Here is a 144,179-nt window from a genome sequence, read left to right as displayed (position 1 = left end):
GCTTTACAAACGCGCCTTTTATATCTATCATTCTCCCGGTCGGCGGGCTGGTGTTGTCCTCTGGGAGCGGTAAAGTAAAGTAATTCGTCATTACCGTGGCCTTCGCGATTAGCAGTTCAATTTTGTCAATGCCTTAACACACCGCGAGGATAGCTCTGCGACGCGCGCCTGCCTTGCATGGCTGTAACACCGCGTTCCCCGCTCACGCGCTCGCCCCAAGAAAAATCGCGGCCGGGCTACCGGGGCGGCACGACGCGCTTTGCGTTTCCCTCTAGTCCGGCCGTGGTGTTCAATCACATTTTAAAGGGACACTAAAGGCAAATATTAAGTCGACGTTGATTGTTGAAATAGCGGTCCAGAAACCTCGTAGTGCTACTTTTATGCCAGGGAAGTGCTTATTTTGAAATAAAATCACGTTTTAGTGGTCCGCATCGCATTAGCGCACTTCAAATCACCCGCCTGAAATCAGACTTTCATACGTCACTGCTGCCGTGCCCAACGTTGCCCGCCTGTACTGCGCGGCCGCCGACACTAGTAGCAGCAGAGCGAAAGTAGCGGGACCTACACAGCAGCAACAACGGCCATCGAAGCTTGCCGGAATTGCCGCAATAGATGTTAGACGGAGAACTTGACAACGAGACATTGGCTCGCGACGCTGGGCTCCAATTCAGCGAGAGGGTTCATTCCGCGGCACATAGTGAAAAGACACATCGGTTTCCTTGCTTCAGCACTGGTGTTGGGCACCATTCGGGCATCCGGCAACATCACATGTACGCGGCATCCTGTCGAACTTTCTGTCAGAGCGACTTTCACGAGCGCGCGAAACACGCGGCAGTACGCGATACCGAAACTACCACTGAGACGCGACCGCGTGTGCGAAGCAGGGTGCCGGGCGAAGCGCAGTTCGGAGAAAACGGAACCTTTGAACCACGCGCGCCGTTCCCCATGGCAACGCCACAGAGGTTCTTTTTTCCATTAATCAAACGGAAACGAACAAACAGCATTTTATTACGTCTTTTGATGCACGGAAGGTTCTTTTGTTATTGCTGCTAGTTTGATTACTAGTGATTTATTTTAGGCCGACTCTCATACGTCATCGGGATCACTTCGAAAATGTTCCACTCGTGGCGCTCATCATGTGATACATTTAGCTTAATTTCTCGGTAAGTAGGGCACTGCTGCTGATAATATTGCCGTTTTAGAATTTGTCATACATTGAGCTTTCACTCTGACATAAATTGTTATTTGCCTTTAGTGTCCCTTTAACATGCCGCGGGATGGCGACCAAGTTCTGCGTCCAATATGCGACGCTCTTCTGGCTATCACACCTCGTTCTCTGATTACGCTTTCACCATTAACGCGCGCCGTTCCCCATGGCAACGCCACAGAGGTTCTTTTTTCCATAAATCAAACTAAAACGAACAAACACCATATGCTACCATATGGGTTTGTTTAATAACATTTAGCAGGGACGTTAGTCGTCGGGATGGAGATGTACCACCAATCATCAAAGTGGGCACACACGTTAAACGTTGCTATAGCTGCCAGCAGGGGCGGATCCAGGTGCCAACTTTGGGGGGGGGGGCGGTTTCTTCATCTGACCGGGGGGGGGGGGGAGGGGTAGGGTAGGGATGAGGACACAGACAGGCATTGCAGGCAGGGGGGGGGGAGGTGACACAGGCTTTGGGGGGGGCGATCGCCCCTACCGCCCCCCCCCCCCTCTGGATCCGCCACTGTGTTGCCAGACATCAATATACATTGTGGAAACTCTCTTATATCAATGTACAGTAAACATTCAGTTACATCTGTAAGGGCACGCTTTACTTTCGTGTTATTCCGATTCCTATGACGGAGGGATCAACCATGCTTTTTGTTTTTTGCATCATTCGTGTTGGCGACGCGGGACGTAGATGATCGATTTTCGTGTTTCACAAGGCATATAAGGCTTTTGCCTTAAAAAAATCAAGACAAACCAAAGTAAATGAAACGATAACAGTGCAACATCGCGTATGCATCACTTGATGTTGCGAGCTATCGCCCGAAAGCAAATGTCGACTCTCAGCTCAGAGCAGCTGATATGTTACACGCGTCTGCGGAAAAAAAGAGGCTGGCTTTACCCGTCTGGTCATCTGGCGCTCACCTACAAAGGGGGATGGGCCAAGAACCGGGCGGCAGGATGCTTAATGTAAACACCTACGATACTAAACAAATCTTTAAATTTAGGTTAAAAAATGCAATTGTTGAAGGAGCAAGCGGTCAGATTATCGTTTCGGTTTCTAAGATAAATAATAACAGATTTCAAATCAAGAATATGAACAGAGATAACAGACTAACACGTAATCTTTTTGTTTCATTTATGTAATCGAACACAGCAGAGCAGACATCCCTGTGGCTATAACCTAACGAAGTGCCGCCAATTGTATTTTATATGTAACTACTCGCCCACGTCTTCTCTGAACCGCTAAAACGCTAACCACCGAGAACCGTGAAAATATCTGAAGCTGCGAATGACTTGTTTGAAACTGTTTTCATTTTGTATGGTGAAGGCTTGAAGCAATGCACGCATCTCGCGCAAACGTTTCATACTGACGTTCAGCGATCCCTGCAGATAGAAACAAGCCCGATGCATGAGTGACCACAGTTGGCTCCGAAACATCTGGTCTCACCTATCTATCTATCTATCTATCTATCTATCTATCTATCTATCTATCTATCTATCTATATATATATATATATATATATATATATATATATATATATATATATATATATATATATATATATATATATATATATATATATATATATATATATATATATATATATATATATATATATATATATATATATATAAGAGCAATAAGTCACAGTCACATAAAATGGCTTGAGACGCACGAGATGACCGACTTCAGGTCGAGCGCTGCGCCGCTTAGAGATTGGGATGCCGTCCGGAACAACCTCGTAGTCCAGTGCACCAAGACGTCGTAGCACCTTGTATGGCCCGATGTATCGTCGAAGAAGCTTCTGGCTAAGTCCCCGTCGACGTATCGGCGTCCAGACCCACACGCGGTCGCCGGGTTTGTACTCCATGTGGCGTCGTCGAAGATTATAGTGACGGCTGCCGACCCTCTGCTGGTTCTTGATGTGCAGACGGACAAGCTGTCGAGCTTCATCGGCGCGTTGCAAATAAGTGGCGATGTCGAGATTGTCTTCGTCGGTTGTAGCTGGCAGCAGTGCGTCGAGCGTCGTTGCCGGGCTCCTTCCATAGACCAACTTGTACAGGGACAGCTGCGTCGTTTCTTGTACTGCCGTGTTGTATGCGAAGGTCACGTACGGAAGGATGGGATCCCACGTCTTGTGGTCGACGTCGACGTACATGGCCAGCATGTCGGCGGTGGTCTTGTTTAGACGCTCGATGAGGCCATTGGCTTGTGGGTGGCAGGCGGTGGTACGGCGGTGGCTTGTCTGGCTGTACCTCAAGGTCGCCTGAGGCACGCCAGCGTAAAAGCCATACCTCTATCGGTGATAAGTACCTCTGGGGCGCCATGACGAAGGACGATGTTCTCAACGAAAAACTTGGCTACCTCGGCGGCACTGCCTTTGGGCAGAGCCCTTGTTTCGGCGTAGCGCATGACGTAGTGGCAACGACGATCTACTTATTTCCGGAAGTCGACGTTGGAAATGGTCCCAGTAGGTCCATCCCGATTAGCTGGAATATGTAGGCGAGGAGGTTCGATTGGCTGAAGAAAGACTGCTGGTCTTGTCGGCGGTGCCTTGCGTCGCTGACAGTCTCGGCATGTCTTTACGTAACGAGCGACGTCGGCGGCAAGGCGCGGCAAGCGGTACCTTTCCTGTATTCTTGCGAGCGTGTGGGAAACACCGAGGTACGTGTCCAGCCGTCGCATCGTCGTGTAGGGCCTGGAGGACTTCTGGTCGTAATGCGGAGGGCACCACGAGAAGGTAGTTGGCTCAAAGTGGGGAGAAGTTCTTCTTCAGGAGAACGCAATTTCGCAAGAAAAACGACGCCAGTCCTCGCTTGAATACCTTCAGAACAACGGTGGTCCTGCCCTCGAGGTATTCTACAAGGCCCCTGAGTTCTGGGTCCGCTCACTGTCGTTCGGCGAAGTTGTCGGCACTTATGGTTCCCAAGAAGCAGTCATCCTCGTGGTCGTCCTGCGGCGGTGGGTCGACGGGGGCGCGAGACAGGCAGTCAGCGTGGGAGTGTTTTAAATGCGAAGCATTTCTTAGCGAACCTCTGGCACTTTGAGCGTTTCTATCTACGTATCTATCTATCTGTCTATCTATCTATCTAGCCGCCTACGTCTAGGTGCTCTCATGATCGCCTCCCTAACTTGGTGTAGACCAAAATTTGCATGGGAGGGTAAGAGGATCTGACGAATATGATTGCCGGGTCATGACATGAATAACCTTAAAATCCTGTCGCGTACGTCGTCAAACCCTTTCCACTAAACACCTGTGGCACATACCCGTTACCACGGGCCGCGGTGTACGGGTATGCGCCACAGGTGATTGACAGTTTATATCTACCCAGGAACGGCGAGAACAGGCATTGGTAACTTAAATGCGAGAGCGTTATGAAAAACGAACATGGGCACCGTTGACTTGCCGAATGGAGAGAATGAAAATTAGGATCCCAGCAGGAATCGAACCCAAGCATTCTGCGTGGCAATCAGGTATTCTACCACTGAGCCACGCCAGGTCTCTAAACTGGTTTGGAAAAACAGCCTACGCAGGCGTAATATCGGTGCAACGTCAATTGTGGTTGTGGTGCTGGCTATGTAATTTTACAAGAAAGCAATAAACACTACATGATACTCCTACGATGTGTACTCCTACGATACAGGCGTTTAACGTCTGTAGTTCCTGTGTTGGCTCCGCTTTTATAGCAGTTTATTAAACATTACGTTAGTATTCCTATGCTTCGGCAAGCTATATTGAAGCATTGCTCGACCCTGGAGGAATACATTAACGAAAATTACATATGATATCGACATCACCGTAACGTAAAGTGCACTTCGTCCACCAGAACGACGCAGTGTCCTCTTCATTTTGTACGAGGTTGGGCGATGGCCTCATGCTGACCGAGGATGATGCCAGATTGATTGACAGCCGCTTTGTAGACTAGGCTACGTAGGCCACATACACCCAGGTAGTCTACGAATACGACAAACACCATCCACTGATGTTGGTCTACGTAGCACTATCCTGGCCTACCAGCCTCAACGGCCTATACATCACCAACGCGAAGGGTGGCTTCAGGTTCCGACATGTCGCCGGCTCGGTCGACAGGCAATTTGTCGACGAAATGACCGAGGCATCCACGAATTCCAACAGCTCTACTATACCCCATACTTCACTACACATGGACCCCTCGTCACCACGATCACGACCGGATCCTATAACAAGTCATGACCAGCTGCTGGTGCTCACTGATCACGGTGATGATGCCCTTGTTAAAGAACTGTGAAGAACTTCTTGCACACATGCACACGGGTTCGCGAAACGTGCGTGCGTTCACGGGACACGTATAAGCACTACACGTCAGCTTACACACGTTGCCATTGGCAGCGTTACCCAACCGTAAACAACTGGTTATATAACACATATGCGGCTCTTCAACATATATATGTGTGCGTTTAAAATTTATACAAATCTTTAGCGTCATTGTGTAACGTGTCGCTCAATAAAAAAAAAGTTACGCCAGTCACCTACCCGCCGCATGCTTCGCATAACATCGACTCCCACGGTACGTGGGATCTGCCGGATTTTTTCTTCCAGACTTGTAAACGACGGTTATGTCGAATTCTTGAAGCCTTAGGCTCCACCGTGCCAGGCGACCTGAAGGGTCCTTCAAGTTAGCTAGTCAACACAAGGCGTCGCTCACAACTTTGAAAGGTCTGCCGTAAAGATAGGGGCGAAACTTTCATGTAGCCCAGATGATGGCAAGGCACTCCTTTTCTCGTGTGGAATAGTTGGCTTCCGCCATGGATAGCGACCGGCTAGCATAGCTGATAACTAGAGACCGGATTTTAGGCAAATGCCTATTTTGTTCCTTGCACTCCTATCGCGCCATTTTGATATATGAGCATGAATTAGAGGTTAAGAAGGGTTTTATAGTGTTTTTATAGTGCTGTAGCGAAGCGCTGGAAGTCTGTAATGGGTCGCCCTCTCGAGTGCTTTCTAGTGGGTCGTCCCCTTCGGCTCTTCTCTGACAGCACGCTCCTCGCGCTCAGAGTCCGCGCTCTGTCTTGACTGTCGCCGTTGTGCTTCGTCGACTAGTGCCGTCAATAAACGCCTTTATAATTTGGTGGAGAGAGCTGCGCCGTCCAACCAGCTACGGTCCCCATTCGATGCCCCTGGCGCTTCGATCCTGTACCGTGCCCTCTACCATGCCTCAGGACGCCGCCCAGGAAACGCTTCCCCCTGTACCGCCACCATGCCCCGGTGCCCCCCGCATTCGCGACCCTCATGTATTCACCGGCGCGGATGGCACTGACGTGGAGGACTGGCTCGCGGTATACGAGCGCGTGAGCGTACCCAACAAATGGGACGAGGCAGGAAAACTGAGCAACCTCGTTTTCTACCTCGCGAGTGTGGCTAGCCTGTGGTACAACCACGCAACCGATTTCCTCACGTCGTCTGATTTCAAGGCCGCCATCATCAACGTGTTTGGCCGACCCGCCGTTCGTAAACTGCAAGCCGAACAGCATTTACGTGAACGAGCTCAGCAGACCGGTGAGTCGTTCACGAGCTACATCGAAGACGTCCTCGACTTGTGCAAGAAGGCCGACGTAACCATGTCTGAGTCTGACAAGATCCGCCACGTTATGAAAGGTATCGACGACGATGCCTTCACCATGCTGCTCGCCAAGAACCCTCGTACCGTGACAGAGGTGATCACGCTCTGCCAAAGCTACGAGGAGCTGCGCCGGCAGCGGTTGCTGACCCGTCGACCTTCATCACGCGACGCCGATCTCGCTGGCTTGTCGGCCTTTTCTGATCACTCGGCCTTGCTCGCCGAGATCAAGTAATTTGTGCGCGAGGAAACTGCCCGCCAATTTTCTCTGATGGCCTTCCCTCAGTCGCAGCATGTTGAACAGCCGTCGACCACACAGCTGCCTCCCTTGCGCCGCGCTATTCAACAGGAAATCGCGGAGGTCATGCCGGATACCACCAGCCACCTCCGGCGCTTGCGCCACTCAGTTACGCGCAAGTTGTAGCCAGGCCACCCCCAGCGATCCCTGTGTCTGCCCCACGTACTTACGCCGAAGTCGTCGCCAGACCACAGGCCTTCGAGGCGAGTGTGCCGGCTGCGTACGCCGACGTCAATCCTAGGCCACGACTGCAGCCCACCATGCAGTCCTCATGCAGCCGCCGCCTAGTCCACCGCGTCTTGGGCCATGGATGGGACCTACCCCGGCGAACCGATGACGCACTTCCGACAACTGCCCCATCTGCTTTGCGTGCGGTTGCGCCGATCACGTCGCCCGCTATTGCAATCGCGTGCAGTCGCCTCCAGTGGCCTCAACCATGCCAAGCCAGCCAAGCCGCCCGTATTACCATTCACCGCCGCCTATGTCACCGCCGTCTCGCCCAGCGCCCTCTACCCGCCGTTCACCGTCACCACGACGCCGCTCACTGTCCCCGATGCGGCCACGGCTGGCCCCACGTGACCAGGAAAACTAGTCGTCGCAGTCCAACAGGCAAGGGCTGCGACGCTGTCGAACTGCGAAAGCCCTCAGCGAAGCCCATTGAACGTGATAGACGTGTTTGTAGACGGTGTTCGTGCATCTGCCCTTATCGACACTGGAGCCGCCGTATGCGTTATGGACGCAAAGCTTAGCCGCTTACTACGAAAAATGACGACGCCACTTTCCGGGCTTTGCATCCGTACAGCTAGCGCCCAAAGTATTCACCTTACAGCGGTGTGCACAGCCTGCGTCATGATTAAGGACGCTATGTACGCCGTCGAATTGATCATAATTCCTGCATGCTCTCACGACGTCATCCTCGGATGGGATTTTCTCTCCCGCCACGACGCCGTCATTCATTGCGCACCAGCCGAAATAGAGCTGTCACCATTCTCTAATTTGACGCCGGAAGACAGTCCATCGGCTGCGAGCAAGGTACTCGTCAAAGACATGAAAGTGCCTGCAAACTCGCGAACGGTGGTGTCAGTCTACTGCGCCTGTCTATCCGACACCGTTGCACTCCTCTCGCCATATGACCGTGTCTGCACGAGGAAAGGCTTGCTGGTGCCTTTCGCGACCGTTCAAGTCACTCAGGACAGCACCTCTATTTTCGTAATCAACCCCTCCCCGTACAGTGTTACGTTGGTACGAGGGGAATGTCTCGGCAGCGTGGAACCCCTCGAAGACGCACAAGTTATGGACGAACCCGATGACACGCACGGCCGCAGTTCCAGTACGCTCGGCGCTGTTTCGACGTCTGGTTCATCACCCGCTGACGTGTTTGGTACCTCCATAGCTGACAACCGTACGCAGGTCCAGCGTTCCCAGCTTCTGGACCTGTTGGAAGAATTTCGCTCTTCTTTCGATGTCGCTCAAACTTCTCTCGGCCGCACGTCGGCCGTTACGCACGGCATCGGCACTGGCGCCCACCTGCCACTGCGGCAACGTCCATATCGCGTATCTCCCACAGAACGCCGTGTAATCACCGAGCAAGTCGACGACATGCTTCGACGCGATGTTATTCGACCCTCTAACAGCTCCTGGGCGTCTCCTGTCGTTCTTGTTGCGAAGAAGGACGGTTCTGTGCAGTTCTGTGTGGACTACAGACGACTCAACAAGATCGCTCTTAAGGACGTGTATCCACTGCCGCGAATAGACGACGCGATTGACAGCCTGCGAGGCGCCGAATTTTTTTCATCTCTCGATTTGCGCTCAGGGTACCTATGACTGATGACGCTCGACCGAAGACCACCTTTGTCACGCCCGACGACCTGTACGAATTCAACGTCATGCCGTTTGGGCTGTGTAATTCGCCCGCCACCTTTGAGCGCATGATCGATACCGTTCTGCGCAACCTGAAATGGCACACGTGCTTGTGCTACCCCGACGACGTCGTTGTTTTTGCTCCGGACTTCTCGACCCATCTTCAGCGCCTGCGGCATGTTTTGACGCGTTTGAGCGACGCCGGTCTGCAACTGAATCTAAAGAAGTACCGATTTGCAGCACGGCAGCTGACAATCCTCAGCTACGTCGTGTCCAAGGACGGAATTCTCCCCGATCCAGCCAAACTTCGAGCCGCGACCGAGTTTCCCAAACCTACGTCCCTCAAAGAAGTGCGCAGTTTCGTAGGACTGTGTTCCTACTTTCGGCGCTTCATTCGAAATTTCGCGACTATCATATCGCCGCTGACGAAGTTCCTCGGAAGTAACGGGCCCCTCCATTCTTGGTTGTCAGAGTGCGACGACGCTTTCAAAAAGCTCCGTCGTTTGTTGACGTCGCCTCCCATACTACGTCACTACGACCCTACGGCTCCTACAGAGGTACACACAGACGCTAGCGGTGTTGGCCTTGGCGCTGTCCTTGCGCAGCGCAAACCAAGGTTCCCTGAATATGTCGTGGCATATGCAAGTCGTACGCTTACTAAAGCCGAGACCAATTACACCATCACCGAAAAGGAATGCCTGGCGATCATATGGGACCTTACGAAATTCCGACCTTATTTGTATGGTCGCCCATTTGATATCGTCACCTACCATCATGCACTGTGGTGGTTGTCGTCATTGAAGGATTCCTCAGGCCGTCGCGCCCGGTGGGCACTTCGCCTGCAAGACTATGACATCCGCGTGCTGTACCGTAACGGACGCCAGCATGCTGACACCGATGTCCTATCGCGCTCTCCCTTGCCTGACGACAACGCCCGCACCTCATTGTCTCAATTTGCCGTCTCTTCCCTCGACATTCACACCATCGCTACCGAACAGCGTAAAGATCAATGGATTGCCTCAGTGATAGACTTGCTGACTGATCCATCGGCCATACCATCCTCTCGCGCGTTGCGTCATCAAGCCCCCCATTTCGCCGTTCGCGACGACCTTCTCCACCGACGCAATTACGACGGCGACGGCCGCCAGTGGCTACTAGTAATACCCCGCAGTCTGCGTTCTCACATATGCGAGTCGTTCCACTCCGCAGTGGCGTAGCCAGAAATTTTTTTTTCCGAGGGGGGGGGGGGGGGCTGGCATGTCAATGTATTTATTTATTTATTTATTTATTTATTTATTTATTTATTTATTTATGGAGAGAGAATGCGTGTGTGCGCGTGCGTAAGCGCTCAAGTCGCAATTCGTTAACAGTTCAAAAGCATATGCTCAACCGTGGCTAACTATAACACAAGTTCAAAAGTAAACAAAAGCTAGCGTGTGACGAGCCAAGGAGTCGAGCAGTCTGCAAGAGTGCTTGCGAGTCTTCTTGAGGCGGATGGCATTGCAGAGCAGTTTTTCTCGGGAGTCTAGTTTCGCCACCTGTGCAGGTGGTATTGAGTGGAGATCGACCAGTGTCGCATACGTCCTTGTAAACGTCCAATTCGCAATGCACGCGCGCTATAGGTGGCGCGCGAGGTTACCAAGATGGCGTACCGAGAGAGCACGTTGGGCTCTTTTTTCATCCTTCTCGTAGTACGTCGATTATATTCTTATTTTTCAGAGTTTATTCATTTAGACTGCGAAATGCGGCTGCCTTTTATGAAGCTGCTTTTGGAAGGAAACATTATGGGACACCTTGAAAGTTACGAAATAAAGGATCCGGTGTCTAGTCGAAGGCGAAGAAGTTTCGAATGTTGCAGCCATCTAATTTACTGTGGCGTCAAGAAATGCAGCGTTGATGCTGTCACGATTGAAGAACAGTTCACAGATATCCCACGTTAGAGGGAAGCCTCGCGAACTGAAGTTTATTTTTGACAGAAGCAGTATTGTCAATTACGCACGTGAGATGTTTCTTGTATGCTACAGCCGCAGTGGCCGCACATGTGTCCACAGCGTGCTTCACGCCCTGAGTAAATATAAATGCTTAGCGCACACAACCAGAAGTACATACGTGTTTGTTATTTTACGGTGAATGACGCGCTTTACCTTAATTATCTAAAGGATTTTTGCGGCGCAAAGCGTATCTAGAACGAACTCTACGGCTTGAGTGCAACGTCCTACGTTTAAGTCGCAAAAATTACGCTGATGGTGTTGTCAAGTTAGACTTGCTTCGAAAAGGGTCAGTCCAATCATATATTCTACAGAGCTAGCGATTGGCGCGCAGCTGCGAACTTTGTTACGTTCCGAGACAATGAGCCTGGCGAGTTGAAGAACGCGCTTCAGCGAGTCGTCGATATCTTGTTTTTTTTTTATGTTTCACCTGGCACTGATACAAAAGCTAATGTAGGCGGGGGTAGCGCGAAATGGTGGCCTGGCCTATCAGACATCGCAGTTCACTGAATTGCGCAAACACGAATTTGAACGCAGTATCGTACTATCTACCTTAGGAAACAGTGCATGCACTATGTGTTCAACATCTGTATCTACACAATTTTACTGGATTTATAATAGCGAATCACCACATACTCTCAAAATTCCGACGCAGTCCTGCCGAATTCATAAGATGCAATCGCAGTGTTCAGAAGTGCAGCTCATTCATCCATCACAGCTCGGTTGATGCGCTGAAGCACGAAACACATAAAGTTGCTTTTAATTATCTTTTGACGTGACATAGATAAAACCTGCCAACAAAATAGAGACGAGACGAAATGCAAGAGACCCACGTAGTGTGCGATCTCAGTGCACGTTGACGAACCCCAGGCGGTATAAATTTTCTGGAGCCTTCCACTACGGCGTGTCTCATGATCATATCTGGGTTTCGGCTCGTAAACCGCAGAAATTACTGATATTAACAAAACTCATGAAACACGTCCGCGCATCTCGAGCCACACGACAACACTACGCCTATACTCTCCGAAGTACTGTTCTTACCGGCCACTACGCGGCGCCACCGTACGTGTGCATTGCGAATAGGGCCTCCGCTGTTGTTGCAAGCCGATGGTTTGAGACGAATGAACCACGATTCCAGTAGTTCTCATTTCCCCCACTCTCGTTCCCGAGCTAACGTCCTCGCATCGTTTGAGTCGAAGCTGTGTCCTGTGCAGGGGTGTGCATGGGTGCATATGTGTCGAAAAGTGTATGTCCCTTTGTTAATAATTGTTTTGTTAAATTGGAGTGAACCTTTTACAATAATGGATTCACCCGTGTATTTTAGAACATTTTTGCAACCAAAGAGATGTGTACATCCTGCACCTGCGATTTTCTCATGGAAATGGAGTGCTTTCTTTATTCTCAGCCCGCGCGGCACACGGCCATTTCATCGTTTTATAGCCCTGACACAAAGGCACTCTAAAGGGCTTTACGTGAGGGGACATCTTCCTGAAAGTCCTTAAAGGGGTCATGAACCACTTTTCCAAGTAATGATCTAATGGCCTCAGTATCGGAGTGTACTGCCTCCCGAATCGATTGCCGCAAAAATTTCTCGAATCCGTCAAGAATCAGCGGAGTTACGGGGGTTTGGCGCACGCTCCCAGCGCTTTCTCTCTTTTCTCGTGCCGGCGAGCGCACTGGAAGCTAGACAGGGAGGGATGGCATGGGGGAAAGAAGTTACGCCAGCGCGCGTCATGAAACGCGATCGCTCTCCCGCTGTGATTCGCTTGCGCGAGTGCGGCTACCGTGTACTGAGGAGTGCGGCGCCGGCAGGTGGCGGCACCCCGCGGCAAGAAGCGCATCTGATCCGAACGCCGCTCTCGATTTACGTCGGCTATCGGCCAATAAGCATGCTATGTCTCTTGCTACGTACAGCGGACAGACGCCCCGCCCACCGACGAGAGTGAGAACCGGCCTCTGTTTGAAAAGAGGGTGCCTGGGGAAACGGCAACTTCGCGCTCCGCTTGTGGCCATTACGCGGCGCGCACGACTGTAATATTTGGCAGAGCAGTTCATAGCCGTGTCAGCTTTCCGCAGGATGTGTTTTTTCAATCAGCCCAAGGGGTGCTTCATGACCCCTTTAATGTGCAGTGACCTTTGTTACATGTTGCCACTCTAGAGTCGCCAGCGCGAAGTCTGTAGGTTAGGTCGTTCCGTACGCAAGCAAACACAGCGAATAGATCAGAGATGTGTTCGGAAGACTAAAGAACAACTTTAATCTAGCGGTATCGCAGCTCAAGGAATTTCAGATATACAACACAAAGGAAACTGACATACGTAGTTTTGAGCCATAAAACCCAACATAACTAACAAACGTATAAAATCGATCACTCAGCTTACAAGAGCCAAGTATCACACAATTAACAAACATTAGTAGATATCAACGCAGGCTGTACACCTAGGTTAACTGCGGACGTTAATCGAATTAACAGTAGCTAAAGATGTGAAAGTTCGGAAGTATAAACAGATGGAGGCATACGTGCGATGACCGGAAGCGCTGAGTCCCCGACGATCGGATGAGAGAAGTCGCAGAGAGGTCTGGCACGATTGCGATGTCGGCGGAGTTTCAACGTTGATCTTTCCGGGGGCTGGTGCTTGAAAGTTATCTCAGCAAGTTGAGCTAACAACTTGAGATTGAAGTTCCGATGCCTACGTACCAGTTATTATTAAGCGTATCAACTATATGAACGGCTAAGTTTAGGTGGCCAGCCGATACAGAGCCACACTAAAAACTTTCAGAAGCGATATTTGCTGATTTGCTTCTGCACCATGTTAGACAAGCAACTATAGACTGACTAGCAGGGCGATATCCCTTCGTGTCCCCCCGCTTCTCTTACTGGGGCAAGAGGGACCTCCACATGGGTCCATTCATGCGCGTTTTATTGTTACCAACTCGGCCCTAAGAATATATTGACCACGCCCGTTTTTAATTATGGGGGGTACTCAAATGAGCGAGAGTGACAACCTGTTAAGGCGATCGCATACGGCTTGCCCACCTGCAGTTTTCACCGAGAGAATGGTCGATTTCCTTGGCTCTCAGCCGGTGCGTCTTGCAGTCTATGCTTGGTTCGGGGTAGATCGCGGCCTTTAACGACCCTGCCATCGCCGCCGGTACAGGTACAAAGGATCAAACGTCAGTGGTGAACGTTCGAAGAAGAATACCCCTTCGGCTCTAAAGACAACCCTCTCATGCTCCAGCGGTCCCGCCCGTCAGCGGGGCAGCGTGACGTCCGTTAATCGGCGTGGCACCGGGTCGCAAAAATGGCAATCCGTTATAGACACACGACTTTTCTACAAAGGGTCTTTTAGAGCAACGAAATGGGCTTACTGTGATGTACTGTACTTTTCGCCCGAAAGACGAAGAAGACTGTCGAAAACGACTCCCCGCTCTCCGCACAGGGGCAAGAGAACGAAACGTCCCTGGACAGCTGTCAAAGATGACCACCCCCTTTTTGGGCCCTCCGCTAGCACAATATAATCCTTCAAGTTGAAGACGTCCCCGCCGTAACGGTGTATTCACAATAACAATAGTCACTCATTCGCGATAGCACGGCATCAGTGTGGGAGGGCGGAGCCGGTAATGAGCGTGTCTCTGCGTCTCAAAATGGCAATCCATTGCACTACGCCTCTGTTTGCAGGGTATTTCTGACGGTCATGCGCTGCGCAGCCAGCATGGCAGGCAGTTACAGGGACGCCATGGGCGCAGCGAGGACAGCCAGTCCAAATCAGCAACGTTCGCACCGAAGTGTCTTTTCGATTGTGGAAAAGAATTCTAGAAAAAATCCAGATTTTTTCCAGCACAGGCGGCTGTTTTGGTCGGCGGGATATGACAATACAAAAAAATTTCGGGGGGGGGGGGGGGGGAGGGGGGCTGTAGCCCGGTCAGCCACCCCCCCCCCCTGGCTACGCCACTGCCACTCTGATCCGCAGTGTGCACACTCTGGGGTATCGAAAACCTACCGCCGCATTCGCCAACGGTACTTTTGGCGAGGAATGTACTTAACGCTACGTGTAGAAGTTCGTTCGCTCCTGCATCGATTGTCAGCGCCACAAAACTTCAACGCACCTGTTGCCGGTAGCTCTGCAACCTCTACCTTGCCCTGACCGACCGTTTGGGCGCGTTGGCATCGATTTGTATGGGCCACTACCTCTGACGTCGGCTGGTAACCACTGGGCCATCGTCGCTGTAGACCACCTCACGCGATACGCTGAAACTGCCGCCCTCCCTGCGGCTACAGCGCGCGATGTGGCCTCCTTCTTGCTCCACCGATTCATGCTGCGTCACGGTCCACCCCAGGAGTTGCTCAGCGATCGAGGCCGTGTCTTCCTGTCGGAAGTCGTCGAAGCCATTCTAAAAGAGTGCAAAATTGTTCACCGCAAAACTAATGCTTACTACCCGCAGCCGCTTTAACCCGCGAACGCTTTAACCCGCGAACGCTTTAACCGCACGCTAGGTGACATGCTCTCGATGTACGTCGCCGCCGACCACACAAATTGATGCCATTCTGCCCTTCGTCCCGTACGCCTATAATACCGCCCCTCAGAGCACTACCGGTTTTTCGCGCTTTTTCTTACTGTACGGCAGGCACCCGTCTCACACAATCGACACAATCCTTTCCTACAAGCCGGATCGATCTGAATATGCGCCCATTTCTGCCACAGCCAGACTTTCTGAGGAGAGTAGTGAGCTCTCAAAGACCTTTACTACGCATAACCAAGAGCGGCAGAAGTGCATTCGCGGTGACACCACCACTCCTGCGCCAACGTTCCTCCCTGGAGCGCTCGTATGGCTCTCGGTCCCTACTACTGCAACTGGCCTCTCTTCCAAACTACTGCCCAAATACGAAGGTTCCTACCGTGTCGTCGAACGCACATCCCCGGTCAACTACCTGATCGAACCCATAGAACCATCTTCGGACATGCGCCGTCGAGGGCGCGACATTGTCAAGGTGGAGCGCCTGAAGCCCTACCATGACCCGCTTGTAGTGACAAGTCGCCAGAACACGACAGGTATACAGGACACGACGCTCTTCGTGGCCTGTACTCACCTCACTTTATGCACCAGGTGCTGATTGGATTCCTTGCGGTCACTGCGAATTTCGTCGCGACTACGCCTCTTGGTGACGTCCAGCCATGACAGATGCTGGGACGTTGTTCACTGAATTCATCTAGTTAGCGACCTGAGCAGCGTGTGATTCCGACAAATCTACACCCGGTCATCGAGGGATACATGGCTAAGCATCGTGGGACGGTTCTGTTTCCGCTCTACCGTGGCTATAAAAGCGGCCCACCCTGCCTGCGACAACTGAGACACGACGCTCTTCGTGGCCTGTACTCACCTCACTTTATGTACCAGGTTGCTTGAAACACTCGGTGTGTTACCGGTCGAATAACGTCTTGCTTATAAGAGGGTCGTGACCCATCAACAAGCGCTTATTGTGTCATTGTGTTTATTGCTTTTGGTTGAGCATTTTGTCCAGGATGGAATGCGTGACCTTTGACGTGTGTCTCTTGTTTCGCGATGGGCTATTACTTCTGTGTGGGGATGTGGCACTAAACTCTGGTCCGATGACAAAATCCGAAGCTGAACATATTGAAAAAAATCACACAGGTGCTCGCGCAGCTACAGGCAGATCAGGCAACTGTTTTGTCCAAACTAACCGCCATTGAAACGAGCCAAATAAAACTTGAAAAGAAAATTGACAGCGTGATTGCGAAGACTACTGTGATTGAAAACCGTATTTCACAAGACGAGGACTCAGAGCGGCAGCTTGCGGCTAGAATCTGGAGCCTAGAAATCTAGAATCTAGAAAACTGGAGCCGGAGGCTAAATCTGGTCTTTATTGGCATCCATGACAATGAGCCGAAAGAAATATGGCAAAACTCTGAAGAACTAGTCAAAAGGGTTTGTCAAAACAACCTTAGCACTGATGGCATACTTATCGAAAGGGCGCATCGGGTGGGAGCATACCGGGAGGGGAAAAACCGGCCGATTGTAGCGAACTCTTCGAGTTGGAAAGCACGTGAAAATGTGTTACAGAACGCTAACAAATTTAAAGGCACGGGTCTCGGCGTTTCGGAAGATTTCACTTCCCTGGGATTTGACGAAAGAAAAACGTCAAAGCAAAGAATTCTGTGTGCGTCTAAAACATGATAAGGCGATCATAAATGGTGACACATATGTATGGGACTTGTTGAAGTTTAATGTTTGACGGAAGCCCGTCTGGTCGGGATGATACATGGTGAAGGTAAAAACCTCGAGGCACTGCGCCGACCAAAATGAAAGTTAAAACACACAGCAAAGACGTTTCGGCTCCCACACGGGAGCCTTGTTCACAAGTGAAATGAAACATGCGTCAAGCAGTTCGCCTTATGTAGGCTTGAATACGTCACGCAGGCAGCGCGCATAAACTGGCGGCAGATTACCATCGCTCCTGTTGAGAGTGCGCGGTGTGGTCTGTATCACGAGCGACTCAAGATGAAGACGCCGTGACAGTCCTTTTTCTCTAGCGAGAACACGTGCCCTCCCCCAGTCGATTGTGTGTCCACCTGACGCATGCTCAGCCAAAGCACTGGATTTCACATTTCCCTTCTTCACGTCATAATTGTGCTGCTTGAGACGCCGTTCAAAGTCACCAGTCTCACCAATATATACGTCGTCACAATCCGCGCATGGGACAGCGTACACCACACCGGGGAACTTCACTTTGGGTAGTCTGTCCTTCACATTCACGAGTGATTGTCGCAGTTTCTGGTCTGGAACATGTGCCACCTGGACGTTATATGAACGCAGAATACGGCTTAGGGCTTCGCTTATGGAAGGGATATACGGTATCCCCGCGCGCTTTTTACCAGAGGCAGCACAGGGCAATTGTGGACGTGCCATTTGTCGTTCGACAGCGTTCAAGAAGGAATTTGGATAGCCACAGGCTGACAATTCCCGCCGCACCAAGCGTACGTCCGCTGCGTAGTCTTCTTGTCTTGTGCAGATTTTCTGCGCGCGACGTAGAAGCGTAGAAACCACTGCCCTTTTGTGAGCAGCAGGTTGCATGCTATCAAAATGCAAGTAACGCCCTGTGTGGGTCGTCTTCCTGAACACGCCAAACGTCAAAGTGGGCCCTTTCCTTTCGATGAGCATATCAAGGAATGGGAGCTTGCCTTCGACTTCTTCCTCCACCGTAAATTGAATTGCTGCTTCCATGCTGTTCAGGTGTGAAATGAACGCCTGAACCGCTTCGCGGCGTATGATGCAAAAAATGTCGTCCACATAGCGGAAGAACACCTTCGGAGCCGGGCTGAACGAGGAGAGGGCTCGGCTTTCAATCGCTTCCATCGTCAAGTTAGCAGCGGTTACCGATATCGAAGCACCCATAGCCGTTCCGTGAACTTGTTTGTACAACTTCTTTTCGAAAGTAAAATACGTATTCGACAAACAGAACCGTAAAAGCCGAACTAGGTCCGGTACATCGACAGGCGATCTTTCCGCTAGACTTGCATCCGATTCCAGAGCGGTCTTGCACACATCCACAGCCAGTTCTGTTGGCACACTGGTAAAAAGCGATTTGACGTCAAAGGACACTAAAATATCATCTTGATCGAGGACAACGTCACGGACTTTGTCCATTAAGTCGTAGGAGTTCCGGATGTGGGTGCCACGGTGTCCCACAAGGGGCGAAATGACACGATGCAAAAATCCTGATAGCTTGTGCAGGGGGGAGCGCGTAAAATCCACTATTGGGCGCATGGGGACGCCTGGCTTGTGGACCTTGGGCAGGCCGTACAAAGCCGGTGCTGAACCGTTGTGACAAAGCAATGTGAAATACAGGGACTTGCGTTCAGGGGGAACCACACGGAAGACATCTGCCAAGAGCTTTTGGAAGTCCTTTTGCACCTTGGGCGTTGGATCCCGGTCAAGTGGCACGTACGTGTTTGTATCCTCTAACAGCGTCAACATTTTCCTCGAGTAGTCGGCTCTGTCCAGCAGAACAGTCGCGTTCCCCTTGTCGGCGGGAAGGATCACGACCTCACGGTTGCCGCGAAGCCTCCTGACCGCTTGACGCTCTTCTGAGGATAGGGAAGACGAGGGGGGCGCCCGGAGTCTCGAAAGAACAGACACCACACGTGTGCGGGCCTCATCACGGTGGGCTGGGTCAACTTGACTGACGGCGTTCTCTACAGCACATACAAACTTCTTTTTATCCGTTGATGCTCCCATGTTGAAGTTGAGCCCGAGGTTAAGGACAGAAAGTTCAACCTCGTCTGGTTTGTATGAGGACATGTTGAGGACCGTGCATTTTGCTGCTTTGCGTTTAACGTCGCTTCGCTGAACCTGAAGTCTACGAATCTTGTTTTCATGCGCTAGGTCATCCTTTCGTGCGCGAAGACTTGCTTGAAAATTAGCATGCAGCTGTATGCTTGTGAAATCGTTCGGCAAGTGATACTCGAGGCGACGACGAGCAAAGAAGGCTTGGTTCTCTAGAGTGCTGACCTTTTGTCGGCAGTCTTGAATCCGTGCTTGTAGGAGTTGGCGCTCAGCCTTGGCGACCACGCTGAGGCCGAAGGGCGTCGTTACCGGTCTTCCCAGCCGCAGCGAACGAGGGATCAAACCCAGAGTCTTGCATTTTGAGTTGAACTTGAGATGGCCTTGGAACGCTGCCACTCGTGTCGACAAAGACACAAAACGGCGAATCTGCTGAACGACAGGTTGGCCATACGCCTGACGAAGGCTGATGAAGTTTAATGTTTGACGGAAGCCCGTCTGGTCGGGATGATACATGGTGAAGGTAAAAACCTCGAGGCACTGCGCCGACCAAAATGAAAGTTAAAACACACAGCAAAGACGTTTCGGCTCCCACACGGGAGCCTTGTTCACAAGAGTAACATACTTGCCAATCTTCCAACGTCTGTCATTTCACTTGTGAACAAGGCTCCCGTGTGGGAGCCGAAACGTCTTTGCTGTGTGTTTTAACTTTCATTTTGGTCGGCGCAGTGCCTCGAGGTTTTTACCTTCACCATGTATGGGACTTTAACACAAGGCAACCAGTTTTACTGAGAGCGCCTGCGCGTTCACATGGCGGGGAATGACACGCGTAAGATAAAACCTCTCAAAGCGCAACAAAGGCTCGGCTGGGCTCAAAGAAATTTCAGTGCTCTTAGTAAACTGCAGAAGCATAAAGAATAAAAGAGATGATTTTGCCTCTCTGGTTGCAACTGTACAGCCACATGTCGTACTAGGCACCGAGTCCTGGTTAGATAACAGTATCGCTGGCATCGAAGTGTTCCCACCAGGGTTTACAGTCTTCCGCAAGGATAGACACCGGCACGGCGGGGGCGTTTTAGGGGCGAAGCTCCTCATAGCGGCACCCGTTCGTCCCGTAGTAGTGTGTAACCAGTCTTAAAAACGGAGGGGGCGTGCACACATGAAGGCTCCCTAAAGACAATGCGCTGCGACAGTACGTGATATGTATCGCCCTCTCCTCTCCTACGCTTCCCCCTCTTTCTCCACTCCTACGGTAGTGGTGGACTAGTAGTGGTGCAACTTGGACTAGTAGTGGTGCAATAACTAACAAATCCCGAATTATTACAAGTTTTAAAGAACTACTTATGTTAAACAATTTAACCCAATATGTTCTCGTTCCTACTAGACAACAAGCTACATTAGATCTTGTCCTTTGTAACGACCCCAGCGTTGTAACCAAAGTATCGACGCAGCCTGACTAAGTGACCATGAGGCAGTCGTTACAAATTTAAACATTTCAGTGGTCCCGATGCGGATGCAAATCCCACGGCGAGAAAGGTATCTTTGACGAGAAAGGTATCTTTGATGCCATTGAAGCAGAATTAGTAACATACTTGCCAATCTTCCAACGTCTGTCAAAAAGTAGTGATGCAGAGCGTTTATGGTCCACCTTACAGAGCAAACTATTAGAACTACTAAAGAAATATATTCTTACAAAATTCCTGCGGCAAAGGAAAAAAGATAAACCGTGGTTTAATTCTGAAGTGCGCAAGTTGATACGGAAAGCAAGAAGTGCGTACAAAAAATTCTGTAGCAATAACACTTCACTTAACCGCCAGAACTTAACTGATGCAAACAGGATGCTAAAGCTAAAAATCAAGGAAACAAAACAATAATTGTTTGCCCAAATAAACACAGATCTGAAAAAAAAAAGCCCCGAAGCCTCCTGGAAATATGCAAAAACAAGCAGACGTGATGACACTTCCATTCCAGCTCTAAAAAAATCTGATAGAACTACTACAACGACCGACGCTGAAAAGGTTGAAATGTTTAACCATTACATTAAATCGGTGTTTTCTGACGGCATAATCACTGGTACAGCTGCATCCCTTCCTTGTATTAGCCCCCCCCCCCCCTCCGATGGTATGCCTGAAATAACCATAAATGTAAATGGTATTGACTGTCTCTTGCGGGAGCTGGACACCTCAAAAGCTATCGGCCCTGATAGAATTCCATCACATATGCTAAAGAAATGTCATGGCATTATCGCACAGTATCTATGTATTGTATTTCAAATGTCTTATAAGACTGGGTTGGTCTCACAGGACCGGAAATTCGAGGCTGTTAATCCTATCTTTAAATCAGGAGACAGAAAACTGGTGGAAAACTATTGACCCATTTTCTTAACGTCGGTATCTCGCAAGATTTTTGAGCACATAACATACAGTCAATTATTTAAATACCTCGAATCAGTCAACCTTTTCACTAGAGGTGTGCACGGGCTCCGGGTAGCCCGAAAGCCCGAGCCCGACCCGGCCCGCGGGCCGGGCTCGGGCGGGCCGACGTACTTTCACCTCGGGCCCGGGCCGGGCTCGGGCTGCTTGGAGCTTTATCGGGCCGGGCTCGGGCTCGACGCAAAGCCCGACTCAAGCCCGAAATATAGAGAATGAGCGGGAATGGTTTTCCAGCACGCATACAGCGCCTCTTCCGCGGCCGCCCTTTACCGCTTTTCCTTTCCATTCGCCACTTTAAACAAAAGGGGAGCAGGTAAAGCACTGCCTCTGTTGCACAGCGACAAATAGAGAAGTAGCACCGCCTGAGCTAGTGACGGCGCCACGCGACTGTTCCGCGTTAGAGGCCAAATCCCATATGAGTGAAAATTCACGCGACAGCGACGAGCGACCCGACGTAGATCGCTTTCGTGCAAGCTTACGCTTGCATTGGCATACCCCATACACGTGACAGCTTTGGCGAGCGAACTCCATTGTTGCTGGCATGTGGCCCTCTACTTGTATAGCAAAAGTACCGCGAACAGTCACTATTAGAGACTGTTCGTCGTGTGTCGTTTGGTCATATTCGATATGCTCAATAAAATGCCAAATTACCGGAAAACGATGTTTTGTTTTCGCAGCGAACCTTCAAAAAGCCGGGCCGGGCCGGGCCGGGCCGGGCCGGGCCCGGGATTGTGTTTTCGTACGTCGGGCCGGGCCGGGCGGGCTCGCAGCCCTTTGCCGTCGGGCTCGGGCGGGCCTTCGACAAAGTCAGCGGGCCCGGGCCGGGCTCGGGCTCGGAAATACGGCCCGTGCACAGCTCTACTTTTCACTGCGTTACAGCATGGATTTCGTAACGGTCATTCAATGCAATGTTCAATTAGCTGAATTTCAACACTATATAGGTAAATTCCTTGACAATAATAAACACGTCGACGCACTATTCCTTGATTTCAGGAAGGCGTTCGAGACTGTATGTCATCGCCTGCTAAATACTAAGTTAAGGGGCTTAAACATACACAATGAAACCGAAAACTGGATTTGTAATGTCTAAACGGTCGTAAACAGTGTGTAGTACTTAATGGTTGTAGCTCATCATACACAACAGTACCATCAAGAGCGCCCAGGGCAGCGTTCTGGGGCCACTGTTGTTCCTCATACACATTAATGATATTGTAGAAGGCATACAGTCCCCCATTAAACTTTTGCAGACGACTGCGCCGTCTACAGATAAATTAATTCTATATCAGATATAACAATCCTACAGACCGAGCCTTGATAAAATAGTAAATTGGTGTCAGCGGTGGCAGATGAGCTTGAATATTAGTAAATGCAATCATATCCGCTTTTCAAACAAGAAATTGCAACATCAAACAAAATACACAATTGAAGGTACAGCGATAAACACAGTCCCAGAGTGCAAATACTTCGGGGTGTACTTTACGCCGAAACTTAAATGGAACGAACAACGCACAATATCTAAAGCAAGTAAAATGTTGTTTTTTATTCGCAGAAATTTCAAATCAGCGTCCAAAGATGTCAAAGAAACACTATACTTTTTACATGTTAGATCTATACTAGATTACACCTCTATGATCTGGGACCTTACCAGGACTATTTGATAAAAGCAATAGAAAAGCTTCAAAATCGGGCTGCACGATTCGTCTCCAGTAACTACAACCCTATTCAAAGTGTCACTGAATTAAAAGCATTGCTGGGCTGGGAAACCTTAACAGCTAGAGAAAAAACTTAAGGCTCAAGTTTTTGCATCGTATTTTTATAATCAAACAGGCATTAACAGCCGCACCAACCTGTCGGAACCACCCTATGTTTCGACTATAGGCACGACCACTCCAAGAAAGTACACGCATACAGTTGGAACACAAATAATTTTCCCAGGTCTTTTTTTTCCACAAACTGTACGAGATTGGAACTCTTTACCGGAAGACTACGTTTCTGTACGTGATAATCATAATTTTTATTGCCGATGGTATTTACAATATTGTATAATTGTGCTAGTTTTCGTTTCAACTTTCTGTTACCTTTGAACATGCTAACCTATTGTCCTTTCACCTTGTTTATCTTGATGTTAACCTTGCTTCATATATTTTTGTTGCTTTTCACTGTAAAACATGTAACATATGATCCTACAGATGTCACCCCTGCGATAACGCCTTTGAGGCAACGCAGGTATCCAGTAAACAAATAAATAAACAAATAAATAAATAAATAAATAAATAAATAAATAAATAAATAAATAAATAAATAAATAAATAAATAAATAAATAAAAATAGCAAGGGGTGAGAAAGGGAAGTGAGGGTGAGGCGGGCAGAGGGAAGGAGCATTGAGTTTCCTAAAATTAACTAGAGGGGACTCTGGCGCTGCGATCGTTCAGCCACCATAAGAATGATGGGTAGTACACGGATTTGCCTAGTCTTCGCACTTGCGGGCTTCGAACGCACTTGTGGCTTTGTTTATTGCTGTGTTTTGGTTTTCTTTCGGATAAAAGAATGGATCGTTGTGAACTCCGTGACCAGGTTTAAATTGGTGAGCCTAAAAAAGTTAAAGTGGTGAAGTGGAACTGCTGACTTTTGCTGAACTTCGTCTTGCGACAGAGCGGATGCAGGCGACGCGGAGCCAGACGTAGCCGAAAGAACGAAGTGTAGACAAATCTGTGTACTACCCATCATTCCCATGCTGGCTGAAGCACCATGCGTTGCAGCTCCCATAGACACTAGCGCCATAGTTTCCTCTAGTAAGTATTGTAGGAAACTCTATTGGAAGAAGGAGGGGGAGATAGTAATGCATTGCATAGCCTTGTGTAATACAGCATAGCAAGGCGGTGGGAAAGGGAAGCGAGGGTGAAGAGGAGGAGGTTAGAGGGTGAAGGATACCATAGCCATGTTAAGTATAGCATAACAATGGGTGGAAAAAGGGATATTTGATCACGTAGCGCAATATTTTACACTGGACAAGAAGTTTATAAACTCGGCAGCAGACGCGAGAAAATGGGTACTTTTCAGCGACTCACAGGCCGCATTAAGATCACTCTCGAGTACAAACACGACAGTAATTAGTGATAGCATGACATACGAAACGCTGAAAGAGCTCACCAAAGCAGGCCAGGCGCAACATGAAATCAAATTCCAGTGGATACCTGGCCATTGCAACATTCCTGGAAACACAGCTGCCGATGAAGCGGCACGACAAGCACATCGTAAAGATGTTACTATTTCTTTACCAATTCCGAAAAATGAATTGCGTGGTCTTATAAAGGCTACAACTTTCAGAATGAGCAAAACTGCTTGGTTTGACCAAAGTTCAAAGAGCTGTGATTTATATCACATCGATCCATTAATTGAATTCAAAATTACGATAGCATTAGATAGAAGTATGGAAACTCTTATTCACCGATTGAGGCTAGGCACCGCATACACAAAACATTTTTTGCACAGAATTGGTAGAGCTGAAACTCCCGAATGCGAATGTGGATTTATAGATGAAGACGTATGTCACCTTCTCATAGACTGTCCACATCATGACACGCCGCGACGCCGTCTTAAATCGGAACTGTTGGCATTAGACCGCAGACCATTTAGCTTGAGGAAACTTCTGGGCCCGTGGCCAACTAGAGTTTTACAGACGCAAGCTTTAAAAGCGTTAACACGTTTCTTACAAGACAGCGGCATTGCTGACAAGTACTAAGAAATACCGAACTTTCATTTGTATAACACATGTCGTACTTATTATGCGCAGTCTCATATGACACCCATCATATGTGTGTGCTGAAGTGAATAACGTATCGACTGTTATGTACTCACGAGCGAATACATCTTCTTAAAGACCAGACATGTGCTCTGCTGTTTTGTGCTGGTCGGACCAAATATTAACGACGGACATTATCAGAGACTTCATTCGCTGTGTTTGGAACATTTCTTTATCATTTTGTTGTGATATGTGCCTATAAGTGTGTTTTTGCATATGTGTGCCCGAGTGTTCTATTTTACATGAACTGCCTTGTATGTTTTACTTTAAGATATGCGTTCAAGTTTCACTCAAGGGCTAAGGAGTAGCCGGCGCCATAATTGTGCGCCAGCATCTCCTTATATATCATATCAATAAAAAAAAAAGGGAAGAAGACGAGCGCTTACTTCCAACAAGGTTTATTTCGAGGAGCGTACACATGTATACTCTCGAAATGCGAAAAACAAACAAATCATTCAAGAAGCCCACAACTGCCATGTGCGAAAGTCTTACATTCTCAGGAAAGACAATTCTTTTTGACAAAGCCCGAGAGAGGGAGTGCTGACGCAGTTCAGCCCTAATCTACAAATCCTCTCTGTCTCGATAATATCTCTTGTCGTTTTATTTCTGTTTTTTCCCACGATAACAGTGTCATGAAAAAGCGGTTTGCAGCCACACGTGCTGCAGTGCAATGCCAAGAAACCATCGCGACCATTCTTGACATTACAAGCATGTTCCCGGAGCCGGTCATTAATACAGCGGCCAGTTTGTCCTATGTACTTCTTGCCGCATGAAAGAGGTATCTGATAGATTGCATTTGCTGTAACGTGACGAACGGGATTTCGTGCTTTTTTGAGCAAGCTCGTTTTGCATTTGAAACATCCTTAGTGCACAAGTACGACAGCTTTTTCGGGGCAGAAAAAAACCACCTTCACATTGGCCCGCTCCCCAACCCTTTTCAAGTTGTGGGAGACTTAGATACGGGACTACAGCAAGCCTCTGAGGCCTTACTGGCTCAACATGTGGGAGCGCTTGTTCCGAGAGTCGAAGTTTCTTCACCAAACTTTCCGCGACTGAAACCTGTATGTGAGAGGGGTACCAGGCATTGGGGTACCCGGTAGATGGAGTCTCCCACAACTTGAAAAAGGTTGGGGAACGGGCCAATGTGAAGGTGGCTTTTTCTGCCCCGAAAAAGCTGTCGTACTTGTGCCCTAAGGAAGTGTAGTCTCGGCGTCGAGCGTTCGCTGCGGTGGCCGCTTGCCCTTGCCTCCGAGATCGAAGCAAAGTTTGCTGCTGTCTCGGAGGTACCGCTCCCCGTAGTGGCCAAGCGGAACAATTTTCATCCGATTAGTACCAGCTGTGTCATCAATTAACGCCGATAGTTGTATGGCTGAGTATGCTCATAGTAGAGTACGATTCCCATTCACACGCAGAACAGCGTTTGGTGCGAGAAACCTCCGCCCCAAAAACAGGCGACACCGCAGGCATGCAGTCAGTGAGGCATACACACTCTTCGCGAAACTTTCATCTGAGTGGTTTTCTGGATGCCTGCAGTCTATAGGAATCAAATTCTCTTAGATTAGCTTTTAATTGTATCGATGTATGCTCACACAAGAACACCGCTAGCAGTTAAATATTACGTACTGCGAGCATTGATAAATGGAAGCAAGGTCTGGGTACGGGCTAGTTGGTATTCCATTTTAAATTGTGATCACAGCGCAACAGGGGCGTAACCAGAAATTTTTTTCGGGGGGGGGGGGGGTACAACCATACTTTATATATGTTCGTGCGTGCGTTTGTATGTGTGCGCGCATATATACGCAAGCGGAATTGAAAAATTTCGGGGGGGGGGGGTTGAACCCCCCCCCTTGGCTACGCCCCTGCAGCGCAAAGTAAGACACGAGACAGAGAGCAACGAAGACGAGCACTGACTTCCAACTAAAGTTTTATTGTGAAGAACAAGCAACTTATGAAAAACGACATGCGATAAAAACCGCATATGATAAATGACACCCCCTCCGAAACACGAAGCCAACATGATCAAGCACTCCAAAACAACAAAGCGGGAACAGCCTGTCAAAAAGAAAACTAGCGCATGTGTGGGTGCAAGAAAGCAAGTTCCTTATCAGTTAAAGCTATCGAAGGCTTACTAACAGAGCCACCTTCAGCGATTGCTGCAGCTTCTATGATTAGACTTGTGTTCTCGTTAGTATGCTTTGCTAGTATAGCCGCCCTCTTTTCAAAGAACGGAATACAGCCGCATTGTGCGCAATGCACACCAAGAAAGCGCTCTCTCCCTCTCCTCACTTTGTTGTTGTGTTCCTGCAGTCGGATATTCAGGCATCTACCTGTCTGCCCTATGTAGGACAGACCACAAGACAGGGGTATCTTGTACACTACCCCTTTTGAACAAGGAACGTACTACTTGTTGTGGTTATTACTACGCCTTGGCAACAGGATTAGTCCTAACACAAACCTGTGAAAGTTTCTCAGGAGCCGGAAACATCACGTCGACACCCACTTTTCTTCCTATTTTCTTCAGTTTGTGGGATACGCCATGAATATACGGAAGAACGGTTATTTTTCTGCAGTCATGTGCTGCAGGCTCGACGCTCTGGGGTCCATCACCTGACCTACTGCGCAGCATTTCCGCGACGTCCTGAAACCAGAAGCTTGTCAGGATACCCGGCCGCCTTCAACCGAGCGATTTGTGAACGGAAACTTAAATCAATTGCCAAAGCATTATGCAAGCCGCCATAGGCAATTCCTCTTTTGATTAGTTTCGAATGGGCCGACGCATATGATGACAGAGGCTTGTGTGCACGTGGTTCATACATCCAGCATGCACGAAGCTGCAAAAAAGATAGCTTCAAATCTAAGAACCTAAGCACACCATTCATCGGTAGTTCGTGTGTAATTAAAAGAGGGGTGAGGCATTCCTGAAATACAGCCAACGTCTGACGAACAGAGGTTTCAAAAGAACGGTCATCACAATCAAACAGAATTAAGTAGTCGTCTACGAAACGAAAGCATCTCACAATTTTTGTATCGCACAACCGAGAGTCGACGTTTCTGTTGAGGTGCGCCAAAAACAAATCACTCAACACAGGAGCGATACAAGACCCGATACTTATACCACTTTTCTGACGGAAGAACATACTATTCCACTCGGCAAAGGTTGAGGTGAGGTGAAACTAAAGCACTTTTATAAAGTCCGAAGTAGAAACACCGCACTCGTTTTGAAACGCTACAGCATCAAACCTTAAAATCACTTCTTCAACAACATCCAACAGTTACTGATGTGGTATAGAATAATGTAGATCTTTTATATCTATGGACATAGCGTGAAATGTAACATCAGAATTTTCAGACAGGTGTTCAATGACATCGGCAGAACCTTTGACTAGAAATCGGTCATCGACTTGAAGCATTTTAAGATGGCTCTGAAGACAGTAGGGAAGGGTATTCTGCCACGTGCCTTTTTCTGAAAAGGCGTGTCGAGTTTATGAGTTTTTGCTGAGAAAAATATTAGGGCCAACCCTTCCTTTTTGTCTACAGACTGTGCAAGACCGCCCAGATTAAGTTCCGTTAACATGCGTTTTGCCTTAGTTTTCACTTTCTTGAGATCAACGTCTGTTCGCCTAACAAACACGGAATCTGAAGAAGCTTGCGTTTTTTTCAGGATATTGCTTGTTCTTCACAATAAAATTTTAGTTGGAAGTCAGCGCTCGTCTTCGTTGCTCTCTGTCTCGTGTCTTACTTTGCGCTGTGATCACAATATAAAAGATAAATGGAAGCCTGAAATAACTGATTCATCCAGTTATTAAGATGCCATAGTGCTAATTTACGTAATGGTGGCTGTTTTTACCTGATATCGAACACTTCTTATTTCGCTCAGTATTTAAAAAAATTCGGCAGATCCCACGCGTTGTGGGAATCGGTTTCATGCGAAGCAGTCAGCGAGTACTTCTATGCTGTATTGTACGGCTTTGAACGAAGCGTTACGAGGTGGATCGACGCGTTTTTGTAAGTGTAGTAGCTGTGTGCACACCGTGGGCTTACCAGGCACGTCGACAACACTGGCGTTTAAAGGGTAACTTATGGTGCGACGTAACGTCAGCCCTCACGTTAGAGTACATACGTCAGTATGTTCGAAACTAAGTTCAATTTATGGTGCAATCATGTGAATATCATACGTAACGTTCGTTAGTGTATCCCTCCGGGGTCGGCCAATGCTTCAATATAGCTTGCTGAATCACAGGAATACAAATGTAATGTTTATTAGACCGCTATAAAAGCGGAGCCAACACTGGAACCACAGACGTTAATTTGATATGACGCCTGTATTGTAGGAGTACATATGTAGTGTTTATTGCTTTAAATCGTAAAATTAGATAGCCAGCACCACAAACACACTTGACGTTGCACCGACATACGCCTGCATAGGCTGTTTTTGCAAACCAGTTTATAGACCAGAACACGGCGAATTCCATGCGCATTGCCATATTTGCATCGCGCGTCGCGCCATTTATCGCACACGCGACGAAACAACATGCGCGGGCTGCCACGTCAGCAGACGCTACACAGAGCAAACGTGAAACTCCCGAAACTCAGCCCGTCGGAGAGCGTGTTTCGCGTCTTTTCTAGCCTGGAAATTTTCGCTGATTTTATTGGAACATCAAGAACATCTTGCTCATGCAAGTCCACAATGTATACAGTACGTGATGAGTGGGCTGCGGAAGCAACCTCGTCAGATACGTGCGCTGTTACATTTGTAAAAAAACGTTCTCGCAGCAGTACTAGTGAATCGTAATTGCAGTGCAGCTCGCGAAAGAGTGAAACGATGTTTTGTGGCCCCATATTACAAGTTGGGCACAAAGTTTTGTGAAAGCTCGTCATTTCAGCATGCATCGCGTAATAATTAGAGTACGCTTTACGAGTAGTTTCACGGAACGTAATTTTTGTTTCACGAGCGCTCTTACAATAATGCATCTTGCTCACAAAAGCGTGCTATCAGAGAGTATAACCTGCAGTATCGTTCAGCGATGCCTTTTGGAAGCTACCTGCGCGATTTTATTCTTCTAACGATGGTGCGTTACAAGCGAAACTGTGCTACTCTTAGTTAAGCCGGTTAGCTACGCCTGCGACGTGAAGGACACTGGCGCGAGTACTGTTTACTTACGTGCCAATATATGTATTATGTGCAGCTGGGTGCCTCGCGTTCAAATAAATTTGGGGACATCAATCACTGAAATGAAAACACGAAATTCTGGCCAGCTGTTGAGGAGCACCATGCCATTTATTACCTTTTGAAGACGAAATCTCGAAGGCGTAGATGCCACCAAAAGCACTAAAGCTTAATACTACGTTGAAAGTGGCAAAGCATGCTGATTGCTTGTGCTTGAAAGCACTACCTTGCACTAGATTTTCGTCAAAGGAAACGCTCAAAGGTATGAAGTGCACCCCCACACAAAGCTCGCGTCTGCCTTCAACCCAGCTGCGTGTCACGCGAATTACGTTCGCAAAATGAAATAGGTGGGCATCACACTGCAGAATACGCGCAGTTAGTGTACTTACTCGCGCATTTTCACTCGGCTCCTAGTTTTTCTGCTTGAATCACAGTTATACACTCGCGGCGAAGCTGAAAACACCGCAGCGGCACTATTTCCGTGGTGCGTCGTAATCGTCGCAGACAACGCTGGTATCCTCTTGTTGCGCTGCTTGTTTTGACATCCAAAAACGACGGAGTAGTGCCCAGATCAGCTCTTATACGCTGAAGTGTCGTGAACGGGTACTTTTTCGCACTTTAAGGCCTCAGAACTGCAGCTTGCCCTGATTTACTTGGTGCAGCCCGCGCGCGCCTTGGCAGCCCCGGTCAGCCCGGCGTCTGGGTGCGAGAGTATCCGCTCGGCTCGCCAGCAGCCTGGGTGCGAGACAGGCGTGCTCTGGTGTATAGACCTGGCGTGGCTCTGTGGTAAAATAGCTGATTTCCAGGCAGAATACTTGGGTTCAATTCCTGCTTGGATCCTAATTTGTATTCTTTCCATTCCTCCGGTCAACGCTGCCCATGTCGGTCTTGTTTAACGCTCTCGCATTTAAATTACCAATGTCTGTTCTAGCCAGGGGCGTAGCCAGGGGGGGGTTGGGGGGGTTCAACCCCCCCCCCCCCGAAAATTTTCACTTTTGCTTGCGTATATATACACGCACACATACAAACGCACGCACGAACACACATAAAGTATGGTTGAACCCCCCCCCCCCCCCGAAAAAAATTTCTGGCTACGGCCCTGGTTCTAGCCGTTCCTGGGTAGACGTAAATTGTCAGTCACCTGTGGCGGATACCCATACACCGCGACCCGTGGTAAACGGGTATGTGCCACATGTGTCTGGAGGAAAGGGTTTGACGACGTACGCGACAGGATTTTCACGTTATTCATGTCATGACCCGACAGTCCTATTCCTCAAATCCTTTTACCCTCCCATGCCAATTTTGCATCCAGACGTAGGCGGCTAGATAGATAGATAGATAGAAACGCTCAAAGTGCCAAAGGTTCGCTAAGAAATGCTTCACATTTAAAACAATTGAGACTTTGTTTTCTAGACTGACCTAACTTCCCAAACACGGTTTCTTCAGGGCTAAATATTAGAAACGTCAATGATCGGCGCACAAGGGCCTCCGGTATGTGTCGCAATCGATATCTTATATAATGGCTGTGCTCGTGTCACCAGTCAGGCATTCGTCGTTCCTTAGCCCCCGCCCCATGACCCTTCTAGCCTGATTTCGCAAAATACTTTATTGTCAAAGTGAGTGCACAGTGTTCGTTTTGTTTTCATCGCCGCGTCCAAGAATCCGACGTCGCCCTCGTACTTATAGCAGCCGGACGCTGTAGTCGCGGTGTCATTGCTGCGTGTAGGAGGCTGCAGTATTTGCTTTCCTTCGAGCCGTGACTGTGCACGTGAGTCTCTGGCGTCTGGCAACAAAGCGAAGCGCCCGCAGGTGCATTATCTCTCGTTAGTGGAGCAGAAAGCGCAATACGAATACCGCCGGAAAACGCAAACGCTGAGGCGATGAAGCGTGACATCGGAGCTTCCTTTGGCGGTCGCTACTGCTCGGAAAGTGGCGGAACGCACGGAAGGTGCGAGGGGGCAGCAGAGAGGAAGAGAGGCACCACGGCTTGTTCACTGTCTCTCGGCCCTATGAGCCGCAGCCAGGAGTGGAACTTGGTGTGGTATTCTTGTGTGTCGCGCCTACCGAATAGGAAACGGATCGCGGCTGTTTTCTTTGCCATTAGTTAGCAGTAAAATTAATCCCGCTCATTTCGACGCCGTCGGTCATTTATGCGTGAACACGTGTGTCCCGGTGAATCATCCGTTTACTGAGGTCGCATTCTCGCTGGGAATCGCGCAGTGCTCGACTCAGTGGCATCGTATGCGCCGTTTTGTGTTTTCCTGCCGGAAATTCGAGGTCTGAGATCCAACAACACAGCCTCCGTTGCGTTTGCGTTCACTCGGAATCTCATCCCTACAGTAGATTCTCTTAACCAGAACCATCTTGGGTGACGTCCATTATTCGTTGAGGAGTTGCAATCATTGTGTTGTTCAAGTCTTCAACGTCATCGTATTGTCCTGGCGTCAGCTGGAAGGCTGCGTCGTTTCACCCGCCTAGATGTGCCTTTAATAATAAAACACAGATTGGGCGTAATGATTCGCGTGAAGACATGTGAGCACAATTGAAACGCGGCTGCTGTGGATATCTTACCGCCGCTTACTTTCAAGCGAGTGATCTATAACATGAGCTCGAATTGCCCTTGAAACGGTGAACGAGGTATGTGCGTGAGAATAGCCTACAGAACGAACACTGCGATTGAGTGAAAGTGTCCACTGCTTTCGTGAGTCCCGTGAAAAAAAAAAAAAAGATTTCTCGCCCCATCTGTGGCTGCACAGCATCTTGAGGAAGCCGATCATGGGTACCGCTGTCGAGAGCACGCACGTGGATCGCTTCGCTTGCTGAAGATGACGACAAGGGATGTATGTAAATCAGGTATGTGGACGAAACTGTAGACGGTTAAGCTGGTGGTGTCATTTGAGGGGCACGGTGGTATATATATATATACCGAATTCTTTGAACGTCATTCACGCTGGACCCGACGTATTATATGCAAGGAAGGGGCGACGAAACTTTCTTGAAAGCAGATTTGCTTAACGTTTTCAGCTGGTGGACCAGCCTTCGTCAGAGTAACCAGAGTAACGTTACTCTGACGAAGGCTGGTCCACCAGCTGAAAACGTTAAGTAAATCTGCTTTCAAGAAAGTTTCGTCGCCCCTTCCTTGCATATATATATATATATATATATATATATATATATAATATGCCACTCTTTCTGCTCCACGATTCAAGCAAGGGCAGCGTGTTAGTTTTCAAAAGCGGCGAGACGATAATCTTTCGATATCTCACTGGTATTGTGCTTGCGGTGCGGGATATGTCATTTAGAATTCTCATTTTTGTCTCTTATGGCTGCTAGTGAAGTAATTGTTTACTAGTTGCTCCTTATGAGATCATAAGTTGCTGGCTTGGAAAACATCTACCACATTATTGAAAAAAATATTTTTAATACACCGCAATATCATTCATTTTTAGTGCAGCTCCAAAGTCCTCACGATATTACGCGAACATGGAAATCTTGAAAACAACTCACAGAAACACCTAAAATCATGATTTATAACCTTCCATTGAATGCATATAAGCGTTGTTTCACAGATGTGGCCACAAAAAGAGGGATCGCGAGAATGTTCAGCTGATGTAGGCCGTACTTAGGCAGATCTGTTATGCGGAATGCCGCAAGGGGGAGGCAGAGTCGTGAAATTGAAAATTACCATGCGCCTTTTGTAGCAGAACGCTAGAGGTAAACCGATATGGATGTTTGAGAACGGAAAGCTTCTTAGGTTATGAAAATTCGTCCCGCTCCTGGCTAAATCCTGGCACAGCATGTGTCGGCCTCGTGCTCTTATCTCCTTCGAAAGGCAGCCGCGTTGTCTCTCAGTGGCGTGTATATTTGTTAAGCGGAGCTTTCATAAACTGAGTGGCGCCATACTATGCGGGAACTCCGGCATCGTCGAATGCAAAGAAATGCGGACCTCGGGAGTGCGCCGGTCACACGCGTATCTGTACGCGTCGTTTTCCTATAACTGATCATCTCTGCATCGTGGCCTTGTCGGCCGTTTCTGATGTGGCAATCTGATCGCTTGTCGAGGTCGCTGGTCAATTCACGTTCCCCTTTTCGTTGTTGCCCGGACAAGAACGCATGACCGTAGTTGTCGCCTGCAGCAACTCAAGTGTTGCTCTGCTAAGCTCGTGGATGAAGAGCATGATTCTCGGGCAAACAGTTAGGAGGGGGCACGGCGCAATGCGATAGAAAAAAGAAAGAAAGAAGATAATGCGCGAGGCACGCAGACACAAACCACCTTTTAGGGCAAGCGCTCCTGAAATATCAATGTTTAATGCTTATTTTACAGAGAGAAATTGCATTTATTTGCTCCCGTCCAGTACGCGGGGCTTCTGGCGCCATTCTATCACAACAACAGCCGATTGTGGTGGCGTAGTTATTCGCCGCCGCCGGTGTCCGTAACCGCTATTGATAATAACGAGGAGAAAATATCCACGGTCTAGAGGGTTTCGAACTCAGGCCTCTGCGTGGCAGTCGAGTACTCTACCACCGAGCCACAGAGCCATGTGATCTGGATAAGTCCCAAGTTTGATGCTGTTGTGAAGCTCAAGAGTGGAGAACAGTTTCCGGCAATGACAAAGATGCCTTCTTCAATGCACGTGTTTTAGATGCGACGCATCTCTTGCTCGGGGGTATGTAACGCGGCGTGGTCATCCGCACGCGCCGTGGTAGTCCGCACTCACACTACGCATGCGCGCCTCTCCTCCTTCTGTCTCTCCGACAGCTGCGCGTTACTCTCTCCACTTCTCTACCAGCACCTGCTTGCGCTTCTCCTGCGTTCTCGCTTTTGCTTTCGCGGCGCATGCGCAACTCTCCTCCTCTAAGCGGTTAGAGCGCAGCGCGCGTTCAGTGCAGTGCTTGCTTTGGTTGACTCCGCTTGACTCCATTGGTGCTTCCGATGAAGCGTGATAGAAGCAACAGTCCCGTCGGTGAGTGGGCTGACGCAAGCACGCGTCAGCATCAGCCCAATTGCGTCCACTCAAGACAAAGCTGCGAAGCGAAGGGCACGCGATGCTGAATGCAAACGGTCGAAGCGAGCGGCGGACCCTGAACTTCGTCAGCGCGAAGCAGCTTCGCAGCGTCAACGTCGAGCAGCGGATCCTGAGCTTCGAGCACGTAGAGCAGCGTTGGAACTTGAACGTCGAGCAGCAGAACCTGAGGTTCGGGACCATGACGTTCAACATAAACGTACGAAGCGAGCGGCGGAACCCGACCTTCGAGAACGGGAAGCCGCGTGTAAACGTCAACAACGAGAGGCTGCTCCCGATGCTGCACGCGACTGCGAGTGCGGCGTCAGCATCAGCCCAACTACGTCCACTAAAGACAAAGCTGCGAAGCGAAGGGCACGGGACGCTGAACGCAAACGCTTGAAGCGAGCGGCTGACCCTGAAGTTGGTCAGCGCGAAGCAGCTTCGCAGTTAACCGTTCCACCTTCGTCTACAACGTTAATAACACCGTTAATAACGATCCGAGGTCGGTAGCATGCCCAACGAACGCCAACGGAACGCGATCGTGCAAGTGCTGCGGCTTCGCATCGCCTCATGGTCCCCTTTAGCGGGAGATGGTGTAATATTTTTGTATCTCACTTGTTTCTGTATCTGGAGGCAAAGTTGTAGCAACTTTGCCTACAAGTTCAAGTGGGGATGTTGCTTTGTATGGAAATACTCTGTTGGATGTTGCCTGGAGGTTCGCAATTAGGCTATTAAAGTCGTTTTCACCAACAGTGAACACAGTTGCACCTGTGTCGATTATAAAAGTGACTGGTACATTGTTGACAGCGACGACGGCTTCTGGAGATGAGCCTGCTTGAGAGGGAGTCATGGCAACAAGGGCCCACTCGTCGATGCTTGAACGCGACTCAAAGGAGGCACAGTGTTGCTTATTGCTTGAACTCTTCTTACTGCAGACTGCCTGTGAGTTGAACCACTGTCACAGTCCACTGCTTGTACCATTTCCTTAGTTGAGCGACAGAATCCTGCAAAGTGACTAACCTACTCGTATAGTTACATGCATTGCATGTCTTGCCCCACGCAGGACAACCTGATCGACCACCTTGATGAGGCCACTTGCCGCCGCAGTTGTGACAAGCTGTTGATGAAATACGGGGTCCTTGAGGTTCATAAGTTTTTCGTGGCAACATTCGTCCGTCTCTTCGGTGATGGCCGTGTCCATCCTTGTGCACTGCGAGCACCGCTGCGCTGCCATCGACGTTCTTTTCGATTTCGGATACACCCCGTTCGACATCCTCGAACATTCTTCTCTGCTTCCGGCAAAGGGAGGCATGGCACACTTCCGGCGAGCGAGGATGATTTTGTTTTGAACCTCAGCGTCGGCCTTCTGGAAGCGACAGTGGCGAGAAAGTTGCCGGAGACGCGCGTTGAAGGCGTCCAGTGATTAACCAACGTTTTGGCGTTCACACGCGTTACAATAAAACTTCTGACACCATCTTACTGTTCTCGTAGACCAGAAATGGGTCCGATTGATTAGAATGGCGAGACGCCTGTGATACGAGGTTGTTAGTTAAGCTCCCATGTTAATTCTCTACATCACGAGGGAACACACGGGCGGCAAACAGCGATTAAGATTTTTGCACAGACGTAACCGATTATTGAGGGGATACTTAAACGAACCGTCGGTATTAAACCAGTGATAAACACCGGGGCCATACATTTTAGCTTTTCTCGTTATACATCTGTACAGAATACTTGGGCGGTGACTGAGCGCGTGCCAGTTCATGATGATGATAATTTTCAGTCAATGGCACACGGCCAACCTCAACAATAACAGCTCTGCTGTAAGCTAGACATAAACACAATAACCCGGCGCTATTAAAGAACACTGCATTGGCTGTCAATAAACAGATTTGCATGCTACAAACACAATTTCTCTACATAACTTTTTCACCTCTGCCCGACCACCACTATGCACGTTGTGTCCAAATAATGACCACGATACCAATGGGTTATATTTGTGCTGGTGATTTCATCCATGGCTGAACGTTCGTGTACTCCATGATAGATGTTTTATGCATTTTGCTTCATGCGTGTCTTTTTTTGTTATAGAAATGTAATAGGCATTCTAATGTGAATGGAATAACCACTTTGTGTGTAAAATTGTATAATTGTTTTCAGTGTGTAACAATGACTTATTACGTTACGTGTTATGTACATGTTTTATTTTAATAAAAATTTCCTTGCGAAATTTAACCAGGCCCGGAGCCCATGTCAAGTCGCTGGAAAGCGGCTTTTTGCACCGTTCCTGGCATTTCGCTTTCTCTGTAAGGACCAAATGCCAATTAAATTATGCACATGTCTGAACTATGTCTCTGAATATCTAACTTTTAAAAAGTATTTCCGCGTCAAGGCAATGGAAATTGTTCATGCTGGTAAAAGGCGATATGATGGGCCTAAGTCGTCTCGTATATGAGCTCATTGTCTGAAGTCATCAGTTAGTATTGCTAATACTCAGCGTCAATGATGTTGACCCAGAAAAGGGGCCAACAGGACGAAGCGATGCGCTAGTTGCTTCGCCCGCGTACGCAATAATTTCGTGGGCCTACAAGAGATGTCGTGCCCTTTAGTGACTTTCCTTGACACCAAACTCGGGGAACTCTCAACATCGCAGGCCGCGAGTGCTTACGCCTGCGCCGAAGAACATGGCTGAGAGTCGGCGCGTGCGCCGTCTCTGGCGTTTTGCTGGCACTGCTGATCTACGGTAAGCGGGACCTTCTTCTCTCGCGTACTTATTTTCGAATATATGCGATTCGTAGTTTGGTCGCCGCGTCTTAAGGGGCCCCTAGACCACCTCCGATAATTTTTTTAAACATTTAAAGCAAACGAACGCATCGAGTTCAGAATGCCGTCACACGCGGCAGCGCTACGAGCCCCACAAGTTCCAACGGTCCCTCCTTTTCTCCGTGCCTTTCGGCATTCTTCAGCGGTTCGCCGTGACGTCAGCATTTCGTCTGCTCCTCACCTACAACACCTGTGTGTCCGCTCGCAGCTACGCGCGCTTGTTGCTCTTCCTCCTCGCATGGCGAGGAGGAGAGACGAGCGAAGGGAAGATGGAGGGGGCCTCTTTTGTATCGCCAAACGAGTGTAACTCCGCTGTTACGGCAACGTTTCGAAACATTCTCACGGCTACGCGTTCGTTGCAGACTCGTGCACAACTGACAAACCACAACTAAATGTCGGCCTCTGGGTAGTTTAGGGACCCTTCAAACAGGCCCTGCAACACTTTTCCAACCAATCGTAGACTTCATTAAAAAATCTTATTGGCCGCATGATTAGAGTGCCGAAAAAATTTGAGAGTCCGTCAATTGCGAGCGAATTTACAGGGATTTGTCGCATGCTTGAAGCGCTTTCTCACTCCTTTGGTACAAGCGAGCGCGCTGAAAGCTATGCAAGTGGGCGGGGGCGTTTTCGGCAGCGTTTTCTGACCATGCTGAAAAAGTGTTGCAGGGACCCTTTAAGCGACAGATCTCGCTAAAAAAAGGAAATCTGAGCAGTTGCGTAAGGGGCAAGTCAGGGGGATATTGTACGAAGACGAATGGCTTGCGCAGTGCCCACATGAACACTGACGCTTTGTGTAGCGCACCTCACGACTATCTCGGTAGGTCGCGAGATCGAATCCCGGCCGCGGCGGCCTCATTTTTGATGGAGGCGAAAATACTTGAGGCCCGTGTACTCAGATTTAGGGGCGCGTTATAGAACCCCAGGTGGTCTAAGTTTCTGGAGTCCTTCATTACGGCGTCCCTCATAATCACATCGTGGTTTTGCGACGCTCTGCCCCAACCATTCTTATTATTACGAGTATTTCGGCTTCGGCACGACCTCGAATACGATAAGGCGTGAGTACATATAAAAGATGGAGTCTAAGGTGAAAAGGGTAGTTTGCCACCGACGTAGAGGTTATGAAGAGATCAACGAGGAACTATAATCTTTGACCTTGCTGTTCCTCCATCAACCCAATAAGATTATGAACATCCTCCGCTGGGCCAGTTTCGGGCTTTATTGGAGAGCATCTCGCATTTTATACGCGTGGAACTATTTTTGAAAACACAGAACATGTACCTCTTCATCCTGCATTGCTTATCTTAAGTGAAGACACGCTGGTTGATAACTCGTATGTTTTTAGCTTCCTGAGAGAAGCAGGCATTTTAGACAAACTATAAATTCATTCCCTGCGCCGCCTAAATACACAGGGACACCCCGTTGAGCTTCTCACTATTGAGAAGAAGATCGAGGTCTTTTTAACCTGTTGGTCTCCTAGGGGCCCTTGCCTAGACAAGGACTCGGCGAGGTATTCCGATATTTTAAGAGAACAACACCATGCGTTTGGTGCATGATAGCCTAAGTTGCTTATGCACCATTAAAACCAACCAAACCAAACCAAACAGCGGCCTACGGATGAAAAGAGCTTGGACAAGCGCTGCAGTAATATTTCGTCGGGATATTACCAACTAGACTGTGCACCCACCCAGGGGACTCCACCATGCGCACCCTTTGCATATGTTTAACTTGTGGGAATGCGAACTTAAAGGGCCCCTAAACGACCTCTGCAAATGCAGAGAACAAGCGCGTAATGCTCTCTTGGCCCGTGTTTTCGGCACAATTTGTGACGCCTTTAGTCGGTTCACGTGACGTCATAGGAAAATAAGCACTTGAATGGTCCAAGGGATATCAGTTGTGCATTGTCTCCTAGCCTGCTTTGCCGCGCAGTCGCACGCCCGTTCTTTCTTGTCTCACCCGACTATCATGCGCGATCAACTGGTTTCACTTCGTTGTGTGCGTTTCCGACTGCGCAAGCGACCATAACAGCGTGTAGTCGGAAAGAGCGAAATCCTGACAGGCTCAAGGCTTAGTGCTGACAGTGTCCATGTGTTTTATGAAAAGCTAAATGGCCAGCAAAACATGGCGCCTGTAGGAAGGTTAGTCAAAGCGATAGAAAACAACTCTTTTGGCCTCGGAGTGCTATATGGCCCCTTTAAAGAAAACGATAAACGCACCATCTTGTTCCTCGTATGAAACCATTCCAAGAGAGCATAGTCGTGCGCACAGGGGGGGCAGGGGGGGGCGGCCGCCCCCCCTAATCATCTAAGAGGAGGGGGGCGCAAAATCCGACCCGTATATTGACCCTTCTAGTCACCTAGGAGGGGGGGGGGGTCGCAAAATCTTCCCCATATATTGACTTAGTAGGGTGAGGGGGCGCTGCGATGAACCTTTGCCCCCCCCCCCCCCCCCTAATGGGGAACCCTGCGCACGCCTATGCAAGGGAGGACAATTCAAGAGACGTTTCCAGCTGTTCAGGTTAAGCATTTCGTCAGGCTCATGTGCGCTTTGACGAGCTAATAATATTATTTGGGGGTTTACGTGTCAAAACGACGATGTGATAGGATTATTATGTGATTTGCGCTGATGTTCTGTGTATATCTTTTATCGTCGTGTCCAGTACTTCGTGTAGGTCTACGCAAAGAAAGTTGATCTTGCCAATTATCGTTCCCTGTCCTGGTTAATGAGCCTTATATTTCTCTGTTTCATGCTTTAACTTTACTACAACATTTTTACATGTTGAGGTCCTGAATCCTTCGTTGCTGCCTGTCGTCAATAATTATGAAGAGCATAACGTCATCTAGTTTTTCTTTTTCTCGTGAAAAAGACTAAAATAAACTGCGATTGAGAAGGTTGTCAAAATAAGAGACTGAATCTCGACAATGTTCACTATGTGTACCGGAGTATTCAAACTGCGAGATTGGAAAGAATTAGAAATACAACTTAACGGCTATCTGAACCGCTCGTGGTTTACGTAAAGCAGCGTGGGCAATCAATTAGGTGACAACTGTGAGGCGCTGATCAACTGCGGCGCAATTTTCAAAGGCTTTCTTCCGTCATTGATCGCTGCCATTGGGCTGCAGGCTTTTTTAGATGCGAAGTATCTTAAGGCGGAGCTCAATCCGGTGGTGGTAGTGTGCGGCGTGACCACCCTTACTGCGCATGCGCATACCCTCTCCACACACCTCCTCTCCACTCACCCTCTCCCCTCCCCTCTCCACATTCCCTCTCCCCTCCCCCTCTCCACATTCCATCTCCACTTTTCCTCTCCCCTTCCCCTCTCCACTTTCACTCTCCCCACCCCCTTTCCACTCTTCCTCTGAAACGCGGGCTAGACATGCCGAAATTCTCTCCTGCGCAACGCCGCGATGAGCTCGAGGGCATGCGCGTCCCCTCCGCTTCTCTCTCCTCTCCCACGCTGCCCCCCTCTCGCCCGCCTGTCGACCGCGTTCCCCGCTCGCCCTGTGAGAATTAACGGCCAGGCTAGATGGAAGATACGACGCGCGTAGCGTCCCTCTTCGCGTTCCACGACGCGAGGTCGGTAGCATGCCCAACGAACGCCAACGGAACGCGATCGTGCAAGTGCTCCGGCTTCGCATCGCCTCATGGTCCCCTTTAACGGGAGATGGTGTAATTTTTTATTACTTGGCGAGCATCATAGCGGGCTGAAAATTTCTATGACGAAGAATTGTAGCGTAAGATCCTTTTGCCAAATACGAGCTGATCCTCTCTCTTTAGTGATGAAGGAAATTTTAAAGGCACAATTAATAGAACATTTCCGCTAATGCTTACAAAATATTTGCACGCCTGCGTGTTCGTTTCATTCGTACGGGGCTTTACCGACTGGGACATGTGCACGTGCTATCACGCCGCGCTGGCCGCGTCATAGTGCATGGACACCTTCTCGAGTGCTTGGGTTTGTCCGAATCGGATGCGTGCATTACGCGGATAATTGAATACGGTCTGAAGCTTGCGCAATCACCGGTGATAACGCTAGAATGAACGATAACGCAGGTATGAAAGCGGATGCGTTTCGCCAAAAGGGCAAATTTTCGACGGCTTTGTTTTATGCTATTGTGAGTGTTACTTACTCGGCCGGGCAAACGTTCGTCTAATAAGAAATTATATTATTATTTCGCACCTTGGCTGCCAGAGCCCTCGCCGTCAAAACAACGTGACATTTGATGACGCCGTTCCGTTCATGTGCCAGACGCCAACGAACCGAGAAGGAAGCCGAAGTCGTGAAGAATAGGCCTCCCAAGCTCGGCCAGGGGGCGCTGCGTCGCACGCGTTTCGCCGCCTTTCTTGCGAAAACCGGTCGCTCCTGTCCCCACACCAGCCTTTTGACTGCGCTGTCTCCGCACGTTCAGGCACCCTGCACGCGCTGTTCTCTGCTCGCCGTGCACGTGCAGCTTCACGTGTCGCTTGCTCTGAAGGTTTAGAAAGATCCCAGAGATGGAAAAAAACGTTTTAACGGTGGGAATCTTACCAGAGAGGGACGGTTGATCGACCACCTTTTCGGGACCGAGCAGGTCGTCAAGGGCGATGCTGTTTGTGCGAGCGCTACGTGCGTGCAGATGCTGAACGGGCACATTTCTTTGACATGAGTAGGGAGGTGACTGCGCGAGTTCTGTAATTATGTTACCGGTAAAACGCACATTCGTTGCGGCAGTCGTGTATACTCGGAGCTGTCAGCAACCATCCAGCACGCTTTCGCGTGCGTTTTCTATTGATAACTTTTCAATTGCTTGGATGCCAAGTTTGTCGTGTGGCTTTAAATTTATTATGAGCTCAGTGTGAAGAGCATAAATTTACATCTGCCCTGTTGAGTCACTGGCTGCATCGCAATGCGCAGTGTTCAGTTTCGTGGGAGTTTCACTTTTGCCGAGGTTTGCATCGAATGATAACAACGTCGGATCGCAAGTTTAATGTCGCCTTGGATTTTTTTAGAGCTCCCTTTGACAGCATAATGATATACGCAAACAAAAAATAAATAAATATTTCATGCCCACTTCGACGATGCATGCTTCTTGCAGAGGCGTGTTTCATTTCGAATAATATCGACGCCTGATCACGCACCGTGTTCGCTTATTCGAATGTCGCTTTGGTTGTTTCGACAGCTCGCTTGGTCAGCATCATACTATACAGGGGCGTAGCCAAGGGGGGGGGGGGGGTGGGGGGGTGGTTCAAACCCTCCCCGAAAATTTTAAATTTTGCTTGCGTATATGTACACGCACACATACAAACGCACGCACAAACATACATAAAGTATGGTTGGACCCCCCCCCCCCCGAAAAAATTTCTGGCTACGCCCCTGATACTATACAATACCCACTGGGATCGCGCATGTTTATGATTATGCCGAGATTTGTGCCCAATAATAACCGCATCTGAATTCGCGAAGCCATCGAAAATTTAATTGCCACCTTGGTTCTTTTTTCAGCTCGTTTCCAAAGCGGCATGCAAGGCTTTTTATTACGTGCCGAACGCATGACATTAATACGAGGCACGCCGTGGTGGATTAATTCGGATTAATTTCGGCCACCTGGGTTTCTTTAACGTGTACGTAAATCTAAGTACGCCGGTGTTAGTGCATTTCGCTCCCATCGAAATGCAGCTGCTGTATGCGTGAATCGAACCCATGACCACGATTTTAGCAGCGCAACACTTCAGCCTTCTAAGCAATCACGGCGTGTCGCATGCAAGGCCAATATAAACGCTCAGTGCAAACATACAGCTTAATTCTGTTTACAGGGAGCCGCGACGGGAAATGTACCGCAATCAGCTGAATTAAACACTTAGTACTCACGGTACGTTATTTAAACTGTGGTGTAATAAGCCCAAATGCTCCGCTGCTGTAACATTACAAATGGTTGACTCGGAAAGCCAGCGCGCAATCTCGAAACGTACAGCGGCTGTCTATTTGTTGTAACTTCGGTTCACAAACGCACTTCCCTTTCAAATGAGCACGATCATCGCGTTTCTCCCCGTTAATAGTTCGTAATACTGTGTACGACAAAAACTGCTTCAAGGTGACAAGACCGCGAAAGCATCGCGGCGAACTGCCATAATCCACTCTTGACGCCTCTGCTCCTCGGACTGCTTGCATTGGAAACGGTAGAACATGACAGGAAGTTTTCGGCTCTTCGACATTTTTAAACTTTTGTGACAGTTCACAATGCAGCAGGACTGCGTGCCTGCTTTCGAGTACGACGAAGGAACGGCACCCATAGCGTGAAAAATGCGAGATAAAAGCCCCGGGGAGCACGTTCTCCGCGCGCGCGATGGGAAAACCAAGCAAGAGCGACCCGTCCCAGCTACCGGAGTTTTCCCCTCTCTCCGCTGGGGCGGCGGACGGCGCTGCGCAAACTTGAGCGTTGGAGGCCTATACAACAATGCATTCCTGAGCCATCCACGTAGCTGCAGGCAACAAGGATTGCCCCTTGAGTGCGGACTCTTACACCATGCTACGGGAAACACCAGCTGCGAATGTTGTCGCCTACGTTGCCGTTGCGGTCTCGAGTGACCCCTTGTTGACATCTTCTGCGAAGAAATCCAAGACTCTTGGAGACCCTGATACAATGCAGCGTTTTAACGCGACAGCGTTAAAGAGCTCGTTTCGCAGAAATTGCCGTGTCGGTATCGGCGGCTTCTTTAGTTGTGAGCAAAAAATCAGCGTTGTCCGTGAGCGACCATTCGAGGTAGATGCAAATAAAATTAGGAGCCGGATGGCGTCCGCCTTGCGGCGCGGTTTGGGTCTCTGCCGAAAAGCGAAGGGCGGCTAGCGATTTGGAAGGCGATACGAACACGGTCCGTATTTACGCTATCGCGTTCTTCTCTTGTTGCCGATAGGGCGAGCGCTCCTTAATTTTTTGAGCAGCCATGAGCTACGCCGCTATTGCTCGCTATCATACTTCCCTCCGCAACTGCGCCCAGAGGCCGCGCCAATGGCACGCCTTTGTATCAGCCCCCGACCACAGCTCGCTGTGCTACGACTTAGTGACATTGCCAAATGCCTTGCTGTAACCGGTTACACATACCCTTCTTATGCGCAACCAAATGAATCCAACAGATATTTAGGCCAAGGAAAGCATAGGGAACATGCTGTAATGTATTCAACTGTAGTGTTGTAATTATGACGTAAATGAAAATGAATGATTGCATATGAAAAACATGGTTGATCCCCTTTTCATAGGAATCGGTATAACACGGAAGTCGAACATGTCTTCACAGGGGTAGTTTAGCGTTTATTGTGCATTGTTTCGCCACAAGGGCGAAGGAATGAATGCTATAGCAGCAAACTGTAATGTCAAGCGAAGAACGGCAAGCAGCCCGAAACTTGCAGCGCGCTCTATTTTTATTTATTTATTTATTTATTTATTTAGCAATACTGCAGACCACCGTGTGGTCCATGCAGGAGGGGCTGTACAGTGATTACAAAATTATAAAGAACATCGCAATCACAGCGAGAAAACAAAAATAAGAACAATGAGAAGAAGGAAACGCAAGAGAAACATCGATTACAATCACGACACAAAATACAAATTTTCCAGTTCGCGTACAAAGTCATTGGCATCAACAACAGTGGAGGGTAAGGCATTCCATTCAGACACAGTTCTAGGAAAAAAGCTGTATTTATGGGATTTTGTTTTCGCGAAAATTGGGGCAAGTGCCCTACTGTGGGTGTGTCTAGTTTTTCTAGTTGAGTGGGGACGTACACAATGAGGCATAGTTACTTTCGTATTTCCGGTAAGACACTTTTGAAGAAAAGTCAACCTACTGACCTTTCTGCGCGATTCTAACGAAGGGATGTTATGTTGCTTCATTAGTAAGGAAGGCGAGTCAGTCATCCTATACTTATTAAATATGAAGCGCACTGCTTTTCTTTGGACACGTTCTAGTTCTTGAACATCACTTTTGTTGTGGGGGTCCCATACAATTGAAGCATATTCTAATTTAGTTCTGACGAAGGTGTTATATGCCAGAAGCTTAACTCTAGGAGGTGCGGTTTTCAGTTTCCTTTTGAGAAACCACAACTTCTGCAGCGCAGAGCTACAAGTAGCCGATATATGTGTTGACCAGGTGAGTTTGTTATTGATAGTGACACCCAGATATCTACATTTGTCTACCTCCTCTATATCACGCTGGTTAATAGAGTAAGAGAACGTGCTAGGCATTTTCTTTCTTGTAATACGCAGAAGTACACTTTTTTCTGTGTTTAACTCCATGTCCCATCGAATGCACCAGTCCCCAATAGCCTGTAGGTTTTCTTGTAATAGTACATGATCGTTTGGAGCACGAATTTCTTTAAAAACAACGCAGTCATCCGCGAACAGTCGAATGCAAACGTCATTATTAATTACGTCTGCCAAGTCATTAATATAAATTAAAAATAACAATGGTCCCAAAACGCTTCCCTGAGGCACTCCAGAAGTCACATACAACAGTTCTGAGGAGTGATCCGAAACTTGTACGAATTGCCGCCTGTCTCGAAGGTAGGCGCCAATCCATTTAACAACATTTGACGGAACACCCAAATATTCCAGCTTCCGTAATAACTTTCCATGAGGCACTTTATCAAATGCCTTCGAAAAATCTAAGAACAAGGCATCCACCTGTCCAGTCATATCAAGGACATGCGAAAAATCGTGTACTGTTGTTACAAGCTGTGTAACTGTTGACAAGTTCTTTCTAAAACCATGTTGATAGGGTGATAATGCATTGCGTTTTTCAAGAAAATCAATAAGGTACTTTGAAATGACGTGCTCCAGCAACTTACAACATGTGCTTGTAATAGATATGGGCCGATAGTTATTCACAGACAAACGATCGCCTTTTTTGTGAATGGGAGTGATGCGCGCTAAACGCCAGTCGTCCGGAATTTCGCCTGTGGCAATTGATAAATTGAAGAAATCTGTCAGAAAACGAGATACCTGCTCTGCGTACCGATGTAAGAAAGCATTAGGGATACCATCCGGCCCTGTCGGCTTTTTTGGATTAACATTAAGGAGCATAGACACGACGCCTTCATGCGGCACTGCTAAATCGTCAGCTAAACATGAATCAGTGCTCTGAGGTGCATAACTATCGCCTCTCGAAAAAACACTGTGAAAGTAATGATTGAAATGCTCTGATATCTGTCGAGCATCAGTAGCTATCATGTCACCAATTTTTATTTTAGAAACATCCTGTCTGCTTTCCTTTAAAAACCGCCAGAACTTTTGGCTGTCGCATTCAATGAACTGAGAAAGACAATTATTGAAGTAGGCGCTTCGGGACTCTCTTAATTTCATTAATAGGTTTTGTTTCAGTTCAAGATAAATAGAGCTTGACATTTTTTTATGCTTGCGGAGCCGTTTAATTTTACGTTTTGTATGAATATCCCTAGTTATCCAAGGGTTAACACGTCGCTTCTTAAGGACTTTGGCAGGCGTAAACTTAGAAACGCAAAAATTTATCGCATCTCGGAACCTCATCCATGAAGTCTCGATGTTGTCAACTGCAAAGTCAAGATGTATGTCTAGGTAATCAATCACTGAAACGTCATCGGCGTTTTGAAAGTCCCAAACGAATGAAGAATATTTCGCTAACTTCGGCCTATTACTTGTTAGCTGCCAACAAAAATAGATTAGATCATGATCTGAAATTCCGGGCTCTACTGATGTTGAAGCACCGTTAAATATTTCTGTTATGAATAACAGGTCTAGGATTGATTTACCACGTGTGCACTGACGCACCATCTGCTCTAAATTTAAGCAAAACATCACATCCAATATAACATCAATTGTTGTGGAACATCCATATTTTAATTGATCCCAGTTAATTTCAGGAAGGTTAAAATCACCCGTCAAGATCACGTTTCTATCACGTAGACTGAGTAAATGTTCGTGAAGTTTTGACAAGTACAGATCATTAGAGTCGGGCGGGCGGTATACTGCACAAAGGTAAAATTGGATGCCACAAAAACACACGTTTAGCAGCAAACTTTCGTGGTCAGCAATTTGATCTCCGACAGCAATATCAACAGAATGTTTTGCAAGAACAGCCACGCCTCCTCCTCGAGAACCCCTATCACGCCGATACAAGCAGTACCCTGGTGGCGCAATTTCATCATCTCGTATATTGTCATGAAGCCAAGTTTCAGTGACCACGCAGACATGCGGGTCGTATAAGAGTAACAGGGATTCAAGTGCGTCCGTTTTATTCACCACACTTCTAGCATTCAGCGAAATGAGGCGCAGCTGTTGTGCTTTCAATTGCTAGCTCTGAGACAATGGGGAGTTTTTGCTTGATATTGCTTTGCGTGTCATAGTAGCATCGTCCCATGCGTACAACTGATCATCGATGCGCAACTTATCATTTACCAAGCTTATTCTTTTGCCTTCGCCTTTATCATCTTTAGCGCTGGCCCAAAGCAGCTTCCGTTTACGAAGTGTGTCCGCGCAGTAATCGTTTTGTAAGTATACGTTTGTACCACTTAGTTTTCGTGCGTTACGCTGCACTGCTTCTTTTTCCCTGTAGTCTTGAAAGTACAAAATAATGGGTCTGTTTGCTCGAGGTTTACCAAGCCTATGAATGCGACCAACAGAAGTGCAGTTCACGCCGAGCTTTTCTGCAAAGATTTCCTTGATTACTTTTTCACGCAAGATTGACTCGGACTCATTCGGAACGCTTGGTATGCCAAACACTATCAAGTTCGATCTCCTGCTTCGATTTTCTAAGTCAACTAGTTTAACATAGGCTGACTCTTGCGTCTCTTGAATTTTGGAAATAGCTGACCGTAAATCGCCACCTGCATTTGCCGCTTGATACGATGGTTCAACTTTTTCTTCTACTTTTGTCAGGCGAGCTTCGAAACTTGATATTCTATTTTCTGTTCTCTCAAGACGGCTCTTCAAGTCAGCAATGTCAGCCCTTATAGCCTGTTGACCATCCATAAGCTTCTTAAACATGTCTTCAACAGATGGCCCAGGATTTTCCTCGACATCGCCACAGAGCAACAATTTACAAGAACAAAAACACTCATACGCTATGGTAATGCACGTTTGTGGGCACGGCAGAATAATTAAAAATCTCTCATCGCTACGTACAGAGTAGGGGTAACTAACCTGCACGAAGCAAACAAATCGCATGGTTAGCGATCGTAGTCGATGCGCTTCGCCGTGCCCACTGACGAGATCCACGTAAGGCGCTTGTTTTATACTGTTGGTGGCCGTTGACGTCACGCAGCCCTGTTTAGTCCATGGAACCGGAATGCTCGTGACAGAGACGAAGTTCCCAGCACGATTGTCGGCGAAATCTTGCGGCTTCAAAGGCAAAACTTCCGGTGTTGGTGATGCTCCGCCGAGTGCAAGAAACAAAGCCTGCACGAAGCAAACAAATCGCATGGTTAGCGATCGTAGTCGATGCGCTTCGCCGTGCCCACTGACGAGATCCACGTAAGGCGCTTGTTTTATACTGTTGGTGGCCGTTGACGTCACGCAGCCCTGTTTAGTCCATGGAACCGGAATGCTCGTGACAGAGACGAAGTTCCCAGCACGATTGTCGGCGAAATCTTGCGGCTTCAAAGGCAAAACTTCCGGTGTTGGTGATGCTCCGCCGAGTGCAAGAAACAAAGCCTGCACGAAGCAAACAAATCGCATGGTTAGCGATCGTAGTCGATGCGCTTCGCCGTGCCCACTAAAGCAGAAAGGACGCACGAAAAGAGCATACACAGGACGAGCGCGAGCAGGTGCCAGAAATGTTACTTCTTTGCGTGTGAGCAGCGCGCTCCTTTCGGAAACGCGGCCGCTGCAGCGAGCGAGGTGACCTTCGTCAACGAAAACTTGCGGTGGAAGGACAAGACGTACAAATCGCCCACATCACGAGATCAGCGCGCGCGCGCACGGAAGACACCCCCTGTAAAAGGGCGCTCGCATCGCGACGCGCTGGACGACGACCTTTAAAGCGCGCCCTGCGCGCTCGTCGCGCCATCTAGCTAGTGATAACAAGAACACGCTGAAGCCACCAAGCTCTGAGTACCGCGAACGGTAAATGGTTCATATAAATAGCTTGCCGTTACTACGCTGAGCAACGTGCGCTCTGTGGCCGAGTGGTTTCGCGCTGCGGAGCGAGGGGTCGTAGGTTCGACTTCCGGCAACTGAACTTTTTCTCGTAGTGTTTTTTTTTGCCATCTGTTAGTGTATATTTTACAACGTCATATCCGTGACGGAAATACGTCAGTGGAGCCGTGGTGGACCCCGACATTAAACACTTTCGCGTTAAAAAACTCTGTTGCCTTCAGCGGAGAACGTGCCTACAACATGGATTACGCGTCCGATGCTCTACCAATTGAGCAACGAGTGAGGACGTTGCTCCGTCCACTTTTATTGCGATAGCAATTATATGGACACTCTCGGCTGGTTTTGCCGTCACCGTCGCCGTCAGGGCCCGTATATGTATATGTATGTATATATTGCCACAGGCACTCCTTTCTTTCTGTGTTTTGTGTTACCGCCCCCCTACGGTTGTTACTACTGCCTTGCGCAAGCCGCGCCAGAATTTCTGGGAACGTTCCACATTATTTTAGGATAATCTGTTAAGATTGAGCGTGGAAACGCGAACAGCTGGGTCTGTTCTGGAACTAATGCGGCCGTCATCCCTATTGAAAATCGTGGGTTGGTGGATGCTGGAATTCTTGGTGGACAAGGTGGAAACAATAGTGGATGTGGTGGAAACTGTGGTGGTGATAATGGCTGATGATGGCGAGAGTGGAAAAAATGGTGGCAGATGGTGGTGGTGGTGGCGAGCTTCTTTTGGTGTTAAGTGGAAAATGCTGGCTGACGGTGGGGAGAGTGTAAAAATGGTGGCAGATGGTGGTGGTGGTGGCGAGCTTCTTTTGGTGTTAAGAGGAAAATGCTGGCTGATGGTGGCGAGAGTGGAAAAATGGTGGCAGATGGTGGTGGTGCTGGCGAGCTTTTTTTGGTGTTAAGTGGAAAATGCTGGCTGATGGTGGCGAGCAAAACGTGTTTCGGTGGATGGCTTGGTGAACAAGCTGGATGACGGTGGCATGATGGAAGTGCACGTGACATTATGTGAAATCACTGTCACTTCTAATGTTTTGCTGTTCAATGTGTAGAAAAATATGTTTACAGTTAAAAGAAGCCAACGCCGATCATTAAGCTTTTCAGCACGCTTTTTTTTTATTCATGCGGCGTAACCGCCTCAAGATTTGTGGAGCACAGCAGCCGTGAATGTTTACATTTTACGCACGTACTTATCAGGTTTTTATCCGCGATGTGCTGCTCCATTGTGATGTTTACAAGCCTAGAAGTGTCGGTGTGAACAGCGACAGTATCTGTGTTACATCGGCGCGCAGTTGCCGAGAAGTAAATGAGCCCTTCCAGCGGGTAGACCAGAAAACATCCGCCGCTTGATACCCTCACGCTAGAAACGCAACTCTGGCAATTCTTGCACACTCACTTACCTCAGCGGCACTTTAAGGTAACAGTGAAAATGCGTGCGAAGCTAAAATGCACAAACTTTTACCTTCGGCCTGCGTCGAGATAAGCCCGACCAAGTATCAGTTCCACCATCATATTCTACCACCATGATTGCCACCAAAGGTTAGGCATAGCTTACCGACCGAGTCCGTCTACGTGTTATCGGCACTTCTGGGTTTCAGGATACACGATTCCGATGAGTACGAATGACTTTACAGCACAGCTGTGGCATCGGCTAACCTATATGAAGCGTTTTTTCTTGTTTACGGTGTCCGCACAAGAAGCGATCAGCATAGATGCGACGCGCTTCCAGCAAACGCCTCCGCTCACCAACCGCCGCCGGTCGCACTCGCCGGCGCTTCTCTGACACGTATGCGAGAACATAGACTTGTCAATTCGAACGCCTTACTGAACCAATATGATGGCATATTTTTCCCGCACACTGCACTTGCGTTTGGCCGAGCTGTTCTGCAGTTGTAGCTAATGATACAGCGTCAGATCAGCGCGCTGGCACGGCTGCGCTGTAGGTTGCGCGAAAAAAGCATCACAATACTCAATCAACTGTACGCGCGTATTTATCGAATGAGATTTGAGTCGACATAAAGCCTCTGCACATGTCGCCTTTTGGAAAAAGCGAGAAACGGCAATTAAACTTAGCTGTAACATTCGGTTCACTATATCCGCTCCTCGGTCCACTTGACACTTTTTTTGGAGTTACGTTGTGAATTCTACAAGAAAGTTAGCGCTGTTGCCATTATCGACGTGCCATTCGTTACCGGCAGCAGTTTGTTCGCGTTTATTAACTATGGAAATTTTAGTACGATGTAAAGATCGCGTCTGTGTCCAGTATGAGACATACAAAGCTGAAACCAAACGGTGTATTCATATGTTGACTAGTCATTTTGCAGAACTCGAAGCAACTGTCAGCGTGGCGTAGTGGTAAAGTACTCGGCTCGAGATCCGAAGGTCGCGTGTTCGACTCCCGGTGGTGGCAGTTTTTTTTGCATACGGCTTTTCTTTTTTTGTACTAATGCTTTCTACATCGCCTTCTATACAATTATTTATGTGTAACAGCTAATCACGATGGTCCCGACGCTGTAGAGGCGTTTTACGCTCGGCACTGACTACGGTGACGGGGCCCGTCAGCGCAGTACCGTCGTAAAAGTGACGGGGCCCGTCACCGTAGTGCGAATTGTAATAGTGACGGGGCCCGTCATGATAGCGAAGTACTTATAGTGACGGGCCCCGTCGTCGTAAAGCGGTGACTACGGTGACGGGGCCCGTCAGCGCAGTACCGCCGTAAAAGTGACGGGGCCCCTTTACCGTAGATTTTTGGTCGTTTTAGACGCCCACGTCGTGTGATGTTCATGGCGTAGTTGGTTGGCGCGCTCTCCATAGTGTTATGGCTGCAGGTCGTCAGTTCGATTGCTCCCGCTTTTCCTTCCTTTTTTTTTTCAGGTTATGCGTCAACATCAACGTTACTGCTCTGACGGAGTCGTAACTTTTTCCTTCATGTCTGCGGCGGTTAGACAGCCCTAGCGTTCGGATGATGCGTTGTTCCTAGGCTTGTGCGAATATTCGAGCAGTTCGAATATTCGAACGAACATTACAGTATTCGAATCCGCTTCGAAACGAATTTAAATTCTAGGAAATTTCGAAGTATTCGAAATGAACGAATAGACATATATATAAAACCGCATGTAACTCCCTGTAAAGGTGGTTTCACTGCAGTAGAGGTGTGCTTTACCGTGAACACACCTTTTCAGTAGAAATCCGCACTGCCGCGAAGCCCCACTTCAATGTTAAATGAACATGCAGTAAAACCTTGTTAATTCAGAGTCACTTGGACTGTGACAAATTTAATTAAGCGGGTTTTCGAATTAACCAAACATACAAAAGGCGAGATGCAAGGAACATTGTATTACTGGAAGTAATCAGAGGTGGTCGTTTGCTGTGCCTGCTAGTTTGCGGCTACAAGGGTTTTTTCCAGCAATACTTGGTCCGAATTTTGCCGCTAAACCGGGGAAACGGCGGGCTTCGCTGAGGCCAATGCAAGAAAAAAAAAGAAAGAGGAAAAAAAAACGGTCTCGTGGTCAACTGAAATGCGCGCCTGCGAAAAAGACGTGCTTCGCTGCAACACAGTGGTGACACACGGGCAGCATGCCACCTGCTCCTCGCAGCGTCAGTGCGTCATGATGCGGCCACTCGCCCATTCTTTCTGGTAAAATAAAGAATGTAATAATGACCAGTGTGACGGAATTCGCGATGTGTTCTGGGTGGAAAAGAGGATCATTGAAGCTTTCGAACTGAGTTTTCGAAGTAGGCGTTGCGGGCAAGTACTCCGCCAGCAGTGCAAGTGCGCAAATTGCCGGAGCAACCGCCAATCGGAGGTTCACACACATCGTGAATTCCGTCAGACCGCCCTTTATTAATTTCTCTATTTTGCCTGAAAGAATGGTTAAATCATGACGCACTGACGTTGAGAGAAGCATTCGTCATGCTGCCCGCGTGTCACCGCTGTGTTGCAGTGAAGCACGTTTTCTTTTCCGCAGGCGTACATTACAGTTGGCACGAGACCGCCTTTCGTTTTGTTTTTTTCTTGCGCTGGCAGCAGCGAGGCTGGGATGCTTCACTTGTCACTCATTAGTATCGCTACATTGCATTGCCTTGTAGCTCCTAAGGGCCATCGTTTCTGAGGATTTGCGGCTAAATCGGGATCGGGAATTGGCACATGGCACCCAAAGTTTTTGAATTAACCGGGGTGGTACTCACTGCCGCTTCAAATTATCCACTCAGATTTACATTGAAAAATACAGGGCCATAGAAATCCTTCTAATTATGCGGGATTTCGAAATAAAATTTCGAATTAATGAGGTTTTACTGTATTACCCTCACATCGATTCATCATTCTTTAAGTTTAAAAGCTTATTGTTATACCGGTTTATATGTTCTAATTATAGTAAATTTTAATTCACATATTTTACAGGTTATCACTTGCATTTCACCGAAAGTCAAATCCTGCTACTACTCAAAGTTGCTTCGAATTCGCTTCGGACCTAAAATTTACTATTCGCACTTGTTCCTATGCGACCTCGGTTCTAATCGCGCTGAATAAGAAAATGTTTCCATTTTTTTTTTCTTTTTTCAGGATTGTTTCACAATACCGTCCCGAGCTTCCGGCTAGTCAACAATAGTTACTCATTCGTGGTGACACGGCTCAGCGTGGGAGAGCGGAGCCCGTTAATCAGCATGTCGCTGCGCCGCTGACGGTCATGCGATGCCATGATGGGCACAGCGAGGACAGCCAGTCAAATCAGCAATGTTCCCTCCGAGATCTCTTTCGACCATGGAAAGCAATTCTAGAAAAAATCCAAGAAGACTTCAGGCGCAGGTAGCTGTTTTGGTCGGCGGTGCACGTCAGTACGAAAACATTTCGGGGGGGGGGGGGGGAGCAGCGACGCAGTGACATTGGCGGCATGCTGATATGCAGCGTCAGCGGCACAGCGACATGCTGATTAACGGGCTCCGCTCTCCCACGCTAAGTCCGTGCTACCACGAAGGAGTAACTGGTGTTGACTAGCTGGAAGCTCGGGACGGTATTGTGAAACAATGTTGAAAAAAGGAAAAAAAAGACGCAAAAAATTTTCTTATTCAGCGCGATTAGAACCGAGGTCACATAGGAACAACGCATCATCCGAACGCTAGGGCTGTCTAACCGCCGCAGACATGAAGGAAAAAGTTACGACTCCGTCAGAGCAGTAACGTTTATGTTGACGCATAACCTGAAAAAAAAAGGAAGGAAAAGCGGGAGCAATCGAACTGACGACCTGCAGCCATAACACTGTGGAGAGCGCGCCAACCAACTATACGGTCCCTACCAACTACGCCGTGAACATCACACGACGTGGACGTCTAAAACGACCAAAAATCTACGGTAAAGGGGCCCCGTCACTTTTACGGCGGTACTGCGCTGACGGGCCCCGTCACCGTAGTCACCGCTTTACGACGACGGGGCCCGTCACTATAAGTACTTCGCTATTATAACGGGCCCCGTCACTATTACAATTCGCACTACGGTGACGGGCCCCGTCACTTTTACGACGGTACTGCGCTGACGGGCCCCGTCACCGTAGTCAGTGCCTTTACGCTCCGCTATTCCCAGCATCCATCATACGCCAGCATCCATGGATGGATGGATGGATGCTATGAGCGTCCCCTTTATAACGGGGCGGTGACAAGTGTGCCACCAGGCTCGAAAAAAAAAAAAAAAGAAAACCTTTACTCTCTTTTTCTTTTTTTTTAGCGTTGGCCTAGTGTCTTTACTTCAATTAAAACTATTTTACTCCAGAAGACAAAAAAAAACCTTAAGTTTTCAGCTTCGTTCTGTGCCCTTTACGGCAGAATGTCCTTATTTTTTTTCCCCATTATTTATTTTTGTCCTTTCTCTCTAGTTTTCTGCCACCAATACTCTAACCGTCTCTTACTTATTTCAATCGCGGGTGTGTTCAGCTTTCCATTGTCTCTAAAACCCAAGGCGTCATGTAGGCTCGTGCCCAAACGTACACCTGGGTGGATGTCTCCACATTCAATCAGAACATGCTCCGCCGTTTCCTTATCTTCCCCGCAGCACGTGCATTGTTCTTCTTCTTTACTGAATCTCGCTTTATAACTACCCGTTCTAAGGCAACCCGATCTCGCTTCAAACAGTAAAGCGCTTCCCATTGAATTGTCGTAAAATGCCTCCCTCCTTATTTCATTTTTGCCCTTCCGGTAGTTACTCAAAGCCGGTTTTTTCTCCATAGCTGTCATCCAGTAAATCCTCTCCGCCTCTCTGACTTTTCGCTTAACGCTCTTTGTTGACATACTGCTTACACTACCAGCCGTATATTTACTAGTGAGCCTCCTAGTTCTTTTTCTCCACTGTGTGTCCACGCTCTTCCTATACAAGTAACGGAACACCTTCTCTGCCCATCTACTCTCCTTCATATTCCTTAGCCTTTCTTCGAACCTTATTTTGCTCTGAGCCTCCCTCGCCTCAAAACCTGCCCATCCCATATCGCCCTTTACAGCCTCATTTGTCGTCTTCCCGTGAGCACCCAACGCGAGGCGTCCCACAGTCCTTTGATTTATATCCATTCCCGATTGCACCTCTGCTCTCATGCACACCACTGAGTTCCCAAAAGTAAGCCCCGGAACCATTACACCCTTCCACAGACCTCGAAGCACCTCGTACCTATTGTATCCCCACAATGCTCTGTGCTTCATTATTGCAGCATTCCTCTTTCCTTTTGCTGCTGAGGCTTTTTCCTGTACCTCCATGTACCTGTCACCCTCATTTATCCATACTCCGAGGTACTTGTATTCGCTCACTCTCGGTATTTCTTGGCCCTGTATTGACACCGCCTGATCACAAGGGTCATTGAATACCATCAATCCACATTTTGTTACACTAAATCCTAGTCCTAGAGCTTCCCCTTCCCTTCCGCATATATCCGCCAGCTGCTGTATATCCTCTCGACTGTCAGCAAATAAGACAATATCGTCAGCATAAAATAATCCTGGAAGCTTCTGCTCAATCATCACGCCGCCCTGTTTGTGTGACAGATTAAAACCAAAGTTGCTACCTTCTAGCGCTTTTTCCATATTCACCATGTACAGCATGAATAACAGCGGGGACAAAGGACATCCCTGTCTCAGCCCCTTGCTAATCTCAACGTTCTCTTTGCTACTCATTCCTTCCCATTCTATGCAAACTGTATTTTCTCGGTATATCTCCCTCAAAAGCTGTATACAGTCGTCGCCTATGCCAATTCCTTTCAATATATCCCACAAAATTTCCTGATGAACGTTGTCGTACGCCCCAGTGATGTCTAGAAAAGCCATGTACAAGGGCCTATTTTCTATTTTAGATATTTCTATACACTGAGTGAGAACAAACAGGTTATCGTCTAACCGCCTGTCGACTCGAAATCCATTCTGGAGTTGTCCCAAAATATCGTTGTGTTCTGCCCACTTTTCTATTTTCATTTTTACTGCTTGCATCGCCAACCTGTATAGTACCGATGTAATGGTTAGTGGTCTATACGAGCGAATGTTATCCTTTTCTCCCTTGCCTTTATAGATTAAGTTCATTCTACCTTTTCGCCAACTATCTGGTATTTGCCTGTCCTTTAAGCATTTTTGTACAGCTTTCAGCAGTGCTTCTTTAGTGCTATTTCCTAGTTCGTTAATGAGGCTAACGGGAATACCATCTAAACCCGCGGCAGTGCGCTTTGGAATGTTTCCTTCAGCCTTTTTCCAATTGAAATTCTCCAGCACTAGCTCTTCCTCGGTTGCTCTCTCCGCCACACTTTTACTCACCGGGGAAATCCCCTGGACGCTCTTTTTAAACGAATCGGCTGTTACCTTTCGAATGTAACCTAGCGCTTCGTACCCTTCCAATTGATTTCCTCCTTCATCGAGAATATGTTGTTGCGTTGTGACAGACTTCCTACCTAGCGCCTTTATGTGGCTCCAAAATATCCTAGGTGCGGCCTCCTTTTTTTCGTGAATCTCTGTCACCCAGCGTTCACTTTCGACTTTAATTTTTGCCTCGACCAATTTCTGCACAATGTATTTTTTCTCTAGATATATTTCCCATATTTCGTTGACTTCGTCCAGCGGTCGCTTGTCCTTTTTTGCCCTTCTATGATTCCGTGATGCTTCACGCCGCTTCTCGATCGCTTCCCGGATTTCCTTGTTCCACCAACTTTTTGGCTTCCTCTTTCCTTTCCAGCAAATAGTTTTCTTCTCTCTCCCTATCTCTTTCGTCATTAGATCTAATAGCTCACTGTACTCCCAGTCCTTGCCTGGTATTTTGCCTACTTCTTCCTCGACTCTTGTGGCTATATTTATTATTTGTTTGTCATTTAAATACGAGGTGCCAGACTTTGATTCTATGCTCTCATTTCCAGTTTTATATCCCATTTGTAATGTTATTCGTTTATGATCACTACCCAAGCTTTTAATCCCTTCCTCGTCTATTCTCATTTCTCTCAGTTTGTGATAAATTCCTTCAGACATGAGACAATAATCAATACTTGACTGTTTGTTTCCGACTTCCCACGTGATCTGGCCGTCACATTTAGGCCCCGTGTTAACTATCTCCAGACTATGTTGCTCGCAGAGATCTAGTAATAACTTCCCATTGGTGTCTGAATATCCGTCAAGGTCGTGTATGTGGGCATTCATGTCCCCTAGAAGGATGATTTCGGCCCCATTACCAAATTCCTTAATATCCTCACTCATGCAATCCACTATCCCCTGATTCTTTTCTCTGCAGTTATTTCCGGTCCACAAGTAGGCAACCCCTAGCCACGTTTTCTTTCCACCTACTGTGCCCAAAACCCAGAGGTGCTCTGAACACGTCTGTTTCACTCTAACCCATTTGGCGCCGCGGTGAATTAGCATTCCTACACCCCCACCTTTCCTTTCTGATATGATCCTGTTGCACCCTTCCCAAACATAATTTTCAATATGTGGTGGCTCTTCCAAGTCTCTAAGGTGTGTTTCTGTAACCGCATAAACGCCTATCTGTTCTTTGTTTAACTGCTCCTCAATCTCTAACCATTTTGCCTTTTTTCTGCCACCCTGCATGTTTATGTAACTAATTGCAACACGCGCCTTATCCCTTTTTCTTTTACCTTTTTTCTGGTTTTTCCCAATACTACCTGTCAAAGAGTCCTGGTTGTTTTCCCTGTTACTAGCTACCCCGGACTCTGAAGGGCCCGCGTGCCCCCCAAAAAAGCTACTGCGCGTCCTGCCAGCCGCCAGCCCACCTCATGACCAAGCCTCTTATCGAAGTGAATTCTGTCTCTTTGGAAACCGCCCCACCTGTGCACCTCCCTGTTTATATCCACTACCTCGAAACCCTTCTCTCGACTAATTCGCCATACCTCTTTGTTTGCGTCGACAACCGCTCTTTGCAAGTTGATATTGCGCACTGGTACTTCCGGTATTGTGCATACTACAATTTGCACCTGGGGGGACACGGTGCGAATGTTATCGACCCCTTTCACCAAGGTCGTCGCTAATCCTGACGATTTTTCATTCAACACGTCATTTAGCCCTGCCGCAATTACCACGAGGTTACGTCTGTGAGCTTTAGCTGCGAGTTCTTCACTCGCTTGCCTCATGACTGTCCCCAGCCTATGTCCTGGGAATGTCCCTATCGAGACTCTCTTATCTCCTTTCACCCTTTCTTTGATTGCCTCTGCGCATCGGGCTAAATTTGAGTCACCGGCAATAATGACCCGCTCAGACATTCCTTCTGTATCTTGCATCTGGCTGCTGTCTGGGTGACTAGCGTGAGTCACGGCTGCGGCTTTGTTCCCTCCCTCCCTCAAAACTACTTCTCGGAAGGTGGGCCCTGTGACCACCGCACCTGCATTTGCCACGCCTGCTGTTCCCTTCGCCCCTCCCGCACGGGGGGTCATCGCCCTAATCCTTCCACCGTCACCTGCGTCTTCTTTGTTCCCTTTGAATACCTTCGATAGGCCCTCCTCGGCTGACCGGAGCCTTTCTCCCATGGCCTTCGTCTTTTCTCTCTCTGTCGCCAATGCATTCTCCAGCTCTGCGATTTTCGCCATGAGCCCACTCTGGACAGCCATCATGTTCTCCATTTTCTCCTCGAATTCGCATTGTCTGCACTTGGCGTCAGCTTCTGCCTTCTCGTCCGCACAAACTTCCATCTTCCAACCTACCCCGCACCCTGAACATTTTACGGTCTTTTTGACCATCGCTAGATCTGTTCACTGATACCCACGTATTATAAAACTGTCACAAATAATCACGGCGTACTAAATACACTACCCTAAGTCAAAAGGAACCACAAAATCAATGAACACGCTACACTTCAAGGCACTGTGCGTGCACGTGCTCAGTCCGCTCAGTCTAAGCGCGGACCTCAGCCACGTGGTGGCAGAAAAAAAAAAACCACAGTAGAAAGTAATACACAAAAAATATACAAAGTAATAAAAAAATACAAACTAATAAACCCAATCAGGCTTTACGCTAACGCCTTATAGAAAGCTACAGACAGAGGCAAGCTCAAATCATGCAAATACACTTATCTGTCGCTGTCGTTCCGGAGCTCTCGAAAAACACGTCCATCCTGCCTGACCAGCCAGAGGAAACGCCAGCATACACCATGTGCCACCATCTTCCAGCACCATAATCCACCATAATGGTGGATGGTGGAATCCACCATCCCACATGGTGGATAAATTTTCAATATGGATATTCGAGCTGGAATATATGCCGCACGTATAAATGCGCCTTACCGTAGAGCAGTTTTATCGACAGCCGACTCCCTGTTCGCAGCTATCAGTGTACGGTGTATGTTGCGGTAGTTTGACTTTTCGTTTCGCGGCCACAAGTTCGGCCAAATAAAAAAATTGGCCGCGTATCATGGCGTATCTGCGTGCTTCGCTGCAAAATGTCGCGGAAAAGACGATAGTGTTGTGCCGGCCGTACTAAATCAGTCCTCCTCGTCTATGTTGAACCGCCGTATCTGGCTCATAGCGTCGCATTTTCAGCGCAGCCTAAGAAACATTAGGGTATTTAGAATTACTTATATATGTATCTTCTACTAAAGAAACACACCACCTAATACTTATGTATTGAGTGATCACAAGTATGAACGGCCGTACCAGTTCAAGATGGCTGGGCATTCAGAAAGTGGTTAAACTGTGGCCGGCTGGTTCAATCGGGTGACAGACAGACAAACAGAAAGAGAGACAGACAGACCAAAATTTCTGCGTTTAAGCTCCCCAAGACTATGGTCTTTAAAAGCTTCCGCTTGAACACGCCGACTGCTGCCATCGTCGACGTCACGACCCCGTGACATCTGGTGGAGGTGCTGTTCGTTCATGTTCCGGAAGCCCCCGTCAAGCCGTGAACCCAGCGCAATTCGTGGCGAAGACACCGACACCATTGGACAGTCGAGCCAGCTGCAGACTGGAAGGACTGCCCTCCCAATACGAACTCCTACCGGACAAGCCAAAAGTCACGGCGACGAAGACAACAGGCACGATGACGGCCGCGGTGTCTCCTGCAGCGATCGTGCTGCAGCCACCCAGAGAGCCGCCGACCTTCCATGGATCACCAAGTGAAGATCCCGAAACCTGGCTCGAAACGTTCGGAAGGTTCTCAACATTCAGCAATTGGGACAGTTTTTTACTACGGTATAGTAACTATGAAATAAAGCGAAATTAGTGAATGGAATTACTGTCGACGACTAAACAAGCTTCCCTTCGCTGGAACACTAACCGAGAACGTTCGAATTAGGCATCTGTTGGGTCCATTTGGTTGTCTTACAAAGAAACGAGTCCCTCGAACAATTCGCCTTTTTTGCCAAGATTGTGCTGTCTTCGACCTTGTGTCCCACTAGATAAGACTCTCTCCTATCAAGCATTACCGCCGCATTGGGTGCTGAATGCCCCTGCCCTAAATGTATTGGACACGATGAAGTCAGCATAGCGGCTTGCTGGGGCATTATGCTTTCGGTGGGGGTTGAAACTACCGCATCTTTTGAGGACATCCTTGAGGGTGACGAACACATACTACTTGACCGGCAAATATGCTTGACTAGAGGGAGAGCAATGTTTCATTTTGAAACAGCGAAGGTTTTGTGAAAAAGTTCAGCAAGGACCACAAACACCCGAAAAAAGGCATGACAATAGCTCACGTCGAAGAACTCTTGGATGAATGGAATATATTTCTTGTTTGGAATGCCGGCACTTGTACCTCCATGGTGCAGTCTGCCAACCCAACATCCAACGTGAATCGAAGTCATTCGCAGTGTAAGAACGACAGCTAGAATGTCTCGTGCCACAATGCGCAGGCTGCTTTTATTGCGATGGCAATTATATGGGTACTCTCGGCGGTCTTTTGCCATCGCCGTCGGTGTCACCGCTGCCTCAAGTTCCGCATAAAGTCCACATCGGTAATATCGCTCTGCGCGTCGTATGCTGTACCCGCGACTAAAAAGCGCGCGAGCGCTTCGGACGAACGCGGCTGAAGCAGAGATGAAACGAGTGGGCCATCTCTGTCGCACGAAGGGCATGCGATAAGATCGGCCCGCGTGCGAGGCCTGCTGGAGCAGAGAGGAAATGCCCCGCACGTCTTTCGTCGAGCGAAATAGCACGAAGGGTCGCCGGTGAGGAAGGAGGGCTGTGTCGCTCGAGCAGCAACTGCGAACTTTGACCATAACGGTGCGGTCGCGCTAGCTATCTCAACAGACACTAGGGAGTTTTAGCTTGTACGTATACTTCTTTACGTTACCGTGTTACCGGATACCGGATGGACTCTGCGCATGCGTGGACTTTTACGGAACGTAACTACTCGCCTGTTAGGCTTTACGTTTACGGCCCTATCTCGCAAATCCACCTTCGTTCTTGGCTACTCGCGATATCCGCTTTGCGGAGACTCCAGCCGCCGAGTCAGAATAAGCCGAAGTGCGAGCGACACTTACGATCGCCTTGTTTCAGCCGGATTACCGAGGCTAGAGCGACCTAGAATACCGAAGCTGTAAACGTGAGAGGCCTAAGGCCTCTGACAGGCTGGAGATGTGGCGCCAACTAGCGGGGCCAGGGTGAACCAGGCAAGCACAAAATTGTTATTGCAGAAACATCGGGCATTCTACTTCCAATGTAAGTGCTTGCAGCGGCATAATTACGAATGAGTTGCCTTTTTAATCATTTTTCCCCTCAAGAACACAAACAAACGTACTTAATAAGAACTTGTTGTTGGGCGAGTTGGTGAGTACTTAACATCGTGGTTTAGCGCTAAAAAAAGACAGACACATGTGAGAGACAGGACAGGCGCTACTAACAACTGGTTTATTGCAAGGGTTGCAATGGAATAAATAGCAGACTAGTGCGCAGACGTGACGAGTGCTGAACAAGACGTCACCACTTATCAGGCTACAGGCATGTGGCATCAAAAAGCCTAATCTCGTTTCTATACAAGCAGATAGACGTATTGCTAACACAGCTAGTACGTCTTGCATAGGGGAGCGCGGATTTGGTTAGAAAGAAAGACAACACGACAGAAAGGACGCTCACTTGCAACTGAGTTTACTCTAAAAAAACTTCTCACCAAGAAAGCTTATGCGCAAGCGCATTCACAACGGCCACTGTCATACACAAAAAATTCCCGAATCACTGACACATGCGGTAGCAATCTAAGAACACTTAAAAGGTGCTACATATGATCAGCTGCTGTGAAGAAAGTTCATTTCCTTCTTCGTCAAATGCAAGATTAAGATTGCTGCAGACGCGTGCATCAGTGCATCTTCGTTGCATTTGACGATGAAGGAAATGAACTTCCTTCACAGCAGCTGATCATGTGTAGCACCTTTTAAGTGTTCTTAGATTGTTACCGCAAGTGTCAGTGATTCGGGAATTTTTTGTGTATGACAGTGGCTGTTGTGAATGCGCTTGCGCATAAGCTTTCTTGGTGAGAAGTTTTTTTAGAATAAACTCAGTTGCAAGTGAGCGTCCTTTCTGTCGTGTTGTCTTTCTTTCTAACCAGATCCGCGCTCCCCTATGCAAGACATGTTTAACCAACTAACCCAACAACTGACCATTTTGAATTACAGCTAGTACCTTTTTTCTTTATATGATACGCCTCCCAGAGTTCACGGGCTGATTTTTAGTAGCGCCTGTCCTGTCTCCCACATTGTCTGTCTTTTTTTAGCGCTAAACCACGATGTTAAGAAAACAAATGTGTCCATGACTATGGTTGCACGAAGCGTCACAAGATGTCGACACCATCGTCCGGTAACCCGGTATCGCTGCACCCCTTTGCGTATACCGGGATACTGCAAACGCTAAAAACCTCTTTTATGATTTTGCCGCAATGGTAATTCAATATTATCTCAATTAAATGTAGTTTAAATGTAGTTATCATCACCCTTTAGTGATTTGCGCAAACGTAAACGTCGGTAGCTAAAAACTTTACTAAAATTCGAGTTCCGGTAACACGGTAAACGTAAAGAAGTATACGTTCAAGCTAAAACTCCCTATTAGCAGAGAGCTCGTATACCCTTGTACGTGTTGTGCTCTTACCGCTTACTTTGCGTTGAGATGACAGGCAGCACAAAAACCACTTCGTTTCCTGGAGCGGCCGTATTCCCATACACCAGCGCTTTGTAGAATTACGCAAGATAGGATCCAAAAGAGTTAGCTGCTAGCCATGCTTCGCATAACATTGCAGTTTGTTGCTATGACATTCATTGTTTCGCCCTTGCGCCAAAACTGTGATTTTTTTTGTGTCGTCTAAAATTCGGTACACACCAGCGTTCACCATCTTATATTAACCAAGATAAGAGTTGCGTAATCGCGTCAGTGTCCCCACTGAGTTTTGACTCCAGAGCGAGAAACTATTAGGAGACAAGCCGACCAGACGTTCAAAGATAAAACCACCCACCCATACAAGAGTCCGTGTGTGTTTACAGTATACTTGTATAACTTAACAAGCGCAAAGCAACAATCACACGCGGAACACACACGTCAGCAGGACTGGTTCTAGCGCCCGCCCTCTTTACGTGTCTCTTACTTCCTCTGTGATTGGTGCTTCGCGCTTGTTAAGATGTCCAAGTTCAGTCACCACCAACTATCCCTAATTTCTGCGTTGAATAGTCCGCGTTTAATGTAGTTTTAACGAAGAATTAGGGCATAATTATGCGTTACTGCCTCAGTACAGTCCACAAAAAATGCAAAAAAACATGGCCGATCCCTCTGTCATAGAAATCGGTATCACACAAAAGTGAAACGTCTCTTCACAGACGTAGTTGAGCGTTTGTTGTGCTTTCTTTCGCCCCAAGCGCGAAGGAATGAATGCTACAACAACGAATTGTAATGCCACGCGAAGAGGGGCAAGCAGCTCGAAACTTGCAACGCGCTGCTCAAGCAGAAAGGACGCAGGCAACGAACATACAAATGATGAGCGCGAACTAACTGTCACAGTTGTGACTTATTTATGTGTCAGCAGCGCGCTCTTTTCGCAAAAGCGGCCACTGCAGTTAGCGAGGCGACGTTCGTGCTCCCAACGCAAACTTTCGGTGAGTGCACAAGACGTACAAACCACCGCCATCACGAGAGAAGCGCGCGCACGAGCGACCATGCCCTGTAGAGGCGTGCACTCATCCGCGTGGGGCGACGACATTTAAAGCGCGCTCTTCGAGCCCTTCGCTCCATCTCACTAGTGATAACGAAAACACCCTGATGTACCACCGATCTCTAAGTACCGCTACCGGCAAATGATGTATATAAATGGCTCGCCGTTAGCATGGCAAAGAACGTGCCGTCTGTGGCCGAATCGTTTCACGCGGCGCGCTGCGGAGCGAGGGGCCGTAAGTTCGACTTCCGGTGACGGAACTTTTTCTTCTAGTTTTTTTCTTCGCCTTCTCTTAGTCTTTATGTTGTACAGCGTCATATCCGTGACGGAAATACGTCAGTGGAGCCGCGGTGGACCCCGGCATAAAACACTTTCGCGTTAAAATGCGAACGGACCGATTGTGAAGTTTAACAAGGTAGCATTTGGTGGGATGCTTTGCGCGCGTACTGCTTCCCTATGCGTATTTTTCAAGCATTTCATATGCCATTGCTGCCAAATTCAGAGGGGCAGCACGGATGCCCTGACTTCTCCCCCCCCCCCCCTACTTTCTTTTAAATGCGAATGCATTTCGTAGTCGGGCTATGTAAGGCATCCGGCGTTGTCCGCGCGCCGGCAGGTGTTATCTCTCCGCGCTCACTCCCTCTCCCATAGCAAAAGCTGCGGGCGCGCGCGCTTATCCTCGCCCGTAGCAACCGGAGCATTTGGTGCGAGAGAGTGTAGGAGAGGGTAGGTGCAGTGCTTCGCCGCTCCTTCTCTCGCCGTTCGCTCTCTCTCCTCCCTGCGCCCCACTCTCCCGTCCGCTCGCGCCTCACTCTCGACCGTTCGCTGGCTGGGCGCCTGTCAAGAATGGTTACGGTGCAAATCCTCGTCTCGTCATTAATTTACGCCATTAAAATTACTACGCCGTGTACTCTCGGCGCAAGAAATGCATTCGCATTTCCTCACGATTCCCTTCGCGGAGGTGGGGGCATTTTTTCATTTATACTCCAAGAAGAGCACATATCAGGTTCTCCCAGCTGACACTGATCCCTGGAAAAATCTTGTATCCACGCCTGTGTGCTAGGAAATGTTAAAGGGATACTGACACGAATATTTTTAGTTGTCGTTTTTTTGCGTCAGACAAAATGACAACCCCTCAGGAGCCTAGAAAAGGCAGTGCTAAGCGCGAGTGCGCCCTGATAAAGTAATTGCAGTATGTTTTTAAAAGCTAGTTTCGGTTCCTACTGTACCGTGACATCACAACACGGTATGAGCTTCTCGTCACGTGCTCGCACAATATATAGTGACGTTTCCACGGCCGCTCCGCACCGTGGCTCCGTTGGTGATGCACAAGCGGCCATCTTGGAAATTTTGGTACCTAACGTCATCAGAACTAGTCAGACTGCTGCGTGAAGTCACCAGAATTTTTACTGTAGCCTGACGTCAACTAGTGTCGATGTCAGTAGGTGCGGCATGGAAAAATTGACTTTAATATCAAATTAAAATATCTTACCAGCATTTGCTGAGCTTCACACTTACTCGGAGCCGTGTCTGCATACAGGAGATTTCTATGGCAGAGTAAACTCGCCTTCGAAAAAAGGTGTCAGTACCCCTTTAACAGGTGCTTGTGTGTGGCACTTTTTGTATGAAACTGAAAAAAAGTGCCGTTACCGCAGATGTGTTACATTCGACCGTGGCTGCGCTACCGTTGGTTACGCGCTGAGGTGGTTTCGCAAGCGTTCAGTCGGCGACGCAAAACTGCCTGGCTGCAACGGGTTGAAATTGTAATAATATTAATATCTGGGGTTTAGCGTCCCAAAACCATGATATGATTATGAAAGACGCCGCAGTGGAGGGCTCCGGAAATGTCGACCACCTGGGGTTCTTTAACATGCACCTAAATCAAACTAGACGGGCCTCACACATTTTCGCCTTCGTCGAAAATGCAGCCGCCGCGGCCGGGATTCGATCCCGCGACCTTCGGGCCGGCATTCGAGCGCCATAATCACTAGACCACCATGGCGGGGAGTGTTGTAATTGTAAGGCGGCCAGTAGGCCCCGAAAGCGACTATGTGAACGCAAATATTCCTTGGCGGATCGTGTTCATGTTCACTTTTCATGTTCACTTTTCACGTGCGCGAGAAGCGGACCTTTCTTACATTTTAACCGTGCGGTAATTCTATGCAAAACATACATCGGTGACTACAGCAGCGAAATATTTCTTGTTTCAAAAATAACAAAGAGGACAACGTTTTATTTAAAATAAGATACACATTACAGTAATTCGACGTAGGCTCTCCCTTGTGAAATACGCTTTGAAATGGTTCAGCAGCACTTTCTTACCGACATCGCTGTGCCCAGCCGCGTCGCGCGCTAATGCCTCCTCCCAACTATCCTACAGTACAGGGGCGTAACCAGAAATTTTAGGGGCGAAGCTCCTTAGGGTGTGGGTCGTTCCCTCCTCTGTAGTAGTATGTATGTAGCCAACTATTTTTTAATGAATTGCTCACTAAATGGCGTTTCGTGTATTTCTTAGAGCTCTAGTTTAATGAATTGCTCACTAGATGGCGTTTCATGTGTTTCTTAGAGTTGCTGTTTAAAGATGACAGATGGCGCTTGTATAATGCGAATGGCGCATGTCATTGGATGCCTGCGATCGTAAAAGGCGCTCGCTCTTGGCACGCTTTCTCTTTCGCTCGGAGTCGCCGGATGGAAGCAGACAAGGCGCTCGCTTTTGGCGCGCTTTCTCTTTCGCTCGGGAGCGGACACTTTCCCTGCATTTCACCGATCACAAAGCGGTGATAATGAAGGGACGACGTAAACCAACAGTACAATAAAAGTTTGATGTTTAATATATACACGGTGTTTCACAATCTTTATATGATGTACTGGGCGAATTTCACGCAAGAGTTTCACGGTTTACCGATGATTCCCTCCGGAGCTTCGCCCCACTCATCATCATTCACCCCGTGGATATGCTATGATTTTTTTTTTCGGGGGGAGGGAGGTGAACCCCCCCAACACCCCCCCCCCCTTGGCTACGCTCCTGCTACAGTACACGCATGATATTTCGATAGCTAATAACGCTTCATTCGCTACACTGAACACAGAAAAAATTTATAACCAAGCGCAAAGCTTCATTCTCAACAGCGACAGGCTTACAAGTGACTCAGTGACATCCTTGTACCCTCTTCTCGCTGCGAGGCAGTTATTCACACGTAGTAATTGTCAACGTATAAACTAGCAAACGCCGGTAACGTGTAGAGGCACGTCTGACGTTCTTATGCCCCGATTGCCGACCAGCAAGCAGTTATAGTAGCGGCAGCAATACGATTCGCACACAATTAAGCCTCCAACATGGGGCTGAATTGGTAGCTTCGTCAGGCCTCCGACAGATGGCAGGAATATTGCATAACGTCTATAGCGCAAAGTACAAGTCGCACGCGCGCAACATGCATCCGAACTCCTGGGAAACGCGAGCAGGGCGACGACCTTTAAAGAACGCCCTTCGCTCCATCTCGCGAGTGACAGTGAACACGCTCAAGCACCTCTGAGCTCGCGTACCGCCAGCGGTAAATGGTATATAGAAATAGCTCGCTGTTACAATCCTGGAGGACGTATCCTGCGTGGCGGAGCTGTCTAACGCTTCGCGCTGCGGAGCGAGGGGCCGCAGGTTTGAATTGGCGGTGGCGCGCGTCAAGCAATTTTTCTTCTAAATAATTATAGTTCTTTTTGGCTTATATATATATATATATATATATATATATATATATATATATATATATATATATATATATATATATATATATATATATACTGGAAGTGTCCATGTAATTGCTTTCGCAATAAAATTCTCCCTCCACGCTTGATACTTTGTATTGTATATACGCGGTTTTAAAATAGGTGATGCTCTCTCAATCATAAGCTTGTGGATGATGAGCAGTTTCTGACACAGCAATCTGATAATTTATCGAGGCTTCTCTATTTTACGGTGCCACATTTAATTGTTGCCTGGATATGAGCGCATGACCATCCTTGTCTGTAGCAACTGAATTGTTGCGCTGCTAGGCATATAGATGACGGTCCACTGCCCAGCATGTAGGAAGTGAACAGTTAGGAGGGAGCATTGCGCAAGGCGATAGAAAGGAGGAAAGAATAAAGAAAGAGAAGTAGTAAACCAGGCACGCACATGCCATGTTTTACTTTCCCCCATATGGCCGATATGGCAAGGGCTTCTGATTTCCTGTGAATACTAGCCGCTTCTAGACCGCTCTGTTCACCAATGTATTCAGTATCCTGTCTGGTCAAATTGTCTTTGCCGATCGGCACTAGCATAATAACCAATGCAGGAGAACGGGCTGTTAATGTCACTTCTGTGCGTTACCAATTTTCCGAGATATGTGCCCTCTATATGCTTAGGGTGCTTTGCCAACTTTGGTGTCGCTGAAATGTGATTGGCGCTTTGGTTATTAGGATAGCAAAGCCTGGTGTACCGCAGTGCATGACACGCTATTTAATTGCCACGGCCGGTCGTGTGCAGTGCCGTTGGTACCCTTTCCATCATCTTGGTGCGCGACGGGAGTCATCGAAGCAGCGAGTGCGCTCTCCTCTGGCAAAAACCCAACGGTGTACGTGGTCACACCGACGTATCGGCGCGCGAACCAGGCCCCCGACATGGTGAGGCTGTCACAGGCGCTGATGCTGGCCAAAGTTCGCGTCTTCTGGGTCGTCGTTGAAGACGCCGATGGGCCATCAGCCTTGGTGAGTGTTTGTATGATAGGTCCTGCCAAATAAACCAATATTAGCACATGTGCTTTTCCTCTTTGTAGTTACGTGGTGTTTTTACGGAAGAACAAGAAAGACATCTTGTATCGAATAAATTCTTCTGTACGATATACTAAGAAGATATACTATTCGTAGAAAATATTTTAGGGGCGAAGCTCCTTAAAGCGGCACCCGTTCGTCCCCGTCGCAGTGCGTAACCAATCTTAACGCTAGTACCAGATCTTGACCTCCAAGGTGGTGCCGGTGGGAGATTTCTCCTGTGCGTTGTTGAACGATAAAAAATTCGCAGCGTGCGCGTTAACTAAAAGCCGACTTCTTCTGTCTCTCATTCCCCATTAGCAGCCATTGGCATGTTCCAGTAGGAAACGTTAGTAGAAGTGTAAGTGTTAGCTAAAAGCCGACTTCTTCTGTCTCTCATTCCCCATTAGCAGTCATTGTTTACCTCCAAGGTAGTGTCTGGTGAGATTTCTCCTGTGCGTGGTTAAACAATAAAAATTCACAGCGTACATGTAAAATTAAAGTGAGCTGCAAGTCGCCATGACTCTCATCGACCCTTTAGTATAAACCGGCCCGATCTCACGTCGTTGATGATGTACTGGGCGTGAAGCTGCGCGACGCCGCCGCCAAGATCCTGCCGTACGAGAGCTTCGCCCCACTAATCATCATTCACCCCGTGGATATGCTGTGGAATTTTCTTGCCTCGCGGCGCAGCGGCGCCGACGCAGGCAGCGTCGCGAGGCAGCATCGCGGCAGCGTCTTGATTGAAAAAACCGACCGCTCGCGCTGCACAACCGTTCACTGACCACCCCGTATATATAGGCACTGGATTTTGACCTCCAAGGTAGTGCGTGTGTGCGATTTCTCCTGTGCGTGATTAAACAATGAAAATTCACAGCGTACATGTAAAATTAAAGTGAGCTGCAAGTCGTCATAACTCTCATCGAACCTTTAGTATAAACGCGCCCGACCTCACGTCGGTGATGATGTACTGGGCAGAATTCACGGAAGATTCACGGTTTACCGATGAACCTCCGCAGCTTCGCCCACTCATCATCATTCACTCCGTGGATATGCTGTGATTTTTTTCTGCGAATTGAAGGTAACCAACCATTCCGTAATGTTCGACTGTAAGTCGGCTGAAAGCTCATATGCAATTTGGAAAGAAATAATAATAAGGTGTATGGATGTTTCACGAGTATTATTGAAGTGTGAGATCATGTGCGTGACATGCTCGCCTTTTTATCTTAGTTTGTTAGTTTGACGGGGAACCGATGCGTCGATAATGGTTCTGGTAGGAACTTTGATACCACTACTTGTGAAAGTGACCCAGATTATACTGGAATATTCTAAAATCTGACAAGTCGGGTGTCGGCTAAAAGCTTAGTGTCGCGGTCGGTGTGCCGTAGCGTCCGCTCAAAGAATGAAAATCTTGTAACGACTCGAATAGTAATGCAGAATCCTGGAGGACCTTATCATTCAACCACGAAGCAGAAAAATCAACGCAATGCCATCGGTCTTGACCTGACGGCCGCCATGTCACAGGGGATTCCAGCCGACATAACGTTAGGCGAATGAACTAGTGCCGAAGCTAAATGCTTTTCCCCCGCCATTGTTGACGGGTGCGAATAAAAGCAGCGCCTCCTCTATTTTTCTGTGCCTGGGCGAAGGAGCGTAACGCAATGGGAACCGACCGTCGGCGTTAGTGCGGCTTTTAGCCGCCGGGCGCCGCCACCGTAGTAGACCAGCCGTCGCGTCGTCGCTCGCGGAAACGAATGCCGTGGCTGCATTCGAAGCTGCTATATGGTTCAGTTTTCGGCTGCATTCGCGTTGTTGATAGTATATTGAAAACTTGCAAACTGGAATCATGAAGCACTTGTCGTTCTGGGCAACCAGCCCATTTCGAAGGCATGTGCCTTTCGCGGCTATTTGATGGAGACGCTCGCTCGTCGTCTGCTAGCCCGATTCCAGAGAGCGCATGCCAGTGATGCGCAGAAATTTTTTTTGTCACCGTTATGTTCGCTTGACTGAGAGTTGGTTATTGACTGTCTGAAAGTCGATTTTCGAAAGCAGCATTTGCCAAGAGCTAATACTGAAAGCTTGGGCGCTTAAAGTCCCCCATGCATGCTACCGTCTACTGGTGTAGCACACTATACGCAAGCCATGAGTTCATGCGCTAAATAGCATGAAATGTCACTAAGCTGCTTCCAGTGACAACGTACATAATGACTGTCGGTTGTTTCGCCGGTAGCGCATGTAGTGTCCATGAGCTCCGATTCTTCAGCTTCGGGACCTAATGTCAGAGTTGCATGCACATGGCGGCGATCGCGAGGCAGCGTTGCTACTGGTACTACATGCATTCGCTGACTGTTCGGACGCAACACGGTCACGTTTAGGGATATTTTCCATGCTTGATTAAGTTGTTACCTTGGGCTGAAAACGTGAAGGGTAGTCTGCAAAGAGTGACGCTACTGCAACCTTCGTAAGCCACCGCTTCTTATATTCTATAAAATCTTCACGTCGTAAACGACGGCTGCATATTCTAGTGTAGTTTGAAGATGTATTAAGAGACCAATTATTCCGCCTAATTACTGCAAGCCACCTCTACCGAACACCAGCGGCAGCTGGAATTTCGTGGAACGACAGCCGAACAGTGTATTAAGGCGAAAGCCTTAGATGCCTCATCAAACGCGAAAATTGACTGTCGGCGGCGTCAGCACGAGTGATGCAAAAAATAATTACGTGATGACGTCATCATATGACGTCACAGATCAAAATTTTGTGACGTAACGTGACGTCGTCATATTACATCTTCGCTTGGTCAAAATGGGCCGATCACGGAGGCAGTGCATGCCTCCGCTGATGTGCAGAAAGCTTGCACTGCCTCCGATCCTTGAGGCTGTAAGAAAATAATATAATAATAATAATATCTGGGGTTTAACGTCCCAAAACCACCATATGATTATGAAAGACGCCGTAGTGGAGGGCTCCGGAAATTTTGACCACCTGGGGTTCTTTAACGTGCACCTAAATCTAAGTACACGGGCCTCAAACATTTTCGCCTCCACCGAAAATGCAGCCGCCGCGGCCGGGATTTGATCCCGCGAACTTCGGGTCAGCAGTCGAGCGGCATAACCACTAGACCACCGTGGCGGGGCGCTGTAAGAAAACCACGTTAGGCACAGAAATATCTCGGAGGGAGGCAGGAAATGTTCAATACATTGACTAGAAGAAAAAGAAGATGGCTTTCTGCTTTCAGTCGTCTTAGATGAATGCATAAATGACCCTCTGAGATTTTCTTTCTTTATCAATAAAGGGAAATTAAAAAGAGACAATCGTGATTTCTTTCAGTTCCATTTGCAGAGTCGAACACAACATTATGACATACTAAGGCATTGGGGCGGTTCCAATAGACTGAAATAGAAAATAAAACGCGAATACTATCAAACTCGAGTGCAAGTATCGAACCGGCAGCACGGCCTGACAGTCTGCCTGCGGAATACTTACAGCGGGGATAGAAATACACGCGAACATGCGGCATCTGCATTCTTTGCTGTTTCACATCTATTTTCAAGTGGTTATAGCCTCGATGATTCATTATAACACGACGTCATCCATGACACAATAAAAGACCATCTAGCATCTTTTTATTGCCACCACGGTTAGAGCGTGATGAAAACAGCGCGCCGCTATGTTCGCGTTTCTTTCCATCCCCCTGTACCTGTGAAATCCTGCAAGAAGCACAAATGCAATTAAACTCGGATGCATACACGAATTCGTGAGCTTCGTAAGACGCGCAGCCGTTGAGCGTCAGCTTCCCGTAGTCTACTTGCACAGCGCCACCACGCGGCAGCGGCGAGCGGACGCGGAGCGCGCGCTCGACGGCCCGAGGAGAGCGTTCGCCCAGGCACTGAAAAATAGAGGAGGCGCTGATAAAAGTTATTTCTCTCTCTATCGTGTTCATTGCGGCTGTGGTTTCCACGTGCTTTTTTCGGCAAAGATAGGACGATGTTATTACGCTCAGATGTCTGTACTGGCTTACGTTAAGGAGCGTCATGCTGCCAAAACCATAAGGAAAGGCTAAGCTTGTTTCCTTTCTTTTGTTATTGGCATCGCGTATGTTTTATGCGAATTAATCACAATCTGCCAGCTATAACACCAGCTTATAGCTTTATTCAGGGCATCGCCCTACTTACTTCGGTCAATGCAGCGTTAGCGTTTTCATGCAACGTACAGTCGTCTGTAAAAAGCCTAATATTTATATTATTGTTGTATTTCGTATCATTTATAAACAGCAGAAGTAACATGGGTTAGAAGATGGATCCCTGAGGCTTGCCGGATTGGGCGTCTAGAAACAAGATAACCGCATTACACAAGTTGTTGACGGCCGGGCAGATAGGTCAAAAGACTAAATTTTTCTGTGAAAGCCAGTAGAACGTGTTTGAGATGCCCATAAAAATTATCGCTATTTGGAAGTGTTAATTTAAACCACGAGTAAGGCCACGCATTAGCTCGTAAAGTTGTGGTAGATAGGCCCCTCCGGAATCCGTGTTGCTTTGACATACTTGGTAATGAATTCGAGTATAATGCACACGAGAAGCTTATAGCTGGTGCAGGTCAAGGAAATGGGCCAGTAAGGCCACGCATTAGCTCGAAAAGTTGTGGTAGATAGGCCCCTCCGGAATCCGTGTTGCTTTGACAAACTTGGTATTGAATTCGAGTATAATGCACACGAGAAGCTTATAGCTGGTGCAAGTCAAGAAAATGGGCCAGTAAGGCCACGCATTAGCTCGAAAAGTTGTGGTAGATAGGCCCCTCGGGAATCCGTGTTGCTTTGACAAACTTGGTAATGAATTCGAGTATAATGCAAACGAGAAGCTTATAGCTGGTGCAGGTCAAGAAAATGGGCCAGTAAGGCCATGCATTAGCTCGAAAAGTTGTGGTAGATAGGCCCCTCCGGAATCCGTGTTGCTTTGACAAACTTGGTATTGAATTCGAGTATAATGCACACGAGAAGCTTATAGCTGGTGCAGGTCAAGAAAATGGGCCAGTAAGGCCACGCATTAGCTCGAAAGGTTGTGGTAGATAGGCCCCTCCGGAATCCGTGTTGCTTTGACAAACTTGGTAATGAATTCGAGTATGATGCACACGAGAAGCTTATAGCTGGTGCAAGTCAAGAAAATGGGCCAGTAAGGCCACGCATTAGCTCGAAAGGTTGTGGTACATAGGCCCCTCCGGAATCCGTGTTGCTTTGACAAACTTGGTAATGAATTCGAGTATAATGCACACGAGAAGCTTATAGCTGGTGCAAGTTAAGAAAATGGGCCAGTAAGGCCACGCATTAGCTCGAAAGGTTGTGGTAGATAGGCTCCTCCGGAATCCGTGTTGCTTTGACAAACTTGGTAATGAATTCGAGTATAATGCACACGAGAAGCTTATAGCTGGTGCAAGTTAAGAAAATGGGCCAGTAAGGCCACGCATTAGCTCGAAAGGTTGTGGTAGATAGGCTCCTCCGGAATCCGTGTTGCTTTGACAAACTTGGTAATGAATTCGAGTATAATGCACACGAGAAGCTTATAGCTGGTGCAAGTTAAGAAAATGGGCCAGTAAGGCCACGCATTAGCTCGAAAGGTTGTGGTAGATAGGCCCCTCCGGAATCCGTGTTGCTTTGACAAACTTGGTAATGAATTCGAGTATAATGCACACGAGAAGCTTATAGCTGGTGCAGGTCAAGAAAATGGGCCAGTAGTTTGATGCGATCTTCTGATCACCAGATTTATGCGCTGTGATTATTTTACGAGTTTTCATTCGCAAGGGATATGTGAATAGTTGAGATATTTTGCAAATATTTGGCGTACATGCTTATTAACTGGCTGTTTATACCTTTTCGGCTGGGCCACAGCTCCTCTTTTCGTCAAGCCTTAACAACAGATACAAAGACTCAGTCAGTCCCTCATGCATTCGCCTCAGACGACTCGAAGGCCAAAGCTATCTGCTTCTTAGTCGATCGTATTCATCCCCCCTCCCCCCGCCTTTCCCGAGATAGCTTTTTGCACCCAAATTGGTTTTACACTGCCTCCGGGTTTAGCCCACCTTTGTTCAAGCGGCGATGCCATGTGATTGTGTCATGTGACGTCAGAAATTTTGGCAACCTCTGACGCCATAATGACGTAAAATGGTTACGTCGTCACATTTTGATTTTACAGCGAGAGCATTTGTGAGATCACAACAGCCGATTATAGTGGCGTAGTTATGCGCCGCCTCCTGTGTCCGAACCGCTATCGCGCACAGTGAGAAGAAAAAAAAAATGGCCGCGTATCTGCGTGCTACGCTGCAAATCCCACCGAAAGACGATAGACGAGCGCTGCGTGAGATATGAGCGCCATCTGGCATACGTCTCGAAACATGAGCTTGTGCAGAGGGTTTCCTTCTTCCGTGGCAGAGGGCGCTCGTCGCCGTCATAGCGTTGCATTTTCAGCGCAGCTTAATTAAGAAACTAGGGTCTTTAAAATTACGTATCTATGTATTTTCTAGCAAAGGAACACACCCCCTAATACTTAGGTAGTGATGTTGCGCCTCAGATATGCGTAATGTTTGCTTTTTGATCGACAATGTGCACAAGTATGAACCTACACACCAGTTCAAGATGGCTGGCCCTTGGGCAAGTGGTCCAACTTTGGCCGGATGGCTTAATCGGGTGACAGACAGACAGAAAGACAGACAGACAGGCCAAAATTTCTGCGTTTAAGTTCCCCAAGAAAGACTATCGTCTCTGAAGATATCCACGATCGAGTGGGTTTTGAAACCAGGCCCTATTCGTGGCAGTCGAAATTCTACCACAAAGGCACGGCGGGGCTTGAAACTCCTGCACAGAAATACCCCATACAGGGGTCATGTCTGGCAAGGAATTGCGTTAACAGGCGTAATATAGCGTGCTAGAGGAGTAAAATAACAACCGGGCGTCACACAGTGTGAATTGCGCAACGTGTGAGTGGTTTAAAGCTTCCCATTCATTAAAAGGGCCCAGATATAATTGTTCATTGTCATCAGCCACAGCATCAACAAAGTGCCCAGAGTGCCTTACAGATGTGTAGTGGGGAGGTCGCTTCTCCGCAGAATGATGAATAATTACATAGTGGGTGCTTGTCTACTTGGCAAAATTATGATGGTTTATGGCGTAGCGGGTACCTTGCAACTGTAATCGTAGTAGATGCCCAGAGAGAGTTAACATCGGGCTTTTGAAAGGGCACTCCTCCACTTTTTGCCGTGAAATTGCGGCGTGCTTCGCGCAGGCCTGGCGTTTTCTTGCATTATTCGTGTTGATGCCGCAGAAGCCGACGGTCACTTTTCGCGTTTCATGAGCCATCCAAGGCTTTCGCTCTAATCTACTACTGTCGGTTATAGGCGAATGTCGCAATAGGTCGCTGTGGATTGGTAAAGTCCTACTGGAACTTTCTATTGAATTGGTCTGGTTTATTGAATTGGTCTGGTTCATAATAGCGACAACTTACGTAGCGCCGAAATTTTGCTGGTGAAGCTCCCATGAAGTTTGCTGATCGGTACCAAAAAAGTTCATTCTAGCGGAGTCTATTTTCTTTTTAGCATTCTAGATAATGCGGAAGTCTTAGCGGCGAAATCACCGGCTGGGCTTGACTTTCCGGTTTCCTCAACCTGGTGGTTACGTTCAGATGGATTGTTCGGTGCGTGATCAGGGTATTACGCTTTCTTGTAACTTCACGCTCTGTAGGGACAGTGTCTCGATACAATGCATGACGTGTGCTATGAATAGCAACCATATGTGATCTATCGCTAATAGTCAAAGCTAAAAGGAATACGCGGGCCAGATATAAAAATAACTTTAAAATAAAGACGGTTAATTTTAGTTCTTTTTGTATTTGGTCGGCGTCTCTCTTTTACCTTTGACTATGAGTATTCCTGACCACACGAGGTTTCGTCGAATTCTTGATTTCATGGACCTATCGTTAAGCTTTTTTTTCCGAGCAAAGACAATAAAGCTTGTGAAACTCGTGTTATATGATGGTTGCTGCATCGTCTGCTCTGCCGAATGCGCGAGCACTGTGCTATGATGTCGGACAAGACCAGGCAGAGCCACAGATCGCGGAACAAAGTTATGGTAAGACACGCCATGTAAGATTTCAGTGCGTATTTTGTCATTAGGAAAATGGTCACTGAAGGACACCTCTGCAACAGAACTGGATGAGCCTTGAGCATGGGTGTGCACGCGAGCCAACCGAATTAGGTTAAAGCTAGACAACGTGTCTAAAATGACGGCAGTCGCAGCACATCGCGCTTTTATTGACGGCTATTGCATTTAAGGGAGACTTAAGGGAGAATAAAATCACCAGCCATCGTAACCAATTAAGCCGCCGCTTACGTGGTGGTGCATATTGCCACGCACGCTTATTTCGTTATTTTTACGTGACCTACAAAAATTGTTACCACCTCTTGGCGTGCCTTAATGTTTTGGGAAACTTGGCGATAGTTTCACACTGTTCACACAGGGAAAAGGGTGTTGAATCAAAGGTCAGCTGACGTTCGTTGCCATTCCAAAAAAAGAAAGAAAAGAGTCCTCATATTTCATATACAGGTCATTTGGCGTCAGGATTCAAAACCATATCGATACTGATCTCCAGAATAAGTAAAACCTGGACGGCAATTCTGAAATATAGAGTTTTTTTTCCACGGTTATGCATCACACGGTGACCGCAGGGGGTTGGTTGGTTGGTCGCCAAATTTTATTGAGGTCCTGCAAGGCGCGCGTCAGCGCGCAGTGGGCGACTTCCACGCCGGGACCGTCAGGCCAAGACTGCCGGCCGCTCCGCCGGCCTGCTGGACGGCCCAGAGCTGGTCAGCAGGAGGAAGCTGCGGAGGGCCGCTTCCCACCTGGCCGAAGCAGTATCCGGGATAGTGTACGTTTAATTGGACTTTTTGGGGGCTTAGTTGGTGCATACTGACAAAAATTACTTAGCGCAATACAAACACAGCACACAAGCATACAAATACGCATACAAATACACAGCGTACAAATACGCACACCGCTCAAGCGCTTGTCCCTTGTGTACCTTCCTTGTGTGCTGTGTTTGTATTGCGCTAAGTAATTTTTGTCAGTAGTGTACGTTGCCTTGGCACTCCCAGAGCATATGTGCTAGCGTAACTACGCCCCCGCATGCGGGGCAAGCGTCATTGGGGAACAAATCGGGATAAATGGCGTGTAGGGGGTGTCTCACGAAAAAGAAGTCACAGTTTCGCCGCAAGGGCGAAGCAATGAATGCGATAGCAAGAAAGGCGGCCCGTAATGGACGCGCTGCTACGCTGCAGAAATATCTACCTGCCGGCAGCAACTACCGCGCGAGCAGACAGCGGAAGGGCAAGGTTCTCCCTGCGCAAATATTAGAAGAAGCGAGCGAGCTGGCCTACGACTTTTAAATGCGCCCGTTGCGCTCCTCGCACCATCTCACTGGTAATGAAGAAACGCTTATAAGCGCCTGCCGTCTCTGAGTCCTGCCAGGGGTAAAGGATGTGTATATTACGCTCGCCGTTAGCTACCTGAAGGATCTGCGCTTTTGTGGCGTAGTGGTTAGCACCACGCGCTGCGAAGCGAGATGTCGCTGTTTTAGTTACGCGCTTAGGAAGCATCTTTCTGAACTTTTTTCTTTGGGACATTATTATATATATATATATATATATATATATATATATATATATATATATATATATATATTGTAGCGAAGTGTTGGAAGTCTGTAATGGGCCGCCCTCTCGAGCGCTTTCTAGTGGGTCGTCCCCTTCGGCTCTTCTCTGACAGCACGCTTCTCGCGCTCAGAGTCCGCGCTCTCTCTTGACAGTCGCCGTTGTGCTTCGTCGACTAGTGCCGTCAATAAACGCCTTTATAATTTGGTGGAGAGTGCTGCGCCGTCCAACCAGCTTCGGTCCGTTCGATGCCCCTGGCGCTTCGATCCCGTACCGTGCCCTCTACCATGCCTCAAGACGCCGCCCAGCAAACGCTTCCCCCTGTACCGACACCATGCTCCGGTTCCCCCCGCATCCGCGACCCTCCTATAATCACCGGCGCGGATGGCACTGACGTAGAGGACTGGCTCGCGATATACGAGCGCGTGAGCGTACCCAACAAATGGGAGGAAAGCTGAGGCTGAGGCTTTCCTGCTGGGAAAGCTGAGGCTCAGCTTTCCTGCTGAAGGCAGGAAAGCTGAGCAACCTGGTTTTCTACCTCGCGGGTGTGGCCAGCCTGTGGTACAACAACCACGCAACCGATTTCCTCACGTGGTCTCATTTCAAGACCGCCATCATCAACGTGTTTGGCCGACCTGCCGTACGTAAACTGCAAGCCGAACAGCGTTTACGTGAACGAGCTCAGCAGACCGGTGAGTCGTTTACCAGCTACATCGAAGACGTCCTCGACCTGTGCAAGAAGGCCGACGTAACCATGTCTGAGTCTGACAAGATCCGACACGTTATGAAAGGCATCGACGACGATGCCTTCACCATGCTGCTCGCCAAGAACCCTCGTACCGTGACAGAGGTGATCACGTTCTGCCAAAGCTATGAGGAGCTGCGCCGGCAGCGGCTGCTGACCCGTCGACCTCCATCACGCGACGCCGACCTCGCTGGCTTGTCGGCCATTTCTGATCACTCGGGCTTGCTCGCCGAGGTCAAGTCATTTGTGCGCGAGGAAATTGCCCGCAAGTTTTCTCTACTGACCTTGCCTCAGTCGCAGCATGTTGAACAGCCGTCGACCACACTGCTGCCTCCCTTACGCCGCGCTATTCAACAGGAAATCGCGGAGGTCATGCCGGAATACCACCAGCCACCTCCGGCGCTTGCGCCACTCAGTTACGCGCAAGTTGTAGCCAGGCCACCCCCAGCGATCCCTGTGTCTGCCCCACATCCTTACGCCGAAGTCGTCGCCAGACCACAGGCCTTCCAGGCGAGTGTGCCGGCTGCGTACGCCGACGTCATTCCTAGGCCACGACTGCAGCCCACCATGCAGTCCTATCAGCCGCCGCCCCGTCCACCGCCTCTTGGGCCATGGATGGGACCCACCCCGGCGAACCGATGGTGCACTTCCGACAACCGCCCCATCTGCTTTGCGTGCGGTTGCGCCGGTCACGTCGCCTGCTATAGCAATCGCGTGCAGTCGCCTCCAGTCGCCTCGACCATGCCAAGCCAGTCGAGCCGCCCGTATTACGATTCGCCGCAGCCTATGTCACCGCCGTCTCGCCCAGTGCCCTCTACCCACCGTTCACCGTCACCACGACGCCGCTCACTGTCCCCGATGCGGCCACGTCTCGTCCCACGCGACCAGGAAAACTAGTCGTCGCAGTCCACGAGGCAAGGGCTGCGACGCGATCGAACTGCGAAAGCCCTCAGCGAAGCCCATCGAACGTGATAGACGTGTTTGTAGACGGTGTTCGGGCATCTGCCCTTATCGACACTGGAGCCGCTGTATCCGTTATGGACGCAAAGCTTAGCCGAATACTGCGCAAAGTGACGACGCCACTTTCCGGGCTCTCCCTCCGTACAGCCAGCGCCCAACGTATTCACCCTACAGTGGTGTGCACAGCCCGCGTCATGATTAAGGACGCTATGTACGCCGTCGAACTGATCATAATTCCTGCCTGCTCTCACGACGTCATCCTCGGATGGGATTTTCTCTCCCGCCACGACGCCGTCATTCATTGCGCACCAGCCCGCGTCATGATTAAGGACGCTATGTACGCCGTCGAACTGATCATAATTCCTGCCTGCTCTCACGACGTCATCCTCGGATGGGATTTTCTCTCCCGCCACGACGCCGTCATTCATTGCGCACCAGCCGAAATAGAGCTGTCACCATTCTCTAATTTGACGCCGGAAGACAGTCCATCGGCTGCGAGCAAGGTACTCGTCAAAGACGACATCAAATTGCCTGCAAACTCGTCAACGGCGGTGTCCGTCTACTGCGCCAGTCTATCCGATACCGTTGCACTCCTCTCGCCATATGACCGTATTTGCACGAGGAAAGGCTTGCTGGTGCCTTTCGCGACCGTTCAAACCACTCAGGGAAGCACCTCTATTTTTGTAATCAACCCCTCCCCGTACAGTGTTGCGTTGGTGCGAGGGGAATGTCTCGGCAGCGTGGAACCCCTCGAAGACGCACAAGTTATGGACGAACCCGATGACACGCACGGCCGCAGTTCCAGTACGCTCAGGGCTGTTTCGATGTCTGGTTCATCACCCGCTGACGTGTTTGGTTCCACCATAGCTGACAACCTTACGCAGGTCCAGCATTCCCAGCTTCTGGACCTGTTGGAAGAATTTCGCTCTTCTTTCGATGTCGCTCAAACGTCTCTCGGCCGCGCGTCGGCCGTTACGCACGGCATCGATACTGGCGCCCACCTGCCACTGCGGCAACGTCCATATCGCGTATCTCCCACAGAACGCCGCGTAATGAACGAGCAAGTCGACGACATGCTTCGACGCGATGTTATTCGACCCTCTAACAGCCCCTGGGCGTCTCCTGTCGTTCTTGTTGCGAAGAAGGACGGTTCTGTGCGGTTCTGTGTCGACTACAGACGACTCAACAAGATCACTCGTAAGGACGTGTATCCACTGCCGCGAATAGACGATGCGATTGACAGCCTGCAAGGCGCCGAATTCTTTTCATCTCTCGATTTGCGTTCAGGGTACTGGCAAGTACGTATGGCTGACGACGCTCGACCGAAGACCGCCTTTGTCACGCCCGACGGCCTTTACGAATTCAACGTCATGCCGTTTGGGCTGTGTAATGCGCCCGCCACCTTTGAGCGCATGATGGATACCGTTCTGCGCAACCTGAAATGGCACACGTGCTTGTGCTACCTCGACGACGTCGTCATTTTCGCTCCGGACTTTTCCACCCATCTTCAACGCCTACGGCATGTTTTGACGCGTTTGAGCGACGCCGGTCTGCAACTGAATCTAAAGAAGTGCCGATTAGCAGCACGGCAGCTGACAATCCTCGGCTACGTCGTGTCCAAGGACTGAATTCTCCCCGATCCAGGCAAACTTCGCGCCGTGACCGAGTTCCCGAAACCTACGTCCGTCAAAGAACTGCGCAGTTTCGTAGGACTGTGTTCCTACTTTCGGCGCTTCATTCGAAATTTCGCGACTATCATATCGCCTCTGACGAAGCTCCTCGGAAGTAACGGGCCCCTCCATTCATGGTCGTCCGAGTGCGGCGACGCTTTCGACGTCGCCTCCCGTACTACGCCACTACGACCCTACGGCTCCTACAGAGGTACACACAGACGCTAGCGGTGTTGGCCTTGGCGCTGTCCTTGCGCAGCGCAAACGAGGGTTCCCTGAATATGTCGTGGCATATGCAAGTCGTACGCTTACTAAAGCCGAGACGCACTCACGCTTGTCAAGCTCGCCTCGCAAGCATGGATGGGGTGAGGAGAACTTTCTGTGTTCGCCTGTGCGCAGGTATGCGATGTCTTCCTTGTCGCAAAGGTTATTTACGCGTGTCAGGTACTAAACTGCTCGTGAGATAAAGATCAGGCTGTGCATAGAGTATTCGCCACTTTCGGGTGGGGGTATCAATGGGAATCAACGCGCAGGGGTAATTTGTTTCTCCCTTCGGTATCTGCTGGGATAATGCATTTGTTTCTACACTAACTTATGCCTCCGTTTGTAGTAGACGCGTTGCTATAAATGTACCGTGCTTGTAATCAGCTAAGCCATTTTAAAAATACTGCTTTAGTTTTAACTTGCGAGGCTCTGACTTGCTAACGTTTGAAGCTTGAAAAACAGCACGTAGACGAAAACGTCCTCTATTTTCGGAAAAAGACGTAATTCCATTCCCATTCCATTCTTCCGAGCGTTGTCCCCATTCCATTGCGGAGTCACGAAAATGTTGAAGATTCCGGAGTCATTCCAATTCCGGAGTGGTAACTCCGCAACACTGGTGGGAAGCGTTAAACCACACAAGAGGTGTGCACGGGCTCCGGGTAGCCCGAAAGCCCGAGCCCGACCCGGCCCGCGGGCCGGGCTCGGGCGGGCCGACACATTTCCACCTCGGGCCCGGGCCGGGCTCGGGCTACTTGGAGTTTTATCGGGCCGGGCTCGGGCCCGGCGCAAAGCCCGACTCAAGCCCGAAATATAGAAAATGAGCGGGAATTGTTTTCCAGGACGCATACAGCGCCTTTTCCGCGACCGCCCTTTACCGCTTTTCCTTTCCCATTCGCTACTTTAAACAAAAGGGGAGCTCTCCGATTATCTCTCTATGGAATTGTCCGCCTGTCCATCTGAAGTTTTAGTCTTCTAGAAAAACAAGCAGCAGAAGTATCCCAAGCTTGCCAGGCTGGAAAAAAAGATATTAGCAATTTCGGCGACGAGTGCAAGCAGCGAACGCAACTTCAGTTCGGCGGGCTACATAAAGCAAAAGCGCCGCACTTCGTTGAAGCCGGAATCGTAGGACTGCTTGCTGTTTTGCACGACAGTTTGTAATCTGTGTAATAGAGACTGTTCGTCGTGTGTTGTTTGGTCATATTCGATATGCTCGATAAAACGTCAAATTACCGGAAAACGATGTTTTGTTTTCGCAGCGAGCCTTCAAAAAGCCGGGCCGGGCCGGGCCCGGGATTGTGTTTTCGTACGTCGGGCCGGGCCGGGCGGGCTCGCAGCCCTTTGCCGTCGGGCTCGGGCGGGCCTTCGACAAAGTCAGCGGGCACGGGCCGGGCTCGGGCTCGGAAATACGGCCCGTGCACAGCTCTAAACCACACAGTCTTTGCGCTATTAGCATTGTGTGTAGACTGGTTGTTATTTTACTCTTCTGCCACGCTATATTACACATGTTAACGCGATTCCTTGCCCGACATGACGCCTGTGTAGAGTATTTTTGCGATGGAGTTATAAGCACCAGCGTTACACTGTGGTGGAAGACCCGACTGCCACGCAGAGGGCGCGGATCCTAGAAATTTGTTTCTCATTTAATTTTTTCTTATACAACGCGATAGCGGTCACGTACACTGGCGGCTGCGGAAAACTATGGAGCCAAAATCGGCTGTTGTGATCTCATAACAGCTTTCGCTGTAACAAACTTAAGCGCCGACAATGCCCTCTCCACTTTGGCCTGCTTGACAGGCGCGCAAAAGTCCACTTGCGTTAATATAAACATCTCTGGTTGCCACTGTTCTCGTTTTTCGCACAATTGCAACATATCTTTGCTTTGGATTTCCTGTCTGAGGTACGCGCTAATACTATACCCTGAGATATGCTCACATTGCATGCGCTCAGTTGTTCCGGATTGCGAAATTTTCTCGTGAACCGAAAAACGATTGAAAAAATTTCGGTTTCACTCCGGAACGAAATAATAAATAACGTTTCGGTTACGTTTTCGTTCTGGTCAAAAATATCGTTTTTTTCGTTTTTCGTTTTCGGTTTTCGTTCCGTTCCGACACTCTGCTCGTAATACCCCGCAGTCTGCGTTCTGACATACGCGAATCGTTCCACTCTGATCCGCAGTGCGCACACTCTGGGGTATCGAAAACCTACCACCCCATCGATTGTCAGCGCCGCAAAACATCAACGCACCTGTCGCGGGCAGTTCTGCAACCTCTGCCTTGCCCTGACCGGCCGTTCGGGCGCGTTGGCATAGACTTGTATGGACCACTTCCTCTAACGTCGGCTGGTAACCGCTGGGCCATCGTCGCTGTTGACTACCTTACGCGATACGCCGAAACTGCCGCCCTCCCAGCGGCTACAGCGCGCGATCTTGCTTCCTTCCTGCTGCACCGATTCACGCTGCGCCACGGTCCACCCCAGGAGCTGCTCAGCGATCGAGGTCGTGTCTTCTTGTCGGAAGTCGTCGAAGCCATCCTGAAAGAGTGCAACGTTGTTCACCGGAAAACTACTGCTTACCACCCGCAGACGAATGGCCTCACCGAACGCTTTAACCGCACGCTCGGCGACATGCTCTCGATGTACGTCGCCGCCGATCACACCAATTGGGATGCCATTCTGCCTTTCGTCACCTACGCCTATAATACCGCCCCTCAGAGCACTACTGGTTTCTCGCCCTTTTTCTTATTGTACGGCAGACACCCGTCGCACACAATCGACACAATCCTTCCATACAAGCCGGATCCGTCTGAGTGTGCGCCTATTTCTGCCACAGCCAGACTTGCTGAGGAGTGTCGGGAGCTTGCCAAGACGTTTACTACGCATGACCAAGAGCGGCAAAAGAGCATTCGCGGTGACACCACCACTTCTGCGCCCACGTTCCGCCCTGGAGCACTCGTATGGCTCTCAGTCCCTACCACTGCACCTGGCCTCTCTTCCAAACTGCTGCCCAAGTACGACGGCCCCTACCGTGTCGTCGAACGCACATCCCCGGTCAACTACCTGATCGAGCCCATTGAACCATCTTCGGACATGCGCCGTCGAGGGCGCGACATTGTCAACGTGGAGCGCCTGAAGCCCTATCATGACCCGCTCATAGTGACAAGCAGTTAGGTCGCCAGGCGGCTCCCTTTTTCGTACCCGGGGTAATTGTAGCGAAGTGTTGGAAGTCTGTAATGGGTCGCCCTGTCGAGCGCTTTCTAGTGGGTCGTCCCCTTCGGCCCTTCTCTGACAGCACGCTCCTCGCGCTGAGTCCGCGCTCTGTCTTGACTGTCGCCGTTGTGCTTCGTCGACTAGTGCCGTCAATAAATGCCTTTATAATATATATATATATATATATATATATATATATATATATATATATATATATATATATATAAAGTCAGGGGCGAAAACGACGACGTCGTCGAGGTAGCATAGACACGTGTGCCATTTCAAGTTGCGCAGAACGGTATCCATCATGCGCTCAAAGGTCGCGGGCGCATTGCACAGCCCAAACGGCATGACGTTGAATTCGTACAAGCCGTCGGGTGTGACAAACGCTGTCTTCGGTCGAGCGTCATCCGCCATGGGGACTTGCCAGTACCCTGAGCGCAAATCGAGCGATGAAAAGAACTCTGCTCCTTGCAGGCTGTCAATGGCATCGTCTATTCGAGGTAGGGGATAAACATCCTTACGGGTGATCTTATTGAGTCGTCGGTAGTCCACACAGAACCGCACAGAGCCGTCCTTCTTCGCAACGAGAACGACAGGAGACGCCTACGGGCTGTTTGAGGGTCGAATAACATCGCGGCGAAGCATGTCTTCGACTTGCTCGGTAATTACACGACGCTCTGTAGGCGACACGCGATATGGACGTTGCCGCAGTGGTGGTTGGGCGCCAGTGTCGATGCGATGCGTGACAGCAGACGTGCGGCCGAGAGAAGTTTGCGCTACATCGAACGAAGAACGAAATTCTTCCAACAGGCATAGAAGCTGGGAACGCTCGACCGACGTAAGGTGTTCAGCAATCGAGGAACCAAATAAATCAGCGGGTGACGAATTAGATGTGGAAACAGCACTGAGCGAATGGGAGCTGGCGCAGTGCGTGTCACCCGGTGCGTCCATAACTTGTGCGTCTTCGAGGGCTTCAGCTCTGCCGAGACATTCCCCTCGCACCAACCTAACAATGTACGGGGATGGGTTCGTAACAAAAAAATTGGCCGCGTATCTGCGTGCTTCGCTGCAAATATCGTCTAAAGACGATAGAAGAGGCGCTGCGTGAGATATGGACGCCATCTGGCAATACGTCGGGAAACATGAGTGCTGTGTTGCGGGCTGGTAGTCCCGGCGCAACGGCAGGCGAAGACCGGCGGTGACCAACGCGACCGGTGGGGACGCCGTCCAGCCCGAACACGCTGTTTGGCGCGATGCGCCGAAGGAGAAGAAACGTCCGCACTCAACGAGTACTCTCCACAAACTCTCTTATTTACACGTCGCCTGGGTAAAACAGGAACGCCAGAGCGGCGCCCCCTGTCATTCGTACAATGCAATACTGAACCGAAACCGAAACACAACATGAGCTTGTGCAGGGGGCACGGAGGAAGACAAGTTTTAGCGCAGTCGCATTTTCAGCACACCTTAAGAAACTAGGGTTGTAACATGGTAGGGCGAGTAGGGCCAGAAGGACCGTCACGACGAAAACCTGCCTTCTCAGTCGTATTCGCCTGGAACGTTGGTGTGGCTTCGCGTTCCCTCCTCCGCTCCTGGCCTTTCCACAAAGCTACTGCCTAAGTACGAAGGCCCCCACCGCGTCCTACGTCAAGCATCCCCAGTTAACTATATTATTGAGCCTGTTCAATCATCTACGGACCGCCGTCGTCGCGGCCACGAGACTGTTCGCGTCGATCGACTGAAGCCGCATTATGACCCACCAATTGTACCTGTTCCTTGGGTCGCCAGGATGGCTCCTTTTCTGCGGGGGAGTGATTTGTAACATGGTAGGGCGCAGACAAGAACGCCTGCGAAAGAAGAAGACGAAGACGGTTGTTGTTGGCGCTCGCGCTTGCTCGGCTTGGACCGCTGATCGCTTCAGCTGTGGCAATCTTTTAATAAACGCGTTACTGTCTCAACGTTAAACGCATACCATCAAGGTCTTTAAAATTGCGTATCTATGTATTTTCTATTAAAGGAACACACCACTTAATACTTACCTAATGATGCTACGCCTCAGATATGCGTAATATTTACTTTTTGATCGACAACGTTCACAAGTATGAACAGCCGTACCAGTTCAAGATGGGTGGGCGGTAAGCAAGTGGTTCAACTTTGGCCGGTTGGCTGAATCGGGTGACGTGCCGACAAACAGAAAGACAGAAAGACAGACCAAAATTTCTGCGTTTAAGTTCCCCAAGAAAGACTATCGTCTTTAAAAACCCGCATTTCCCCGAAGGGGATTATGACGAAGTGCGAAGCACGGGGTGATGCTATGAGGGGGCGCACGCGACTAAACTGCAGAGCCGAGCGAAGGAGACGGCAGCGAGAGAGCACGCGCCAGCCGACCCACGGAGGTCTGGCCGTTTTTAAGTGCAAAGCACTTTTACTGATGATGATGATCTGTCTTCCGAACTCGTTCCAAAGAACCCGCAACGCGTTCAACTTGTTGGCGGCGTTGCGCACGCCCGAGAGGGGGCTCAGGTTGTTGTCGAACCACAGTCGATCGCACACCGCGCAGCTATATCCGAAGCTGCGGTCCAGGAAGTCTCGCTTAAAGCGCGCGTCCGGCCGATCGAATTCGAGGGCCCGCGCTCGCTCACGCATCGCGCGTCCCCGCGCCAGATCGGCTTCGGTGTGCTCGGCTCGCTTCGCGCGCTTTCGTTCGGCGTCTCGCCGCTGGCCTTCATCACCACAGGCAATGCGCGGGGCGCGCGCAGCCACGGAGCGGAGGGCGGAGCGCGCGCAGTCACGTGGGGCGTGACGTCGCTGCGCCGTTGCTACAGACGCTCCTCTCCGCTCCTCGCGCCGTTGCTATGGGACGGCGGATTCAGGGTCGCTTATAAAGTGCATTCGCACTTAAAATATCGGTGTCGCCCTGAATGACTTGCACGGTCGCAAATGGCACCAACAAGCCTTTTCTAGTGAAGACGCGGTCAGATGGAGAGAGGAGTGCAACGGCGTCGGCGAGACCGGTGCAGCAGACTGACACAGCCGTTGACGAGTTTGCAGGAAGTGTGGTGTCGTCTTTCACGAGTACCTTGGTCGGAGCCGGTGGACTGTCCGCCGGCGTCAAATCTGAGAATGGTGAGAGCTCTATTTCGGCGGGTGCGCAACGAATTACGGCGGCGTGACGGGCGAGAAAATCCCATCCCAGGATGACGTCGTGAGAGCATGAGGAAATTATTATGAATTCGACGGCGTACAGAGCGTCCTGAATCATGACACGGGCTGTGCACACCGCTGTCGGGTGAATACTGTAAGCGCTGGCTGTACGGAGGGAGAGCCCGGAAAGTGGCGTCGTCACTTTTCGTAGTAGTCGGCTAAATGTAGCGTCCATAACGGAAACGGCAGCTCCAGTGTCTACAAGGGCCGATGTGCGCACACCATCTACAAACACGTCTACTACGTTTGATGGGCTTTGCTGAGGGCTTTGGCTGTTCGATAGCGTCGCAGCCCTTGCCTCTTGGACTGCGACGACTAGTTTTCCTGGTCTCGTGCGACCGGACGAGGCCGCATCGGTGACAGTGAGCGGCGTCGTGGGGACGGTGAACGACGGGTAGATGGACCTGGGCGTGACGTCGGTGACATAGGCGGCAGCGGGTCATAATACGGGCGGCTGGACTGGTTGGTGACGGCTGATCCGACTCGAGGCGGCTGCACGCGGTTGCAATAGCGGGCGACGTGACCGGCGCAACCGCACGCAAAGCAGATCGGGCGGTTGTCGGAAGTGCGCCATCGGTTTGCCGGGCTAGGTCCCATCCACGTGGCAGGACGCGAGGGACGGGGCGGCTGCTGATATGACGACTGCATGGTGGGATGCAGTCGGGGCGTATGGATGATGTCGGCGTACCCAGCCGGCACACTCGCTTCGAAGGCTTGAGGCCTGGCGACGGCTCCAGCGTATGTTAGCGGGGGCACCACAGGGAGCGCTGGGGGCGGCCTAGCTGCAACTTGTGCGTAACTGAGCGGCGCAGACGCCGGAGGAGGCTGGTGGTATTCTGGCATAACCTCCGCGATTTCCTGCTCAATAGCCCGGCGTAGGGGAGGCAGCAGTGTGGTCGACGACTGTACAACATCCTGCGGGTGAGAGAAGGCCAGTAAGGAGAACTGGCGGGCAATTTCCTCCCGCACGAATGACTTGACCTCGGCGAGCAAGCCCGAGTGATCAGAAATGGCCGACAAGCCAGCGAGGTCGGCGTCGCGTGATGGAGGTCGACGCGTCATAAGACGCTGCCAGCGTAGCTCCTCGTAGCTTTGGCACAGCGTGATGATCTCTGCCACAGTGCGAGGGTTTTTGGCGAGTAGCATGGTGAAGGCATCGTCGTCGATGCCTTTCATGACGTTCCGGATCTTGTCGGCTTCAGACATGGTTGCGTTGGCCTTCTTGCACAAGTCGAGCACGTCTTCAATGTAGCTCGTGAAAGACTCGCCGGACTGCTGGGCTCGCTCACGTAAACGCTGTTCGGCTTGCAGCTTGCGAACAGCAGGGCGGCCAAACACGTCGATGATGGCGGTCTTGAAAGCGGACCACGTAGCGAAATCGGATGCGTGGTTGTTGTACCATAGACTTGCCACACCCGCGAGGTACATATCCAGCTTTTGTGGACACACCGCAGCCAGCGCCCCTGGCGGCCCCGGCGCGAAGCTAGCGCGTTTTCAATGGAACTGGCGAGTTTTTCCCGAATAATTAAGTGTAGAGGGTGAATGTTGAAAAACGCAGACAACAGAGCGCTTCTGGGAACCTAAACGCACGAGAGGACTGCAGCGATCATGTTGCAGTAAGCTTCAATTTTGTTCCCAGAGGAGTTAAAGATTGTACAATGGGAGTCTATGGAAACGGCGGAAAATGTGGCCTGTTTTTCGAGACAAAAACGGTCACTGTCGTAAAACTAAGCAAGTTATGTTAATGTTCAGGAAATCACATGTAGTCCTGACACTCAGCTTTCGTTTAAAGCCATTCTCAACTTGCCGCAATTGGCATAACATTGTTCCCTAACGCGTTTTTTGAAGCGCGGTCGCTCAAATGTTTGTGGTAAATTGATAAATCCTTGCTTACCGCAGGCGACACGGCGTCCACCGTGGCCGAGCGAGTTGACCGCTCAAGTTCAGAGCGCGGCATAACCGCGCCGTCATCGGTTCGATTCCTGGCGACGGATCAGCATTTTTTTTTCAGCCCGTGACTTAGTTCCACAGCTTCGCACAGGATGTCGCCGCCGAAACAAAAAAAGAGCTTTCGTTTCGGTTTCGGTTCTTGACTGTAATCTTGAGCTGCCGTTTCTTTTTCTCTTTATTATACGACTTTTTTAGTGTATGTTTAAACACTCCACGCGTATCACATCGTTCGGATCTACATTTGTAATTCTTACTTTATTCTTTTATAAACGTCCTAAGGAACAGAACGCCCGATCAAGTTATGGTGAACAAAGCTCTTTCGAACTTTTGTACGCGTATTGTGGTGGAAACTTATTTCTCCCTTCTCATGACGTCGTTACGATCTTCTGAGGTACCTACAAATCAGCAACGTAAAGGAAGTGAACTAAGCTTAGACAAGCGAGGCATAGTAAATAAATGACAAAGTTAGACGTTTTTGCAGTTGCTTTTTACTTTAGGGCTAACGCAAGTGTCTGTCGTAATCTTAACGAACGAAGTGGAATTTTTCGAGGGGTTCTTTTTTTTTTGTTAGACACTACTAATGAGACCAACAGATAATTAAGCCAATGAAAGAATAGGAAAAAATATTTGTTCTTTTTCAAACAGCAGTGCAATGATTTCGCCTTAACTTTAATGAAATCAAAATTGCTGTCTCGACAAGCATCAGCGGACGGCTCATATACCCTTCTACATGCTGCGCTCTCAACTCAGAGACTGTGCGAAATCCCCTTTCCTACCTGGAGTGGCTGTGTTCTCTTACAGCACCATTTTGTAGAGTTACGCGAGACTGGATCTAGAAGAGATAGCTGCCAGCTTTACTTAATTTGTTGCTATCGCACTCATTTCATCGTCCCTGCGGTGAAACTGGGATTTTTATTCATCTCTTATCATATCTATCGCCCTACGTGAACAGAAAAAAAAAACCAGCATGCCTTCTCCTTTAACATCACAAAGCACTGTGCGCTGCATCGGATACGTCCGTGTGATATGACGTGTGTGGATCAAAGCTTTCGGGAAGTCCAGGGACTGGTGCTCCCAGTTACAAAACGAAATCCTGTAATTCAGCAGCTTTTCGCACGCACTCGCAGCCCACCTCAACGTACCTCAATAAGATGCCGTTTTAAACATCTGTAAATGAAAATGTGCGCAGCAGGTTGCGCAAGGCTGGAACCGAAAGCGGAGCTAGCGTTCGACCTTGCTTCTTCTAAGGTTTTGCTAGTAATACCAAGCTATTACTAGAGGTGCAAGGTTTTTGCTAGTATAGTATTATAGGATATCGGCTAGGCTTGGATAATCTATTCTTCTCAGGTTTCGGTCGGTTCCCCAGACTACGCACTTGTTGCGTGGTTCTGAAGGGGAAATATCGCGTCACTAGTAGTTACGTGATGGGATTTCAGTCACGTGAGAGAGAAAGTACATCTTTATCAGAGTCCAGTGCAGACGCTGAGGTTGCCCTGCGCACCCGGTTGTTCCGAAGTTTTTGGCGCCAACACGTCACGTCAATAGTTACGTGACGTTACGGGATTTTAGTGGCGAGACTAAATACTTGATTTTACGTGATTTTTAGTCACGTGGCTAGTTGTTACGTGATTGTAGTCACATAAGTAGATGTGCGATGTTACGTGATTTTGGTCACGCGACAATTGCAGGCCTGGTGTACAAAAAATTGTAGTCGCAGGAAACAACAACCCATCATCGATATCACATATATTTTACGATCACGAGAAATTCACTTTCGTTGCTCGAAAGAGCAAGCGAAGCTGCAGTCGTGCACTTTTTATCACGTTTCAAAATTGTTTGGGCTTCTACGATATTTTCTGGAATTTTTTGTATGCTTCATTTGCTCTATTCTTTTTTCTTTCCTGGTGAAGAGCGCATATATATTGCTGTAAGTTTGAAAATATAGTCAGTTGTAAGTTCAGCGCTGTGTGTGTTTTCCAATGTCGTCCTCGTTCCTTGCGCTGTGAAACATCGTATTATGGTCTACAGCGCATTTTTGCAAACAGAAAGCAGCTGTTTTCACTTTTGCATTCTGTTTCTGCTCTTTGGAAGGTGGGGACACTTGCAAGGAGCGTTGCAAGGAGAGTTTGACCATAGTATCTTTATAATAGCTATCGTATCACGGGCTAGCCGCCGCGCGCTGTGGCTGAATGGGTTGATCATCCGTGCCGGCTGTTTGCGCGCAAGCGCTGGGGCCTTGGTTCGAATCCCAATGCGATTTTTTTCTTTTTTTTTGTCTCTCTCAGAATTGCTTATGTTTGCCGCGGTGGTACAGCGGTTACGGTGCTCGGCTGCTTACCCAAAGGGCACAGGTTTGACGGCGGCTCCAGCATTTTTGAACAAGGCGAAAATGCTAGAGGCTCGTGTACTTGGTTTTAGATGCACGTTACGAGCCTGAAGTGGCCGAAATTTCCCGCAGCCCTCCTCTACGGCACGCCTCATAAACATATTATGGTTTGGGCACGTAGAACTCCAGCAATTATTATTACTAGTACAACGCTGCTGAAGATTTAGTTGCTTGTTTTTTTTCGCTGGAGCATTGCACCCAAGATATTTGCTGCAGTTTCGGTTTCGCTTTTGGAAATGGAGCAAGTAAACTTCAAATGTTTTATTTTTTATTACCACGCAACCCATTACCTAATAACGAAGAAAAAGAACCCACATTTTAGTTAACCTGAACCATAAGAAGGCAATACAAAACGAAACCAAAGGAAGCATAAGGGCAGCCATTTGTAATATAATGAAGCGTTTTAAAGAAGTACTCTACTATTAGAGACGACGCAGAAACGTAACCAGTAATAGTAGAACCAACGCAAAGCTTGTATTGTTGAATCGTCGCCTTTTCTTCTACGGGAGCAGCGTTCTCTGCTTCTGCAAGTAGTGCTGCTCTTTTGCATTACATTTACTTCCCCTCCGAAAAAGAGCCATCCTGGCTAATTACGGACAGCTGCACAGTGACAGTGAGGCTTTAGCAGGTCCATATGCACAATCTCATGCCTCGACATTGTTTGATTACAATAAGTCTCAAGCGACTTGACGGCGTATATGAAGTGCGAGGCTTGCTAGACCACACGGTACGGGCCGTGGTACTTCGGAAGAAGTTTCGTAGACCGACGGGGGCCACCTAGGAGTCCAGAGGCCATGCCCGTAGCTAGGGGGTATGTCCCAAGGGCCCGCCTCCACTCCCAAAAGTTTGACGGAGGCGGTGTTTTACCGACAAGAATAATGAGAATAGGTGTTTCTCTCAAACTGTCAAGGCCTTCAGCAAGTGCCCCCTCCCTTTACCCAACACCCCCCCCCCCTTGCTGACTGGCGCAGGCCGGCGGCGGGGACCGGTGTGCACGGAACAGACGGCGAAACGGTAGGCAAGTAGACTTAAAGTCCCTTGATATATAGAAAGTAGCGACACTCTCCTCCATATCCTTTCCTAAGTGTCCAATCCTCCTCTCCCAAGTGTCCAAACCGTATCCATCTCCTCTCCCAAACGACCACCGTGCGGGCGCCGGCCCTATGACCCGGCTCGCGCCACTTTCCTATCAAGAATGCTATGTCACGCAGATAACGCGCGCGTTTCCCTGGCGACGGCCCGTGAAGTGGGGAGGTGGAAGGCGGGAGAGGAGGGTGCTCGGCGTGGCGGCTCGGTTAAAAGAAAGACGGTACTTTCCCAAAAATATCCAGGGACTTTAAGTAGACTCGGAAGCGAGCGCGCCCGCGCGGGCCGTTGCCATAGCAACGACGAGAGATCTTCAACCGGCTGCTTTGCTGCTGGCTTGCGTTTCCTTTCTTGAATTCTCGGCACTTGCCACTTTCCTATGAAAAATGCTGTCTCACGCTCATAACGTGCATGCCATCTGTGACCTGGAAGTGCCGGGCGCGCGGCGATAATGCAATCGAGAGGCATGCACGATATCAGGACTGTTTTTGTGAGGCGAAACGACACCCTTTCAACACGTTCTTTAGTGTACGCTGCTTTCCTGAAAAGCATAGGTAATTTCATAGGGAATATTAGCCGATTACACACTGCCCTTCATGCTACAACGCCACTTCACGCCGTTGAAAGAGTAATAAGAGGGAGTAAATAAGAGGGAAGTCCAGGCATGGACACGTGCATGTTGTCTTTACTGATGACTTTCCCTTGAGAGGTACCCGTGATAGCAGCAATGTACAACAGAGTGAATGAAAACAGCGAGGAAGAAGACTTCAAAACTAACTAGCGCTTTTCGCTTTACAGTTCTGCTTACCGATTCAATGAGGCAAGTATTCGACGCTCACTAGATTGCCCTCCGCATTGTGTTCCCGAGCCAAGCCTAATTACGGTTCATCAAACTAATGAACAGATCAAGCTCGTCTTGCTTGTTCGGCTCAGGTTTATGACTAACGTGTCGGTAATGCACTATATATATATATATATATATATATATATATATATATATATATATATATATAATGTGTGTGCGTGTGTGTGTGTAGAGAATGCCTTGCGGGTAGCACTCACTAAAAAAAATGATGCCTTTACTAAGGTTTCAGCCGTGACACCGCCTACGTAGGTCAGTGTCTTGCGAAGCCCATGCCACAGCCCCAGCGGTACGGAATGCCTTTTTTCCGGTTTTTGATGTGTGCTACCTGGAAGTTCAATCAATGTAGAAAGCGCCGCGCGCATGCGCCGTTGCTCGACATGCGTTCACTAGTAGTCGCGAAGGCAACGCCACCTTCTCAACGTCAACTCCTTTTACTCTTTTATAAGCGCAGAATAAATCGAGAATGCCTAATAACGTGCGGATTAATTTTAAACGCATTTTTTTCTTTAGTAAATAGCAGCGGACTGCGTACAGCATTCTGCACATCTCATTCGTGCACTATGAAGGCTTGCCCGTCAGGCAACGCGACATGCCGTTGTGACTTTCAAAGCGCAGTTCAACAATACAAATCCTAATCATATGGTGAATAAAAAAAGCTCGTTTATGTCACTGTAATTCACAGCCAGGGTCTTGTGACACATTTCGGTCGGTTGTCAGACCCTTTAAGAAAGCACATCGCGAATATATATAGTGATAGAGTAAGTATTTACTCTAAAAATGCGTGACCTCACTCATGCTCACCTCATGTTCCACGATCCCAAATATTTGTCCATAAGTAAATATTGAGAAGGTTACTGTGTATACATATTTGAACTTTCTCACTATCAAGGAGGTAATTTCCGCGTCACTACAAAATCTGCCCTAAATGGTGGCTCTGCGCTGTAAAGCACACGAGTGTGCTGTACAGCGCAGAGCCACCATTTAGGGCAGATTTAGGGCCTAATCTAAGAAAAAAAATAACATGTTATCAAATTGACAGGAATTCAATTCTTTGACCTATTTCCACTCAGACAAAGCTGAGAGGGAATACCATGTCTAGAGGGTGTTTTCTAAAACGCGTGCATCTATGATAGCACTGTGCTATCGATGCGCATTAACCAGACTTTCCACCTGTGTGCAGATATCCCTATTATTAAAGTCGAGGCTACATGCCAGTTATCGTGTCTTCTGAAATATTATTAATTTTTCTTAGTCGCTTTCGCGCGTATTTCTATTGAAACTTTTATGTTGCAGTAAAATTTAATATTCAATTATATATTTCTTACTATCTATTTTACTATGATTTCCTTATCTGCAATAGAGACAAAACTACTCGATACAGTGGAAGGTACTTTCAAGGTGGGCCTACACGTTTGAGCCAAAAAAGAATCCCAGCCAGGAATGTCTTCGCAGCTTTGACATTCCTATCAAGCCAGAGGATTCCAGGATTCAATACGCGGCTGATATTTTGCATCATGAAGTACAAAAAAAAGCTCCGGTTTTGAAGACCCTCGAGCGGAGCTGTAATCATTCTATTCGACATGGGTCATTTTCCGTTGGGCTTTCAGAGGAAGAAGACTACTGCTTGAAAAGCAGTAGATATTAAGGGAAAAAGCAGATTTCGCTAGGCTTTATCTGGCTGAAGACTGGTATTTTTCAGTCATTGCTACGAGTGAAAAACTACTAATCAAAATTCCTGTGCGCATAAACACCATCGTTCTCTTAAGGGAACCTCCTGGAAAGAAAGGCTTAAGATTTCCTTTGGAACGCCTGCACATCTTCGTGGCAACAGAAGGAGCTCCACTCACAATGGAAAAAATTTTCATATGCTGGGTGAACGAAAGAAGGGGGAATTAAAGGGTTCGCTTTTCTCTGGTGTTTCTTGTGACCCGTTGTTGAGCAAGTCAATTGCATTTTGTACTCTACATCACGAGTGATACAGAATAAAGAAGTGGTTTGAGAGATTGTAGGAACAGTTACTATATTATGTTGCATTAACAATCGTTGTTGTCAGCGCAAAAACGCCAAAATTCGCTCTTCAGAAATTCTTTGTGCTGATCGAAGTGGACGATTGAGCCAGTAGGTGATTCATGATCGAATTTTCCTGGCTGTAGTGCAAAGTTGAAAGAGACTGCGCCTACAGAACATGATAGGAGAGCTTCAGGAGAACTTCCAGCCCATTAGAGTAACCTATTGGTGTATCTGCTGCCAACAGGATTCAAGACAATCACCTCGAGCATATGAGTCAGTCGACCGTGAGAAAAAAAGGAAAAAAAAGAAAGAAAAAAGAAGAAATGCAATTAGGATAGATAAGTGCCTTTTTTAACGGGATAGACAGCAGATCTAGACATTATTACACAACACGTCAGTCGTATATGTTCTACCATACGTTCATTCCTAACAAAAAGAAACTAACCAAGTTCACATTTTCCGGTGTACAAGGTCATCTTTCAACGACTGTATCATTTTTGCACACCCGCTTAGACGGCGCCAAGCTTGCGGTGGCAGTCACATTTCAATAATAAATAAAAACAAATAAAAACTATCTTTAACTTCCTTTTTTTTACTCTCATTCCTAGCGTTCTCAAACTTATCCAGTTTTAATTTGAGGTAACGCAACGAGCAAACGAGCAGCACCTAAGTGGTACACCAAAGGAAATTCGGTTATTATGCAACCACAATATCCTGTTCGTACCCAAACATAATGCTTCCCGCTAGCTCAAAAAGAAACTCGGAAAGCAGCATGCTGCTCCAAAAGCTCACCAGTACGGCAGCGCAAGAAACTAAGCAAACAAACAAATAAAAAAACGCGATTCTCTTGATACATCGTGGGCGCGTCTATAACGGCCAGACATTTGGCACGGCACGTCTAGAAAAACTGCCAATTCATTGCCAGTCGTCGCCGTGGAGATAACGCCAACAAACAGCGCTCTTTTCTGCGCACCGAGGTGAAGCGACAGTCTCGGGGCGTGTGTACTGTTTCTTTTGATTCTCTTTTATTTAGTGCCGCGTCACTGCATACGTCATGGCGGGACTTTTGAATTCTTTAAGGTCGATACGCCACGTGGTGTCGTTCACGCGAACTAGGCCGCTGGTGTCCAGAAAAGCTGCATATGGAAAACGAGGTTGCTCAGTTTGCCTGCCTCGTCCCATTTATTGGGGACGCTCACACGCTCGTAGATCGCGAGCCAGTCCTCGACGTCGGTGCCATCCGCGCCGGTGAAGATAGGAGGGTCGCGGATGCAGGGGACACCCGGACATGGCGTCGGTGCAAGAGGAGGCGTTTGCTGGGCGGCGTCTTGAGTCATGGTAGCAGGCACGGTACGGGATCGAAGCTCCAAGGGCATCGAATGCGGACCGTAGTTGTTTAAAGGGCACAGCACCTTCACCAAATTGTCAAGACGTTTATTAACGGGCACTCAGCGACGGCGCACGGCAGCGACAGTCAAAGCGGGGCGACTCTCTGCACGAGGGGCGTGCTCTCAGAGAAGAGAACGACCCACTGGAAGGCGCTCGAGAGGACGACCCATTACTGAGTAGGGAACGCGTCACTACAATATATATATATATATATATATATATATATATATATATATATATATATATATATATATATATATATATATATATATATATATATATACGGTGCATGACGGCGGCGGCGAAAACCTGTCGAGACTGTCCGTATAAGTGCTCTCACAATACAAAAAAAGTCCACAGCATATCCACGGGGTGACAGATGATGAGTGGGGTGAAGCTCCGGGGGAAATCATCGGTAAACCGTGAATACTCCGAGTAATTCGCCCAGTATATATCAAGTAAACACGTGAGAAACACCGTGTCTATATTAAACATCAAACTTTTATTGTACTGTTGCTTTACGTGGTCCCTTCATTACAACGGTCCCCCTAGCGTACGTCGCCGCACTAAATCGAATGATTGCCTTCCACCAATGACACGCGCCATATGTGAATCTTCCGTGAATTCTGCCCAGTACATCATCAACGACGTGAGATCGGGCGCATTTATACTAAAGGGTCGATGAGAACCATGGCGACTTGCAGCTCACTTTAATTTTACATGTACGCTGTGAATTTTTATTGTTTAATCACGCACAGGAGAAATCTCACCAGACACTACCTTGGAGGTAAACAACGGCTGCTAATGGGGAATGAGAGACAGAAGAAGTCGGGAACTAGTCCGGAGACCGTCGTTGACGCGACGGCCTCAATAGTCGGTCTGTCAGAAGTACATTGTGTTCAGCATATGGGAGGCATGAACTTCCAAGTCACCGTTAAGAGCATGGCTTCCATGACTCTAATCGTCGACGCTGGCTACCTGACCATCGGTGGCGAGCGCATTCCCGTCGTTCCTGTTGGCCCGCAGGTAACTAATGTCGCCTGCTTATTCCTACCGTCCTTTGTCCCCAACGAAGTCCTCGTCCAGGCTTTGACCCCATACGGCAAGGTGTTATCTGTAAACGCTGGCTTCATGAGTGCACGACGCGGAGTCCTCACAGGCACGCGTTTTGTTCGGATGGAAATGAGCACCACGCATCCCGTCCCCAACTACCTTCGAGTTTCCGGCCATCGAGTCACGTTCGACTACCGTGGTCTGCAGCGTGTTTGCCGTCGGTGTGGCTCCAGTGGCCATTATCGTGCACAGTGCACAGCACCGTTCTGTGGTCGCTGTGGTGTCCATGGGCACGAAAGCGAAGGGTGCGACCGCCCCTGCCGACGTTGTGGAGATGGTCACCCCACTACCGTCTGTCCAGTGCGGCGTTCATATTCGGATGCTGCTGCGGGGACCTTTCCGCCTCTACCGACCGTGTCACCTGCGGTAATGCCTGAGCGAGAAACCGGAGCTGCAGAAGAAATCAAGAATGCACCTCCGGAACCTACGTTAAAAGGAAACGAAGAAGTGTACAGCTTGGCCAATCACGATGCGCCATGTCCGCCAGCCTCGCCGGCAAGAAAAGACACCATGGTTGACATGGCGTCCATTCCAGACAAGCAAGACGTTTCATGTTTGGTTGCGTCTCCTGCCGAGAAGCAAGCGCATGGAGGGACCGACGCGCCAGCCGCATCCTTAGCTGAATGTGCCGTAGTCTCCGATGCTTTGCAGTGTACGGACGCTGGCGTTTCGTCCAGCGCAGCGTTTGAACCGAAGAACCAAACACATTGGTTCCTTCAGAAAGCCAGGCTCGCGACTTCCTTGAACAAGTTGCAAGACGCAATGGGAACTCTTTACTGACTCGCCTCGACAAGCAGCTAATGGTCAAGGTCGTTGGTGGAGACAACATTGACTCTGCAGCCCTACCGCTACCTGAATCGTCTGAAAGTAGCTTCAGCCTCGGAGTGGACAGTAGCATTGAGCTCTCGCCTAGCCTAGACGAACGTGATGTGGAGATGCTTGCCCCGCGAGAAGTTAAGCGTGCGCATACGAGTGGCACCAGCTCGGACGGCGCCCAGGATAGCCGCTCCGAGTCTCAGCAGCCGAAGAAACCTCGACCCTCTTCTAGAGGGCCGAAGTGTGTTGTGTAGCGTGAGCACTGCATGTCCCCCGGACCCCGGGGTGCCGAATTGAAGAACACGACCAGGTCAGTAAGGTCACTCATTAGTATTTCAATATGGCTGATACCCTAAAAATAATTTCTTTAAACGTTCAAGGGTTCCGTAATCCTGTAAAACAAGCCGAGGTTATCAGCGTAGCTCGCGCAGAACATTGTGATGTTCTGTGTTTACAAGTGAGTGTGAGTGAGTAAATAACTTTAATAAGTTCCTGCAGGTTTCCGGGCTGGGTTCCCGCCTAGGAGTCGGCCGAGAGACCGTGTCTCTAGAAACAAATTTTTTACCATTGGCCACGTTCGTGCGTTCAAGCGCTCATTCAACTTGGACTGTTACTTTTCTTTCGCGACATCTCGCTTCAGTGGAGTTGGAATCATTATCTTTAACCGAACTCTTCTGCGAGATCACCACGTTTTCTATGATGGGCTAGGTCGGGTACTGGCTTTCGACTGCGTGCTATCGTCGTTCAGGCTACGCATTCTGTCTATTTATGGGCCAGCGCAAGCAGCCATGTCTAATGATTTTTTCCGTGACCTGGACGTGTATTTTCTTGACGGTCGGCATGTAATACTCACCGGAGATTTTAACTGTGTCTTAGATACGAGAGCTGATGTCCAGGGCCCGGGATGTGGTCGACCTTACTGGAACGCGCGCGAGCTGCGTGGCCTTGTCCAGCACTTCTCTTTGATAGATACGTACAGACTAGTACATGGATCCCAATATGCCTGGACTTGGCGGCGTGGCTCATCGTCTAGTAGGTTGGATCGCTTCTACGTGTCAAGTGCGCTAGCTTCTTACGTGTCGCGATCCGATGTGATACCATTGCCGTCATCCCCTGTTTATGTCTCCGATCATCGACCAGTAGCGCTCGAGGCTTGCTTTCCTTTTACTTCGTCAGTGAGACCATGGCGCCTTGACATTCGCGTTCTGCATGACACGCGTTCGCGCTCCAGTTTATCTAGAGTCTTGCGCGCCTCCCTTTTCGGATCCGGTCCAGACTCGTGGGACGCGCTCAAGGTACAGTGGCGTCTACATTGCTCAGTTGAAGGGCGTGCTTTGAGACGGCGGATGTCGGAGGAACTAGCAGACACTGCCACAAAGCTACGCATTGCTCTTTGGGTCGACCGACTAACTCCTTTGATGCGCGCATGGCAGCGAGAGCTAAGGGGGCGTTTCCAACGCCTTATTGCAGCATCGTCATTGTCGGCGGCTGCCTGGCGTTGCAGACGTAATCCATGTGCTCACCCCGAAGTACTGCGCTTTTCGAGAAGCTCGCTCCTTAGACAGTCAAGTCCGCTGATTACCCAACCCGCCAGAGCCCTTCCCGTTGCGTTGCCACCTGCGCGTGATCGATCACTTTTCTTAACACATTTCGAAAACATGGCTCGAACGGCTATGTCAACGCATCATGCTACCGCTGAGACATTCACAATGCTTAGTGGTCGCCTCAGGTTCCACCAGATGTAGCTGCACAACTTTGTGCAAGTCCATCAGCTGATGAGGTCAAAGAAGCGTTGTCTTCTATGAAGCGTGGTTCGGCTCCTGGCCCGGACGGGTTGCCCGTTGAGTTTTATTTAACCTTTTGGGATGACATTGGTTCCACTTTCACCTCTGTAATTTGCCGTTGCTTTGAGCACTTTGATTTCCCGGATAGCTTTCACGATGGCCGCATTGTGTTGATACCTAAACATGACCCATCCTCAGTTCGCCCGGAGGATTGGAGACCAATTACGCTTCTCAACGTCGATTACAAACTTTTGCAGCAGTTGTCACTCGGCGCTTGAGAAGCCCGATGCCTTCCTTAATAGGACATCATCAGGCGTGCTCGATCCCTGGACGAGAAATTCATAGTCTCTCCTTTGTTACGCGTGACATCATCGCGTATACGATAGCGAGATCAGCACGTGGGCTCTTGGTTTCACTTGATCAAGAAAAGGCATTCGATCTTCTTGAACATAGCTACATATTTAGCGTTATGCAGGCGTTTGGCTTCTCGCAAAACTTTGTTGAGCTTCTCAGAAACGCATACAGAAACATACACAGCACGTTGTTTCTTGATGGTTATGAAAGTGCGCCATTTCCTGTTACCCGTGGAGTTCGCCAAGGGTGTCCTCTATCTCCAGTACTTTTAAATGCGAAGCATTTCTTAGCGAACCTCTGGCACTTTGAGCGTTTCTATCTATCTATCTATCTATCTATCTATCTATCTATCTATCTATCTATCTATCTATCTATCTATCTATCTATCTATCTATCTATCTATCTATCTATCTATCTATCTATCTATCTATCTATCTATCTATCTATCTATCTATCTATCTATCTATCTATCTATCTATCTATCTATCTATCTATCTATCTATCTATCTATCTATCTATCTATCTATCTATCTATCTATCTATCTATCTATCTATCTATCTATCTATCTATCTATCTATCTATCTATCTATCTATCTATCTATCTATCTATCTATCTATCTATCTAGCCGCCTACGTCTGGGTGCTCTCATGATTGCCTCCTTAACTTGGTGTAGATCAAAATTTGCATGGGAGGGTAAGAGGATTTGACGAGTATGATTGCCGGGTCGTGACATGCATAACGTTAAAATCCTGTCGCGTACGTCGTCAAACCCTTTCCACTAGACACGTGTGGCACATACCCGTTTACCATGGGCCGCGGTGTACGGGTATGCGCCACAGGTGATTGACAGTTTATATTTATTTATTTATTTATTTTATTTATTTATTTTCAAATACTGCCAATCCCTCAAAGGGATTATTACAGGGGTGGGAGTTAATTCATACATGAATGTACAGAAGTAATGCGAACAGCAAATTATGCGCTCTGTAAGAAATAGACATTTACACGTATAAACAAAAACAAAAATGCACACTCTAAGTAAGCAATTACATCAAGCATACCACAGCAATAACAATAAAACAACAGTATTAAACAGAGTAGCATGTGTCCGCGTCAAACAGCTTCATCCACGAGTTCAGAGAATAATTCTAGCGTAGGCTGAGTAACAATAAATTCATCTAAGGCATTCCAGTCTCTTACAGCTCGTGGAAAAAAAGAGAAGCGAAATACATTGTTAGTAGGACGAAATTCTTCTAACGTGAATCTGTGTTTGTGTCGCGTTTCTCTCGCAGAGCTATATGTAACAAATGACCCGGGGTTGATCTTAAAACTATTTTGTAACAACAAATACAGGAATTTCAATCTGTGCACTTTCGCTCGGTTAAACAAAGTAGCGAGGCCAGCCAGCCGAAGAAGTTCTGTTGGGGAATCACTACGCCTGTAACGATTGAAAATAAAGCGGACAGCTTTCCTTTGTACCCGCTCAAGCGCAGCGATGTTGTGTTTAGTATGCGGAAACCACGCAATACTGGCGTATTCCAATGTCGGCCGGATGAGACTGGTGTAGGCAAGAAAACGTGTTTCAAAGGTAGATCCGGCAAGCGATCGTTTGAGGAAGAACAATTTATTCATTGCTTTTTTAGAAATTTGCTGCACATGCGCATTCCAGCTTAGGTCACTGCTTATCGTTACACCCAGATATTTGTACTGCGAAACGTTTCGTAGTGGGGTACCGTTGATACTGTAAGGAAAGGTAAGTGTTGATTTCTTGTTTGTAATGTTCATGTAGACCGTCTTTTCTGCATTTAACACCATTTGCCAGTCTGATATCTACCCAGGAACGGCGAGAACAGACATTGGTAACTTAAATGCTAGAGCGTTAAGGAAAACCAACATCGGCAGCGTTGACTCAACGAATGGAAAGAATAAAAATTAGGATCCCTGCAGGAATCGAACCCAAGCATTCTGCGTGGCAATCAGGTATTCTACCACTGAGCCACGCCAGGTCTATAAACTGGCTTGGAAAAACAGCCTACGCAGGCGTACCAACGGTGCAACGTCACCTGTGGTTGTGGTGCTGGCTTTCTAATTTTACAAGACAGCAATAAACACTACATGATACTCCTACGATGTGTACTCCTACGATACAGGCGTCATACCAGATGAACGTCTGTAGCTCCAGTGTTGGCTCCTCTTTTATAGCAGTCTAATAAACATTACATTTGTATTTCTATGATTCAGGAAGCTATATTGAAGCATTGCTCGACCCAGGAGGAATACATTAACGAAAGGTACATATGATATCCACATCACCGCACCGTAAAGTGCACTTCGTGCACCAGAACGACGCAGTGTCCTCTTCATTTCTTAGGAGGCTGGGCTATGGCCTCATGCTGACCGAGGATTATGCCAGATTAATTGACGGCTGCTTTGTAGACTAGGCTACGTAGGCCACATACGCCCAGGTAGTCTACGAATACGACAAACACTATCCACTGAAGTTGGTCTACGTAGCACTATCCAGGCCTACCAGCCTCGACGGCCTATACCTCGCCAACACGAAGCGTGGCTTCAGGTTCGTACACGTCGCCGGCTCTGTCGACAGATAATTTGTCGACGAAATGACCGAGGTATCCACGAATTCCAACAGTTCTACTACACCACATACTTCACTACACATGGACACCTCGTCACCACGATCACAACCGGATCCTATAACAAATCATGACCAGCTGCTGGTGCTCACTGATCATGGTGATGATGCCCTTGTTCAAGAACTGTCAAGAACTTCTTGCACACATGCACACGGGTTCGTGAAACGTGCGTGCGTTCTCGGGACACGTATAAGCACTACTTATCAGCTTACCGCTTCTGGTTTTGGTAATACCCACGTTGCCATTGGCAGCGTTACCCAACCGTAAAGAACTGGTTATATAACACATGTGCGGTTCTTCAACATATATGTGCGTATAAAATATATACAAATCTCTAGCGTCATTTTGTAACGTGTCGCTCAGTAAAATAAGTTATGCCACAGTCACCTACCCACCACATGCTTCGCATAACATCGACTCCCACGGTACGTGGCATCTGCCTAATTTTTTGTGCTTAGTCTCGAACCGTTCCTGCGCTCACTACTTAACGATCCATATATTCGAGGCCTCCCACTACCTGGAAGTGATACTGTGAAGGTGACAGCTTTCGCCGATGACATCACATTGTATCTGAAGAACGAGGACAGCCTATCCCGTAGCCTACGGCTTTTCGCTGAATATGAGAATATTTCCGGTGCTGCGTTAAATTTTTCAAAATGTCGATATTTGTGTATTGGTTCCCCAGACATCTGCCTGAGTCCCTTCTTCCGCCTTCAAAAAAGCGGCTGTCTGCGTATTCTGGGGCTTGATTATACCTACTACGGCATATCATCCTCTGTGTGGGTTTCAGTACTCGAAGATGTAAGACGACGCGTCCGGGAAGCGCAAGAGTACGATTTACCGCTGTTGGAAAGACGGTACTTAGCACAGACAGTATTTTGCGGCCGTGCATGGTACATTTATCATGTTGTGCAGCCCCCCCCCCCCCCCCCCCCCCCCATGCGACTAACTAGGTCGTTGCAATCCCTTCTTGGCTCGTTTTTCTGGTCAGGTGGAACTGAGCTGGTTTGCCGTGCTGCGCTTGGGCAACCACGCAACAGAGGTGGATTCGCGTTCCCATCTGTGTCTGTTCGCTGCCGGCTGCTTGCTCTGCGATTCTTGCTTCGCTTGCTAAACGGTGACCAGTGTCCAGCGCGTGATCTTGCCTGCTATTTCTTAGGCACAAAGTTACGCTATTTGTTACCGGGAGCACGGCTTAACTCCGCGCCACAAGTACTTAACGTGCCTGCATTTTACTCCACGGCAGTAGCATTTTATCGGCATGCACAGCAGGTTTGCCCTGATGTGGACATTCTAGAAAACCGGGTTGTAGATACAACGGCAGCCCTGCTGCTCCCTCTGGTTACTCCAGCCCGTCTAGCATGTTCGAGTCGTGTCTCGTGGAGCGCGATAACGGCATCCTTTCTACCTGGTCATCTCCGTGACTTCATGTGGCGTCTGGGATGGAGAGTACTCCCAACACGAGACAGGCTGGAGAGGTGGGGCATGGTCCCATCTTCTACTTGTCCTAACTGTCTGCTACAAGAGTCCAACCAGCATGTGCTGCAGTAATGTGTAATTGCAAGGGTATTTTGGCGAGCCGTTAACATTGGTTTCCGTGGCCTAGGAGTTAATCGTTTCGTCACATCTGGCCGCTGCTCGCGTAGTCGCTTTGCACGCCTTCTAATTGCTGCGGGGGCTTTTTGTTTGTGGCGTAACAGGTGTGAGGCTGTTGCAGCGGGTCACCGTCGCCGAACTCTGTTTCCAATTCTGGAACGGTTGTACTCCGAACTCATGTCCTTTTTGTCGGAGGAATTGTTCTTCCTTGGGGAAGAGGAATTCCTACGGCAGTGGTCATGCCGTTTCCTGTCGGTGGTTGATGGGCGTTTGCGGCTGGTTTTCAATCTAGCCTGGTTCTTGTAGCCAGGTCATCAGACAGAGCTTGATGAATGTATATAACATGTATTTATTTATTATTTCTGTGTGTGCATGTTCCCGTATCCGCGTGGGTTCTTGTATATATACATTTCATGCTAACATTATTCAATCTGTACATTGCCTACACCATAACATCTGTTGTACATATGTGCTTGTATGTTCACGAAGTCATGTATATTATGTGAAAATAAGATTGTTGTAAGTGTATGTTAGCCCACAGTAGCATGTGTTGAAGACGTCCTGTGGACTTGGACTTTGTAAAAATGTTTCATGTATATAGCGCTTAGACATTTGTATATGTTACTGTCTTTGATTACGACGCTGTACCCAACTGTTAGTAGCGTCCTGTGGTGAAATAAACTTTTCCTAAATATAGAAACTCGCTAGCAGACGCTGCCTGCGTCGGCCTCGCGAGGCGAGAGAGGGGGGGGGGACTAGAGCACGCATCTGCAACGCAGCGAGCGCCTCCGCGCCATCTGGGGATCTTTCTGAGAACTAGAGGTGGCTACGACTGCGCCATCTAATGAACACTCCAAGAACAAGAGATGGCTACCTACTACGACTACATACTACAGAGGAGGGACAGACCCACACCCAAAGGAGCTTCGCCCCTAATATGATTGAGACCCCTCACGTCCACGTAACTGACTCGAACAAAGCGTTATTAATCGCAGTAGGCGAGAAAATAATGCAGGAACCATTTTGTAAAGTCACCACACCTTGGGAAGCAGGACAGAACGGCTAAAGCTCTAAACACGTTGGCTTGACGCCTAGCAACGCTTATCTGCCACGAGAGAAGAAATGTCCGCCTTAACTTTTATTGCGATAGCAATGGACCTTTTGGATGGAATGGATGGATGAATGCTATGAGCGTCCCATTTATAACGGGGCGGTGACAAGTGTGCCACCAGGCTCGACAGAAAAAAACCCTTTACTCTTCTTTTCATTAGTGTTGGCCTAATGTCTCTAAGTACTTCAATTAAATCTCACGATAGGTAGAGTGCCCCTATTGACGAGAGCCAAAAGCAAATACGCTGGCTTTCCGGTCGACGCGACAGCGTGGGAGCTTCTGCGTTCCATTGCTCCCATGGCCTCCGAGACTGCGCGCCGGCAGGTTTCGGAGGCCATGCGGCACCAAAAATGTTTCGGGGTGGTGCCGTCGGGTGGTGCCGTCGGCACACTCGGCTGCTTTTTGCCGTCGCCGTCGCCGTCATGCCCCGGATATGTATATGTATATATAAATAATAGACACAAAAATAATTCACAAGGAAAAAATTCCGAAGCGCTCGACCGGGGTTGCGACCCCTCGCTCCGCAGCTCGCAGCCTTAGACAATTACGCCATGCCTTTTTTTCTTTATTTTCGGTTGTACATCACACAAACGGGATCAACAGAATTATGTTACGAGACACCACAAATATGTAGGCACACACCTACCATCAACCACTGGATAACCAACAATGTGATTTAAAATTCCTTCATAGTAAGCAGGGGTTCTACCCTAGCCAACCATTAAGGAACGCATTTTCTGTCAGTCCCCTCTTGTTTAACACCTACATCGAAACGTTATGTCTGTCAATACTCCAGAACAATGTTGTTAGTGGGTTTCAACTGCAATCCTCAGAGGTCATACTCGCGTATGCTGATGTTTTTGCGATTGTAGTACTTCTTTGAAGGCATTGAAGAATCACAAAGTTTCTAAATCTTTCGTTGACATCACAGGAAGCCATATAAACTGGGGAATGTGCCTGGGGTTTTGGTATGGCGCGTAGCCTTGAACCCCTGATTTTTTTAACAATGTGCTTGATTAGGCTGGTTGGTGCTGCATGGTAGACGACGAATAAAAACAGCGCTAAACACGGGACGAGAAGAGGAGACATACACGGCGCTATGTGTCCGTGTATGTGTCCTCTTCTCGCCCCGTGTTTAGCGCTGTTCTTATTCATCGTCTGATTTTTTTGCTTAACATTAAGTGGATCAAAACGCCAGTAAAGTGTCTTGGAGTTCCGCTGGAGTTATACAAAAGTACTGATGACTATTGGAAGCAGCAAACAAAAGAAATATGTGAGAAAGCAAGTAGGTGGAGGACAAATTATCTGTCTATGTTTGCTAGGGCTACCGTATGCAACTTGTTTTTTGTGTCTAAGCTATGGTACAAGATGCTTTGATGTAGTGTTAAGGGCCAATGTGCAGAAAATGCATAGGGCGTTTGCGACATTTGTGTGGGGTTTCAACTGGGAAAGGTGCAGTCGCACGAATTTGTTTAGACGGGTAAAGTGTGGCGGCCTTGGACTGGTACATCTGTTCATCAAACATTTGGTAAATAGGTTTTTCTTTTTCCGTGAGGCAAGCGACCCCTTCCTGTTAACAGTGTGCCAAATAAGACATGGTCGACTGTTGCCCGAGTTTGTTGTCAGCACTCAAGTGATGAAAGGTGCAGTACAAGGCTGTACGAAGGAAGTTGTGGCAAGTGTGCGTTTTTTGAGCGTCCGCTTTTCAACCGAGTACCTGTTTTCTGTTGGAAAGAAAAAGCTTTATAAGGATGTACACAGAGGTCCACTGCTAAAGGGAACCTCGGAGCGTGTGGCGGCAGCTCGGTGCCACCGCCGGCCAGCGGCTGCAACAAGTTTCGCGCAGGCGCAGTGCGCGCTGTGAGTCGTGCTCTTTCGTCGTCTGCTACCGTCTGCTTCCGCGCTGCGAATCGTCGCGAAGCGAACCGTTGACGTGAAGAAAGAGCACCGGGCAAGGTGCTCACTGCGCCTGCGCGAACCTCGTTGCAGCCGACTGCCGGCGGTTAAAATCACTGGAACGGGAAAAGTAACGCGACCGTCCTGCCCGCCGCCATGCTTGGTCCAGCGCGGCCGATGCTGCGGCGGCGCGGTGTTGATTTTACGCGGAGTAACGCATGTTTTACGCACTTCGAGCGCTTTTGAAGCCCCGAATGAAGTATACCGTGGTTCTCTAACTGATTAGAAAAGAAATAGCAGCAGTTTTTCCTTGTCTACACGGGCACGCGATAAAGAAACATGGATAAAAAAAAGTAACGCGATAAAGAAATGGGAACTGCGCGGCATTTACGCGCTCGGCAGTCAGTATTTATTAAATGCGAAGCATTTCCTTGCGAACTTCTGCGACTTTGAACGTATCTATCTATCTATCTATCTATCTATCTATCTATCTATCTATCTATCTATCTATCTATCTATCTATCTATCTATCTATCTATCTATCTATCTATCTATCTATCTATCTATCTATCTATCTATCTATCTATCTATCTATCTATCTATCTATCTATCTATCTATCTATCTATCTATCTATCTATCTATCTATCTATCTATCTATCTATCTATCTATCTATCTATCTATCTATCTAACCGCCCACGACTTTGTGCTCTCCTGGCCATTTCGTATGGGATGTATACCAAATTTAGTATGGCGTAACATGACTGCATGACGAATATGTTACAGGTGGTAACATAAAATAATGACATGCATGCTATGCACGGAATGATTTACATGCCACACTCATAGGGCGCTTACGGCCGCTTCGCTAGCTTGATACACACCAAGAGTGGTATGGCGTGACAAGAGTGTATGAAAAACATAAGTTACTGCTCATAGCGTGGAAATCATGGCAGGCATGCCATGTAAAGCATGATTTTCATGACATGGTCTCGGGGCGCTCGCGGTCGTTTAATGAAATGCATATATTCCAAAATTTATATGAGGAGATATTTCTGTATGACCAACGTTAGTGACAGGCGGTAACATGAAAATCGTGACTTGCATGTCATGTACGGCATGACTTGCTTGCCACGTTCATGGTGCGCTCGCAGCGGGTACGCTGGCTTGATATCCACCAAAATCGCTATTACGTGACGCGAGTGTATGACGAGCCGAAATAACGGTAGTAAAATGAAAATATTGGTACGCATGTCATGTAAGGTATTATTTATATGTCATGCTCATGGTGCTCACGCGGCCGGTTCGCTAGCTTGATATACCCCAAAATTGGTATAGCGTGCTGTGACTATGACGAACATGAATGACAGGTGGTAACGTGACAATGATGACATGCATGCCATGTACGGCATGATTTACGTTACACTGTATTGGTGCGCTTCCGGCCGTTTTGTTAACTGGATGTGTACCAAACTTGGTATGGCACGACATGGGTGCGTGACGAACATAAATTACAGGTCATGCGTTGTATATACCAGATTCTACATGCATGCATGCATGACCAACACGCGATATATTGTCACGTGGTCGTGACGTCGACGAAGACAGCAGTCGGCGTTTGCAGAATGAAACTGTTTATTTGGCCGAACTTGTGGCCGGGAAAATGAGAACTAGAACTACAGGCTGTACAGGCTGTACAATGATAGCGGCGAACAGGGCGTCGTCCGTCGATCAACTGACAAGCGGTCAAGTGCGTCGGCTTTTATACAGGTGCTATCGAACTTTCCAGCGATATCGCTGGTGGCGGCGTTATCTCTCGATAAAGCTGGAACATTCGCGTGCGGCGCGAAATCTTAACAAAACGATCTACTGCAATCGAGAAGTTTCTCGAACACTGCTTCGCGGACAGCCTCGAGCGTTGATAACCGTCCTTGCTGGTCAAACCCAAAAAAGAAGTGGGCGTGGCAATATAGTGAACTAGATGTCATGACATGATTGACTTCATCTGCCTCAAAGACGAACAAGGCGATATATGCAGCTCTTTGCTGGCTGCTTCACATTACATCGATTCACACGATGCGTTGGATCTGCCGGATTGGCACAAAGAGCGCAATTATAAAGTCACGTCACACGCTACTAATCTTGGTAGCGCGTGACGCGAGTGCACCATGAGCTCGGCATGTAAATCATTCCTTACATGATATCTGTGCCATTATTGTCATGTTGTCATTATTGTCGGCCCTCAGTCCCGAGCGGCTGCGAAGCAACTGACCAAGGCGGCGGTCAGACCTGCGACGCAGCAGAGGGTGCTAAGAATCTCTGGGTACGGACAGGCCGCCATTGGAATCTGAATTTGGCTACGTATAACGCTAGAACTAGCTGTACTATTCGAGGAATTAGAGGGTGTTAAATGGGATGTAATAGGGCTCAGTGAGGTTAGGAGGCCACAGGAGGCTTATACAGTGCTGAAGAACGGACATGTCTTATGCTATCGTGGCTTAGCTGACAGAAGAGAACTAGGAGTGGGGTTCCTTATTCATAAAGATATAGCTGGCAATATAGAGGAATACTATAGCATTAATCAGAGGGTGATATGTATCGTAATTAAGTTTAATAAGAGGTACAAGATGAAGGTGGTACAGGCCTACGCGCCTACATCCAGCCATGATGATCAAATGGTTGAACGCTTCTACGAAGACGTAGAATCAGCAATGAGTAAGGTAAAGACACAGTATACTGTACTGATGGGCGACTTTAATGCAAAGGTAGGCAAGAAGCAGGCTAGAGATCATGCAGTTGGGGAATATGGCATCGGCTCTAGAAACGCCAGAGGGGAGTTACTAGTAGTTTGCAGAACGCAATAATTTACGCATCTTGAATACCTTCTACAGAAAACGGGCTACTCGTAAGTGGACGTGGAGGAGTCCTAATGGCGAAACTAAAAATGAAATAGACTTCATAATGTGCGGCCACCCGGGCATTGTACAGGATGTGGAAGTAGTTAACAAGATCCGATGCAGTGACCATAGAATGGTAAGATGTAGAATTCAACTTGACGTGAGGAAGGAACGGCAGAAACTGATACTCAAGAAGCCAATTAATGAACTAGCTCTGAGAGGGAAAGTTCAGGAATTCAGAGTTTCACTTCAGAATAGGTACGCGGCTTTAACCGAGGAAACCGACCTTAGCGTAGACGCAATAAATGATAATCTGACTAGTATCATCAAGGAGTGTGCAGTGGACGTCGGGGGTACAGTCGTTAGACAGGACACTGGTAAGCTATCCCAAGAGACGAAAAACCTCATTAAGAAACGTCAAGCTATGAAAGCCTCAAATGCAACAGACAAAATAGAGCTGGCGGAGCTTTCGAAGTTAATCAATAGGTGTAAAGTAGCCGACATAAAAAAGTATAATATGGAGAGAATTGAGCATGCTCTAAAGAACGGAAGAAGCCTCAAAGCTATGAAGACAAAACTGTGCATAGGCAAAAATCAGATGTATGCATTAAGGGACAAGGAAGGCACGGTCACAAACAATATGGATAGAATACTTGAGGTAGCGGAAGAGTTCTACAGAGATCTGTACAGCAGCCGAGGCATTCAGGATGACAACGTAAGAAGGAGTAATAGCGCAGAGGAATCTGACATCCGACCAGTATTGACAGGTGAAGTAAAGATAGCCCTAAAGGCAATGCAAAGAGGCAAAGCAGCTGGTGAGGATCAGGTAACATCAGACCTGTTGAAAGACGGTGGAGAGATTATGTTAGAGAAACTGGCCACCCTGTATACGAAGTGCCTCTCGACGGGGAGGATACCGGAATCTTGGAAGAATGCCAACATCATCTTGATCCATTAGAAAGGGGACGTCAAGGACCTGAAAAATTACAGGCCCATAAGCTTACTGTCCGTTGTCTACAAGCTATTTACAAAAGTAATTGCTAACAGAATTAATACGACATTAGAGTTCAATCAACCAAAGGACCAGGCAGGATTTCGTACAGGATTCTCAACAATAGACCATATTCATACTATCAATCAGGTGATAGAGAAATGCGCGGAATACAACCAACCCTTATACATAGCCTTCATAGATTACGAGAAGGCATTTGATTCGGTGGAGACATCAGCAGTCATGCAGGGACTGCGGATTCAGGGCATCGACGAAGCCTATATAAACATAATGGAAGAAATCTACAGCGGATCCACAGCCACTATAGTCCTCCACAAAGAAAGCGACAGAATACCAATAAAGAAGGGCGTACGGCAGGGAGACACGATCTGTCCAATGTTATTCACCGCGTGTTTACAGGAGGTTTTCAGGGCCCTAGATTGGCAAGAGTTAGGGATAAGAGTTAATGGAGAGTGTCTCAGTAACCTACGATTCGCTGATGACATTGCATTGATGAGTAACGCGGGAGACGAATTACAGCTCATGATTACTGAACTGGATACGGAAAGTAGAAGAGTAGGTCTGAAAATTAATATGCATAAAACTAAAGTAATGTGGAACAATCTTGGCAGAGAACAGCGCTTTGCGATAGGTGGCGAGACACTGGAAGTTGTAAAGGAGTACGTCTGATTAGGACAGGTAGTAACCGCGGAGCCGAACCATGAGAGTGAAATAACTAGAAGAATAAGGATGGGTTGGGGCTCATTCGGCAAGCATTATCAAATAATGAATGGTAATCTACCACTATCCCTGAAGAGGAAGGTATATAACAGCTGCATCTTACCGGTACTTACCTACGGAGCAGAAACCTGGAGACTTACAAAGAGGGTTCACCTTAAACTGAGGACGACGCAGCGAGCGATGGAAAGGAAAATGATAGGTGTAACCTTAAGAGACAGGAAGAGAGCAGAGTGGGTCAGGGAACAAACGGGGGTTAAGGACATCATAGTTGAAATCAAGAAGAAGAAATGGATATGGGCCGGGCACGTAGCACGTCGGCAGGATAACCGGTGGTCATTAAGGGTAACTGACTGGATTCCAAGAGATGGCAAACGCGTGAGGGGAAGACAGAAAATTAGGTGGGTAGATGAGATTAAGAAGTTTGCAGGTATAACGTGGCAGCAGAAAGCAGAGGACCGGGTTGATTGGCGGAACATGGGAGAGGCCTTTGCCCTGCAGTGGGCGTAGACAGGCTGATGATGATGATGATTGTCGTGTTACCACCTGTTATTAATGTTCGTCATACAGTAACGTCACGCATGACCGATTTTGGTGCATATCAAGCCAGCGAACCGGCCGCGAGTGCGCCATGAGCATGGCTTGCAAATCATGCCTTACATGACCTGCGTGCCATTATTTTCCTGTTACCACCTGTTAGTTACGTTCGTCATACAGTCATGTCACGGAATACAATTCTGCAGCAGTCAGTTTTCATGGCGCGCTGATCGTTATATGTGAGCCGAAAGGCGTCAATTTTACGCCAAACATAATTAAGAGCTGCCCGGCAATGTTATTGTACATGAACCTCCTGCGGCAACCACGCGAAACAAGCTGCACTAGTGCAGGAGAGACGCAAACATTCCCCGAAACAGCATTCGTGAATTCTCAATAAAACGCTTACCTCACAAAGGCGGGTATCTGTCGTAGGAACAAATTTTTCTCACCGTATTCTTAGCAGCCACACAGCCCGTCGCTTGGCATCCTTTTTCCCGCTGGCAATAGCAAAGAGGGCTTTGCCCGTTTCCCGCCGGTTGCTGCACCCAAAAGCGTAGCACCCAGGTATTCTTCGATGCCTCGGCAGGCTTGCGATGAAGTGTCAAAACTATTGGCCGCGAGATCGAGCGGAGTCGCCGCCTGGCGGCTGCTGACTGAACCGCGCCTAGTGTGGATTGCTCCATGCGTCGTCTGCTAGCCAGGTTGTGTTTGCATGTGCGCGTACGTCGTGCAGGTGTTCAAATCGCGGTTTGTTCCGTTGCGTTAGTGCAACTTTAACCGCTCATACATATACCTACCACGACGTAAAGAAGCATTTCGCCTTGACCAGCCGTATATGTACTGTAATAATATCAGTGTGCGCACTTGTAGAGAGCTGTGTGTGGTCGTCGTACCGTCCGTTCATATCAGTCATATCAGTGTTGGTGCCGCTCTGTGGTTCAAGCGCATTGCAAAGTGCACTAGGCGTTGCCCTAAAGATGAGAAGTATTAAATCTCATGTGAGTACAGCCTTTTAGCAGCTCGGTGGTAAAAAAAAAGGTTCTCGTGCACTTGCGCGTTGTGGTTAGGTGTATAACTTCGGGACTGTCGTTATAGGTTACGCGACGAGCTTTAGTTGTGTACGATCCTATAGTCCCACTACACAGAAATATTTCTGTCAAGTCACGCCTGACACTTCGGTACTTAAATTGTCCCCTTAAAAGAACAGAAAATGGAATGACCAGGAAATCGCAAAACTGAGTTGCCTTGCGCAGTTTTACCGTGTGGGGAAATTTATAGAAAAACACCCGTGTACTTAGATTAAGGTACGAGTTAAAGAGCCCTGACGGTCAATATTAATCCAAACGGCGTACTTTACATTTACGTCGTAGTAACTTCACGCGAAGCCACATCTTTTTTCTTTACATCTTGAGCGTTTGTGTAGGGTTGTTATAGATTGACGGAAGGCAGCGGGCATTATTCGCATGGAAAACGTACTTTGGTCCCGTGAAATAACAGGCCTTTTTTCCATTACTGTCGTGCAAGTAATCCATCGAAGAAAATTCCTTGCTGTACAGTTACCTTTGTGTACTGTTACTGGAATAAAAACAAGCGTGTGCGTGTTAAACGTCCCCGTAGCGCTAAAGTGCTGTCAGCCACGTAGCTTTCTTCAGTAAACGTATCAACTGTCCTACATTTCATGAATAACTGAATAAGAAATGCGGATGTATATTTGAGCACGCAGTGCACGAAGTGCTATTTGAACTCATCGTGCAGGAATACGGGTTTTCCTTTTGTTGGGAAGTATCCAGATGGACAAGAAGTAAATAATTATTTCCGTCGCGCTAGAGCAGTGCGTATAGAGGTGGAACACAAGCTAAACATGTGCAAATAAAACAAGAAAACATCATCCATTGCGAAAACGCCGACTGTTGCCGAAGGCGGGCAACCCATTCGTTGGCAGAATGCGCTACTCTCACAAGTAATAGTAACGTTCTGCGCGCTTCTTGCATTTATTCGGGAATGAAGAGCGCACATATTACCAGAAAGCTGCAGTCAACGCATCTTGTTTGCCGGCAATCGGGTCAGATCGCTCGCAACAAAGCGCTGTTGTGAGCGTTTGTATGCGCGCCGACAACCGCCTATCCACATAAGCGCGGCGACGGTGCTGCCACCTGTAGCCCGATCTCGCGGCAAATACGGGATGTCGTAATGTTCCTGCAAGCTTCTCTGAGGCTATAAAAAGAAAGTGCCGTGCGTTGGCGGCCGGGAGACACTAGCGAGGAGAGCGAGCTGAACCATTTGTGTGGCGAAGCCGCCGAAAGGGCGCGGCGGCGAAGAGAAAAAGAATGCGGTATTTTCCCGTTCCAGTGACTTCAGCGGCGTTGGCGCCGAGCTGCTGCCACACGCTCCGATGGTCCCTTTAACAGTGGACCCCTGTGTACGTGACCTTGTGTTGCCCATCCCAATGTACTCAGCGCCATATGCTGCTGGCAAGGGTGAGAATGTACTTGAGCGAGTTGAAAAAAAATGGAGGCTGCTCCAAATGCAAAATCTGTCTTCTTTAAATTGCACACAGGAACACTACTAGTAAAAACGTTTTTAGAGGAGCGAGGTTTCTATATGCCATGGGGCTCCGACTGCTTAATCTGTAACATACCTGAAACAATTAACCACGTCTTTCTGCACTGTTGGGAGGGGGTGTACTTTTCGGACGTATTTAGCAATAAACAATGAGGACGGACTACCCTTTGACCTAATCATGATGATTGGCCTGCACAGTATATGGCGCTCACGAATGGCTGGATTTTACTGTGACCCGGATAGAAGACCAGCAAGAATATTTTCAAGAAAGTGTGGCCCGGTTTCTCGAGGTAGAAAAAATTACGCCATGTCTCATTCGTTCTCTATGATACTAACGGCAGAATACAAACGCACGCGGCGTTTGGTAAGACGCACGAGACGCCACACGTGGCAAAACTAAAGTTACCCGAGACGCGGGCCATGCTGCATCGTCGCCCGCGCAGCGTTTGCGTCGTATTGCTGGCGACCCACGCTAGTTTTCCATTTGTGGATTGTAGCTATAGTGAACTAGAAGTTGGTTCTAGTTTGCTATAGCCCTAGTGCGCTGTAGTTTTGACTGAACAAGTGGCGCCGCCCGCGGTGCGGGGCGTTTCTAGTCAGTCGCGGCTGAGAGCGGGTGCGTACGGGCGGAACCATAGCAACTCGAAAGGACGAAGCTAATTCGCGGTCGAACAGGTCTGTAACTATGTATTGTGGCGTGTATCGCTGTCGCAACAGCTACAGAAACACTGTCGGTAAGCTGCCAAAAATAAAATTATATGGATTTAAAATTATATGGACGAGCGATGACAGCGTCGGATAAGGGCGGTGCGACGTGAGAGATAAACAGACGCTTTTAATTTTTAATGCTTTCCTTGCTATTACTGCGCATATTTGCTCGTTGTGGTCATAAGCTCTGCCTTCTTTTAGCCCCGATGGAGGTCTTAGGCAGCTTGTGAAGCACCGAAACAGCATATGCAGTGCCCACTTCTTGCGCAATGATGAGAGAAGCTCGAAAGCCCTGCACGTTTCCGACACGTTTTCTTGCGTGCTATGAGAAAGGTGACAGTGTGACCCTGCGACGCAGCGTTAAACATCTTCGTATCTAGAAGGGGATGCGGCGATGGCCAGAGCCAGGCGCATGATAGGTCTGTACAGGATGTGTGCTCGCACTTGTTGACAAACATAGACAAGGCGGCGACGGGCTTACACCATCCTCGGCGTCCACCCTTGCATGTGCACCTTGCTCCCACAATGTGCAATTGGCTCTATAGACAGCTGGGAAAATGTGCAGAAATCATCGAAAAGTCCGAAGGGAACGAGCCAGCGTAAAAAAAAAAAAGCGAGAGGAACGAACGTTTTTTTTTCTTGCTTAGCGCGAACACCAACCAAAACACGCAGACTGATTAATAGCGAGAAGCCCTGCTGAATAGCGAGAACGGATGGAAAAGTCAAAGGTAGCTCTTCGAGTAATGGATGAAGGAAGAAAAACCACGAGCCGTGCGTGCCGAGCGTTGGCGATGTTGCTGGATGGAGGCGCATCTTCGTCACAATGCTTTTAATTAAACGTAAATAATAGAAGACCTTGATAAAGCTTTGATAACCTGAAGTCGGACCTCCTAGTCGACGCTCTTCACACACTTGCAACTGACTTGGAAGGCCCCTTTGCTGACACATTTTCCTCCCTGACGCCGCAAACATGATCAGCGGCGTAAAGATCACTGCCGTGAAGAAGATTGCTTTTATCTTAAATATATTTGTACGTGTTCAGTTCCGCGGAATCCACACAATCACGCGCGCAGCTCGTTCCGCAATGCTATTGCTCTGCTCACACAGAGCGGCATTCGCAACATGCCACGACGGGATCACGCGCGCGGCCCTACTCGCAGCGCTGACTGTCCTAGCGCCGCAGCGCCACCATACCAGCTGTCGAGGCCTTATTACGTGGCCAGCTCGGCCAGGGAAAAAGAAGAGCGTCCCGTGGCCAGTGGTGGTGCAAGCTAGTGGGAACGCTATGGCTCTTGTAGACTTATGCCACAGGACGGAAGATACGAGATGGCTGAACCAGAATCACAGTATATATGTTACACCGCTACCAGAATCATGAGGCAAAATTAGAGCGCAGACGAACAAGACACCGACGAAGAAAAGAAACGTACGACACAAGCGCTGACTAACAACTGCTTTATTCTTTCATAACCAACGCATATATATGCACAAGGCAAACTTACCACACATGCGCACACAGCAATAGCTCTAAAAGTAAAGCGCGCCCTTACAGAAGTATCTGAATACTGTACATTGATATCAGAGGGTTTGCACAATGTATCTTGATGTCTGGCAGCTATAGCACCATTTAACGTGGATGCACCCACTTTGATGATTGGTGGTACATCTCCATCCCGACGACTAACGTGCATGCTCAATGATTAAACAAACCCTTGTGGTAGCTGTAGTACTTAATGGTGAAAGCGTAATCAGAGAACGAGGTGTGATAGCCAGAAGAGCGTCGCATACTGGACGCAGAACTTGGTCGCCATCCTGCGGCATGTTAAAATGCGATTGAACACCACGGCTGGACTAGAGGGAAACGCAAAGCGCGTCGTGCCGCCCCGGTAGCCCGGCCGCGATTGTTCTCGGGGTGAGCGCGTGAGCGGGAAACGCGGTCAAGGCGGTGATGCGGGTTAGTTGGTTTGAATCACCAGTAATCATATTTGTAGCGCAAAAAAACCAGACGTAGACACAAGTAAGGAACACATACACTCACCACTACACGTGTGCTTAAGAAAGGCAAGGACCAGGCTACGCGAGAAATTATAGAAGCGTTTGCTATAAGTGAGAATGAAAGAAAATGTGTCAGTGTTGCGTCGATAGCCTTGTCTCGTAAAGAGCTTGACTATCTGCAAGGAAATCTTGCGCATGTAAGGTGGTAAAACGTGGTGATGCAGGTATAAGGAAGCACCTCGGAGTGTGATGGTGCGCATGCGCTCATGTCCGACGGTTTTTTGGCTTTTTATGTTGTCTGTAGTAATAAATCAGTTGATGTCTAGCGCCCGTCCTGTGTATGTGTTCCTTACTTGTGTCTACGTCTGGTTTTTTTTGCGCTACAAATATGATTACTAGGGAAACGCGGTGTTACAGCCAGGTGAGGCAGGCGCGCGTCGCACAGCTATTTTTGGTTTGGATTAGCGTGATGCTATGAGCGAGGCCGACGCTTTTACGACGCTAGGGCTAAGATCGCCATCTCGCGGTGTGTTAAGGCATTGACAAAATTGAACTTCTATTAAAAACGCGCCGAATGGGGCGTACGTGTAACGCGTTGCAGGTGCTAATCGCGGAGGCCATGTCATGATGTGCGCGGTAGTTCCATCTGGTGCACGGCGTTGGCGTTTTGTGATGTGCGGTGCGCCGACGAAGACGACGACGAGACACGGAAAAGGCGGAATCGTGTCGTCCAAGTCAAGCGAGTAATGACGAATTACTTTACTTAACCGCTCCCAGAGGGCAAGCCCACTCGGCCAACCAGGAAAGTGGTAGATATAAAAGGCGCGTTTGTAAAGCCTCTAGAGCCTGTAGCGCAGTACAATAAAGAAAAAAAAGTGACCGTAGCGCAGTGGATAGCGTGCCCGGCATCTCTTGTTGCGGACCGCGGTCGTGAGATCGATGCCCGCTGAAGGAACTTTTTTTCTTTGCCCTCTGATCGTGTAAACTTTTTGGACGTCATTTCCGTGACGGAAATACATCACTAAAGTCTTGGTGGACCCCGGCATAAAACGCTTTCGTGTTTAAACAACCGACATTAGGCGCCCATCAATCAAGCGTATAAAAGCACAATGCACGCCGGAGTGAAAATACACGAGAAGACGCTGCGGTGCAAAAGCGTATGTAGGCACGTTCCAGACCACACATTCTCTTTCTGCCATGGATGAAAACGAATGTAAGGCGCGGCATGCGGCGGCTCAACGGGAACGCCGACAAGTTACTATTCCGGAGGCGAGGGCGCGGGAAGCGGCGGCAGGACGGCAAAAACGTCAAACGGGAGATTCACGGTTACCGAACGATCTCCAGTGCTTCGCTCCCTTATCATCATTCACTTCGTGGATATGCGTGGATTTTTTTCAGCCTTTTCGGATGCACTACTCTTCGCGTGCAAGTCAGAGACGCTCGCTGTGAGGCCTTCTCTCGTCGTAGAGGACATTTGTTGAGTGTATTTCTTAGCGGCTTCCATAGCCGCAGCGATGGTGCAGGCGCGTACCCATGTGGGTTCAGCATCCGGCGTGGCTAGTCGTCTGCACGGCAGCGTGTAGCATCCGTTCGAAGGCCGGCGATTAGTCGGTCCCAAACAGCTTCCTCTAGAAATGTGCCACACGCACGCGTCGCCGCGAATTTCTTCACACCCACCATGAAGTCCACCATGTTTTCATGCTTCTCTTGTTTTCGTTGGAGGAAGCTTTCCATTACCATGGAACTCTTGGGAGCGTTGTGACGCCTTCAATTCACGCGAAGGGGGGGGGGGGTACACCGAACCAACTTCGAGCTGCCCATTTTGTCCGGCTACAATGCGTGAAGCAGAACTGAACCATCTTTTATGGACATGCCCTGGGCTACAAGCGGCTCATCGACGCCACATGCGGCGTGTAGGACTTCAGCACACCAGGCCGCTTGATCCGCATTACAGATTCCTCCTGGACTTCAGGGAGGAAACATAGCTGCACAACAAAAAAATTACACCATCTCCCACTAAAGGGAACGATGTGTGGAATGTGAAGCAGCGGCGAGATGGTCCGCTTGAGCGGGAGATAACGTAATTTTTTTTTAGGAGCTGGCTCGCCAGGTTCTTAAGCTGGGGTGAAGTCCCGCGCCGTAAGCTGCATCCATCCATTCAAAGCGTCCTGGAACGCGAAGAGGAACGCTATAGCGCGTCTTGTCTTCCCTCTAGCCTGGCAGTTAATTCTCACAGGGCGGGCGGCCGAACGCGGTCCACAGGCGTGCGAGTGGGGGGGAGCGTATGAGAGGAGAGAGAGGGGGAGGGGACACGCATGCGCTGCCGCTCATCGCGGCGTGGCGCAGGAGAGAATGAGGCGCGCGAGAGGGGGGAAGCGCAGGAGAGGAGAGGAAGGGGAGGAGGATGCGCACGCACAGTAAGGGTGGTCACGCCGCACACCGGATTGAATTCCGCCATAAGCTGCTTCGCATCTAATAATAACAAAGTGCATCGACGGCGATCTCGAACGTCACTTAGGCAGTCGTCTTTGCAAGAAGCAAGCTCCCGAGCGTCCCGTAAGCATTTTCGCCAATCGTAGTGAAGAAGACCTGCAGTTTCGTTTCTTCTGAATTGTCCTTTGCGGCGATGAAGCCCTCGAGCCGCTCGAGGTAGACCACGAACTCCGGCGGCGTTACAAGTGTAGCGCCCGACGAAGCCCTTTTCAGTGTATCTTACCGTGTCCCATCTTCGTAGCCAGTTTGTTGTTGCAACCCCACCGAGAGAAGTATATGTGGGACGTCTCCACTGCATCGGCCCCGAATTAACAGTCACACAAACAAAGCCGACTCCCCCCCCCCGCTCCTAGTACCCGTGAATGCACGCATCCAATCACGAACCGGCGCATACACAGAAGACTCAAGTGCACCAATTACAATGGCGGCGCAGTCTCTAACGCGCGCACGTTCGGATCCAGTGCCACAGCAATGAAGTGCAAGGCCACAGAGCGCTGGATGCAACCAGCATAGCCATATATAGTGTAGTGTAGGAAGGGGTGGAAAAGAGAGAGGTGCGAGAGTAAAAGATTAGCCAAGCCAGGACCAGCTATAGGCGCACACCAGCGCTGCTGTAACTGAGCCTCGTGCGACTTAGTGCAAGGGGCACTACGTTTTTTTTGCGCTGGCTAGGCCCACGCTGCTGTATTGTCGCGTCTTCCAATTCCTGTTGGCGACGCCGTGTCTCAGTTCTTTATTATACCTGAATTATTGCTCATCGATAAATTTAGGTAGGCACCCTCTAAGTGCTTCTCAAGTGGCGGCTTGGCACAGGTGCATTTGAAATATGACTCTGACGTCATAAATTATTCGAAGCAATGCCTGATTATTAGGATGTCGAGTACCGACAACTCCGCCGCGTTCTGCAAACCCGGCTATGTCACACCACCAACGCGCTTGCTTGGCTCTGGCGCACGAAGTGCTAAGAGGTACTATGTGCCTGCTGCGAGGAGTCCGAACACATACGCTGTCTTTAGAATATTGCCACGGGCGTTTCTTATTATCATTTTGCTGTATTCGGTTTTTGCCCACAAAGACTGTCAGCAACGCTTAGCGCAAACCGCGCTTCATTGTTCGAGAAGCTTATCGAGTATTGTAGATCATTTTGTTAAGATTGCGCGCGAGACGCGAACACTCGAGCTTATTCTAGAGATTGCGCAACAACCAGCGATATCGCTGGAAAGTTCGATAGCGCCTGTATAAAAGCCGACGCGCTTCACCGCTTGTCAGTTGATCGACGGTCGACGCTCTATTCGCCGCTATCAGTGTATTGCTTTTCAGTTTCCCGGCCACAAGTTCGGCCAAATAAAGAGTTTCATCTCTGACGTGCTGAGTGCTGCCTACGTCAACGTCACGACCACGTGACATCTGGTGGAGGCGCTGCTTCATGATCCGGACGCCACCGCGGAGCGCTGACCCAAGCCCAAGCCGCGACGAGGACGACGGCAAAGAAATTCCGGATCGTCGAACAAGCCGCAGGCAGAAGGGACTGCAGCCAGAGCACGGGCTCCTTCCCGAAAAACCCAGGCAGCCGCAGATCTCAACATTGACCACAGCGACGATGATCGACCACGTGCAGCCTGCGCCAATCCTTCTTCGCCAGCCCAAGGAGCCGCCAACCTTCCGCGGATCGTCGTTCGAAGACCCGGAAAGCTGGCTCGAAGCCTACGACCGAGTCGCCCTTTTCAATGCCTGGACCAGTGAAGACAAGCTACAGCATGTCTACTTCGCCTTGGAGGACGCAGCTAGAACCTGTTTCGAGAACCAAGAGCGAACCCTGACAACATGGGACGTTTTTCGCACCAGGTTCCTGGCAACATTCACCAGCGTCCTCCGCAAGGAGAGGGCCGAGGCTCTACTCGAAACCCGCGTGCAGCTGCCTAACGAAAACGTGGCACTCTTAACAAAAGAAATGACGAGACTGTTCCGCCACGCAGACCCCGAGATGCCCGAGGAGAAGAAAGTTCGCTTCCTCATGCGAGGAATGAAGCAGGAGCTGTTCGCGGGACTGATCAGAAACCCACCCAAGACCATCCAAGAATTCCTCGCGGAGGCAAAAACAATCGAGAAGACGCTCGAGATGCGCACGAGGCAATACAACCGCCGCATGCCGACGACGAACTACGGGGAAGCACATGCGCTGGGCTCCGACTTGCGTGAGACGATAAGGGCGGTCGTGCGCGAAGAGCTCAGAAAGATGTTTCCTGCATCGCAACCCCAGGTGCATTCCATAGCCGACGTCGTTCGTGAGGAACTTCAGCATTCGCTGGGAGTTGCTGCAGCGCCGCAACCTGAGCCGGAAGCCATGAGTTATGCTGCCGTTGCACGCCATGCTGTCGCCACTCCGCCCTATCACCAACGCCCCGCGCCGTCGCATTTCCGTCGCCAGACACCGCCGCCACCTCCGACGCCGTCCCGCCCGCCTGCAAGCCAAAGCTACACCCCCCGAAAGACCGACGTTTGGCGCGCCCCAGCAACCGCCCGCTCTGCTACCACTGCGGGGAGGCCGGCCACACATACCGCCGCTGCCAGTACCGACAGATGGGGCTACGCGGATTCGCCATCAACGCGCCGCGCCCGTAGCCAGGCGAACGGCCTCGTGACATCGACGACTATCTCACCGGAGCACAGCGGTAAGAACGCCGACCTTCCCGCTCGCCGTCGCCTGGCCGGTACATGTCACCGCACCGCCGGCAGTACACTGGCCCAAACCGGGGCCGGTCGCCTAGCCCGTATCCGGGAAACTAAGGGCAGCAACCGATGGAGGTGCGGTTGCTGTAAGACGAAATGCCGAAGATCCTCCGCGGCCGCCGAGGACGATAATGCGACGAGACCTGCAGAACACGACGCGAAGCAGACGAAGACGTCCCGACAAAACCACGCGGACCAAAGAAGACCCGACAACGCAACATGGAAGTAGCGGAACAAACCGACGCAGCCGTGACCCGACGCCGCGACCCAACCGCAACGCAAGACGACGAACAAGCGACATAGACGTTCTCATCGACGGCCACAACGTCACCGCTCTCGTCGACACTGGGGCCGACTATTCCGTCGTCAGTGGGCCATTCGCCACCAAGCTGAAGAAAGTAAAGACCGCTTGGAGTGGACCCGAAATCCAGACAGCTCGAGGCCACCTGATAACGCCGACTGGTGTCTGCACGGCGAGAGTCACCATCAATACGGACTTATCCTGCGAGCTTTGTAATCCTACAAAACTGCTTCAGGGATGTGATACTTGGAATGGACTTCCTAAGTGACCATGGCGCCGTCATCGACCTGAGGTCTGAGTCGATAACACTAACCTCAGACAAAGCGCTCCCGCCCCACGCGACGCCAGGGAACTATGCACTGAATGTGATAGAAGAGCAGGTGACCGTTCCGCCGCGCTCCAGTGTCATTATTTACATCGGCACCGAAAAAGCTGCGAACCATGAAGGCGTCATCGAGGGCGATCAGCACCTACTCCTGAACCGTCAAATTTGTGTCGCGAGAGGTATAGCCCAGCTGCGTGACGGTAAAACGAAGGTATTGCTGACAAACTTCAGCCACGAATATAGGCACCTCAACATTGGTACGACGGTCGCCTACATCGACGAATGTGAGGCCGACAGCAATGCTTTCGCCCTCTTCGATGCTGCCGAACCTGCTTCGACGAATCGAGGTCCCGAACCAGATTTCGACGTCAACCCGATCCTTCAGAAGGTCAAGCAAGACCAGCTCAAAGCCCTGCTCCTGCAATGCAAGGACTGCTTTTCATCGTCGTCCAGACTTCGGCAGACAACGGTCGCAAGACATCGCATCATAACAGAAGAAAGTACCAGGCCACTTCGTCAGAGCCCGTACAGAGTTTCGACGCGAGAACGTGAGGCCATAAAAAAAACAAGTCGACGAAATGCTACGCGACGACATCATCCAGCCTTGAAAGAGTCCGTGGGCGTCAGCCGTGGTGTTAGTGAAGAAGAAGGATGGGACCCTACGTTTCTGCGTCGATTATCGTCGCCTGAACAAAATCACGAAAAAGGACGTGTACCCTCTCCCACGTATAGACGACGCCCTAGACCGACTTCACAACGCGAAGTACTTTTCGTAAATGGCCCTCAAGACAGGCTACTGGCAAATCGAAGTCGACGAGAGAGACCGAGAAAAGACTGCCTTCATAACACCGGACGGCCTGTTCGAGTTCAAGGTCATGCCCTTCGGTATTTGCTCGGCACCTGCGACTTTCCAACGAGTCATGGATACTGTATTAGCTGGCTTGAAATGGCAGACTTGCCTTGTTTACTTGGACGACGTCGTTGTGTTTTCCTCGAACTTCGACGAACACCTCCAGCGACTTCAATCCGTACTTCAAGCAATCAATAACTCCGGGCTCACCCTGAAGCCAGAAAATGCCGCTTCGCGTAGGAGGAGCTCTTGTTTTCGGGTCAAGTGATCAGCAAGACTGGAGTGCTCCCAGACCCACAGAAAACAGCTGCCATCGCTGCTTTCCCGACACCCACCGACAAGAAGGCCGTGCGCCTATTTCTCGGCTTGTGCGCCTATTACAGACGCTTTGTCAAAGACTTTTCACGGATCGCCGAGCCACGAACGCAGCTCACGAAGACCGACGTCAAATTCAGGTGGCAAACAGCGCAAGTCGAAGCATTTCGTGAACTGAAACGACGCCTGCAGACGCCTCCGATACTTGCGCATTTCGACGAATACGCCGATACGGAGATTCACACCGATGCGAGCAGCGTAGGACTCGGCGCCGTCCTTGTGCAGCGGACGGAAGGACTGGAAAGAGTTATCAGTTATGCTAGCCGGCCGCTGTCTAAGGCAGAGGCCAACTATTCCACAACAGAAAGGGAGTGCCTCGCCATCATCTGGGCTACGTCAAAGTTTCGCCCCTACCTCTACGGCAGGCCCTTCAAAGTTGTGAGCGACCATCACGCCTTGTGTTGGCTGGCTAACTTGGAGGACCCTTCAGGTCGCCTTGCACGGTGGAGCCTAAGACTTCAAGAATTTGACATTACCGTCGTGTACAAGTCCGGAAAGAAACACTCCGACGCCGACTGCTTGTCTCGTGCCGCCGTCGACCCACCACCGCCCGACGACCAGGATGATGACAGCTTCTTGGGAGCCATAAGTACCGACGACTTCGCCGAACGACAGCGAGCCGACCCGGAACTAAAGAGTCTAGTGGAATACCTTGAGGGCAGGACCATCGTTGTCCCAAAAGTATTCAGGCGAGGGTTGACATCATTTTCTTTGAAAACTAACGTCCTCGTAAAGAAGAACTTCTCTCCAGCCCGAGCCAGCTACCTTATCGTTGTACCTTCAGGACTGCGACCAGAAATTCTGCATGCCCTGCACGACGACCCGACGGCTGGACACCTCGGACTTTCCCGCACGCTCGCACGAGTACAGGAAAAGTACTACTGGCCGCGCCTTGCCGACGACGTCACTCGCTACGTAAGGACGTGCCGAGACTGTCAGCGACGGAAGACACCGCCGACGAGGCCAGCGGGACTTCTGCAGCCTATCGAGCCACCTCAACGGCTGTTCCAGCAAATTGGGATGGACCTACTGGGACCGTTCCCGACGTCGACTTCCGGCAACAAGTGGATCGTCGTAGCAACTGACTACCTAACCCGTTACGCCGAGACAAAGGCCTTGCCCAAAGGCAGTGCCGCTGAGGTAGCCAAGTTCTTCGTTGAGAGCATCGTCCTTCGACATGGCGCCCCAGAGGCGCCGTACCTCTGTCGGCTCATCACCGACAGAGGTGCGGCGTTTACGGCTGACCTAACTCAGGCGATCTTGGAATACAGCCACACAAGCCACCGCCGCACCACCGCGTACCACCCACAGACCAACGGCCTGACCGAGCGTCTAAATAAGACCATCGCCGACATGCTGGCCATGTACGTCGACGTCGAACACAAGACGTGGGACGCTATCCTTCCGTACGTGACCTTCGCGTACAACATGGCTGTACAAGAAACGACACAGATGACACCATACAAGTTGGTCTACGGACGGAGCCCGGCAACGACGCTCGACGCCATGTTACCAAACGTTACCGACGAGGAAAACACCGACGTGACCGCCTACCTACAGCGCGCCGAAGAAGCACGACAGCTCGCCCGTCTACGAATCAAGAACCAGCAGACGACTGACAGCCGCCGCTACAACCTTCGACGACGCCACATGGAATACCAACCCGGTGACCGTGTATGGGTATGGACGCCAATACGCCGACGGGGACTTAGTGAGAAGGTGCTTCGACGATACTTCGGACCGTACAGAGTACTTCGACGCCTCGGCGCACTCGACTACGAGGTTGTCCCTGACGGCATTACGAACTCTCAGCTGCGCCGTGCACGACCTGAAGTCGTCCATGTCGTGCGCCTCAAACGATATTACGGCCGTTAGCGAATCTGAGGACTGTGATTTTGCTTTATTATTGTATTTTCTTGCTTGTGCTTATTGTTTATTGTACTTTGTTCTTGTTATTTATTGTTGCATGCATTGGCCTGTTCTGTTTTAAGCATCGGGACGATGCTTTTTCAGAGGGGGGCATTGCCACGGGCGTTTCTTATTATCATTTTGCTGTATTCAGTTTTTGCCCACAAAGACTGTCAGCAACGCTTAGCGCAAACCGCGCCTCATTGTTCGAGAAGCTTATCGAGTATTGTAGATCATTTTGTTAAGATTGCGTGCGAGACGCGAACACTCGAGCTTATTCTAGAGATTGCGCAACAACCAGCGATATCGCTGGAAAGTTCGACAGCGCCTGTATAAAAGCCGACGCGCTTCACCGCTTGTCAGTTGATCGACGGTCGACGCTCTATTCGCCGCTATCAGTGTATTGCTTTTCAGTTTCCCGGCCACAAGTTCGGTCAAATGAAGTGTTTCATCTCTGACGTGCTGAGTGCTGCCTACGTCAACGTCACGACCACGTGACAATATGTAAATGCCTGTTTTTACATTTCAGTTTCCCCGCCTATCATGTGCACCGCTATGGCTAACGTTTGTGCCAACAAATACGAATAAGTTATTGGCTGCTTACTAAGGTGTATAGAAATGGGGTAAGAAGTCATACATTTTGTAATCTCTTTGATGACTCATTGAAATGACAATAATATTGCAGTTTATTCTTTTCATAAGTTTTTGTGATACTCCATAAATTTTTTCATAAACATTCTGAATGTGCGTCCCATCTATTCACTTGTGCTTTCGCTACATTCGTCACAAGAACAAATATGCTACAATCTTTTAAAGCATAGTCGCAGAGGGCTTCCGATGAGCGCCTCAAAATGAAGTGGTAAATACACCCGACTTAGCACTTTCCTACGCTGAATGAAGAGCGGATGAATATGAACGGATGAATGTGCGTTGCAGGTGCGAAACGTAATGCGCCGCTCAGGACTGCCTGGCGTTCAGCTGTCCAGTCGTACTCCGCCGCAGTATCGCCGACAAAAGTACGGCAAAGGCGTTGCTCCTCGGTTGAAGGCAATAGCATGGCTGCGAGAGAACGCCGTGTTGCCTTCTGTCCTGTACTTCGCCGACGATGACAACTCATACGACCACCTCCTATTCGCCCAGGTACATATGCCATTTGTTCTGTGGGTAAATCTAAGACGTCTGGCACCCCTGCCTACACTTCTCAACGCACACGCACGGCGATTACATTCATGAAATCAAGCAGATACCCTTGGTAGCTTGCCCTCTGATTCAAAGGAGGCTTCGCTAAGTTTCTACAATGCAAAATGTTTTTTACTTTACACCTTCAATAAACTTTAATGAAAGTATAGTGGAACGAATATTTCACATTTCCACTCAATTGTACACGTTTCACAACTCTTGATTATAATAATAATAAGTCTGTGTCCAGCAAAATATCCTTACCAGTAACAATGCAGTGTGCGATTATAATGGTCCATAACTGTTGTTGGAGCCTTTATACGCCCAGAGTAGTGGTTGTTTATTCGGAATAAAAATCAGTTTATTCATATTATTACACAGAGGAAATGCTGTTCTAGAATTGTTGAGTGAATGGTCAAGGGCAAATAGATGGCTCATAAACACTAAAAAAAAACCAAAGCTGTCTTCTTTCGGCCCATAAATATAGCGGTTGCCCCTACAAACCGCCTAGTGCTTTACGAAAATCAGATAGATATAACAGATTCTTTTAGGTCACTTGGAGTAGTTTTTGATTCGTTATTGAGATGGACAAATCACGTAGCGTACATTGAAAAGAAGTTGCATCACTCAGTTGGTTTCTTTTCCATATGTTGATTTGATTTCCCTACCCGCTTAAAATATGAATTTACCATGCTGTCTTTCAATCGCACAATAGTTATTGTCATTAGGTTTGGGGCACGACATCACAAACTAACCTAAACAGACTATTGGTATTACAAAAGAAAGCCGTGAGGCATATTGCTGGCGTTAGTTATAGAGCACACACTAGAGAGTTCTTTGTTAAATATAATATTATTCGCCTTACCACAACTTTTGAACATCGGCTACTGTATCACTTTAGATTTTCACCGCCCGCCTCAAACAAGTTTTTCATATCTTTAGCTAATGTAACCTTAAAAGACAAAGCTGTTTGCACTAGAAGTACTGATAAGTGGAGCGTTCCTCGTGTGAGAACTAACTACGGAAACGAAACTCTGGAATTTCTATCGCCAACGATCTTAAACACATATGAAAAAGCTCATAGTCACGTACTCACCCTGACGCCTAAAGAACATAAAAAATATTTTGTAAGCTGCAGTGTATAGGTTCCTTGTCTTTGTTTGCGTATGTCTGCTATGCCAGTGCCGTATTTCATTCCATTTTTGTTGAAACTTGCGTCGATCTAGCTTGTAGTTCTAGCTCGTATGTAACCATATAACTATGTACAGTGTGATTATTTTTCTTGTTGACTGCGTTTTGGCATCTCTGCCATGTATGTCGTATGAATGTATTAAGTTTGGGCCTCAGGCGCAGTCAAGCTACAGTTTTGTAGCTTTTGATCTGTGGTCCTTCCCCCCCTTTTTTTGCATGGGCAAAATAAAGATTTTATTATTATTATTATTATTATTATTATTATTATTATTATTATTATTATTATTATTATTATTATTATTATTATTATTATTATTATTATTATTATTATTAAATGATGATAACCACGTGACATGTATATACAAAAGGAGGTCACGTAACCAGCCACTGAAATGGGAGTAAATCATGACAAGAAGTATTCCAACAGATAACAATGACAACAGGTGAAATTAACAATAACAAACCAAATAGCAGACAAGATATAAATGAGCAGAAATGCTCAATGTATCATGCTCAATGTGCCAGATCAAGTTGAATGTCTTTGCAAGAAACAGCACGGATGTAAAACGCAGACAAAAGGAGGAGGAAACACACAAGACGAGCGCTGGCTATAAACTCAAAATTTTATTGAAAAAAAAAACAACGTATAAACAAAGAGCCTTCTAGGAACTACTCATACGCATACATAAACACGTGTGCAGGGGTGCTATGCAGGATGGCCCGAGTTTGGGGAAACTCGCAATCTTTCCGAGCTCTAGCGACACCCCCTTTTGAACGAGCTAATAGTACCAAAAGATCAAATCTACCCCTGAGCTCGCGCTGCGTTTCATTGGTTACGATGAAACGCGGCGTCACGTCAAGGGCGGTCGACAAAGTTGGGTGGTGTCTTCAAACCAGCGGCATCTCCTTTTATTTTTTTGTCGTTCCACTGAGTGCAGAAGTGCACCCATGCAAGAAAAGTGTTAGAAACTTTTACAAACGATATTTTTTAGAGGTACCGGCTCTTTAAATTTTTTTTCTGGCGCTTAGTGTTTGCACTAAGTATATCATTAAAAATAATCAGCACCGTGTCCTCTGAGATTTGCTCCGGCCAAGTGCCTTACAACACCGAGGCAGGAGCCAATCGCCGAGGCCACGTGTATAATCATCATGGTCGGTCTGTACTTTCTAGCACGTTGCTCGGTACGGCGCGCGCCCTGTTCGCCCTCTTACTCATCGTCTGCCCGCTCCCCGAGCACGTGCACCCGGCTCATTAGCTAATTGGCTGGGCGGTATACCTAGCTAATTAAGTGAAGATATGCTATAATCAAGCTAAGTAAGCCAGCTCATGCTATGACAGAGATAATTAAGCCACATCATATTAAAATCATGCTAATGAAGCCGTGTAGAGCTAAAACCGAGCTAATTAAGCCCACGTTAATAGGCCACTCAAACAAATTTTCTTAGGCACGGCCAGTGTTTAAAAATCTTTTTCTTCAAACAAGCATGTCTTACATAATTTACCCAGCCGTTTATAAAGCAAAATATTGATTATTTATTTTTTGGGAGGTGATCTTTGTCAAAAATTGCCTTAAAAGTGGTAGTCACGCCAACAGTGATAAGTGACTAATGGCTGGCTTAATTCAGCAAAGCTTTGGTATTTGTGTATCTAAGAGTTGGGGCTGTGCAATAAACTAGGATAAATATTATGCAGCAAATATCAAGGAAGTAAAGTTAAAAAAACCAAGAAGATGGGGAAATAGAGCCAGTTTAGACAGAACCTTTTTGCAAAATTGGCTGTGAATTTAAAAATATTCAGTCAATTTCTTTTAATCTAGTTCATTGCACAGATATATACATTCTAAATTATTATACAAAATTTCAGTTCGAAGTACACACTGAGAAAAAAGTTATGAATGTTGGCGTCACTTGACTTGGAGCAAATTCTTATTTTGAGAAAAACGCAAAGATTTCAGAGCTTGTAAGAGGTGTGTGTCCCCCTGTGGCCGTTTTTAGATTTAAAAACAATTAGAAACACAGAGTTATATTTAATGGCATCCTCTTATGTAACAGTCACAATAAAATTGATAAAGTATTTTGAATATCATCATATAGACGAAACAACACTTTCGAAAAAAAAAACACAATGTGATTTTGGTTTCACTATACGAGCATGGGGTATGTAAAACTTGGTGTAACTTGCAAACTAATAATGATAGAAGGATAATTTTTGTTGCAACATATTTTCGAATGTTTGGGCGTTCACAAAAACAAAAACCTAAAAATCGACCTCGTGAGAAAATTTCGACTTTTGAAGGCGGCCTACCACCTTAAGGGTGCGCTATCTAAAACCGAGCTAATGAGGACCTTATTCACTAAGGTCACGCTAACTAGGGTCGCGCTAATTAGGAATATGCTAATTATCATCAGCCTAATTAGAACATCACCAAATAAACATGGGTAAATAATGTCTTGTAGATTACACATTACCAATTAAGACAAAGCTATTGAATATCATGTTCGCTAACACCTAGCTAGTTAATACCATCAAAACTGAGACCGAACTGACGTGGTCTTCACTCCGAAGCAGACTGAGTAGACGAGCCACGTAAAAACCTGGAAGAAGCGAGGTGATCACAAGCTCCTCACATGGCTCCAGCTTTGCACAAGTAGTGCGAGCTGACCAATTTATTTTATATGCAGAGAAGTTTCTGCTTAGCGTCCACCGCATAAAACGCTAGACAGGAACACCGGCACTATGACAGTCGCGAGTTGAACTGGGGCCTTTTCAGAATCAATGAGTTTGTACCCGAGTTCGCGCGTCAATTAGTTTGATTGACAGACGCCGACGGCGAAGATTGGGTCCGCCCACCGCGTTTGCTCTTGGCAAGGAGCAGTGCTCACGCCGCAACGCCAGCGTGCGGCATGATTCATCTATGAGCATATTCGCACAGCATATGCACACACGCACCAAGAACTAAAGGTTATATCATCACGTGGCTGCGATGTCTCACGTTTAATTTCACCGCGCTCACGACGAACCACTCGGATGGATGCTATGAGCGTCCCCTTTACAACGAGGTGGTGACATGTCTGCCACCTGGCTCGAAGAAAAAAGAAAAAAAAATTCTTGTTTCATGTTGGCCTAATACCTTATCTACATTGATTAAATCTATGTTATTATACCAAAAAATGTAAATTCACGGTCCATCTCTCTACCTCTTAAGGTAGAATGACCTTATTTTCCCTCATTATTTATTTTTGTACTTTATCTCTACTTTTCTGCCACCAATACTCTAACCGTCTCTTACTTATTTCTGTCGCGGACGTGTTCAGCTTTCCATTGTTGTCCCTAAAACCCAAGGCTTCATGTAGACTCGTGCCCACTCGTATACCTGGGTAAATATCGCCACATTCAATTAGCACATGTTCCATCGTTTCCTAAGTTCCCCCGCAGCACGTACATTGTTTGTCTTCGTTACTGAATCTCGCTTTATAACTACGCGTTCTAAGGCAGCCCGACCTTGCTTCAAACAGTAAAGCGATTCCCCTTGAATTATCATAAAACCTTTCCCTCCTTATTTCGTTTTTTCCCTTTCGGTAGTTACTCAGAGCCGGCTTCTTTTCCATCGCTGCCATATATTTACTGGTGAGCCTCCTAGTTCTTTTTCTCCACTGCGTGTCAACGCTTTTCCTATACAAATACCTGAAAACCTTCTCTGCCCATCTACTCTTCTTCATTTTCCTCAGCCTCTCTTCGAATCTCATTTTGCTCATAGCTTCCCTCACTTCAAAGCCTGTCCATCCCATATCACCCTTTACAGCCTTTACAGCACCCAATGCGAGGCGGCCTATCGTCATTTGATTTACATCCATTCCTGATTGTACCTCTGACTTCATGCACACCACTGAGGTTCCCAAATGTAAGCCCCGGGACCATCACACCCTTCCACAGCCCTCGAAGCACCTCGTACCTATTGTATCCCCATAAAGCTCTGTATTTCATAATTGCAGCATTCCATGAAGCAAGCGCCCCTGGTGGCATCTGCGGCGAGAAACGTTACTATTTACATGTTGGTGGAGACATTGTTTCTACCGATTCGTTACTGCAGAAAAAGTTTCAGACGTGTAATGTGAGTTGCAGTAACCATCTATTACTTAGCGAACCTCAGGCACTTTGGCCGTTTCTATCTATCTATCTATCTATCTATCTATCTATCTATCTATCTATCTATCTATCTATCTATCTATCCGCCTACGTCTGGGCGCTCTCCTGGTCGTCTCCATAACTTGTAATATACCAAAATTGGCATAGAAGGGGATCAGTGTATGACGAACACGATTCACTGGTCATGACATGAATACCACAAAATACCTGTCACGTACGTCATGAAAACCTTTCACTCAGTCAAGTGTGGCACATACCCGGAAACCAGACAATGTTATTTGGGTATGTGCCACAGGTAATACTGTGCCTCAACCAACACAGTAACCGCGAACACACACATTGACACGCAAGGAAAGTGATAACATTAATAATTGTTGGGGTTTTATGTCCGAAAACCACGATATGATATGAGAGACGCCGTAACGAATGGCTCCGGAAATTTTGACCATTGGGAATTGTTTAACGTGTACCGAGATCGCACAGAACACGGGCTTCTAGCATTTTGCCTCTATCCAAATGCGACCGCCGCGGCCGGGATCGAACCCGCGACCTTCGGGTAAGCAGCCCAGCACCTTAACCGCTACACCACAGCGGCGAACGCAAGGAAAGTGAGGAAACTGAAGACAGAACACTTCTGGATGACGCTGAAGTACCATCCACATGTCCACATGGTCCGCAACGTGGACCACGGGGATTACGCAAAAACCGGCGTCAATGCTTCCTACAACAAATCTGCTGAGAGAACCAGGCCTCTCATCATTACCGGTGTCTTGAACATTGATTTATCAAGACCCAAAAATGCTTGGTCCTTATATTGCGTGAAAGACGGATTGTATGTGGAGAGGGCATCAAAAGACCTCGCTGCCACGTCCACGACAGGAGGCATCATTGATCATTTCATCGCAAGGGGCATCCAGGATTTCCACCAGCTGTACTATACCTCGCACTTAACTACACTTAGACTCCTCGTAACCGCGATCACGAACGGATCCGATTAACAAGTCCGGTCCAGCTGCTGGTGCTCATTGATCACGGTGATGATGACCTTGTTCGAGAACTGTCAAGAACCGCTTCTACACATACACACGGGTTCGTGAAACGTGCGCGCGTTCTCCGTCATAACGGACAAGTATAAGCAATACAACTGTAACTTTGACTGTAACGTACGTGCAGTGCGCCTGCGCGTGCCATTCGGCTGCGTATATATCTAGGGAAACTTTCCTGAATGAAGCTTAGTTGCGAGCAACGCCTGTCCTGTGCGTCTGTGTTCCTTCTTTGTCCTGTTCTGATTCGCGCTATCCAGTATTGGTGAATATGAGCACTACATACCAGTTTACCGCGTCTGGTGTTGGTAACACCCATGTGTCTGTTGCCATCGCTACGCAATTGTAAACAACTGGTTATATAATAGATATGCGACTCTTCAACTTATGAGTGTGCGTATACCACTTCCATTATCCACGAGCGACTTGTGACGTAGCTAACACGCATCCCCATCACAGGGGATGCGTGTTAGCTACGTCACAAGTCGCTCAATACTACACCTTCTTCGAGTGAACAAGAAAAAAGAGATGCGCCGATACACTCATGATAGCAGCCCTGCTTGAATGAGTGCCATAGGTTGTCTGGTAATGACGTGGTGTCGCTGGTGCATAGTTAAAGGGAAACAGGACAACAGGGGACACTCAGCGATGAGAAGCTCGAGCAGCGTCATTCCGTAACGCATCGCTCAATGTGAAAAATTACGCCACAGTCACCATCCCGCACATGCTTCGCATAACATCGATTCCCACGGTACGTGGGATCTGCCAAATGTTTTGTTACTTGTATTTGACCAATCCCATGTTGTCTAAAAGAATGTCCGATTAATATTTTGAAATACCTAATCTATAGACTGTGTAAAACAGAAGATGGGTTTATTTCATTGTGTTGTAATTTATAATGCTTTTCATTGAAATTTTACCAGACGTGTGTGTATTTTACGGAATTTTTCTACCTGCTGAGTTAAGGTCCACTAAGCACCCTTTACTCAATGTCCCATCGAGCCCTGTGCGCTAGATGTCGAACAAACAAACAAGGGCAGGCCATTGTGCGAGAACGTCATCGCTTCGTTTAGATTTTTTCATCCACTGTGAAGCATGTGGCATTTTGTACCCTGAGCACGCCTATGTGCGCGGGTTCCTTACTTCTAACCCTCCTGGGAGCGACGATGCTATAAACGCATCGGAACCTCGTGAGTTTTGTCTTGTAAAAGGTGGGACGTATAACGAATACGGTAATTCATAAAAGAAACTAAAACCACTGCAAGGACTGTGTGGTTCTTTCCGCCTTCGTTGCTGAAATGCAAAGGGCAACGTATTTTGTCGAATACTGGAAAGCGCAGCTTCGAAGCGGTGCAATGGCCACACAGTGAAAACAGAACAGCTTTTTTTTTCAAGACACAAATAGCACGGCCCGCTGTAGTGCTTCTATTTTTGTTACTATTCAGTATAAAGTATTTCATAATTTTTTTCCTACACTCCGGAATATTTTTACTGTCGCACCCGCGTTTAGAACAAGCATACATAATCTTGCCCTGAGCAGCTGTCATATGTCGGCGAGCCATCACAGGGGATGCGTGTTAGCTACGTCACAAGTCACTCAATACTACACCTTCTTCGAGTGAACAAGAAAAAAGAGATGCGCCGATACACTGATGATAGCAGCCCTGCTTGAATGAGTGCCATAGCTTGTCTGGTAATGACGTCGTGTCGCTGGTGCATAGATAAAGGGAAACAGGACAACAGGGGACACTCAGCGATGAGCAGCTCGAGTTCTCCCCACCATAGAGTTGCCTACAATACTTACAAGATGGAACTGTGGCGCTAGTGTCTGCGGGAGCTGACGCATGGCGCTTCAGCCAGCATGGGAGTGATGGTTTTTTCTAAACTTCGTTCTTTCGGCTCCGTTTGACTCCGCGTCTCCTGTATCCGCTTTGTCGCAAAACAAAGTTCAGCAAAAGTCAGCAGTTCCACTTCACTACGTTAACCGCTTAAGGCTCACTAATTCAAATCTGGTCACGAAGTTCAAAACTATTCATTTTTTATCAGAAAAAAAAAAACCAAAACACAACAATAAACAAAGCCACAAGTGCGTTGGAAGCCCGCAAGCACGAAGACTAGGCAATCCGTGTACTACCCATCATTCCCATGGTGACTGAACGATCGCAGCGCCAGAGTCCCCTCTAGTTAATTTTAGGAAACTCTATGCTCCCCGCCACCTTCTCGTCCAATGGCCACCGAGATTCTCGCGTGAAAATTACAGGGGCTCTCTGGAGAACATAAGCAGAGCTCAGGTGGCGCAAATAAAAAGAATGAGGCGGTTAACGTTCTCACACATGTCCTCTGTGGTGGGGTTTGAGGCGGTGACCGCTTCGAGGTCCGCTAGCAGCTGGTCGGTTCACGTCGAAAGGTCCTGAATGTTGGAGGCGGCGGAGTGCAGCCGGCGTTCTGGGAACGCGTCCCAATCTGTATGGCGGGCTGTGTGTGGGCTCGGCTTGTACGGGGAGGTGCGGACTTGAATGGTGAGAACACAGTACTGATATGACTGTGAACACAGTGACATGTGAATACAGTCACTGAACACAGAACACAGGGACTGATTGTGATAATGTGTGTTGCCCGGATAGAAAACGAAACCGAAAATTGAATATGTAGTGTGCCGTGCGGTGCAAAATGAATGTGATTTGTGCGCGCATGTGCCGTGCGGTGTTGACGAGGAAGACAACGGCAGCTCGTGAGGCGCGGCCTCGAGGGTGCGTGACCCGTGCCTTGGGCAGTGCGCGAGGTTCGTCTTTCGAGGCAGGACTACGTCGCTGGGCGTCCGGCCCATAGGTACAACCCCGGCCACGTCGCGACACTCCCACCGGCTGAATGGACAGCTCAGCCGCCGCTAGACGACCGGTCTAGGAGAGCTGGCGCCGGGTTCCTGAACCTGCCCCTGCCCCGCTGTTCCAGGAGGGCTGGCGTGGGTCTTCCGAGGCGTACTGCTGGTGCTCGAGGGCACAACTCCCTGCCGCCGGAACACGTTTGTCGCCGGCTGCAGTTCGTCGACGGTGGCGCAGAGCCACCGGAGTCCGACGCGGCGACCCTGCGTCTTCTGACTTCGTCACTGCAGGGGACAGCGCTGCAACAACGTCAACTTCGCCATTGAAAGGTGCCGACGGTGCATCAACGACGGCCCAGGCGACTACCCCGATGACCTGAACTGTAGGCCGGATGTTCTATTTATTCATTTAGTTTAGTCCGCGTAATTTTTGGTAGGAATTTTCGTAATCTGTGTTGTCCATGCGTGAAGGGTGCAATAGAAGTGGGACGTGGGTTTGTGCACTGGCGTGCTGTCTGATTCTTTCTGGAGCGCTCCTGCCCCAATAACATCACAATGATGCGTGTTGGGCTAGCGCGTGTCGCGCATGCTGCGGCAAAGCTGAGGTCCGGGGTATTGTCGCGGCACACACTGTTGCCGATGCGCGTTGGTTGCATGGGGTCGGTGAGCAGGGAAAGTTTGAGCCCTTGAGCGTGCTGCCACAGCCTCCTTCCGGGCCCATCGGCCTTGGGTTAACCCCAGTCCGAATGCCTGATGTTGAAGTCGCCGAGAATGAGAAGGGGGATTTCGCTGCTCTCGCTGCAGCGGCACGAAGCAGGGTGAGGAGCGACGTATCTTCAGTGGCGCGCGATGAGTTATAGACGTGGAGAAGAAAGAGAGAGGGCTGTTCACGTCGCTGACGTAGTATCTCGAGAAAGACGTGGTGGTCTTCAGGGAAAGGTTGGTCAGCTCGATGTACAACGAGCGTCCGCCGGGTGAACACGGCCGAAACGGGATGGGGCATATCTTTGATGCATATCTTGGTTGGGGGCGACGTAACCCGAGAGGGAAACGGTGGCGTGAGGTTCTTGTAGTAAGATGATGTCAGGAGAAACCGAGGGGTCTAGTTGTTGATTGTGGACAAGGAGGTGGTTACTCTTTGGTTGAAAACCACGGCCGATCCGCTACCAAACGATGACGACGGATAGGTCAGCCATTATTAACAGCGGATGGTGACGCCTCGGCCGGTGTTTGCGAGTGTCGATCAGCAGAGGAGGACGTGATGCGGGTATGAAGGGGTGGCTTGGCTCGGATGTTTTCAAGCATGGCAGTTGGTAGGGTATCGATTGTTGCTTCGAGAGATTTGAAGGACGAGGCGGGGGGATAGACGGCCAAGTCCGTGCGCAGGGAATTTAGAGCTTCATATTGTGCAGTGAGAAGCTGGTGGGCGGAGTTCAAGCAGCCATCCAACCATTTTCAATGTGCGCCAGGGTCTTCTTGATGGCTACCGCGACCTCTTCAGGAAGGTCAGGAAATTGAAGGGGGGTGTTGGGTCTGCGGCGCTTGCTAATACATCCTTCAGGGTTCGAATGTCCATGTCTGAGAAGGAGTGAATGGGCGAGGGCAGAAAGGATAGCACGGTGATGGCTGATTCCAGCTTCTCTTCAAAATCTTGCAGTTGCGCTAGAGGGAAATAATCTGGGTCTTCTGACCCGCAATTTGAGCGCTTTGAGCAGTAAGCTGCTGTCGGAGGCGTTTTCTTGCTGAAATGCAACGACATGTGGCTCCGAGGGCGAGCCGGGGGTGCCACGGGTCCATGTCGAATACATGGGCTGATATGCGCCTTTAGGTACCGCTGGTGCGAGGGACGGAAAGGCAGTGAACCCACTTGGGGGTGGAAGTGGTGAGGGAGAACTTGCAACTTGCTGGGGAGATCGCGCGGCTGCTGGGGGCGCACCAGGTGTCGAGGGGCGAGGGTCAGGTACCAGGGCCTTCGGACGTTGAGCGCGCTGCACGTAGCGGTGTTTGCAGTTGGAGCTGTGTGTGGAGTGATGCCCGTTGCAGACGATGCATCGGAGGGTGCAAGTGGACAGCGATCCTTTGGGCGATGAGGGGTGAGCAGCGGCGCAACGATGGCACCGTTCCTGCCGCGGCTTGGGGCACACATCGGTCCGGTGGCCGGTCGAACGGCGATTGAAGCAGGCTTCCACTTTGTTGCAGAACCGAAGGAGGCGAAGCTGGGCACCGTAGTAGAGGATCCACGACGACAGCTTAGTGTCCATGACGGTGACCAATATGTGAGAGGACTTGCCCATGAGACGACCACCCACAACAGTGAGGGAAGAATTGCTTGCCTGGAGGTCGTCAAGGATGTCTTGGTCCGTGAAGTCGTCGAAGGCGTGGTAGAGTATGCCGCTAGGGCATCGTCTGGGGGTGGGGCGTAGAGGTGGACGGTGAACGTCTTGCCGGAGACCGTGAGGGAGGTGATGCAGAGATAGGCTTGAGCGTGAGTCGAGTTCGCAACGCTTAGCGTAAAGGTGTTATTGACAAGGGGGATCCGCACCATGCCGCGAGATGCGGCCGGGAGGTCTTGCAGCCACGCTGCTTGCAGCAAGGCGGCGTACAAGTGCTAAGGTTGGACCTAGATAAGTTCTACGGGGCTTTTTGGGTGGCCGACGACGTGAATCGTGTCGGCCGGGAGACGAGGTAG

General features: G+C 48.7%; 1 protein-coding gene across 1 annotated transcript; it reads left to right on the top strand.

Moving 5' to 3' along the window:
• The first annotated feature begins 38,348 nt into the window (after positions 1 to 38,348).
• Positions 38,349 to 132,342, top strand: LOC119382239 (galactosylgalactosylxylosylprotein 3-beta-glucuronosyltransferase 2). Its single transcript, XM_037649951.2, has 3 exons — positions 38,349 to 38,412; positions 70,689 to 70,909; positions 132,046 to 132,342. Exons 2-3 carry the CDS (start codon positions 70,823 to 70,825, stop codon positions 132,340 to 132,342), a joined length of 384 nt encoding a protein of 127 aa, XP_037505879.2. The 5' UTR covers positions 38,349 to 38,412; positions 70,689 to 70,822.
• The last annotated feature ends 11,837 nt before the right edge of the window (positions 132,343 to 144,179 follow it).

This window comes from Rhipicephalus sanguineus, chromosome 2 (genome assembly GCF_013339695.2).
Source record: "Rhipicephalus sanguineus isolate Rsan-2018 chromosome 2, BIME_Rsan_1.4, whole genome shotgun sequence".
NCBI classification, from domain to species: Eukaryota; Metazoa; Arthropoda; class Arachnida; order Ixodida; family Ixodidae; genus Rhipicephalus; species Rhipicephalus sanguineus.
Note: the sequence above shows the minus strand (reverse complement) of the source record. Positions and strands in the feature narration are given on the sequence as shown.

Excerpts from the sequence above, each read along its gene's own strand:
- LOC119382239 (XM_037649951.2), top strand. The coding sequence starts at position 70,823 with ATGGTGAGGCTGTCACAGGCGCTGATGCTGGCCAAAGTTCGCGTCTTC. Across the intron at positions 70,910-132,045 it reads CCGATGGGCCATCAGCCTTG|GTGCGAAACGTAATGCGCCG; the intron begins GTGAGTGTTTGT and ends TGTGCGTTGCAG.